Source organism: Panthera tigris, chromosome C1 (genome assembly GCF_018350195.1).
Source record: "Panthera tigris isolate Pti1 chromosome C1, P.tigris_Pti1_mat1.1, whole genome shotgun sequence".
Lineage (NCBI taxonomy): Eukaryota > Metazoa > Chordata > Mammalia > Carnivora > Felidae > Panthera > Panthera tigris.
This window is the reverse complement of record NC_056667.1, coordinates 161940704-162084882: the sequence shown is the minus strand read 5'-3', so window position 1 is coordinate 162084882 and position 144179 is coordinate 161940704. Positions and strand designations below refer to the sequence as shown.

Here is a 144179-nt window from a genome sequence, read left to right as displayed (position 1 = left end):
AAGATGTTGCTATGGCTGATGTCAGAGAAATTACTGCCTGTGCTCTTTCAGGATTTTTATGGTGTCAGGACTCACATTTAGGCCTTGAATCCATTTGGAGCTTATTTTTGTGTGTAGTGTAACAAGGTAGTCCAGTTTCATTTCTTTGCAGGGAGCTGCCCAGTTTTCCCAACGCCATTTGTTGAAGAGAATTTTTCCCATGCACATTCTTTGCTCTTTTGTCAAAGACTAATTGGCCATATAATCGAGGGTTTATTTCTGGACTCTCTATTCATTTCCACTGATCTACATACCTATTTTTGTGCCAGAACCATACTGTTCTGATTTGTACAGTTTTGTAGTATATCTTGATATTTGGGATTATTAAGCCTCCAGTTTTGTTCTTCAAGGTTCCTTTGGCTACTCAAGGTCTTTTTTGCTTCCATACAAATTTTAGGATTCTTTGTTCTAGTCTGTGAAAAATGATAATGGTATTTTGTTAGAGACTGCATTTAATCCGTAAACTGTTTGGGGCAGTATGGACATATTAACAATATTTATTCTTCCAATCCATGAGCATGGAATATCCTTCCATTTGTGTCATCTGCAATTGCTTTCATCAATGTTTTATAGTTTTCAGAATACAGGTCTTTTACCTCTTTGGTTAAGTTTATATGTGGGTATTTTATTATTTTGGTGCAACTATAAATGGGATTGTTTTCTTAATGTTTCTTTCTGTTGCTTCATGACTGGGTATAGAAATGCCATGGGTTTCTGTATATTGATTTTATATTTTGCAACCTTACTGAATTCATGCATCAGTTCTAATAGTTTTTTAGTAGAGTCTTTAGGGTATCCTATTTATAGTATCATGTTATCTGCTAATAGTGAAAGTTTTATTTCTTCCTTGCCAATTTGGATGCCTTTTATTCCTTTTTCTTGGTCTGATTGCTGGGGCTAGAACTTCCAGTACCATGTTGAATAAAAGTTGTGAGAGTAGACATCCTTATCTTGTTCCTGATATTAAAGGAAAAGCTCTCGGTGTTTCACCATTCAGTATGATATTAGTTGTGGGTTTTTCATACATGGCATTATTATGTTGAGTATGTTCCCTCTAAAGCTACTTTGTTGAGGATTTGTATCATGAATGGATGTTGTACTTTGTCAAATGCTTTTTCTGCATCTACTGAAATGATCTAATAGTTTTTATCCTTTTTCTTTGATGTGATGTATCACATTGATTGATTTACAAATACCAAGCCGCCCTTGCATCCATGGAATGAATCCCACTCGATTGTAATGAATTTTTTTCAAGTATTGTTGGATTCAGTTTGCTAATATTTTGTTAAAGATTCTTTTTCATCTATGTTCATCAGAGATATTGCCCTTTACTTCTCTTTTTTGTAGTGTCTTTATCTGGTTTTGATACCAGGGTAATACTGGCCTCATAAAATGAATTTGGTAGCTTTCCTTCCTCTTCTATTTTATAGAGTAGTTTGGGTGATGCCTAGGTGGCTCAGTCGGTTAAGCATTCAACTTTTTTTTTTTAAGGTTTTATTCTTGGGAGAGAGACAGAGCATGAGCATGAGCAGGGTAGGGGCAGAGCGAGAGAGGGACACAGAATCCAAAGCAGGCTCCAGGCTCTGAGCTGTCAGCACAGAGCCTGATGCAGGGCTCAAACTCGCAAGCTGTGAGATCATGACTTGAGCGGAAGTCAGAGGTGTAACCGACTGAGCCACTCAGGTGCCCCTAAGCATTCAACTCTTAATCTCAGCCCAGGTCTTGATCAGGGTATATATTTAAACTGTGTGTGTGTGTGTGTGTGTGTGTGTGTGTGTGTGTGTGTGTGTGTGTACAGAATAGTTTGAGAAGAATAGGTATTAACTCTTCTTTAAATGTTTCGTAGAATTCACCTGTGAAGCCATCTGTGCCTGGACTTTAGTTTCTTGGGAGTTTTGTTTTATGTCGTTTTTAAATTTTAGTTAGTTAACATCCAGTGCATTATTGGTCTCAGGAGTAGAATTCAGTGATTTGTCACTTACATATAACACCCAGTGCTCATCACAAGTACCCTCCTTAATACCCATCATCCATCTAGCCTATCTCCCAACCATCTACCTCCATCAACCCTCAGTTTGTTCTCTATCATTAAGAATCTCTTGTGATTTGTTTACCCTCTGTCTTCTTCCTCCCCCTCCCATATGTTTATCTGTTTTGTTTCTTAAATTCCACATATGAGTGAAATCATATGATATTTGTCCTTCTTTGATTGACTTATCTTGTTTAGCATTAATACCTTCTAGCTCCATCTACATCATTGCAAATGGCAAGATTTCATTCTCTTTTTTTAATGTTTATTTATTCATTGTTAAGAGAGAGAGGCAGAGAAAGAGGAAGAGAGAGAATCCCAAGCAGGCTCCATACTGTCAGCACAGAGCCTGATGTGGGATTCCATCTCACAAACTGCAAGATCATGACCTGAGCTGAAGGATTTCATTCTTTTTGATGGCTGAGTAATATTCCATTGTATATATAAACCACATCTTCCTTATCCATTCATCAGTCAATGGACATTGGGCTCTCTCCATAGTTTGGTTATTGTTGCTATCTCAGGAGGTTTTTGATTACTGATTCAATTCATTGTTGGTAATCTGTTTGTTCAAATTTTTATTTCTTCCTGATTCAGTTTTGGGAGATTGTATATTTCTAGGAATTTATCCATTTATTCTCGGTTGTCCAGTTTGTTGGCATGTAGTTTTTCATAGTATTCTCTTACAATCCTTTGCATTTCTGTGATGTCAGTTATTATTTCTCCTCTCTCGTTTCTGATTTCGTTTGATGTGTCTAGGTAAAAGTTTGTCAATTTTGTTGATCTTTTTGAAGACCCAGCTTTTGCTTCCATTTATCTAGTCTATTGATTTTTTAGGGTTTTTTTTGTTGATTTCTGCTCTGATCTTATTATTTCCTTCTACTGATTTGGGGTTTTGTTTGTTCTTTTTATAGCTCCTGTTGTTTGAGTTTTTCCTGCTTTTTGAGGGAGACATGTAATGCCATAAACCTCCCTCAGAGAACTGCTTTTGCTTCATCCCAAAGATTTGGGACCATGTGTTTTCATTTTCATTTGTCTCTGTGTATTTTTTTATTTCCTCTTTGATTTGTTGGCTGACCCATTCACTGTTTACTAGAATGTTATTTAACCCCCTTGAATTTGTGCTCCTTCCAGATTTTTTCTTGAGGTTGATTTCTAGCATAGCATTTGTTGAGATTTGTTTTGTAGCCTAATACATGATCTATTCTGAATAATGTTCCATTTGCACTTGAAAAGAATCGGTATTCTGCTGCTTTAAGATGGAACAGTCTGAATATATCTATTAGGTCCATCTGATCCAATGTGTCGTGGAAAGCCAGTTTCCTTGTTGAACTTCTGTTTGGGTGATCTTCCACTGATGTAATTGGGTGTTAAAGTCCCCTACTATTGGGGCACCTGGATGGTTCAGTTGGTTGAGTGTCCAACTTTGGCTCAGGTCATGATCTCACAGTTCATGACTTCGAGCCCCGCATCAGGCTCTGTGCTGACAGCTTGGAGCCTGGAGCCTGCTTCGGATTCTGTGTCCCTTCTCTCTCTGCCCCTCCCCTACTCATGCTCTGTCTCAAAAACAAATAAAACATTAAAAAAAATAAAGTCCCCTCCTATTATTGTATTACTATTGATTATTTCCTTTATGTTTGTTATCACCTGCTTTATGTATTTGGGTGTTTCATGTCAGGCGCATAAATATTTACAATTGTTATATCTTCTTGTTGGACTATCCCTTTTACAATCATACAGTGTCCTTCTTTGCCTCTTGTTACAGTCTTTGTTCTAAAGCCTATTTTGTCCAATATAAGTACTGCTACCCCAGCTTTCTTTTCATATCCATTTGCATGATAAATCCTTCTCTGTTCCCTCATTTTCAATCTGCATGTCTCTTCAAGTCTGAATTTAGTCTCTTATAGGCAGCATGTAGATGGGTCCTCCATTTTTATCCATTCCATCACTTTTTGTCTTTTGATTGGAGAGTTCAGTCAATTTACGTTCAAAGTAATTTTTTAAATGTTTATTTATTTATTTATTTTGAGAGAGAGATAGAGTGAGAGAAGGGCAGAGAGAGAGTGAGAGAAAGAATCCCAAACAGGTTTTGTGCTGTTGGTGCAGACCCTGACTCGGGACTCGATCTCACAAACTGTGAAATCATGACCTGAGCTAATAAAGAGTCAGACACTTAGCCAACCAAACCACCTAGGCACACCTCATTCAAAATAAGCCACGTTGTAGAGTAGCATGCAAAAATCAGCATGAACTTTAAAAGTACAATATAACTTTTTAGGGAAATTTTGTTCATGAGGAAAGAGCTTTAGATTTCATGCCCAAAACACTTCTCTCACCCTGTCCCCTCACACAAAGGACTATCGACTGTTCTTGGTCACTGGGGAACCTCAAGGGAAAATTTGGAGAGTCCTTGCCTTTTGGAAAGTGAATTCTCATCTTCCAACATGAAAAATATCAGTTTTACCTTTGAGTCAGTGCACCAGAATTTATATTCAGACTTATTACTGTGTATCATAACTTTTAACTAGCTTAGAGAAGTTTATTCCACTGATATGTGTGTATAAGTGAACATTCAGAGTGGCCCAGATTTATAAATTCCCAGGAGTGTGTGTATCTTGTCCTGATGTTTCAATAAATTACACCAGGTAGAATTCAAGCATCATACATCAACCAAATTATCTCTATGTTCCATTCCAAGCAAGGGAGGCAATGGGAGGAGAAGAGGAATGGAGTGGGAAATAAATATGTAGGTTCTGCCCCCAACTCTCAGGTGGCCTTAATCAAATGCAACACTGGGCCATGGTGTCTTTACTGTGAATAAGAGGTTGGAACTGGAGGCAGGCCCATGTACGCCAAATGTGAAATTCTTAGTAAATTATAACTGCTATGAAAATGTTATTTGTATTATCTTCTACTCATGATCCTATGTCTGGCGGTTGTAAAAACTTAACATACCTTCTATGTCTCCTAAATAGGAGTGAAAATTACTATTATTTTATACTTACTCTAATTCCTTATTTTAATAAAGAGACCATTAACACCATGAACAATGCAGGTATCAGAACTATAACTTGGAACACATTAAGTGAAAAAAGCGAGAGTGAGAGAGAGAGAGAGAGAGAGAGAGATGATTACATGACTAAAGGAGCTGCCATAATGAGCTCAACAACAATAAAGCTTAAGAAATAAGGCCGTTTATCTTTCTCTCCAGTAACAGTCACAGATAGGCAGGCAGCCCTGTTCCACATAGCCAGAGACTCTCCCAGTGGCTTCCAAAGTCGTTTTGATTATTGCCATTCCAGCCACCAGGAGGGCAGAAGCTTAGAAGTCCAGGGCCAGGAATTTGTGAGAGACACGTTGGCAAGAATTTCAGCTTACGCTCACGCCTAGCTTCAAGGGTGGGGACGGGAAACGGGAAGGCTCATCCCAGCCTCATCTCCATTATTATGGAAAAAGAAGAGAATGGATTTGAAAGGACAGATAATCCTTAGGACCCTTGGAATGAAAGCAGCCTGAAGAGGCAAGTTACTTTGTAACTCAATGTATAAAAGGTATGTAGAGATATATACATTTTAATATTTAAATATTCAGTAATAAAGATATTGATAAAAATTCTAATGATAACAAAATAAGGTAATGATGCTCATCCCAGTGTTAACAAAACTTAGAATTTATAGTTGAGGACCTCTAATTCTCTCCCCTTTCTTTTCTTTTTAATTAATTAATTCATTTCTTTTTTAACTTACATCCAAGTTAGTTAGCATATAGTGCAACAATGATTTCAGAAGTAGATTCCTTAAGGCCCCTTACCCATTTAGCCCATCCCCTCTCCTACAACCCCTCCAGCAACCCTCTGTTTGCCCTCTATATTTAAGAGTCTCTTACGTTTTGTCCCCCTCCCTGTTTTTATATTATTTTTACTTCCCTTCCCTTATGTTCATCTGTTTTGTATCTTAAATTCCTCATATGAGTGAAGTCATATGATATTTGTCTTTCTCTGACTAATTTCGCTTAGCATAATTCCCTCTAGTTCTATCCACGTAGTTGTAAATGGCAAGATTTCATTCTTTTTGATTGTTGACAAATACTCCATTGTGTGTGTGTGTGTGTGTGTGTGTGTGTGTGTGTGTGTATCTTCTTTATCCATTCATCCATCGATGGACATCTGGGCTCTTTCCATACTTGGGCTATTGTTGATAGCTCTGCTATAAACATTGAGGTGCATGTGCCCCTTTGAAACAGCACACCTGCATCCCTTGGATAAATACCTAGTAGTGCAATTCCTGGGTTGTAGGGTAGTTCTATCTTTAGTTTTTTGAGGAACCTCTATACTGTTTTCCAGAGTGGCCGCACCAGTTTGCATTCCCACCAGCAGTGCAAAAAAAGATCCTCTTCCTCTGCATCCTCGCCAACATCTGTTGTTGCCTGAGTTGTTAATGTTAGCCATTCTGACAGGTGTGAGGTGGTATCTCAGTGTGGTTTTGATTTGTATTTCCCTGATGATGAGTGATGTGGAGCATTTTTTCATGTGTCAGTTGGCCATCTGTCGTCTTTGGAGAAGTGTCTATTCATGTCTTTTGCCTATTTCTTCACTGGATTATTTGTTTTTTGGGGTGTTGAGTTTGGTAAGTTCTTTATAGATTTTGGATACTAACCCTTTATCTGATAGGTTGTTTGCAAATATCTTCTCCTGTTCCGTCAGTTGCCTTTCAGTTTTGCTGATTGTTTCCTTCCCCGTGTAGAAGCTTTTTATTTTGATGAGGTCCCAGTAGTTCATTTTTGTTTTTGTTTCCCTTGCCTCCGGAGATGTGTTGAGTAAGAAGTTGCTGCAGCCAAGGTCAAAGAGGTTTTTGCCTGCTTTCTCCTCGAGGATTTTGATGGCTTCCTGCCTTACACTTAGGTCTTTCATCCATTTTGAATTTATTTTTGTGTATGGTTTAAGAGAGTGGTCCAGATTCATTTTTTTCCATGTCACTGTCCAGTTTTCCCAGCACCATTTGCTGAAGAGACTGTCTTTATTCCATCGGATATTCCTTCCTGCTTTGTCAAAGATTAGTTGGCCATACGTTTGTGGGTTCATTTCTGTGTTCTCTGTTCTGTTCCATTGATTTGAGTGTCTGTTTTTGTGCCAGTACCATACTGTCTTGATGATTATAGCTTTGTAATACAGCTTGAAGTCTGGAATTATGACGCCTCTAGCTTTGGTTTTCTTATTCAAGATTGCTTTGGCTAGTCAGGGTCTTTTCTGGTTCCATACAAATTTTAGGATTATTTGTTCTAGCTCTGTGAAGAATGCTGGTGTCATTTTGATAGGGATTGCTCCCCTTTCTTAACAGAGGGAGGATACTTGTGAATTTAATGGGAAGCCTTCCCTTCTATGTTGTTTTTAAATTTTGCTATATTTTAAATCAATAAATAATATAAAGAATAATTCTGTGTTCCTTTAGCTTTACATAAAGTGGTACCACACTGTATCTCTCATAATACAGATTATGGTCTTCAGATTTATCCATGTTATCTAGAAAAACTCACTTCCTTCATTCGGCTGCTTTATGATATTTGCATGTGTGGATACGGCTTATTTCTGATTTTTTTATCATTACAAATATTGCTGCAATGAACTTCTATGTGTATACAGGCATCTTCTTTTGCTAGGGTTGTGTTGTCTATCAAAGTGGCCACTAGCCTCCTGTGGTGACTTACATTTAAGTTAATCAAAATTAATTAATCAAATAAAATTAAATTTTTTTTTAACGTTTTATTTATTTTTGAGACAGAGAGAGACAGAGCATGAACGGGGGAGGGGCAGAGAGAGAGGGAGACACAGAATCGGAAGCAGGCTCCAGGCTCTGAGCCATCAGCCCAGAGCCCGACGCGGGGCTCGAACTCACGGACCGCAAGATCGTGACCTGAGCTGAAGTCGGCCGCTCAACCAACTGAGCCACCCAGGCGCCCCTAAAATTAAATTTTTAACTCCTCAGTCACACTTGCCGCATTTCAATTGGTCGGTAGCCACATGTATCTAGCGGCTAGCATAGTGGATGGCATAACCATCATCATAGAAATTTCTAATGGACAATGCTGCTCTGAAGTATACATGCAGCAGAGGAATTGCTGAGTTGTAAGGTATGCACATCCTCTGTTTTAATAGATTTTGCCAAAGTGCTTTCCACGTGAGTCAAGACTCTTAGTGATAAGCAACAGAAAGCCATCATGGGTCATTTACACAAGGAAAATATTGTTTACAGGATGTTAGACAGCTTGCAGAATTTCATGAAGAGCTTAAGAACCAACTTGAAAATAAACTATCAAAGATCACACCCTGGAACTGACTTAATGAGGACAATGGTGCTCTGCTTAAAGACTAGGTACTGCCCCGTTTTATTTCCAAAATGACACGCTGGATGTTGATGCTGTTTCTCGATCTGTAGTCATTGCTGTCTCCAAAAATGTACATAGGTACCGTCATTGCTGTCACCTTGATTACAGAGGTTCCACTTGGTCCCTACTTTTTAACATCATCTTCAAAGTTGGGAGCTGATGCATCTGTTTGGCAGACCAGGTTAAACACCTGCATCCATCTTTACAGAAGGCTAGGAAGGCAAGTGTCTTGCGATTTTTCACCTCTGGGAGATGTGCAGATTTTCAGACTTCTTATTCCCCAATTGGTCTCCAAAGTGGAGAGAAACCTTTTAATCCCTACCATAGCAAAGGACAGTTTCCATTTCTCCGTGTAGTTTCCACCATGTGGCCTTGTCTAGCATTTTAACGATTGCCAATCTAAAGGTTGTACAAAGATCTCTCAATGTGGTGTTAATTCGCATTCTCTTAAATAATAGTAGAGTTGAGAACCAAAAAGAAAATGAAGGAGGAGAAAGATGAGGAAGAAAGGAGGTGCACTCTAGGTATAGAGTCTTCCTATAGCCCCATCCTTAAATAATTTGTTCCTAACTCACAAGCAAGAATCTTATGCAAAGTTTCCTAACCCGAAACACTTGAACCTGAGTGATGATAGACGCCGGTTCACAAGTCAATCTGCGGATGCCCAGCTTTAAATGAGTCTGTCCAACTGTCTCTTACGGAATCTATTATAACCTTTGTGTTTAAATGGAGACTGTTCCTGTTGGGGATTACAAGATACAAAAAGGTTACACAACTGCATGATTTTGTCTAACTTTATGATGACATTTATGTGATTGCTTCTTGGCAGTGACCAAGGCCAGAGTCCCTCGGATAAATTAATTTCATTTTATACCACACTTAATCATTCTCTTCAGAGGCTCATGTACTTCAGAATTTACTTGTATTAATTCACCTCAATAAAAAAAATCTTTCTTTTTTCTTTAGCTTCACATTCATTGTGCTTCTTAAATTTAATTTTATCATTGGAACTTCTGAAATTGCCAAAGTACAAGGATGAATGTCAGCATGTCAAAGGTTTTTAAATGAATTCTGACAAGACAGAAAAGGTCAAAGCAGATTTCTCCAACATGTTCAAATGTGGTCCTGATTATAAAGATTTTTACAAGGAGTATTTAGGTTATTCCTTAAAATGACTTCAGTATTCTGCTACACTTGATGGAGTAAATTTTGTCTGTAACACTCCTTCCTCTCAGGCCCCCAACTTCTGCCTTGCTCACTTGGTTTAGATGTCATCTTTTGTTACGGCATCTGGGTGGCTCAGTTGGCTAAGCGTCCAACTTCAGCTCAGGCCATGATCTCACAGTTTGTGAGTTCAAGCCCTGCATCAAGCTCTGTGTTGAGAGCTCAGATCCTGGAGCCTGCTTAGGATTCTGTGTCTCCCTCTCTCTCAGCCCCTCCCCTGCTCACTCTCTCTTTCTCTCTCTGTCTCAAAAATAAATAATAAACATTAAAAATGTTTAAATAAATAATAAATAAAAATAATTTTTTTAGATGTCATCTTTTGCAAGAAGTGTTTCCAGGTCCTCCAAAATATGGTTAGTTGCCTCTTCTAACATCTTCTCCATTCTCAGTGTTTACCTCCATTGTTGCATTTATTACACTGTATTGTAATTACCTGTTAATTTGCACATCTCTACCCCGCTTCCCTAAAAGACCAGCTTCCTGGGGGCAAACACTGAACCTGCACTAAAGTATTCCAGAGACATAGCACAGTGCCTGCTATGCGTTTGTTAAATTAAGGGACAGTCTTCAAAATTACTGCCGTGTACTCCATAAAAGTATCAACGTCAGGGGCGCCTGGGTGGCTCAGTCGGTTAAGTGTCCAACTTCCACTCAGGTCACGATCTTCGGTACACGAGTTCGAGCCCCGCGTCAGGCTCTGTGCTGATGGCTCAGAGCCTGGAGCCTGCTTCGGATTCTGTGTCTCCCTCTCTCTGTGTCCCTCTCCCGCTTGCACTCTGTCTCTCTCTCTCTCTCAAAAATAAATTAACATTAAAAAAATAGTTTGTGTCTTTCCAAGAATTCATCCATGCCATCTATGTTACATAATTTGTTGGCATAGGATTATTTATGGCATTTTCTTATAATCCTTTTGATTTTTTAATGTCAGTATTTACGTTCCTTCTTTCATCCCTGATTTTAGGAAGCTGAGTCTTCTCTCTTTTTTCCTTGGCTAGTTTAACTAAAGGATTGTCAATTTTGTTGACCATTTTAAAGGACCAATTTTTCAGTTCACTGATTTTCTCTATTATTTTTCTATTTTCTATTTCATTTATTTTTGCTCTAGTCTTTATCATTTATTTCCTTCTCCTTGCTTTCGGTTTAGTTTCATCTTTTCCAGTGTCTTAAAGTGAAAAGTTAGGTTACTTACTGAGATCCTTCTTTTTTGGTATAGGCATTTACAGCTATAAATTTCTCACTAAGCACCCCTTTAGTTGCTACACATGTTGGTATTTGTGCACATAAAGGACCAAAGCAGAGATATGAATGATATGACTCATTTGAGAAAAGTTAAATGAAAAGAGAACAGGGCTAAGGAAGGAAAGTGGGAGAACGTGGGCATTTAAGGAGAGGACAGATGACAAGAAGCCAAGGAGGGGCAATGAGGAAAGGAAGTTACAGCAAAAGAAACTCCCATAGTCCTGGTGGGCAGAAAGAATGCCCATTTCAAGAAGAAAAGAAAGATCATGTTTTGGCATAACATATTAATGTCAAAAAGCAGTCAAATTCTGTGCAGTTTGAGGACAATGTGACTTTCTTCGATCATTTTCTGATAGCCTCGAACAAGGATTTGATTTTTAATCGATAGGTTGCAACGGAATACCTTTTATTTTTGTTTCCTGGAGTTTGTAAGTGACACCTGTTGTTTCTGTCAGGCATCTCTCCCACCTTCTTTTGAAAACAGCATTGCTGGTGAAACCATCAAATAAGATGACCCCACCTTCATCTGCCAATGAGATCAAGAGGAGCAGGAATCAGACCCAAAGTGGGCCAATCAGGGTTTGCCTCTAGAATTTGAATCTTAAGCAGTGAAATCCAAAGCAGTGAGGGCTGATCTGCATTTCTGCCATGTCCCAAAGAAACTGTCCTCCTACCTAAAACCCACAGCTGCCCCAGTTTTTATCCAGCCAGAGCCAGCACCAGGACTAAAGTGAAATAAGTGAGACACTTTTCTGGAACACAAAATTTAAGAGCATTCTAAAAGACTCAGTGATCTATTTTTAACTTTCTGAGGAACCTCCATACTGTTTTCCAGAGTGGCGACACCAGTTTGCATTCCCATCAACAGTGCAAGAGAGCTCCCCCTTCTCCACATCCTCACCTGTGATTTCTTGTGTTGTTGCTTTTAGCCATTCTGACAGGTGTGAGGTGACATCTTATCGTAGTTTTGATTTGCATTTCCCTGATCATGATTGATGTTGAACATCTTCTCACATGTCCGTTGGCCATCTGTATATCTTCTTTGGAAAAACGTCTGTTCATGTGTTCTGCCCATTTTTAATTGGGTTATTTGGTTTTGGGTATTGAGTAATAGAAGTTCTTCACATATTTTGGATACTCTTTATCAGATATGTCATTTGCAAATATCTTCTCCCATTCAGTAGGTTGCCTTTTAGTTTTGTTGGTTATTTCCTTCCGTGTGAAGAAGCTTTTTATTTTGATGAAGTCCCAATAGTTTATTTTTGTTTTTGTTTCCCTTGCTTCAGGAGACATATCTAGAGAGAAGTTGCTACGGCTGATGTCAAAGAGGTTACTGCCTATATTCTCCTCTAGGATTTTTATGGTTTTAGGTCTCACATTTAGGTCTTTAATCCGTTTTGAATTTATTTTTGTGTGTGGTGTAAGAAAGTGCCAGTTTTCATTCTTTTGCATGTTGCTGTCCAGTTTTCCTAACACCATTATTGAAGAGACTGTTCCCCCCCCCCCCACTGGATGTTCTTTCCTGCTTTGTCAAAGATTAATTGACCATATAGTTGTGGGTTCGTTTCTGGGTTTCCTATTCTGTTCTATTGATCTATGTGTGTGTTTTGTGTGTGTGTGTGTGCCAGCACTGTACTGTGTTGATCACTACAGCTTTGCAACTTAACTTGAAGTCTGGAGTTGTGATGCCTCCAGCTTTGCTCTTCTCTTTCAAGGTTGCTTTGGCTATTTGTGGTCTTTGATGGTTCCACACAAATTTTAGGATTGTTTGTTCTAGTTCTGTGAAAAATGCTAGTGATATTTTAATAGGGATCGCATTAATTGTGTACATTGCTTTGGGTGGTGGAGACATTTTAACCATATTTTTTTCCCAATTTATAAGCATGGAATGTCTTTCCATTTCTTTTTATCATCTTCTATTTCTTTCATCAGTGTCTTATAGTTTTCAGAGTACAGGTTTTCCACCTCTTTGGTTAGATTTATTCCCAGGTATCTTATTGGTTTTGGTACAATTATAATGGGATCCATTTCTTAATTTCTTTCTTCTGCTTCATTATTAGTGTACAGAAATGCAACAGATTTCTGTACATTGATTTTGCATCCTGTGAGTTTACTGAATTCGTTTATTCTAGCAGTTTTTTTGGTGGAGTCCTTTGGGTTTCTTTATAGAGTACCATGTCATCTGTAAATAGTGCAAGTTTAACTTCCTCCTTGCTGATTTGGATGCCTTTTATATCTTTTTGTTGTCTGATTGCTGAGGCTAGGACTTTCAGGACTATGTTAAATAACAGGGTGGGTGTGGACATCCCTATTTCGTTCCTGACCACAGAGGAACAGTTACCCTACAATCCAGCAATTGCACTGCTAGGTATTTGCCCAAAGAATACAAAAGTGCTAATTCAAAAGGATACACACACCCCGATGTTTATAGCAGCATTATCTACGGAAGCAAAATCATGGAAATAGCCCATTGACTAATGAATGGATAAAGAAGATGTGGTGTGTGTATATATATATGAATATATATATTTAATGATATATATATTATGAAATATTACTTATCCATAAAAAAAGAATGAAATCTTGCCATTTGCAATGACATGGAATGAGCTAGAGAGTATTATGCTAAGTGAAATAAGATAGAGAAAGACAAATACCGTATGATTTCACTCATAAGTGGAATTTAACAAAACAAGCAAAGGGGAAAATAAGAGAGTGAGAAAGGCAAACCAAGAAACAGACACTTAACTATAGAAAACAAAACTGATGGTTACCAGAGGGGAGGGGAGCGGAAGGGTTAAATAGGTGATGGGGATTAAGGAGTACACTTGGTGTGATGAGCACCAGGTGTTATACGAAAGTGTTGAATCACTATATTGTACACCTGAAACTAATATAACACTATGTTAACTGGAATTTAAATAAAAACTCTTCAAAAATTTAAAAAAAATTAATTTTTAAAAAATAAAAAAATTGGGGCACCTAGGTGGCTCAATCAGTTAAGTGTCCAACTCTTGACTTCGGCCCATGTCATGATCTCACAATTTGTGGGATCGAGCCCCACGTCAAGGTCTGCACTGAGTGCAGAACCTGCTTGGGATTCCCTGCCTCCTCTCTGTCCCTACCTCACTCATTTTTTCTCCTTCTCTCTCAAAATTAAACTTTAAAAAATAAAAATAGGGGCGCCTGGGTGGCTCAGTCGGCTGAGCATCCGACTCTGGCTCAGGTCATGATCTCACAGTTTGTGGGTTCCAGCCCTGCGTCGGGCTCTGCGCTGACAGCTCAGAGCCTGGAGCTTACTTCAGATTCTGTGTCTCCCTCTCTGCCCTTCCTCTGCTCACGGCTTGTGCTCTCTCTCTCTCTCTGAAAAATGAATAAACATTGAAAAATAAAAATAAAAAACTTCATGATCAAGATAATGTTTTAATATATTTTTAAAAAACAATTAATGCAAAAACCAATGATGAACAAAATGTCAGTATTACTGATTTCTCCTCTTGCCTCAGGCTCCAATATGGCTTGAAATGGCACTATACAGGCCTGGTTGTTCACATTTTCCATCTATAAGCCAGTCCTTGTCTTTCCATAAGTTAACAGAAAATGTCTCCTTTGCTTACACCCAAAATCCAGCTGAGATGGAGTCTAAACATTAAAAGTAAAGGTAACTGCCTAGTAATTCCTTGGCTTACCATGGATTCCAACTTACAAATTCTAATCGATCAGCCTTCTGCTTGGAGAGATCCTATGTTGTCTTCATGAGAACTTAAAACTCATCTTATGTGAGGACCATTTGAAACCAGAGATTTAAAAAAAAAAAATCAGCTGGGAAAGAATCTCAAAATAATTACACTGAGTGAAAGAATGCAGACAAAAATGAGTACGGAGTGTGTGATTTCATCTGTATATAACTCCAAACTAATCAATAATGACAGAAAGCAGCTCAGTGATTGCTTAAGGTGGGGATGGAATGTCAGGGACAAGGAAGGACTACAAAAGTCAACAAGAAAACCTTGGAGGATAGTGGATGTGTTCACTATCTTTCTTTTGTTTATTTTACAATTTTTTTTTTTAAGTAGGCTCCACACCTAACGTGGGGCTTAACTCATGCCCCTGAACTCAAGAGTTGTAGCTTCTACAGACTGAGCCAGCCAGGCACCCTGGATATATTCACTATCTTGATTGTGGTGATGAATTCAGGGGTATACATATGTCAAAATCTATTGGATTATATACTTTAAATATATGCAGTTAATATGTCAATTATATCCTAATGAAGATTTTTTTAATCTACCAATTGGCCTTTAGACTTTGCAGCTTTATTGTAAAATAATTTCCACCTTTTGAAACTTTAAAAGTTTTACATGATTGCTACATAAAATGTTTTAAATTGATGTTTTGGATATTTGATAGAGTTGGCTTTTTCCATTTCTTCCTTTCTGTATACAAGGTGGATTGATTCAGGTAATTAGAAATTGTTCCAAAGGAATATTTCTTTAAGGTTGCAGCGGAATGGTAGTTTAGTCTATGAACTGCATACTGCCCTAACTGCAAAGCGTATGAAAAATATACCTAGTGTGCTGATTTTCTACTCATAAAACTCATGTGCAGATGATTCACAAGTTTTGAATACGTTGTCTTCCCAAGCCCTTTGTCCATTTCTGAGCTGTGTGTTCTGCTCTTGGGCCATATTTTCTCAAAGGGAAGACATTGTACATTTTAGGTGAGTACATAGGCTCATTCTCCAAATTCTGTTTGAATATGGCCACAAATCCAACCTTGAAAATAAATAAATAAATAAACAAATAAATAAATATCTTGAAAAATAAATATAACAATCAAGTAAATAACAATTATAAAAAGTTGATCTTTTCTTTAACTTCAAAACTTGCCCTCAAGACAAAATACTTGTATATAGAAGCTGAAGAGGGGTGCCTGGGTGGCTCCCAGTTAAGCGTCCAGCTTCATCTCAGGTCATGATCTCACAGTGAATTTGAGCCCTGTGTCATGCTCTGTGCTGACAGCCCAGAGCCTGGAGCTGGGAGCCTGCTTTGGATTCTGTGTCTCTCACTCTCTCTGCTCCTCCCCCTATCTCTCTCAAAAATAAATAAACATTTAAAAAAATTTTTTTTTAAGAAGCTGAAGAAATGGTCAATGTGGAATTTCTGTAGAAATTGTGAAGAAGCCTTCTAGACACTTTCAAGGGCTTTGGAAGCTAATAAGGAATATTAGTTGATTCTCATTTCTGAATTCATTTTTACCTGTGATTTTCCTCATCCAACCAAGTGGGGATAACTGATAAAAATGGTTTTCCCTAGTCACAATTCAGTATTCAGCTTTGCTTTAGGTCTTATAGACAGAGGTTCTTTTCCTTAGAATTTGGGGTACATAACACTTCAGACCCCTGACTCCCCTTTCAAGCCCACTTAACCCAATATAAAATCCAACCATAATGAAGGAAGAGGGCTGTCTCTTTTCATGTTTCCTTGCTAATTGATTCCCCCAATCCTAGGTTCCCATGTTCAATCCCAGCATAATCAGTATGCTGTCTTAAAGGGAAATAATATTTTTGCACATCTTCCAAATCAATGAATTTCTTTCTCATGAATCAATGGATTTCTTATTGTTTTACTTTTATTTTTTTTAAATAGCTCAAAGAATTTTTAACCTAAGAAAACCAATGTTTTAATCTAAAAGCGTTCAAAGCTCCAAGAGCCCAGGTTTGATGATAGGACAAATAAAATAATATATACACCTAGATTTATAATCAATGAAACTGATTTATAATGTAATTAGAATTCTGCAACAGAAGCTTCCCCACTCCCAGTCTAACTTTATAATAGGACTTTTCTAGATTTTAAAGATAAAATAACGGAGGGAAAAACCAAGCTCAGAAACGGAGTGAAAACCTAGAGAAAAATAAAGAAGGAAGGAAGAAAGAAAGAAAGAAAGAAAGAAAGAAAGAAAGAAAGAAAGAAAGAATAAAAATAAAAGAAATCAATTTACAAATTAAAATAAAGAAAAATGTAAACAAATATAATAAAGCAAAAACAGATCATGGCATCTACAAACAAATAAATACAGCTGATCCAAATCTTACACCTTTAAAGCCCTACATATGTAAAGTCCTTAGGAATGGCTTCCAGCTCACCGAAGAGAGAGTGCTTCTCTCCATGCCAAATTACACCGCTAAGGCAGATTGAGGGAGAAATATAATCAACCATTTGTTGATTATTTATTTTTTTAATCATGTTCTCAAACATCTACAGATGTAAGGAAGCATGTGGCCTCAGGCTGGAGCTGTTTGCAAACAGCAGGATTGCCTGGCCCAAGGAATGGCACTTGCTGTGTGATGAAAGCCGCCCCTCTACAACCGTGTTTGGTTAGCACCTAAGCCCTGCTGAAATTGGCATAGCACACTCTTCGTGGGCATGCTGCCAGCCCAACAGATGGGCAGGAATGCGACCCTGCCAAAGAACCAGTGCGTGCAGCAAGCTCACGACTGTGGTTAGCTTCCTTTCCAAGGGTGTTGCATCTACTTAAGCTGCCCAGCAAAAAATTTATGACTTACATGCCTTCAACTGGCATTAATGAATATGTAAATTAATTTTCCAGATTAGTAGTTCTCAAAGTGTGGTCCCCCGGACCAGCAGCATCGGCACCATTTGGCAGACTGCTGGAAATTCAAATTCTCAGGCCCTACCTCCCCCAGACCTGTTGAATCAGAAACTCTGGGGCGTGGGGCCCAGCAATCTGGGGGTTTAACAAGCCCTCCAGGTGATTCTAATGTGCAGCTCAAGTTTGAGAACCACTGCTCTAAACCATCTTCTCAGATGTTTGAATGACTGGAGACATTTTTTAAAACACTGGTGCCTATTTCTTAGGCTCAGAGATTCTGATTTAATTGGGAGAGGGTGCAGCCTGGGCCTCAAGAGATTTTAAATCTCCCCGGGTGATTCTAATGTGCAGCAAAGTTTGAGAAGCACTGTTCTAACTGCTCAGAATACCTCTCACAAGCTTTGAGGAGAAATACTTCGGATCCTTGAAAATGCAGGTAAGTCTTTATTGAAAGAACATTTGTATAGATCTTCACTTAAATTATTCTTTGATCGGTCCATCACTTTATTTTAAGCCCTTAGATAAGATGAAGTTTATGTAATCTGTGGTTTTAGGCAAAGCCCTCTGTGCTCTGTGAGTCGCTTTCAAGATGCCACTCCCTCACAGCGCCATATTTAAGTTTGCCCCGGATTTCAGATTTCAATGTACTCTTTCAATCTCAATGACCTTGACATCTTTTAATGTAATATCCCCAAACCCTCTTCTACTGGTACCTCACACCCCTGTGTCTCTCAAATACGGAAACCTCACCTTATTCCCAGCCAGGATGAGATCTGATATCCAAAAGTTTAAGCTTCAGTCTAAATTGAGATAACAAAAAACCAAACAAAAGCAAAAACGAAAAAACCTTTAAGCTCTAAACTTACCCAGCATGGTAGGTAGTATATTTGACTAAGAAGCCAAGAGTAGAAGGCCTGAAATATCCACTAATTTTCTGTGCTGTCACTCCCTGTTTCACATCGGGGCACATGATCATATTTGCACATCCCTGCAAAGTGAGTGGGAGAAACCTCAGACCACCTGGCCTCTCACTGACCATTCATGATCTCACACACACCATGTTCACTACTGGGAAGCTCTGAATTGATGACAATTTGGGTTCCTGGATGAAATCTTAACATAATTTATGAAAAATTAAACAAATGGTCGGTTTCCCTTCGATTTTTCAGCAACTAATGCAAGATGAAGCTGGTGGCCCATGATACTACTATTGATTTTTGTTGAGGTCCAACTTAGCCCTGGAAAAAAAAACAAAGTGAGATGAGGGGTTAAGTGAGCACACTCAGCTTCCTGTGGCAGAATCTCAGTTCTGCCACCTAGCAGCCATGGGACCTGGACAAGTAACTCAGTCATGTTGTGCTTCAGTTTCTCTATCCATAAAATGGAGAAATGAGAGTTCCTATCTCATACGGTGGGTAGGAAAATTAAATGGGCTAATGTATAAAAGTCTATAGTAAGCTGTGATTAAGTGGTCCCTATTCTTATGAACAGTGGTTACATGTAATGATAATGTGTGTGGACCTATTATTGCTAGCCCTCAGCCTCGTTTTCCTTGCCTCAGTCTCGCCCGGCTCGACAGACCTACTGAAGGAGAAGGTCATTCAACCGTTGTAGCAAATGAACAGAATAGGTCACAGCAAAGTCCAAGAACATAGTAAGGCATCCATTGCTCTCAGACAACAAGGTTCCAGACTGGGTTCAGCACAAAGCCCCTAGGCTCTGAGGTTAATATTCTGACCTGGTGGTTTTCAATTCAGGTGTCTCAACAAGCTAGGAGGTATTTGGAAATCTTTGGAAATATTTCTGACTGTACACAGCTCAAGAATGCCACTAGCATCAGGGAGCTTGGGTGGCTCAGTCACTCAGTAAGTGTCTGACTCTTGATTTCGACTCAGGACATGATCTCACAGGTGGGATCGAGCCCCATGTCAGGCTATTCACTGACAACACAGAGCCTGCTTAGGGTTCTCTCTCTCTCTCTCTCTCTCTGGTCCTCCCCCGTTCATGTGCACATGCACGTGCACTCTCTCTCTCTCTCTCAAAATAAATAAGCATTAAAAAAAAAATGATACTGGCATTTAGCCAGTGTTGCTAAATTTCCTCAAATGAATGGAAACCAAAATGGCAGTAACACGCGCATTGATAACAAAGAACAGGACGAGGTAGGCCCCGGTGTGATGACTGGGGCATAAGGCAGGTTACCAGAAGAGAGACATGAGAACAAGAACTAAGAATGAGCACCAAAGTGTAACTGAGGTCCATGGCATGGTAGTCTATAAAGGAATACCCTTGAGATGAACGTCTGTGGAGGGAAGGGACTATCTTAGTCTATGTGGGCAGTTGTAACAAAACACCACCAACCAGGTGCCTTATAAACCAAAGAAATTTATTTCTCACTGTCCTGGAATCTGGAAGTCCAAGATCAAGGCACCAGCATGGTCATATTTTCTGGTGAGGACCCTCTTCCTGGTTCATAGCTGGCATCCTGTTGTTGTGTCCTCACATGGTGGAAGGGAAAAGAGAGCTCCATGGGATCTCTTTTAGAAGGCCACTATTTTCATTCATAATGGCTTTACCTCCATCACCTAGTCACCTCTCTAATGCCCCCTACCAATACTATCACCTTTGGGGGTTAGGATTTCAACATCTAAATTTGAGGGAGACACAAACATTCCAACCATACAAGAGACAGAAGCAAAACTGAGCAGAAATCAAGGTGCCTCCAATGACTCTATGGAAAGTGCTGGAGCTAGAATGGTCCTTCAAAGTTGTCTCGAGTTGAGCTGAGATATCAGTGTCTTTATATTCCCCATTGATCAATCACTGCATATGGGCTGCCCTGGAAAGGGAATAAGCTTGGGCAAGGCCATTCTCCTTAGTTAGGTAATTGCTGAAAGGGCTGACAACTGAAGGCTGTCTGCTGACGACACTCCTCATAGCTGGGTGAATAAGTTCCATTGAAAGAGAATCTGAATGGCGCATCACAAGGACAGATAAAGTACGTAGAATAACATGGAATCCCAGTGATAAGTGCCACAACACTCTCTTCCAGGTCAGCTATTGGCATGAGTTCCCTGACCAAACATATTCATCCCATGTTCAGAGCTTGGCTGATGGTCTCTGAAGTAGGGAAGTTGCATTTTCTCAGGACCATGCCCGCTTACCCTTACTTGGAATGGTCTGAAAGAGGGGATTGGCCAATAAAGCCATGGAATTTTTCCAGACTCTGCAGCAAGACACTGTTGTCACATTCTCTGTTCTTGGATGCTCAAGCCCTGAGTTAGGCAATTGATATGTTCAACCTTCCAGCTCAGTCCCACACCATTGGTATGCTAAAGGGAACCAAACACGGTTATGTTTAGGGGCTGCCTCTCTCTCCTCTCATCAGTCTTGCCTACAAGGGACTAACAGCAGCCTCTGCATAAATCTCTGTCATAGAAATTCAGTTGGTAGAAATGGGCTCTTGACACCAGTTCTGATTTATTCAGTGGTCCAGACCTTTTCTTGAATGCATTGGTTTGGCTGGGACTCTCATTCCACCCAGTTTTGGTCAATCTATTTTTTGTAGGGTCTGGCCCATATTCCTGATCCCCACATGTTCTTTGGGATCCTGTATGCATCTGAACCAAAATAATATCCCCCATGGAGTTTCACCACCATAGTTACTGCTCAGAGACTCTGGCTACAGGATCCCAGCTCATCTTATCTAATACCTTCATTGGGGTTTTGTGATTTGGACTTCTGGTCCAGCTTCCTTGGAAACTGGTAGGGTCAGTCCCCCAAACCCTTGCCCTGTAAAACTTAAGCTTACTCTCATCTTCTTGTAGATCCACTGTTAGGGCTCTGGGATGACCATTGGCAAGTTATATATCCTATGATTCTTTGAAGCCTCTTAGAAGGATGCTTCCAAAGTATAACTTTCAGGAGTCCTACTGCTATAATAATTCTATTTTAGCCATATACAGATAATAGACCTTAACCCACAATTTCCTTGGCTTCCTTACTTCCCAGATCTTAGTCTTTCCCCCCACAGATAGGGCCATTTTACTCCATACATCAAGGAAGTGTTCCTCTAAACATAGCAACCCCTTTGCTAGAACATGACAAAAGACCATAGCTCAACATCTCAGACTCCCTTGGGGGCCTCCCACTCAGGTTTGGTTTCCTGTCTGGTTTGTGTTCTTTCTGCAGTTGATTGACCATACACAATAAGTAGTTTACACTTTCCAGGCTATTTGGGGTAAAGTAACTCCAGTTCTCCCAAAACTCTGGGCAATGGTTTTGCCGCTTACAGGTTTGCTGTATAAATAATATCCTAACCATTGAATACTAATATTATTCATTCAAAAAAGACTCCACACACATTCATAGAGACAGAAAGTAGAATAGTGGCTGCCAAAGGCTGCAGAGAGGGGATGGTGGGCAGTTATTTTTAAATGGATATTGGGGCTCCTGGCTGGCCCACTGGGTAGAGCATGTGATTCTTGATCTTGGAGTCCTGAGTTCAAGCCCCATGTTGGCCATAGAGCTTACTTTTAAAAAGGAGGGAATAAGGGCACCTGGGTAGCTCAGTCAGTTGAGCATCCAACTTTGGCTCAGGTCATGATCTCACAGTTTGTGGGTTGAACCCCCACGTCGGGCTCTGTACTGATGGCTCACATCCCTGGAGACTGCTTCAGCTTCTGTGTCTCCCTCTCTCTCTCTGCCCCTCCCCTTCTTGTGTCTTGTCTCTCTCTCTCTCCCAAAATAAACAAACATTAAAATATTTTAAATAAATAAATAAATAATAAAAAGGGGGTATAGAATTTGAGAAGATGATAAAGTTCTGGTGATGGATAGTGGTGATATTTGCACAACAATGCAAATGGTCTTAATGCCCTTGTACCCTACATTAAAAATGGCTAAAGTGGTAAATGTTAGGTATATTTTCGCACGATTTTTTTTAAGACCCAAAGCAGCAACATTAATCTTTCATACCACTCCTATTCTAGTTAGCTACTTTGGTTACTGGGGAACAAATATTCACTCAAGTTTCCATAAGTAATGGCCGTCAATTTCAAGAGTCGGGATGGAGCCAGGATCACATGGCAATCAATGAACAGGGACATGACTGGAACAGAAACCCAAGGACCCTCAGGGGCAAGAGCCATGACTCCTCTCAAGTGCTCCATCACAAACATGCCTCAGCCTCCCCTGGCCCCGCTTCTCCTCACATGCCTTCCTACTCCTTCCACTAAAGGAGTAGGTGCCTCTTCCCCGTGTTTTCTCTTTCTCCCAGCTTCTGCTTAATTATTCTTATTTTCTTCACAGTGTAGCTTCCTTATAACCCAGATTTGATCTTATTCTCTATTCTAAAATGTATCCCCTCTATACATCCTTTCTTATCAGTTCCTTCTGTTACCCACCTCATATTGTGTTTCCCAAATCAGGTTCCCATGAGTAAGCCTGTGATTGGAATGGCTGTGTCTCAATGAAAAGAGCTTTTTGAGCTAGGCGACCCCACAGACTGTTCCCAGTCTATATTGTGGCTCTCTGTAGTACAATCAGCCCTATGAAAAACAGACTTATATGATACAAAACACAGCCACCTTCATCTGCCTCTTTGGCAGAGGTGGTAGGTGTAAAAGACACTGTGATAGCCATGCCCAGTACAACCTCACTTTCTACACCTTCTTTCCTTATGCTCTAGAATAATAACCCCTTTCCAGGCAGGGTCACAGCAACTGCATCTGGGTCAATGACATCTTTGGCAATAGTATATTTCAGGGGCGTCTCTACTATCTGATGCAGCAAAAGACCACATGACTGACCTAGAGCTTACAGCAGCAGCAATATCTACAGAAGCCTCCCGTGCTCTATGGACCCCCAACCATACCCATATCAGACAGCATGCCTTAGGTGAGAACACATGCAACACCAGTGTAAGACATTTAGCTTTATTTTATGGCACATTTTTACCCCTGCTAGTTAATTATTATGTTCCAAATTTTGGCATAGCCATAATCTAGAACCTTCTTTGGACAAATATATCATTTTGAATCTGCAAATTATTTTTAGTTCTTGGCTATTGAATCTTACTAACACAACATATCTAGCACATTTGGCCTATAACAAGTACACTAATGATTAATGTTTGAAATAGCACATAATAGTTTATTGTGCGGGCCACATGCTAAATAAGATATTCCCCGAACCTGGTGATATAGAAGGCTATTCCTTGAGACATCAGATCTGGCTGGCTGCGTCCTGGAGAGCAGACTAAATTCATCTGCTGGCTCAACTCCAGCTCTTCAGGGCTTGAAGCTTCTGGGCAGGAAAACAGGCAGAAAAGCTGCATTGTGGGTGCCCCCAAGTGGGTATATTTTGATGTGCACGCTGAGGATTTTCTGGCCAGCTCCTCTTGCATTAGGTTATGTCTGTGAGGTACTTTTGAAGATGAAAAAAACTACTAAAATGTGTATGCTTTTCAGCATACATCTTTTATCATATACTATCAACTGAAGCGAAACTTAATGTTTCAGATCATCACAGATTATTTATTTTTGAGTAAATATCTTAAAGGAAAGTTTTCAAGTTATGCAGCCATTGAAAAGTGTGGAATAGGGGTACCTGGGTGGCTGGGTCAGTTAAGCATCTGACTCTTGATTTCGGCTCAGGTCATGATCCCAGGGTCATGGGACTGAGTCCAGGGTGGGGCTCTGTGCTGAGCGTGGAGCCTGTTTAAGATATTCATTCATTCATTCATTCATTCTCTCTCTCTCTCTCTCTCTCTCTCTCCCTCCCTCCCTCCCCCTCTCTCCCCCTCTCTCCCTCCCCCTCCCTCCCCCTCTCTTCCCCTCTCTCCCCCTCCCCTTACCCTCTCTCTCAAAAATAAATAAAATGAAAAAAAATTTTAAATAAAAAAATTAAAATGTGGAATAGAAAAAGGATGGACTTTAGTGTCAGACGAAACATCACTTTGAACTCTGAGTCCCTAATGAATTGTATATCCTTGGGCAATCCACTTAACCTTCATAATCCACAATTGTCTCATTGTTAAAATGGGAGTTAGGAGTATTCGAAAGAGTACTTAACTAATAGAGCTGTGTTTTAGGTAGATCACATTTCATGTAATGTAATAAGGACAGTGTCCATTATATTATAATTGCTCAGTAAAGTATCGTTTATCTTTTTTTCTGTAAACAATATTGTTTGATAGACATATGCAAAGGAAAATATTTTTATTGATATTATTTGAAATTCTAGGAGCTCCCCAAAGCCTTTTTGATTAAATTCATCTCTTGCTTAAATCGGTAGGTAACTCAAGACTTATAACTGAGAACTACGTAATGTGTACAATCATGGCAGTGAAAAAGAGTGAGGTTTCCCTGTATTCCTCAAAATTCTCAATGTCATGACAAAGAAGGGCTAAAAATGTCCTAAATTATAGCAGACTATGAGACATAACAACTAAATGCAATATGTCATTTTGGACTGGATCCTGTATTAGAGAGAGAAAATTCTATAAAGGACCTTATTGGGACAACTGATGAAACTGGAATGTGGACTGTAGATTGAATAAAAATATCTTATCAGTGTTATTTTTCCTGAATTTGATAAGTAAACTGTGATTATGTAAGAGAATCTATATTTATGACTGTGTAATTGATATATTCACTTCAGGTGTATAAAAATAATTCAATATTTGCATATAGAGAATCTTCTTGTTAAGAAATATACACAAAAATATTAAGGGAAATGATGTGTGCAACCTACTCTCAAATGGTTTAGAAAAAAACGTGTAGTATGTCTGTGCATGTGTGTATAGATGATAGATGTCTATAAATATGGGCAACTCTATACATATGCTCTGTGTGTGTGCGTGTGTGTGTGTGTGCATATCTACAGACAGAATAAGAAAGAGAATATGAAAAAGTATAGAAAGTGGTAAAAATCAGTGAATCAGGATAAGGAGTAAACAGTAGCTCTCTGTATTCTTTTTGAAACTTTTCTTTGTTAATACTTAAAGCTTAAAAATCTAGGTTTAAAATTTTTTATATAATAATTTTGAAAAGATAGAAAAGTAGTCCCCTCAAAAAAGACCTGATAACTCTCCAGTACTTTGAGACAAACCCACAAAATTATTGCAAATTATGTTATGTGTTAAAGGAACATCTACTCTCTGAAGACCACTGAAAGATATTAACTAATTCCCTTGAAATTGAGAATTAAGGCATAAATGTTTTTCATGAGGAAGAAAATTTATGAGCTGTAAGAGCTCAAAGGAACTTTAGAAATCACCTGGTCCAAACTTACTTCAAAGGCAGAAAATCATTCAGATTTCCTTAAAGATCCATCACCCATTCTTAATCTATAGGATAAATCACTCTATACTCATTTCCTAATGATTTAGATTATTTATCACTCATTATTCTGAAAATTGTAAATAAAAGAGAAAGAATCAACTATTTATTCTGTCTTTTCTGTCCTAGCTGTAATATAAGGTAACAAATAGTTGATATGGGAAAGTTGTTCTTTATAAAATAATTCCAGCTACTAAAAGAAAAAGAAATTATAGAAAAAGAATATCGCCATATTTCAATCCTCAGAAATAATCATCAGTGACTGCTAAAATCATTAAGCAGAAAGCTGATGGGGAACTTTATAATAGATAAGTCATGCTGACCTCACTGATCAATTTTAATATCAGAAAAAAAGACAACCCGACATTATGTGCCACCTAAGTGGTGCACATAAGAAATACACCACCTGTGAAGGATATTTTAAGAAGAAAAAAAAAGCTGACCAAGACTCTAGATCCATCTACCAATTTACAGGAAATATAGAGCTCTGATGAACATGCTAAATGACACCATGAGGGGATGCCTGGGTGACTCAGTAGGTTAAGCATCTGACTTCAGCTCAGGTCATGATCTCGAGGTTTGTGAGTTCGAGCCCCGCGTCGGGCTCTGTGCTGACAGCTCGGAGCCTGGAGCATACTTCTGGTTCTGTGTCTCCCTTTCTCTCTGCTCCTCCCCTGTTCATGCTCTGTCTGTCTCTCTCTCTGTCAAAAATAAATAAACGTTAAAACAAAAAAATAAATGACACCATGAGGATAAAAGTAGCAAAATCCAGAATGCGGAAAACTCTATGACAAACAACCAAGATTCTTGAACTAACGCATTTGAAGAGTGAGGGAGAATCTACAGGCTAAAACAGACTTAAAAGACATAATATAACTAATAATGATGCAAAGAACTTGTACAAATTCTTAATTTCAACCAATGAGCTGTTAAGAGACACTCAGGGATATCTAAACACTGGCTGCATATTTGGTGATATTAAGAATTTCTTGTTAGATCCTTTAGGTATAATAATGGTATTGTACCTATGTTTTTCAGGAAAGAGTCCTTATAGAAACTCATACTTACACATTCATAATATAAATGTTTTGACTTCTGAAAATTGTTTCAAAATGACATGGGGTAGATGGGGAAGAGGTGGATGAGAAGGAGAATAGAAGAAATGAGATTGACCATGTGCTGATAACTGTTGAAGCTGGGTGATGGGTGGGAATTAATATACCATTCTCTTTACTTTTGAATATGTTTGAAATTTCCATTATAAAATTTAAACATTATTTTTAAAAGATTGAAGTAGCTATGTGTTTACTGAAATTGAAACACTACTAACATGTACATTTATTGAAAAATCAAAGTATAACTTGTTTGTTTGTTATTATGGAAATATATATATAATTTACCATTTTAATCATTTTGAAGTGTACGGGTCAGTAGCGGTAAGTACATTCGCACGTTGTGCAACCATCATCACTATCCATGTCCAGAACTTTTTCAGCATCCCAAACAGAAACTCTATCTCCATGAAACAATAATTCTCCATTTCCCCTCCCCTTAGGGGAGTCCTGGTAGCTTCTATTTTACTTTCTGTCTCTATAAGTTTGCCAATTCTAAATACATTACATAAGTAGAATCACACCATATGTATCCTTTTGCATTATTTCACTTAGCATAACGTTTTCAAGATTCATCTACTGGTATAACATGTATCGGAATTTCATGCTGCCTTAAGTCTGAATAATACCCCCATTGTGTGTTGTACCACATTTTGCTTCTCCATTCGTTGGTGGACATTTGTGTTGTTTCCTCCTCTTGGCTATCGTGAATAAAGCTGCTGTGAACACTAGGGGACGAGTATCCGCTTGAGTACCTGCTGTCAGTTCTTTTGAGCATATGCCTAGAAGTGGAACGGCCGATCATATGGTGATTCTATGTTTAACTTTTTGAGGAACCATCGCATTGTTTTCAACAGCAGCTGCACCATTTTACATTCCTACCAGCAATGCACAAGGAGCCCAGTTTTCCAACATCTTCACCTACAGTTGTTACTTTTCCTTTTTTAAAATAATAGCCATTCTAATGGTTGTGAAGTAGAATCTCATTGGATTTGCATTTCCCTCATGGTGATGTGGTGCATCTTCTCATGTACTTATTGGCCATTTGTATATCTTGTTCGGGAAAACGTCAATTCCTTGCCCATTTCTTCATTGGGTTGTTTGGAGTTTTGCATTGTTTAGTTGCAGGAGTTCTTTACATATCCTAGATATTAATCTCTCGTCAAATATGTGATCTGCATATATTTTCTCCCATTCTGTGGGGTATCTTTTCACTCTCTTGATAATGTCCTCTCATGCACAAAATTTTTAATTTTGATGAAGCCCGATTTATCTATTTTTCCTTTTGTTGCCTGTGCCTTTGGTGTCATAGCCAAGAAATCATTGCCAAATAAAGTGTCATAAAGATTCTCCCCCAATTTTCTCTTGAGAGTTTTATAGTTTTAGATCTTACATTTGGGTCTTTAATCCATTTCAAGTTCATTTCTGCATATGGTATAATGTAAGTGTCCAACTATTTTGCATGTAGTTATCTAATTTTCCCAACACTATTTGTTAAAAAAAAAGATGTAAGTTTTTATTTAAAAAAATTTTTAAACTGTATTCATACACTTCCACATAAAAAACATAGTGAAAGATCTGGCAAGATATACACTATACTATCCTTTTTTAAGTAGGCTCCAAACCCAACGTGGGGTTCAAACTCACAACCCAGAGGTCAAGAATCACATGCTCTACCAACTAAGCCAGCCGGGCACCCCTCCACTATACTATTAATAGTGATTACTTCTGGAAAGAAAAACAATCTGGGGAGGAAGATACACAAAAGCTACAGTTTTTGCTGTACATAATCTTATATTGTTTAGGTTATTTATAAGCCTGTATTTATATATTACATATATAAATTTTAAAGGATAGTTCTAGTGGGGATATTTTTCCTATTTGTCTTTAAGAGAAAGTTGATTGGATGTTGAAGCATGGGACTAGTAGGCCAAGGGTTGATATTCTGGCAAGCTAGAGGTCCAAATTAAATAAAAACTCTGAGGTAGGAGAACTGTAGCGTGGGAAGGAATTAGCAGATCTCAAGGGTAATGCTGTTTGTCCAGATAATCTGGCCGCAGCAATAGCAAATAGAGACAGTTAAGAAGACTCGGTCCTAATTCTTAACCTCCCACCTACCCCCCAATCTCCCACCCTAATTTATTCCATTTTTAAGTCTCAGCTGTATTTGGATAGCATATATTTTGCTGAAGTATGTAAGAGGTAACTGAAGACTTAGAGGTCTCGGTAAACTTTGCCAGAGCAAAGCAGCCAAAGGTACAAAGAGGTTTTTATGCAATGGTTTTTGGGACAATGGCAAGTGGACTATTTTGGCCAGACCAGAGGATTTTCAGAGCAGACTGGCAAGGGGACAGGGAAAAAAAATCTTAATTTTACATTAGTTAGTATGCATTTTATTTTTTAAAAAATTTAATGTTTGTTTATTTTTGAGAGAGAGAGAGAGACAGACAGAGTGTGAGTAGGTGAGTAGGGTGACAGAGAGAGACAGGCAGACACAGAACCTGAAGGGGGCTCCAGGCTCCGAGCTGTCAGCACAGAGACCGACACGAGGCTTCAACTCACGGACCGTGAGATCATGACCTGAGCCGAAGTCGGTCGCTTAACTGACTGAGCCACCCAGGCGCCCAGTGTGTATTTTATTTTAGTTTTTAGCCATGAAATATCTTTGGAAAGCAGTCTCACAATTGTATATAATAAATAAAATGCTTGTTGCATAAATGACACATAAATCTGAAGGAGACGAGATGAAGACAAGTAGACTAAGAGTACACTCATACTAGAAAGACATTGGCCTAAATAGGTGGTTTCGGTGGGGGAAGAAAAGAAAAGAATACATGGAGACTTGCTGCCCAGTGAGTCCCTGGACAAGACCCCTGGATAGTCAAGAAGTGTGAATATGGAAGCCTATGACTTTTACCCTCTAGTGACCTATCCATGACTGACTCATCATTGGACTGACACTGCCTCACATTTCCTGGCCCTCACTCTATTCCCTTTCCACCCAACACCCTGCCATTGATGACCTTCATCCTACAGGGTTTTATATCCTAAGAGCAATTTGAAGGGCAACCTAGAAAGATATTCCTAGCTCTTCTTCTAGAAGTCAGTGTGGTTCTGAAAGTGCTCTGATGCTTTATGCTTAACAGCATTTCAACAACATTATATATCAGCTTCCTATAACTGCCTCCCTAAAGATATCAGTCTTCCCTTCTGATACACTTCTGCCCAGTTTCTTGGATACCTGGCTCTTCTCCTGGCCTCCCAATTTCGGGTGCCCAGGATGGGCCTGGTCCTATGACCTAGTCAGCCGGCTAGTATACCTACTATGCTCTTGGAGATCATGCCATTATTGGTCAGAGCACACCCCTGCTGCTCATCTCCCTGACCTTGTACTAAACTCAGATCCATAATGAATGACCTATCCCATACAATGCCAGGCAACTCAGCTGCCTGCATTCCAAAATTAAGTCCCCATCCCATCTTTGATTTGTCTCTCCAGATTGATAACCTGTGCCTGGAATCAGACAAGAAAGGGTTTGACTATTTTTAGCTTCCCGTGGCTGCTGTAACAAACTACCACAAACAGAGTGGCTTAAAACAACACAAATTAATTATTTTTCTGTTTTGGAGGACAGAACTCTGAAATGGGTCTCACCAGGCTCCACAGAGTCATGAAAATCCAAAAGTAAAAAGGAAAGAAAGCATCACTTAGAATGATGCACTGGTGTCATATAGAAACCCTATAACTCCCAAAATTGACATAAGACCCTGTCTGTATCACATGGCACTAGGACTAGGAATATGACCCTTAAAGACCTCACTAGGGCTAGAATAGCAGAAAAGTTAGATAAGCAAGAGTCCTCTCACACATTGTGTTAGTGTTGTGAAACTTCTTATCTCTTAACCCTAAACTGAATATCTGGGTCCATTGAATATCAATGGATTTAACTTCTTGAAGGAGAGCAGGACATGTAATTGTCTTAAAAAACAGCTGAAATTGGCAAGATGCCTTGCAATCACATATAAGAAACTTCAGCCAAGATAGAGATAAGGTACACACACACACGTGCACACACACGTTGTGCTTTAAAACAGGGATAGCCTACCATAACTTCAAGTGTAATTTAAAAATCACTGGGGTGCCTGGGTGGCTCAGTTAAGCGTCCGACTTCAGCTCAGGTCATGATCTCATGGTTTGTGAGTTCGAGCCCTGCGTCGGGCTCTGTGCTGACAGCTCAGAGCCTGGAACCTGCTTTGGATTCTGTGTCTCCCTCTCTCTCTGCCCCTCCCCTGCTCATGCTGGCTCATGCTGTGTCTCTCTCTTTCTCTCAATAATAAACATTAAAAAATTAAAAAAAAAAATCATTATGTGGGGCTACAGCCAAGCCCATCACCAAGAACTGAAAGTCAACATTGAATAATGCTTCCCTGGGGCCCCTGACTGGCTTGGTTGGTAGAGCATGTGACCCTTGATCTTGCGGTTACAAGTTTGAGTCCCATATTGGGTGTTGAGATTACTTAAAAATAAATTATTTAAAAAAAATAATGCTTCCTTTTGGTTTAATTAATGCAAGTACCACATAGGGGATAATGTAATAAATTTTATCAATGATTGCAAACTATTAAAACTTTCCTAACATCCTGGTTTTTAAAACATCAGAGTAACTCACACTGATGGAGCACTTGGGTAGCTCAGTTGGTTAAGAGTACAACTTCGGCTCAGGTCATAATCTTGTGGTTCATGAGTTCGAGCCCCGCATCGCGTTACCATCAGGACAAAGCCCACTTTGGATACTCTGTCACCCTCTCTCTCTGCCCCTCCCCTGTTTGTGCTTTCTCTCTCAAAATAAACATTTAAAAAAAAACTATAAAAAAAAAGTAATTCACACTCATGGTAACCTGTCAAGTAATACAGTGGTGTGTGAAGAAAAAGTTAACAGTCTCTCCCTTCCTTCTCCACCCTCTTGGCTCAAAAATTTACTGAGTGCCTTTCAACGGGCCAAGCATGTTCTAGACTCTGTGGATACAGCAAAGAACAAAACAAAGTCCCTCCCACCATGGACTTACAGTCTAATGCAGGAGCCAAATAATGACAAGTAGCAGCAAGTGTTATGAAGAAATATTAAGATATGTAAGGGATCCAGGAAGGCCTCTCTTAAGAGGAGACTTGAGCAAAGCCTTGAACAAAATGGAGTTGTAAACCAAGTGAATATCCAGAGGAAAGATGGCCCAAGCTAAAGGCACAGACTTGCAGCTCTGTGAGATGGAATATGGTTGGCATATTGGAGAAATAGCATGAAGCAGAGTGATCAAGGAGCTATGTTTTTATCCATCTATAGAAACCTTTGCATTTACCCTGTGTAGTTATGGGTACCGACTAGATGCAGTTAAATTCATTTGCTTCATTTACCTTCAATTTTTAGGGATTTTTTTTACATTTACATGTTTTTAATTTTTTAAACATTTTTATTTATTTTTGAGAGACAGAGACAGCGCGCGAGCAGAGTAGGGGCAGAGAGAGAGGGAGACACGGAATCCGAAGCAGGCTCCAGGCTCTGAGCTATCAGCACAGAGCCCGACGTGGGGCTGGAACGCATCAACTGTGAGATCATGACCTGAGCCAAAGTTGGAACTGAGCCACCCAGGTGCCCCTAAATTTCCTTTCATAAATGGTTTGTGTGGAGGGGTCCCAGGCTAACTCAGTTGGTAGAGCGTGCGATTCTTGATCTTTGGGTCATGAGTTCAAGCCCCACACTGGGAGTAGAGCTTACTTTAAATTTTGTTTTCATTTTTTTAAACAAATCAATTAAGACAAATGGTTCTCATGGTTCCAAATTCAAATCTACAAAGCCAAGAATTCCAGAAGAAGTCTAGCTTCTATTCTTCTTCCCTCCAACCTATTTCTTCTCCCACAGGTAACCATCTATGAGCCTTCTAGTTTTTAAATATAGGAAATACATTTGAATTCCTTCCGCTTCTCAGATGCAGTCACATCCCCCACCCCTCCCCACCCTTCCTTCTGACATGGATGGCAGCACAGTACAAAAATATGGAATATTTGAGTTTGTGTGTTGTTCTTGCATTGGCACCATGCTCACCTTCTCTATCATCATAATATTGGTATATTGGCATCTGTGCTGCTGAAATGAGCACTAAGAGATTAATATTTGACATGGATGGAAGTTTAGAAGCTGGACACTGGAGAGAGGTGGCTTCAGTAGGTGCTCCCATCAAGAACCTCGCGTAGTCAGAAGTCACCATGAAGATACCAGGTGCTGGCAGAAAAGAGCAAGTTGACTAGGAATGAACCAAAGGCATTGAAAAAAGAAGTGAAAGGGTAACCGCAGACAGACATTGCTTACTTCACAACTCAGACTTGTGGCGGCTTCGGTTTATGTCCCATTCCCGCCTAGACTAGGTTGTATCAGAGACTAGATCAATAAAGGGCTCTGGTAATTTGGGTTTTCAGTGACTTCATTAAGCACGTGAGAGTATAAACACAGAGTCCTTCATAGCACACGAAAATGTTTGAACAAATTCACGCCACAGATCAAAAAATGTTCCTCAGTTTCTCTTAGATTGAACTTTGCAATACTAGAAAGACAAAGGCATTCTACAGATCATCCTAATTTGAACAAAGAGACTACAATCTTAGTCAAAAGAGAAGAACAAAAACAATTATTGCAAACTACTTTGTACATACTAAATCCCTTATATGTTATTGAGCAAAAATTTATTGAGTGACTACTATGTTTAACCCCCTGTGTCAGGTGCTATGGAAGACATAAATATGAATTAGTCCTAATCCTTGCCCTTGAGAATCTTACCATCTGTGCCAGTTATCAACTTAACGACTTCTCAGCTACAAATCCATCCTTCTTTACCTTGCTTCCCTATTCTAGAGCTGGACGCTGTGGGCATTTCTGTTTTGACAACTGGAAGAATGTTAGGTTTTGCCAAAAGAAGACGGTGGAAAGACCCCTGTGAGGCCAGAGCTGGAGGAAACAATTTTCTTCCCTCTGATGTGGAGTCCATGGATTGGTTTGCAAGAGAGGCCTGGTTATGCTCACCTCCGCAGTCCTCCTGGTTCACTTGTGGCGGATGCCTCCAGCAAAGTCCGTCACCACAAGTGGACCATGAGTTCCTATGACAGCCATGCCCTCTCGTCTAACCTCTACGTTCTTCTTTCTGTTCACTCTTCCTCAGCCAAGGGTGGTCGCTCTTTTGACAGCTGCTACTTCTGCACCCCCTTTACAATCCACTCTACCCTTCTTAGTAGTAGGTACTTTGTATTGGTTAGCAATCTCTATGTTCAATTTTCCTCATTCAAATTACTAAACTGGTCTCTGTCTCCTGGCTGGTCCCTGTCAGATATACCATGGAATATGGAAAAAAGACAGATGTAAGTTAATGTAAATTCTGTGGGAAAAGAGCTATTTCTGCTGCAATCACAGCCCAAACACCAAAAAAACTTCAGAGATGTCGATTCATGGAATTATATGTCAGTTTGTGCTGTGTTCAGCTGCATGTAACAGAAAACTGACCTCAGTGGCTCAAACAAATAGAGGTTTTTTCACATATGACACGAAGTCCATAAGTAGACAGTTAAAAGCAGCTCTAGCTGCTAAAAAAGAAAAAAAAAAGAAAAAAAAAAAAAGAACTCAGTCTCCTTTTAGTTTCCAACTTCTTCATCCTTACTGTTTGGCTTCTATACTCATGGGCACAAGATTGTTGCTTCACCTCCAGACATTGGATCCATATTCCAAACAGGAAAAAAAAAAAAAAAAAAAAAAGGAAAGGAAAAAAAGAAATGAGCCAGTCGAATCTACACCTTTTGTACACATTCTTAGAGGCAATACCAAGTGACTTTAACTCACATTTCACTGACCATTCCTAACTGGAAGGAAACCTGGGAAGTTCAGTATTTTTAACCTGCGGACAGTTCTTAGTTCTGTAACTAAGAAAGGGAGAACATATGTTGGATAGGCAATTAGCTGTATCTGCCACAAATTAAGTGAAAAGTGAGTAAATTAATTACTTATTTTTTGGTCTATTATTGAAGTACAGTTGACACACAATGTCATATTTGTTTCAGGTGTACAACAAGTCTATACAGTTTTCAGTGTTCGCCACAATACATGTAATCACCGCCACAAGTCACCGTACAACATTATTACGATATTATTGACTATCTTCCCTATGCGGTGTCTGCTAGGCAAGAGGCAAGAGGGACCTGATCTCATATCCACATACTTATTCATTTTCTTCTCACGTAAATAGTCTTTCTACATGAATCATCAACTGAGACATAAAATTGTTTTTTCCTCAATAACTAGCGACATCTTATCAGAAGAAAAAAGGATGGAATAATATTTACTGTAATAATATTTACCGTATTAATATACTGTTCCATATCAACTCTTTAATATAAATTTTAGCCTGGACCATCTGAACCTCTGCGAGGCCATAAAGAGGTACATTTACGTTTAATTCCTTACCAAATTCTTTCGCGTCCTTTAGTAAATAATCTATTCCACTACACTGGATGGCATGACAGTAGCTAAAAAAATTTGTAGAGGAGTCAAAAATGAAGTTTAGGAACAAAAATTTCTGCACCAGAAAGTGATCAGTACCCTAGACAGACCTGAGAGTGTTAGGTTTTATATGAGGGGTGCCAAGAAGTGTTTTGTAAACATCATCCCATCTCATCCTAGCTCAAGTCTTTCTCAGTGAGGCACTTTTTTTTTTTTAATGTTTATGTATTTTTGAGAGAGAGAGAGAGAGAGAGAGAGAGACAGACAGACTGGGAGCAGGGGAGGGGCAGTGAGAGAGGGAGACACAGAATCTGAAACAGGCTCCAGGCTCTGAGCTGTCAGCACAGAGCCCGACGTGGGGCTCAAACCCACAAATCGTAAGATCAGGACCCGAGCCAAAGTCGGACGCTTAACCAACTGAGCCACCCAGGCGCCCCTAAATGAGGCACTTTCTAACCAGCCCAATCTTTTTTCTTAAGCTATTTCCCTTATCACACACCACACAACTTAGTCCTAGAACATTTACTAATTTGTGTTTGTCTCCAATCCTTTATATACCTTAGTTTAATTTTTCATATACCCCGATAATAATGAAAACTCTTACATTTTCCTGTATACTCACTATGTTCAAAGAGAGGACCCAGTATTTATCTGACTTGAATGATCCTATAGAATTAGCACAGGTTTGGAGGTTTGTTTTCCTTTAAAAAAGATAAAATGAGGGGCATGTGAGTGGCTCAGTTGGTTAAGTGACCAGCTTCGGCTCAGGTCATGATCTCACAGTTTGTGAGTTCAAGCCCCGCGTCGGGCTCTGTGCTGACAGCTCAGAACCTGGAGCCTACTTCAGGTTCTATGTCTCCCCCTCTCTCTACCCCTCCCCTACTCACCCTCTGTTGTCTCTCTGTCTCTCAATAATAAATAAATGTTAAAAAAATTTTTTGATAAAAAAATAAAAATAATAAAGTGATAGCAAATTAAGGCCACTGATATGAAACAAAAATTTTAATAAAAGCAAAATAGTTTTATAATAAAGCCCAGAATATTTTTAACTCACATTTCTGATTTTCACTTCCACAAATAATATGTATATTTTAAAATCACACTAATGTGAGAATTAGTATTAAAATGAAAACTCTCAAAAGCAGGTAACTTAAACATCTTTCCATGTGTCCAGGTTAGAACTACCTTGCAATACCTTTTTTTTTTTTTTTTTTTTTTTTGAGAGACAGTGAGAGAGAACCCAAGCAGGGGAGGGGCAGAGAGAGAGAGGGAGAGAGAAAGAATCCCAAGCAGGCTCCACACTGTCAACCCAGAGGTCAACATGGAGCTCAAGCTCACGAACAGCAAGATCGTGACCTAAGCGGAAATCAAGAGTCAGACACTAGGGGCGCCTGGATGGCTCAGTCGGTTGAGCATCTGACTTCGGCTCAGGTCATGATCTCACAGTTCATGAGTTCGAGCCCTGCATCAGGCTCTGTGCTGACAGTTCTAGAGCTGGAGCCTGCTTTGGATTCTGTGTCTCCCTCTCTGTGCCCCTAACCCACTTGCACTCTGTCTCTGTCTCTCCCAAAGATAAGTAAACATTAAAAAAAATTTTTTTAAATAAAGTCAGACACTTAACCAACTGAGCCACCCAGGTGCCCCCCCCCACCCTTGCAATAGTTTTAACAGTAACAACCCCATTCCACCCCAGAATTTCAAGGAAAGGGGAGTCAGTGCATAAGACATGTGATTCTATCTGGTTTTCTCTGAGTTATGCCTGGAGTTCTGAACTGAAATTGCCCACATTAAGGTGCTGCTGCCTCCTAATTACTTAAAAACAATTTTAAAAATTTTTATAAGGGGTGCCTGGCTGGCTCAGTTGGTGGACCATGCAGCTCTTGATCTGGGGGTCGTGGAGTTGAGCCCTATGTTGGGCATAGAGATTAAAAAAAAAAGATGCTGCTGCCTCCACATGGATCTCAAAGGAGGAATGAATATTTTGAGGACAATATCTTCTGTTTCAGTTACCTATGGCTGTGTATTAAACCACCCTAATTCTTAGTAGCTTCAAACAATAACCTTTTCATGGCGTTTGATTCTGTGAGTCAGGAGTTTAGGCAAGGCTCATTTCTGTTCTACGTGGTGTTGGCTGGGAAAGCTTGATTAAAGCTAGAGAAGCCAACGTGGCCTCACTCACATGTCTGGGGCACCTCAGTTCTCTGTCATGAGGCTTTTTTTCCTGTCCAGAAGGTTTCTCATCCGTCAGCCGTGTAACCCATGTTTCTTGATGTGATGGCTGGCTTCCAAGGAGAGAATGAAAGTTATGAGACCTCTTACTTAAGACCTAGTCCAGAATTCACACAGTGTCACTTCCAATGCATTCTTTGGGTCAGAGCAAGTCATAGGATTAGTCCAGGTTTGGGTGCCTGGGTGGCTCACTCGTTTAAGCATCTGACTCTTGATCTCAGCTCAGGTCATGACCTCACAGTAGCGAGATTGAGCCCCATGTGGGGCTCTGCACTGAGTGTGGAGCCTGCTTGGGATTCTTTCTCTCCCTCCCTCTCTTGTCCCCCCCCCCCCCCGCTGCTTGTGCACACTCGCTCTCTTTTCTCCCTCAAAATAAATAAACGAACTTTAAAAAAAAGATTAGCCCAGATTTAAGGAGAAGGGACACAGACTCCATTGCTTGATGAGTGGCAAAGTCCCATCGCAAAGGGGCATGCAGGGTAGGAGGGATTGCTGCACGTATATTTGGGAATGCTTGCCCATACTTCTCTTTATTGCACCATTCCTTTCGTCTCCAGGCCATCATCACTCAGGCTTATCAGGTACTGCCAAACTGTGAGGTCATAACGTAAGATGATTCTTTCCACGATTTAAGAAAAAATAAGAAGAGAATTGAATACTTTCAAAGAAGTCCCCTGTGCATCATTGTGGTCTCACTTTACTCCTCTCAGAAGGTGCCGTTTTTCTTCAAACTTCCTCAGTGTAAATATCCACCCCCTATCAACATGGCTGGTGTCACTCAAGATCCACTTCTCTCTGTTACACACACATACACACACACACACACACACACACACACACACACACCATTCCACAGGTTAACACACCTGTTCTTTGAACACCTCATATTCTTCATAAATACTTAAACTCTGGTAGAACACACAAGGACCTATTATTGCCTCCTCTTCTAGGCCAGCTCACCTACTAATCGACATATTGACAGTTGGGAGCCTGGACTTAGATTGCACCTCTCCCTACCATAGGCACCTAACCCAAATACACCCTGGAAGTGATCCTCTTAGGAACCCTGGCTTCTCTCCTGCTTCCTCCTCCTCCTCAACAGTTACTGCTACTCATTTATGGCTGAAGAAATAGGAAGTTCCCTTACACCATCTCTGTACACAAATCCACTTAGGATAGTTTTTCCCTAAGAGAATCTATTATTGAAGTATGGGATACGTGATGGTTAATTTTGAGTCAACTTGACTGGCCATGGGTGTGCTTAGATTAAATATTATCTCTGAGTATGTCTGTGAAGATGTTTCTGGATGAGATTAGCATTTGAATCAGTGGACTTGGTAGACTGTCCTCCCCAATGTGGGTGGGCATCATCTGATCCATTGAGGGTCTGAACAGAACAAAAGGCAGAGGAAGGAAGAATTTGTCCCCTTCTTCCCCCATCTCACTATGGAGCTGGGACATCTCATCTCATCTCTGGCACTCAGACTGGGAATTACACTATTAGCCTCCCTGGTTCTCAGACCTTTAGATTCTAACTGAATTATACCACTGGCTTTCCTGGGTCTCCAGCTTGGAGACAGCAGATCATGGGACTTGTCAGCTTCCATAACTACATGTACTAATTCTTCCTAAATAAGTCAATAATTAATTAATCAATTAATCTCCCACTGGTTCTGGTTCTCTGGCGAACTCTGATGAATACAGAGCTTTGTTTATTCTACTGTAGGCATCACAGGACACTACATACTTCAGGTAAGAAGTAAATACTTGAGAAAATAAATGAATAATCTCTCTTTGAACTGTACGTGTGAATTTACATGAATTATCTCTATTTTATGGCTAAAGATCGAGCCTAAAATGACTAGCATTCACATGATTTTGAGCCATTTGTGTTTGAAGTTGGATCAGTGACACATTCTTATTCATTCTTCATGTTTTACTTCTGAGGGCTTCTCCCCAGGGTTGCTGCTAGATGATACTGAACCTTTGTGCTAACTAGAAAAAGGGTGATCCTCTGGGTGGATGTTGTCCCATGCCAACTCTCTAGGTGGAGTGGGTGTGATTTCAGCCCCCAGCTATCCCTTCAGCTCGTCATACTAGATGTTTAATCTTTTATGTTAGCTTGTATCACTGCTAGTAGTCATTTGTTAGAACTACTAAGTAAAATTTACAGAATTTTAGATCCACCAGAAGTTCAGTAGGAGCCATTTTTTTCTGAGACATTTCTGCATTCATCGAAGAAGATGATGTGTCCAAAGTTACCAAAAACAAGTGTTAAAGTTGGGTGGGTTTTGAAAATACTCAGACTTTCCTTAGTCCCACGAAACACATCACATCCCTTACTTTTTCCAAGCATAGAGCTGGAAGAAAAATTGACCTCCCTTACTTTACAAAAGGCAACTTTATGCTCAGTCACATAACTTTTTGATCTATTCACATGCTCATTCCTTTGTCCCAGTATTTCTAGGTCACGTCTTCTGTCGCCCAAACCATTAGCCATACTTCTGGAATACTTTTCCAGATTCCTTTAAAGAAATGTGCTTTGCTGGGACCTAATTTCGTCGGTCAAGCAGTGACTGAACTCCTTCCCCACGCACACACACAGTCCAGTTTCACAAAAAAGGAGAAAGACCGGGAAGGGGGCCCCTCCCGTAAAGAGAAAGAACTGATAAAGAGGCCAAATCTCACACAAGGTGTCAATTTAAAGAAAAAGTCACGGGGTGCCTGGGTGGCTCAGTCGGTTGAGTGTCCGATTTCGGCTCAGGCCATGATCTCACGGTCTGTGAGTTCCAGCCCCGTGTCGGGCTCTGTGCTGACAGCTCAGAGCCTGGAGCCTGCTTCGGATTCTGTGTCTCCCTCTCTCTCTCCCCCTCCCCTGCTCATGCTCCCTCTCTCTGTCTCAAAAATAAATAAAAACATTAAAAGAAAAATTTAAAAAAAAAGAAAAAGAAAAAGTCACGCTATCCTCCAGCCAGCTCAGATCAAAAGGGGAACAACCTGTTCAATTCTCTCAGCCAGGACCAATTTTCAATTTCTTCTTTCTGCTTCTCCTCCACCACCCCCTGCCCGCCAGCCCACCTGTGTGGGACTGTCGTTGTCCTTCCCAACTAGTTGCCAATAAAGTTGGTACAAAGTGACCTTGAGCGGCTTCCCTACTGCCCCGTTTCCCCGCCTTCTCCATCCGGGTGCCGCGGCGCGGATAAGAGCCGGACCGCGCCTGCGCGCCGCGCGCCGCTCCTTCGACCTCTGCCGCCGCAGTTGCCGCCGCCGCCTCCCGGGAAGGTAAGCGGAGGGCGCGACAGCCGGGCCTGGCCCGACCGGAGCGGCGTCCAGCCGGGATCCATTCATTCTGCTGGCGCCTTGCTGGACGAGGGCCCGAGCCGACGGCGTGCTCGGGAGCCCGCGGGACGTGGGTGGGAAGGACGGGCCCTGGAGGGCACTTGACCTTAAGCCCCTTTACTTCCGCAGAGGGGAAGCAGAAGAGCCCACGTCGCCATTCACCCACGTTCTGCAGCCGCGCCGCCCCGAAGACTGTAAGATGTTCGCCTGCGCCAAGCTCGCCTGCACCCCCGCTCTGGTGCGTAGCCCAGGCTGGGCCGGGACGCGGAGGGCCGAGCTCTTGGCCCGGAGCGTCCACGTTGTTGAATGGGGCACGGCACACCAACTTCGGGGGACAGTTCACCCCTTCACCTCTTACCCTCTGTGTCTTCTCCTGCCTTTCCTTCTGATCCTGGGGCACCTCGCTCGGCTCCTCCCGACCAGTAGGGCGGTGGGGCGTGGGGCGCAGCCGCGGCCTAGTTGTCACGCTTCGCTCGCTGTAGGTCAAACCCTCCTTGCAGCTAGTGCCGGAGCGGCCCCCTCCCCCACCTCCTCGGTGACTCTGTGGGGTTGGGGTCGGCGCGAAGGTTGGGGTGCTGTTAAGGATGCTGGGGGCCCCTGAGGCCTACTTGACCGCATTAGCGTTTTCCATTGCCTATCTGTAGGTCAAACTCGCTGCTGCAGAAGGAGGGACTTTGCCTCACCCTGTGTGGGCGGAGGAAGGTGGTGGAGGAGTCGAAAGTCTTTCTTCCTGCCTCTGGCTGTCATTTCCATAACCATTTTGGAGGCTTTAGGTGAAGTGAGGATGTGGGGGACTTGTCTTAGAGAATCAAGTCTTGGTTCTGAAGGGATTTTCTGTGACCTTAGTTTAGTGGACGGTCAAGGGCAGAAACGCTGGACTGCGAGACATTCCTTATGGTCAGAGTATTTCCCCGGTGATTCGTACGTTGGTACAGAATTGCTTAAACTGCCTTTTTATTTTATAATTAACGGACATATAGGAATATCTTGGAAGTGGTGGGACTCATATTAACTGATGGGCTATTTTAAATGACAAGCTTTTCTAGCAACACTCCGATATACTTGTTGCTGCACCGTAAGTTTACTGAAGAATGTGGCATGTTTATTGCTGTTTTTCTGATCTGAGTTGTGGCACCACAGTAACTGAAAATCTAAAAATAATGCTTTCTTTCCACCAATTGTTCTTAGAAGTTTTGTTCAGATTATTACAAATAGGTTATGTACCACACTTTAAACTTTAATTAGCAACTTTAGAACTATTAAAATACCTTCATGGACTGAAAATAATCCAACAGCAAGATACCAGACAGTACAGAAAAGTCATAAGCTCTCTGATTCATTTTTGCTGCTTGCCTTTTTAGAACTCCTGGTACAAGAAGGGTCATTGAAGTCTTATCCACTGTTAATATTTGGAATATTTTTTTCATTCATAGATCCGAGCTGGATCCAGAGTTGCATACAGACCAATTTCTGCATCAGTGTTATCTCGACCAGAGACTAGGACTGAAGAGGTAATAGCAGTAGTGATAGAAATTGAGTAACCCTACCAAGTAAGTCCTGTGGTTTTAATCAAAGGGGAGGAAAAACCTCATTTGTGAATGGTTTGAGAGCAGTCTTTTTCCACCCTTTTGTCAAAAAAATAGTGCAGAGGGTAAGCCAGTGAAAGGAACTTCTGTATCCAAAACTTACCTACTTGAGTTGTCCAAGAAATGGAGTCCAGTCCGTCTGTGTATTTAAATACATAGTTTTGAATGCCTGTATTTAAGATTACCCTTGCTACAGTTATTGAAAAGCCTGCCCTGCCAAAAAGCATATTCAAATACACTGTCTCTTAATTTTCAACAGCCTTATAATAGATATTGTTCTCCCTATTCTACAGCTTTGGAATTATTCTAAACTCTTGATTTTTCCATTTATTCAGACTCAGTTACAAAATAGAGAAGTAGCTACCATTTACAGGAGAGTAATTAAAATAGCTACTTGTGATTATTGATTTGACCTTTGCCTTTATTTCCTTTTGTCTAGGGCTCTACGGTATTTAATGGGTCCAGGACTGGTGTGTCCCACCTAATCCAAAGGGAGTTTCAGACCAGTGCAGTCAGCAGAGATATCGATACTGCTGCCAAATTTATTGGTGCAGGTGCTGCCACTGTGGGAGTGGCTGGTTCTGGTGCTGGTATTGGAACAGTCTTTGGCAGCCTTATCATTGGTTATGCCAGGTAATTTCTATCACCAAATAAGCTACTTTAAGAGCATGCTTGACATAGTTGGAAACTTGGAAAACTAGTCAGATAATAAGTACTTAGTATTAAGGGCCAACTCTGTGTCTTGCATTGTATTTTGAGGGCTTTGCATGCATGAGCCCACTTAACTCTCACAACACCCCTTGGAGATATACTCCAGGTTACCTGTGAGGGATGAGCAACGTAGAAATTACACTGATTGCCCAAGTAGCTAGTAAGTGTCAGAAAATAAATATTAATTCTGACTTCAGAGTCTGTACTCTTGATTGTGAAGCTGTTTTTGGAATATAGTTAACAGCACAGTCTTTAGAAGTATCAACTTCCCGTTTTATTTAAGACCTTATTTCTAAACTCTTAGATCTTAAGAGGTACAGAACATACTTTCACAGGGATAACAAGTATGTCTGAACCCCTTAAAATGGATGAAGACTAACCATGTATATTGACATACAGAGTTAGCTTCCTACCTTTTCCCCATGTGATTAGGATTGAGGAGAAAGGAATATCAAAGGCAGAAATAAAAGAGAGCTGGGCAAATACTTTTCCAGGACTCACCCAGTTTACAAAGATCCCACAGTAATAATCTGATTCTTTAGCATTTACCAAACATTCTGAAATTCAAATAATATTTCAGAGTAACAATTATATGTGTTGTGTCTCTTTTAGAAATCCTTCGCTGAAGCAGCAGCTGTTCTCATATGCTATCCTGGGATTTGCCTTGTCTGAAGCTATGGGTCTCTTTTGTTTGATGGTTGCTTTCTTGATTTTGTTTGCCATGTAACAAATTACTGCTTGAAATGTTGGCATTCATATTAATTACGGATGTAATTCTGTGTATCTTACTGTGACTCCGAAAACTATAGTGTTGGTGTCATGGAAATGTACGTTATTTCCAAGGTCATTTCATTAAAGGTAAAAACTTTAATTTTTGCTGTGATTTGTACTTACCTAAATTTAGATCATCATAAAGAAGAATATGCATTCAGATAGATGCTGTATAAGTCAGAGGAAACTACGGCTGTTGGCCCATGATGAAAAAGATCCAATTTCATGAAAATTCTCTTATATAGATAGTATTCTGCATATTGTAATTTGTAGGGCTTTTGGTTATCCATATAAAGGAGAAATATGTGTTTTCAGCTTCTATGAAACATGATAAATTAAACCAAAATAGTTAATTGCTTGAGATGGTTTTGTGTTTTTAAGAGCTAACATGAGTTGTAGGGTCTAGCAATACCTAGGAGCAGAATTACCTTCCAAGACTAACTTGGCTAGTATTACACAGCTGGATCTAAAAATAAATGTCAGCTTTTTAGGAATTGAAGTCTTGTTAAACTGGGGGGGAGGGGTTGCTTTTCAGTTACCTCTCACATTTAGCAATTAAGTGTCCTATAACAAAGTAGAGTTTCTAAGAAGAAAATCTAATTAGCATCTAGTTTCTTACTTGAACAAGGCTCTCGTTAAAAACCAAATACCAAAAAGTAAGCTGAATTGGCTATATTTTTAAAGCCAAAAGTTGCTAAAGCATTGGTTATCACTAGAATTTGGGGATGCTAGTTGATTCAACAGTAGTTTGTTTCTAATACTACATGGAGTATGTTAAAGAAGAATATAGAAATTGTACCTGTAAGATTTGATGTCTAGATCTTGGGAACCAGTTGTGGAAGGACAAGGGTATGTGCATCACACAAGTGCCACTCCCTGTCCTAGGAACTTAATGTATCTTAGGTAATTTAGTCCTCGATGACAATCTTCCATAATTAGGGAGGAAAGATGAAGAGAAAAAAAAGCCCAGAGGGGTTAATTCCCCAAATCACATAGCCATTAAGTGGCAATGTCAGGGTCCAGATTCAGACCTTCCTTGATTCCAAAGCCCATGCTTTGATTTTTTTTTTTCTTTCTTCCTTTTTTTTTTTTTTTGTAAGGGATGACAAAGGAAAAGCTGATTTGGGAGAAACTGTTTTGTTATAGAATTTAAAGCAAAAAATGGAAGTATAATTTTACAGATAGCCTTGTGGGCTTGAAAAGAGGAAAGGAATGGTGTTTGGTATGGAGTAGATATGAATAAAAGCAGCACAGAGCAGCAGTAAGAACCCAGCTCCCGATAGTAACCTGAGTTGGTAATGAACCTCGTTAACCTTACTATATGACTACCCAGTAATATTGGAAAGTTTGTTAACATAAACTCATAAAGAGCAGTGAGGATTATTCAAGTCTGGTTATTGACAAGAAGAAATGACAGGTCAAAGGGGCTCTAAGCAACAGCAAGCCAGCACATTGTTCAACAGGCTGACCTGTGAGCTTCAAACTGGGTAAGGAATGAGTAGAGTCACAATAGTGACAAGTTGGAATAAAAGAGGCTGGTCAAGGGGATTCTGGAAAGATGGAGTAGGAAGCACCAAGAATCTTCACCACCTACACAGCAATTGCACTGTCCTATCTACTAGAACTGTCTTGGAACTCTGGTCTATTAAAGGCTTGCAACTTCCAAAGGAAGGCTTGGACTGTAAATTGGGGTTAATTTCAATTTCAGGTCTTCATAGAGTAGCAGCTGCCAACCCTCAGCCCCAGCCCCAGGGCAGGCCACTATGTACATCTTCCTGGAGCAGCTTACACACGGCTTACAGGAGCCAGGGTAAGCAAAATGAACCCTGCCCTCCAAATGCTGGTCATCAATGCTTTTATCACAGATTGCTACTTCTGATTACAGAGGTACAGATAAAGACGAAGGTGGCCATTGTTGCTGTACCTCTCTTAATTGTTACAAGCCCTTCTCCACTCCCAACTGAAGTGACTTCAGGGGATTTAAAGAGCTGGTATTCATTTCCACCCTTTTTTCTCTTTCCCCTTTTGGGAGCCAGATACTAAAGACTAGGACATTCAAAAACAACTGCATATGCAGGGAAAAGTTGAAAGTGATCACTCGTGTCCAAGAAAAGGCAGAGGCTCAGAAAAGACCTGAGAAAACAGTAAGTTTACACATCAGGCTAATCCTTGCACAGAGATCATTTACAACAATTAAACAAAAAAACCCTAGGAAAGAAGGATAATCTGCCAGAGATACCACATTATTCAGATATCTAGTTTGCAACAAAAAAATCACAAGGCATTCTAAAAACAGGAAAGTAGCTCCCGTTCAAAGGGAAAATAGACTGTCTCTGAAAAAGACCTGATAGCAGATATCTAGATGAAGACTTTAAAACAACCATCTCAGAGATGATGAAAGAACTAAAGGAAGAGGTAGAGTAAGTTTAAAAAGTGATATATGAACTTCCTTATACGGAAACAGCACAAAGCTGCAATAATCAAGAGTGTTACTGGCATAAGGAAAGAGTAGACCAATTGGATAGACAGCCCAGAAATGAATCCTTGCGTATATAGTCCAATAAGTCCCAATTTTGGTAAGAGTGCCAAGACCATTCAATGGGGAAATGATAGACTTTTCAACAAAGGGGAACCTCGGAAACTGGATATCCACATGCAAAAGAATGAAGTTGGACCCCCATCTAACAACATATACAAAAATTAACTCAAAATGGATCAAAGACTTAAATACAAGACCTAAAATTACAAAGCTCTCAGAAGAAAACAAGGTAGGGTGCCTAGGTGGCTCAGTCAGTTAAGCATCTGACTCTTGATTTCGGCCCAGGTCATGATCTCATGGTTCCTGAGATTGAGCCCCTCCTTGGGCTCTGCGCTGACAGCAGGAGGCTGCTTGGGATTCTCTGTCTCCCTCTCTCTCTGCCCTTCCCCCGCTTGTGTTCACTTGCACAAGCACACGAGCTCACTCTCTAAATAAACAAACACTTTCCAAAAATGAAGAATAGGCAAAAGCTTCAGGACACTGGATTTGGCAATAGTTTCTTGGATATGACACCAAAGAAAGGCAATAAAATAACAAAATTAGATAAATTTAAGATGAAAATTTTAAATTTTGTGCAGTAAAAGACACAGTCAACAGAGTAAAAAGACATCATACAAAAATGGGTGAAAACATTTGCAAATCCTGTATTTGATAAGGGCTTAAAAATATCCACAATATATAGAGAAGTCCTAAAACTCAATAAAAACACAACACAATTTTAAAATGTTCAAAGGACTTAAATAGCCATATCCCTGAGGAAGATATTCAGATGGGTAACCAGTACATGGTTGTGTGATCTGAAAATATGCATCGTATGATCTCAATCTTTCTGTATTTGTTGAGGGCTGTTTTGTGACCTAGTATGTGATCTATTTTGGAGACTGTTCCATGTGCATTCAAGAAGAATGTATATTCTGCTTTAGGATGAAAAGTTCTGACTATATCTGTTAAGTCCATGTGGTCCAATATCAGTGTCCTTTAGAGCCATTGTTTCCTTATTGATTTTTCTGCCTAGATGATCTGTCCATTGTTGTTAAGTGGAGTATTAAAGTCACTACAATTATGGTATTATCAATAAGTTTGTTTATGTTTGTGACTAATTGATTTATATGTTGGATACTCCCACATTGGGGCATAAACATTTACAATTGTTAGCTCTTCTTGATGGATAGACCCCTTAATTATGATATAATGCCCTTCTTCATCTCTTGTTACAGTCTTTATTTTAAAATCTAGTTTGTCTGGGGTGCCTGGGTGGCTGGCTCAGTTGGATAAGTAGCGGACTTCGGCGCCGGTCATGATCTCACAGTTCGTGGGTTCGAGCCCTGCATCAGGCTCTATGCTGACTGCTCAGAGCCTGAAGCCTGCTTCGGATTCTGTGTTTCCCTGTCTCTCTGCTCCTGCCCTGCTCATGCTCTGTTTCTCTGTCTCTCCTTCAGAAATAAATAAACATTTAAAATAAAATAAAATCTAGTTTGTCTCATATAAGTATGGGTACTCCAGCTTTCTTTTGACATCCGTTAGCATGATAGATGGTTCTCCCATCTCCTCATTTTCAATCTGCACGTTGTCCTCGGGTCTAAAATGAGTCTCTTGTAGGCAGCACATAGATGGATCATGGGTTTGTTTTTTTTTTTTATCCATTCTGATACCCTATGTCTTGATTGAGGCATTTGATCCATTTACATTCAGAATGATTGTTGAAAGATATGGATTTAGTGCCATTGTGTTATCTGTAGATTTCCATGTTTGTGGCCATGTCTCTGGTCCTTTGCAGTCTTTGCTTTGTAGTCATGCAGGGCTGGTTTAGTGATCATGAACTCCTTTAGTTTTTGTTTGTCTAGGAAAGCCTTTATCTCTCCTTCTATTCTGAATGACAGCCTTGCTGGATAAAGGATTCTTGGCTGCATATTTTTCCTATTCAGCACATTGAACATTTCCTGCCACTCCCTTCTGGCCTGCCTAGTTTCAGTGGGCAGATCTGTTACTACCCTTATGTGTCTACCCTTACAGGTTAAGGACCATCTGTCCCTAGCTGCTTTCAGAATTCTCTTTATCAAAAAAAAAAAACAAAAACAAAAACAAAAAAAACAGAATTCTCTTTATCTTTGTATTTTGCCAGTTTCACTGATATGTCATGGTGTTAACCTGTTTTTGTTGATTTTGAAGGGAGTTCTCTGTGCCTTCTGGACTTGGATGTCTGCTTCCTTCCCCAGATTAGGGAAGTTCCCAGCTATAATTTGTTCAAATAAACCTTCTGTCCCTTTCTCTCACTCTTCTTCTGGAACTCCTCTAATATGGATATTGTTATGTTTCATGGAATCACTCAGCTCTCTTAATTCTCCCCCTTGTGATCTAGTAATTTCCTTTCCCTCTTTGTTGTCAGAGTCATCATTTTCCACCTATTTTATCTTCTATTTCACCTATTCCCTCCTCTGCTTCTTCCATCCTTGCTGTCACTGTATGTAGTTTATTTTGCATCTCATTTGTACATTCGTAATTCATCACGACTAGTTCTTAGATCTTTGATCTCTGCAGCAAAAGCTTCTCTGCTGTCTTCTATGTTGTTTTCAAGCCCAGCTATTAGTCTTATGACTGTTATTCTAAATTCTTGTTCTTATATATTGCTTATATCTGTTTTGAACAATTTTCTGGCTGTCATTTCTTCCCAAATTTTCTTTTGAGGAGAATTCTTCCATGTTGTCATTTTGGGTAACTTTCTGTCTTACGTGTATTTTAATAGCTTGTTATATTCCTGCACCTGCAAGAACTACTATATTAAAAAGGGGTCATATACTGTCCAGGGCCTGGTGCTTCAGGAAGCGTTCTTGGTGTATGTTGCAGACAGTCTGTTGTTGTGTTTTAGCTGTTCTATCTCACTGGTCAGTCCTCTGCAAAGCTCCTTCTTGCTTGTAGTAGTGAGTGTTTGGACCTTCAGCCAGGTGTGTTTTGATTTGTTCGTTGAAGTAACCCTGGAAAAAAAGGAAAAAAGGAGGGGAGGAGCCTGATCCCATAAAAGAGAAAAACGAAAGGGGAGAAAAGAAGACCAACCAGAATAAAAAATTAAAAAAAAAAAAAAAAAACTATAAGGCTAAATCCAGAGAAAGAGAAAGGAAAATAAAGAAGAGATAGAAAAAAGTGTAAAAAGAAGAGAGTAAAAACGCCTGATCAAAAGAGCAAACAAAAAATTATATATAGATACATTTCTATATCTATTTTATATCTATAGACCTACATCTATATATACTATAGAGAGGTATGTAGATATAGATAGATGTAAATATAAAATAAGAATTGGCCAAAAACAAATCAGAAACTATAAGCCTGGTTCCAAAAGAAAAAAAAATAAGAGGGCAGAAAGAAAAAGAAGACAAAGACAAAGAAAAACAAAAAATTAACAGTTCGTCTGTTGGTGCCTGGGACCAGTGGCTGTGCTGGCCTGGAGGAGAGAGGCAGGCTGTATCGGGTCAGTCAGCTCCAGTAGATAAGCAGTTGCCACGCACACGGAGGGGAGGGCTCAGGTGTAAGAGCGTCCCACTTCCCCCGGGGGCTGCTGTGTTGCTCTCCCAGTCCCATCATGCTGGTGTTGGGGAGAAGAATGGCGACACCCCGATCTCTCCTCCCCTGACCGGGTGTCTCAAACCACACTGTTCAGGCAGCCCTCAGCCCTCACAGAGTAGCATGGGTGGCCGGCTAGCCCTGCTCCCCAGTTCTCCCCCGCCTCCTAGGTGCTCGGCTGGGATTCAAAACCCAAAGTCTTAAAGGACCCTGCACCGAGTGGACCCTTTCGTGGTGCAGCGTCACTCAGCTCTGCTGATAAAAGGGCTTTCTTTGGCTGGCACATGCAGGGGCTCACAGTACTCGGAGGAGACTGCTCTCTCCTAGGACACCCCTGAGATCGCTACCATGCGCTGAGTGACTCCTTCCCCTGCCAGCCAGCACACGCGCACAGAGTGGCCTTCCCTCCGGAGAAAGTCGCGCACTTTTGAAACCTCCGAGTTTCAGCTCCTAAGGCTGTTTGCAAAATAGAAACTGGCACCCTCCCTATTTCTCATTCCCCAGTCCGTGGTCTGGAGAGGTTTGCCTCTTGAGCTAACTCAATAGGGCAATTTCACAGCCTTTCTCTCCCTTTCTCACCCTTTTGTCTTTCCATTGAAGGGGTTCCCTCCCCTCTGTGCCTACACCGTTTTTTTCTCCCCCAATTCACATACACACACCTCGATACCACCATGCTGTCTCCCTCCAACTGTGGAGATCTTTGTGCCACTCCACAGATCGATTTCCTGGGTGTTGCAAGTAAGCTGGCCTCAACACAGCTGTATCTGAGGGAGGAGGAAAATCCCAGTCCCCCTACTTCTCTGCCATCTTAACTCTGCCCCCCATTGACCAGTACACGAAAAGATGCTCACCATTACTAATAATAAGGGAAATGCAAATCAAAGCTACAGTGAGATACCATCTCACAACCTATAGTATGGCTACTCTGAAAACAAAACAAGAAACAGGCATTGGCAAGGATGTGGGGAAATTGGAACTCTTGTGCACTGTTGGGAGGAAGGTAAAATGGTGCAGCTGCTGTGGAAAACAGTATGGTAGTTCCTCAAAATGTTACCAGTAGAATTACCATGAGATCCAACAATTCCGCTTATGGGTATGTACCCCAAAGAACTGAAAGCAAGGTTTTGCAGAGATATTTGCACACATGTTCATAGCAGCATTATTCGCAATAGCTAAATATGGCAGCAACCCAAGTGTCCATCAATGGATGACTGGATAAGCAAAATGTGGTATATGCATACAATGGAATATTTTTTAGCCTTAAAAGGAGAGAAATTCTGACACAGGCTACAATGTCGATAAACCGTGAGGGCATCATACTAAGTGAACTAAACCTGTCACAAAAAGACAAAATACTGTATGATTCCACTTAGGTAGTTAGAGTAGTCAAAATCATTGAGACAGAAGGTAGAATGGTGGTTGCTAGGGGCTGGGGGAAGGAGAAAGGGGAGGGGTTCCAGTTTAACAGGTATGGAGTTTCAGTATCACAAAATGAAGAGCTATGGGCATGGATGATAATGCTGGTTGCACAACATTAGGAATGTATTTAATATCACTGAAACATAAACTGAAAATGGTTACGATGGTAAATTTTGTTATATGTATTTTATGTAAATAAAACAGCGCTAGAACAGTCAAGGGCCCAGAGGGTACAAAACAGCGGAAGATCCATTTCAGTAAGAGCCAACAAATAGACAAGAAATTTAAAGAACTTCAGAGTGCAAGCTCTTGAAGGTAAGTAGGTCCAACGAATGAAAAAAAAATTTGCTGAGGAGCTAAAGTTAGGTAGAAATGAATGCCCGGATGCCTGGGTGGCTCAGTCCATTAAGCGTCTGCCCTCAGCTCAGGTCATGATCTCATGGTTTGTGGGTTCAAGCCCCGCACTGGGCTCTGTGCTGACAGTGCGGAGCCTTCCTGGGATTCTGTCTCTCTCTCTCTCTCTCTCTCTGCCACTTCCTGGCTTGCTCTCTATCTCTCTCTCAAAATAAATAAAAATAAACTTAAAAAAAAAAAGAATGTCACTGAAGTTTAAGGAAGGATTGTAGATAAGTGAGAAATATGATTTGAGAATGTATATATATATATATATATATTCATAGTTCTTCGGTAAGTTTTTTTTTTTAATTTTTTTTTTAACGTTTATTTATTTTTGAGACAGAGAGAGACAGAGCATGAACGGGGGAGGGTCAGAGAGAGAGGGAGACACAGAATCGGAAGCAGGCTCCAGGCTCTGGGCCATCATCAGCCCAGAGCCCGACGCGGGGTTCGAACCCACGGACCGTGAGATCGTGACCTGAGCCGAAGTCGGACGCTTAACCGACTGAGCCACCCAGGCGCCCTGGTAAGTTTTAAATTCTATTTGGCACTTTTAGCCAATGTGGGTAGGTTTGGGTGTTAAATGTTTGGGAGAGGATGATATGTGTTGTTTCAGTACTATCCTCTGCAAAGGCTTTTAAAATATGTGATTTCTACACACGAAATTATGAGTTGTTGAATTTTCTACATGCCGAGCATATATTAATTTAGTAATTTCATGGTATTATTCTGTTGATAATATTCTGGACTTAAGACCTCAATACATCGTCCGTCAATTACTTGCCCAATACTTTACATTACTATGGCCAAAAATTATTATTTTTTTCAGATCCAGTACCATCCTCCTCTGCCTCAACAGACAAAGCAGTTAGACTGTCTCTGCCAATAGCAACATTATGCCTTAGCTTGCTTTGATGTAGAGATAGCTGATACGTAGCAGTCGAAACTTGTGATAGTATAGGATTTATAAGCAATATCATCGTTTTTACAGATTTTTTGGAAAGTAGATAACATGGCTTTGTTTATACTCCTCTTTTCCCTCCACCCACCCTTATCCTACCCTCCTCCTTCACCACACATATACACAAGCTCAGCAGCGCATTTTGTTAAAGGCTTTCTGGTGATGTGTATATCACGATATATACAGCACTGCTGCTCAAAGTGAGGTCCAGGGGTCAGCAGTGTTAGCATCACTTGGGAGCTTGTCGGAGATATAGGTTCTGGAGCCTCACACCAGATCTTCTAAACCAGAATCTGAATTTTAACAAGATCCCAGGTGATTTGTATATACATTAAGCTTTGAGAGTACTGGTCTAGAATACTGCAGTCCCCCATATGCCTTAGCTCAGACTCCTTATCTTTCAAAAAGTTGTCGGGGCGCCTGGGTGGCGCAGTCGGTTAAGCGTCCGACTTCAGCCAGGTCACGATCTCGCGGTCCGTGAGTTCGAGCCCCGCGTCAGGCTCTGGGCTGATGGCTCGGAGCCTGGAGCCTGTTTCCGATTCTGTGTCTCCCTCTCTCTCTGCCCCTCCCCCGTTCATGCTTTGTCTCTCTCTGTCCCAAAAATAAATAAAAAACATTGAAAAAAAAATTAAAAAAAAAAAAAAGTTGTCAACTCATTAATTGGGTAGTTCCCCCTCACACCCCTTTCTTCCTGGAATGTACACCAGTGATTCTCAAAGTGTGGTCTGAAAACAAATGAGGGCCCCTAGAACCTTTCTTTCAGGGGTTTCACAAGGTCTTCCCTTTGCCGCTTGCACGGCTACGTGAGGCTAGATTGTCATTAAACACTTCAACCAAAACAACATATTGCAACAGATCAAATACAGAAGTAGATTGTGTGACTTAATTATTTACAAAAATGAAAACAATGCCATTCTTCTATTTTTGCTTTGGAAACTATAGTTACTTTTCTTTTTTTTTTTTTTTAAGTATAGTTCTTTTTCAAAAAAATGTTATTTACGTTAACATGTTGTTATGGAGTGAAGGGTACTGAATCTCCCTGACTGGTCTGTCCGTGAGAAAACAGGCTCCAATATGACCTTTCACTTACAACTTTATAGAAATGTCAGTTTTGTAAGTTGAAGGTAACCCTGTATCCCTAGGTCACTTCCCTTCAGCTATCAATCTATTTATAATCTCTAAAGATCGGCCCATGTTCCTAGTAAGAATCTGCACTGCTTTCTTTTTTTTTTTTTTTTCAACGTTTTTTATTTATTTTTGGGACAGAGAGAGAGACAGAGCATGAACGGGGGAGGGGCAGAGAGAGAGGGAGACACAGAATCGGAAACAGGCTCCAGGCTCCGAGCCATCAGTCCAGCAGAGCCTGACGCGGGGCTCGAACTCACAGACCGCGAGATCGTGACCTGGCTGAAGTCGGACGCTTAACCGACTGCGCCACCCAGGCGCCCCTGCACTGCTTTCTCAAATGATGCAAGTAATCTATCTCCTCCTAGATGTTTAGTAACTTAGAGCTTCTTTTTTCAAGGGAGCTTAAATACTGAAAAGAATTGACCTAAGATCAATGGGGACTCGTAAATCCAAGGGCTTTTGATTGTTCTCCTATTAGCATGAGCTAGCATCCTACTGCTGATCTTGGCAGAGACTCCTAAGAGGACCCATGGTTGTTAGCAGTGGCTACTTTTCAACAAAAGCATTTAGTCAGCATTTCCCAGCCGTGGAGATTCCAGGATCTGCTCCTCTTACATGAGAGTCCCAGAGTTTGCTTTGTCCAAGGGTTAATGTAGTTTGGCTGAGTGTCTCAGATGCTGGACAGCTCAGTATGATTCCCTCAAGACTTCCTCTATCTAAAGGACAGTTCAAAGTATTTACCTACCTCTCTAGAGATATCCAAAACGTCTTTAGCTCTCAAGACCCCAGGAGTTGTACAAAAAGAATAAGCTTATAATACTGCACGTTATCACATTCCTGCCTTATTTTCTCCACAGCACTTACTACTCTTTAAATGGTCACACGGTTTATGTATGTGCCGCGACTCCCCTCCCCCATGAAAATCTCCCTAAGGGGCTTTGTCTTGTTGACAGTTGTAGCAGCAGGGCCAGGAACAGTGTCTGGCATGTTCATGCTCAATAAATATTGATGCTTTATGAGTAATAAAGTATAGAAACAGAGCATTAGGTTGATAGTTACCCTAAGAGGCTGTGTCCAAGGTGAGAATGCAACTGAAAAGAGAAAAGTGTTAATCTAAGGGCCTAGGAGGGTCCATATGATCAAGACTTTCTGGTCTCTGGCATAAGGAATTCATAGCTTTGGTACTAGGTGGGCCTCAGGGTGACAGACTAGTTATGGCGAGTCATCAAGGGTAGACACTGGAATGACAGACAAAAATCTTTATCCTAGGAGTGGTTCTATCTACTTGCATTGGTAACTTAATAGTGTGTGGAAAGCTGAATGTAACGATGACAAGCCCTCTTTCTTTTCTTTTCTTTTCTTTTTCTACTTAATTTTATTTATTTATTTTTAAATTTGCATCCAAATTAGCATATAGTGCAACAATGATTTCAGGAGTAGATTCCTTAGTGCCCCTTACCCATTTAGCCCATCCCCCCTCCCACAATCCCTCCCATAACCCTCAGTGTGTTCTCCACATTTGAGTCTCTTATGTTTTGTCCCCCTCCCTGTTTTTATATTATTTTTGTTTCCTTTCCCTTATGTTCATCTGTTTTGTCTCTTAAAGTCCTCATATGAATGAAGTCATATGATATTTGTCTTTCTCTAATTTCACTTAGCATAATCCCCTCCAGTTCCATCCACGTAGTTGCAAATGGCAAGATTTCATCCTTTTTGATTGCCGAGTAATACTCCATTGTATATATAGACCACATCTTCTTTATCCATTCATCCGATGGACATTTGGGCTCTTTCCATACTTTGGCTATTGTTGATAGTGCTGCTCTAAACATGGGGGTGCATGTGTCCTTTCGAAACAGCACACCTGTATCCCTTGGATAAATGCCCAGTACTGCAATTGCTGGGTCGTAGGGTAGTTCTATTTTTAGTTTTTTGAGGAACTTCCATACTGTTTTCCAGAGTGGCTGCACCAGCTTGCATTCCCAGACAAGTCCTTTTTCTAGTGAGTGGGATGAGAAGAGAGGTGGAAGGAGGCATTGATATGAAGGATGGAAACAAGGGCCTTAAATTCCATTCTCTGTCTTTGGGCTGATCTCACTGAGGCTGGCATAAGCTAAAGTATGATTTGAAGATAAAGACAGCCCTCTAATTTTTTTTTCTTCACAATGCCACACACAATTAATTACAAATTCTTGTGAGACATTGAGGGTGGGAAGTGGACAATGACCCCCCCCCCCACCTTGTACTTGAAATGTTCTGAATGGATATTTCCATTATGAGAACAGATGCTGAAAGGTTAACTGTAGCATAGGCAATTTCGAGGATGTGCAGGAAAGCCCTGGGTTGTCAGAGGGAGGGAAAGAAGATCCGTCTGGAGATAGAAGCTACCAAAAGAATCAACCAAAATGTCTAGGGTCACGGTGTCCTCGTCTCATCTTTCTGTACTGGGCTATATCTTGAGGATACCTGTGAAAACACAGAGGCTTTTTCTCTGAGTTCAAGACAGACATAAGGGACGTCCTGGAATATGCTATGTTTTGTTTAGCTACAAACAGTAACTATGTCCTTATGAATTGAATCTTCCTTTTCACCTTATTTTTCATATATACAGATCTGTATATTTCTATGTTAGTATATTTATATACTACTCGAGCAGGGTTTTAGTTGACTTTTTAAGAATAACAACAGATTAATGGATTAACAACCATGTCTTCTGAACAAGGCAGAAATACCACATTCTGGGCATTGGAAGGTTTTGAGAGCATTGAGAGGCCCCCATTATTTCTTGCAGTATTTAATAATGGGCATTTCTACAATAGAAGTAGTTGTCTTCAAATAGCCTCTTGTATCTAAGGGATACCAATTTTACTCAGAAGTCATGCTGGGTTTTTAAAGGAGGTTTACCAGGTCCTTACCAACTCTCTTAGGAGTAAGTTGGGTAGATGCATGTTTGGAATGATAAGCCAGGTGAAGAAGGGGTCCAGAACAGACTTCCTGCGTTTGCAAAAGAGAAGATTGTAGAGAATTTTAGGGCTGTCAGGGGAGCTTGAGGAATGACAATGAGAAAAAGAACTGAAAAGCAAAGCATTTTATTAAGATATAGTGAGACTTCCAAGTTCACGGGATCAGAATTAAAAGTCATAACTACATTCGTTTTGTCTAAGCTGAATGTTTTTTTTCATTTGTAGAATAGCTATATTACATGAAATGTGGTGGAGCTACAAATATGTAGATTAAAGTAAGACACTTTCTAACTAGAAGGTTGCCAACATGCATATGGAACAGATTTGCATCTTTTCCACCTGCTTTCTTCCTGTGAGCTGCTTTATTTTTTCGCACCTTAAGTTTACTTTTTTAAAAAAGAAAAGTAGCTAAAACTGCATTCTCCAACAGAGTACTATTTGTATTACTAAATATTCTTCTCTTGTCTATGAGGACTCCTGAAAGACTTTCTTTAAAATAACATGTTCCATAGGGCACCTGGGTGGCTCAGGGGTTGAGCGTCCGACTTCAGCTCTGGTCATGATCTCACAGTTCGTGGGTTCGAGCCCCATGTCAGGCTCTGTGCTGACAGCTCAGAGTCTGGAGCCTACTTCGGATTCTGTGTCTCCCTCTCTCTTCCCCTCCCCCGCTCGTGCTCTGTCTGTCTCTCTCAAAAAATTTAACATTAAAAAAAAGTTTTAAATGAACATGTTCCTCTAGTGCATTACGTAGATAATTACTTGACAACAGACTGGATGAGGAGGAGAAATTTAAAACCAAACCTACTGCCAATTGAAAATGAATCAAAGCCAGAGAAAAGAATTTCGAATTTTTGATATAAGTGAATGGAAATAATTGTTTTTAAAACGCTACTCTAATTGACGCAAAGTTCTTTTGAAATGTCATAACATTTATAGTTCTTTTTCTCACATTAGACATTATTAGCCATTTTGAGAGATGGAGAGAAGCACCATTGTAGTGAATATATACTTGACCTAACAATTTGCCATTTGTCAATTGCACATTTTGTCCATCATCATATTCGTGTTCAGTAGTCTGAGCTGCTGAGGTTTAACTGATGTGACTAGTGCTACACTACATTAACACTAGGACAATGTGACTGTTATTAGATAGGAATAGTACTTTCATTTTAACTTGAGAAGGTAAACAGTGGCTTCTTTCTGGTCTCTTGAATAATGAAATGAGTTTCAAAAGAAGAGTGAGTTGGCTCACATATATGTCCATAGGCCAGAAAGAAACCCGTTAAAAGGTTCAGTGCCATCAGGATTTCATTTTTATGTCACATACCATTATTGAACTGCAAGTGTAACTTTCAAATACAATACTGCACAATTTTCCAATAATTTCGGTTTCACTTTGGTTTGGATGTTTGAGAGTACATTTTATATTAACACAAAGCTTTATTCATAATTTGTTGTAGACTAGAAATCATGTAATAGATGAAAAAACAAGGCACTGAAAAACAACTGGTTTTTAAAAAGTTGATGCAAGTTTTTTTGCAGGAGCCCCTCATCATACTTTTCAACTTGTGCCAGTGTATGTTTATGGAACAATCAATATCCCCACACCTGACACTGAAATATTTAAGTTGTATAGAGAATCACAGAGCAACATTAAAAAAATATTTTCAGGGGCATTCACTTTCGAATGTCCCCTCTCTGTAAAGAGAGCTTTCCTACTATTCTTTCTAATCTTATACTCTAATAAACTTTTGCCTGCTGCTCAAATAAAAAATTTTGAAAAAAAATATTTTCAGCACTATACTTCTTTCTGTGTTTTTAGGAGTGTATCTGTGTCAGTTGCAGAGCAGTAAATATGGTCTCTTTTGTCCCTCATGTGAATCAAACTGTCTTCCTCCAGCACCCTTTTTTAAACAGCTTCTTTCAAAGTTTGACGGACATTTCTTTGTCACTGTAGCAACCTAGTGGGCGGTAGGATTGTACTATGGGTAGAGAGCCATTTCTATTCCATATTCCAAATTCCAATTTGGTGTCCTTTGGTCCTCTCTAAATGTTAATAAGCAGATGCTGATATTTTAAAGGTTTGAAATTATTTCTAATAAAGTTGATATATTTATTTTTTAATGTTAATTTATTTTTGAGGGAGGGGGGAGAGAGAGAGAGAGAGGGAGAGCATTAGCGATGGAGGGGGAGAGAGAGAGAGGGAGACAGAGGATCCAAAGCGGACTCTGCACTGACAGCAGAGAGCCCCATGTGGGGCCTCAAACTCACAAACTGTGAGATCAGGACCTAAGCTAAAGTCTGACGCTTAACCGACTGAGCCACCCAGGTGTCCCTAAAGTTGATATATTTAAAATCGGTAACTACTCAGTAAAATTGATAAAATAGAATACACCACAGCATAGAAGATTTTTTTTCTTTCTTTCTTTTTTTTTTTTTTTTACATTTTTTAATGTTTATTTTTTCTTTGAGAGAGAGAGAGAGCACGCACACGAGCAGGAGAGGGGCAGAGAGAGACTCACAGAATCTGAAGAAGACTCCAGGCTCTGAGCTGTGAGCACAGAGCCCGACACGGGGCTCAAACTCACCAACCGGGAGATCATGACCCCGAGCTGAAGTCGGACGCTTAATCGACTGACCCACGCAGGCGCCCCCGATTTTTCTCTTATAAACAATTCTGTGCACTGTTTTACGGGAATATAGTGGAGGGCACTGTATTTCTTTTGCTAAGTTATTTAGATATAATTATATGCTAACATCCTACACTGTACCAGGAGTTTAGGAGCCAGAAGAATCAGCTTCAGTTATAGTTTAGTAAAATTCGACCAAACGCCATCCAAAGTACAGGCTTTTTTTTTCTCTTGCTTTCAAAACGGACTTATCTTGCTTTCCCGCTTTGGGCCTTGGGGATACTCTGAGGCAAACTCCGCCTCTTCCAAACCCCAGCTTAACGGAGACACCCTCTCTCAGACTTCAGAGTAGCAGCAAAATGGGTTTAGGAGGCGCGCGCCTCTCTAACGAACGTTCTGCCTGCCTTCCTACCCAGGGCCGGGAAGTGACAGTGACAAAAATACCGGGCTCCCCGTGGCGGAGCTCAGAGGACTCATCGCGCTTTCTCTCCCGCCACTCGCAGCCTTTTCCAGAGTTCACCTTACTTCTCCGCACACCGTCAAAACCTTCCCTCGACCCCAACATCCACCTGCTCCAGCGCCCCACACCCGCGCGAGTCTGCAGCCAGCCGCCAATCACAGGCTTCCGCACAGGTTTAGGAGACTCCTCTCTTTTGGCTCTCCGATCCCGCCCCCTCCAGGCCTGCTTCCCGCCCTTCGGGCACTTTGTCCAATCACCCGCTACCGAGTGTTCTTTGGTTCCCACCCCCTCCATCCCCGCCCTCCTGAAGTCCCGCCCCCTTCCCCTTTAAGCTGACGAAATCACCTGACCCGGAGGCGCTCCATCAGATAGAAGGCAAGAAGGGGCGTGTGCGGTGGAGGGGAGGGGCGCCGAGAAGAAAGGGGGGATGCCGGGAGTGGGGCGGGGAGAAGGGAAGGGGTGTCAGTCCGATCTCGCGAGAGAGGACGGAAGCCTGTGGGAGCCCGTGGCCTTTAAAGTGCGGTTCAGCCCTTTCCTCCAGGGGTAGTTTGTAAACACCGCTGAGCTCGGGCCTCGGTGGCGACCGAAGGAAGCATGAACTAGTGACCTGGAAAGGTGAGTAGTGATGGGGGAAGGCCGAAGGACTGGAAACCGTAGGGATACGGAGAAAGAAGGCACTAACATGGCGACGTCGCTCACCGTAGTCCCCACCCCCCGCTTCCCATCACCTCCGGCGCTCCTGCCTCGGTGCCTAGCCCTCGGGGCGACTGTGGCTGTTCTGCCACCTCAGCGGCCCGCGCGGCGTCGGCTTCAGGAGCCCGACCGGCCGGGCGGGACCGTTAGGTAACTGGCGTTCGTTGTTCCGGCCCCTCCCCGCTCGCGCGCTTTCCTAACGAAGAGGAAAAAGGAATAACGGCTCCTGTTAGACCCCTCCCCCCCGATTTATCTTCCCCTTCTCTGGTTAGTTCAGAGGTCCCTGGGCTGCAGGTCGGGTCCGCCGGGGGCGCAAGGAGACCCCCTTTAGTCTTGGATTAGCCGGGAGAGGGCCGGCTCTGTTCTCCCCACCCAAGACTCAGTCGTTGGGGACCGTGTGTATGTGATGGTGGCGGGGAGGAGGATCGGGAGGCGCCGCTGAAAATAGGGTCAGGGTCTCTGCCTTTGGTGGAACATGATGGAACAAATGGTATGGAGAACCTATGAGCTGGAAGTCTGGGCATTTTCTGTCCTTTCTGCCCCCTCACACTCTCGCCACCCCCCTTTTTCCTGGTGGGGCGGGGCTGAGATGTGGGTGCAGATTGATTCTGGTATTTTCCCCCATTTTTAACCTCCCTGCTTGGACTGCAGAACCTCCGTAGGGAAGTAACCTGTGCTTTTTAGTGATGCCCTAGGGGCCAGGGCCGAGACAGGGGGAGAGGGAGTGAGTGAGTGTTTTCTGTGTTAGCTCGTTGAACCGACGCTAGAGGAGGGAGAGGGCGGAGGAGCTGGGTACTATTTTTGTGTCCTTAGGTAGTGTAAAACTGCCTTTGCTTAATCGGGAGCTTAAAACTGGTTGAGGCCAAGAGCAAAACTACTGTGAATATGATGGAGTAAAAGGCAGTACACCTGATGGACTTTAGGCATATTGACTGATCCCTAAATTATAATGTGAAAGTTGTGATTTCTTAGGAATTTTAAATTATGGAAACAGTAACAATGTGTAAGTTTAATAGACATACTTGAAATCAAAACAAAAACTGTTCCTTTGAGTGCACTTTTTGTCCTATTTGAAGAAACCACTGACATTGTCAGTAATAGCTTTTCTAGGCGTAATTTTTAAATAGCGTGTAACCTTACTTAGTCTAGTGTGCCAAAATTACGAAGGTGATAAGCTTGTTTAAAAGTCAACCCTACAGGGTTAAGTGACCTGAAAGACCAATACGGTGGCAATTACATCTTGTAATTAAATGTGTTACACTGACTTGAGAAATCCACTGTCAACACTCCTCAAAACTTCAGGAACACCATTGTAAAGTTATGTTAAAAAATAGAGATGCCCTTCTGCAGATCACAAAGTAGAGTTAAGGATGTTCTTGGATCTTCAAGGTCACCAATAATTAAGTAACAGTTAGAAATTCTAGTCCTTGTAATTTGTAAGAATCTTACAAATTTATGGTGGTCTCTATGCTGCTTTCCTGAAACATGTTTAATCTTGCTTTGAGAGGATTACTGCCGTTAAGTTTTGAATTATTTAAAATGTATTGTGGTAATTTAGAATGTAGGTGTCTGTCAGTAAAGAAGTAGCTTTCAGGAACTGTGTGTGTGTGTGTTTCTAAGGTACCCATGCCTTCTGTAGACCTGATTGCATTTCCTCGAAGTTCTTTTTAAAATAACCATATTAGAATGTTTATTTCATCTTTGGGGACTATACCATAATCTATTATATATGTAAACCAGAAATTCCTGTATTTACTTGAGAGTATTTGTTTCATATTTAAAAATTAAAATAACAGCACAAAGTAAGGTTGTTATGTCAGCTCTTTAACAAATAATTTGGAGGAATGCTTTTTCTTGGTAGTCAGGATTTGAAAGCTTTCTGAATATCATTTTTAAAAATAATAGGCTATACATCAACTAGTATGAAGTCTCAATAAATAATGAACATTTTGCCTACCTAAATTTTTGTGTTTTGAAAAAGTTGGGTTTAATGATTTATATGTTCTCTGCCGATTAATGAAATTGTTAGATCATGTTAGAGCAAATGTGTAGATCTTACCTGTGTCATCTTGAGCAAATAATACAGTCTGTCTTTTAAAAACCCACTGAGGGGCACCTGGGTGGCTCAGTCCGTTGAGCGTCTAACTTCGGCTCAGGTCATGATCTTGAGGTTTGTGAGTTAGAGCCCCGTGGGCGCTCTGTGCTGACGGCTCAGAGCCTAGAGCCTGCTTAGGATTCTGTCTTCCTCTCTCTGCCCCTCCCCCACTTGTGCGCTTGCTTGCTCTCTCTCTCTCTCAAAAATAAATAAACTTAGAAAAAACCCCAAAATACTGAATATGGGGCACCTGGGTCCCTCAGTCGGTTAGGCATGGAACTCTTGGTTTCAGCTCAGGTCATGATCTCTGAGTTTCATGAGTTCAAGCCCCGAATGGGACTCTGCGCTGGTAGCACATAGCCTGGGTGGGATTCTCACTCTCTCCCTTTCTCTCAGCCCCTCCCCCACTCACACTGTCTCTGTCTCAAAATAAACTTAAAAAAAAAAAAAATAACCCATCGAATAACAATTGGATAGTCAACTGATCCTTGTAAAAGTCAATACATTAAGTGTTTGTTAAGCAATTCACTGTGATTAAAATGTACTATAGAAAAACAACAAATCTGCCTTGTTACAGTCAGTAGTTTAACTTAGTATTTCTGCGTTTTTCCTATACTCACACCTATTCCATGAGACTAAGAACGTATCTAAACTGCTGCATGTTCTCCTAATGTAATTCTTAATGAGGGGGTATTAGTAGTAGTATTCACCTATTTACGTCCAAGGGAAAACCCACAAAACATTTCTTTTGCTCTGTTTCTTAAGCTCAAGAAAAGAAGTAAATATATAAGCTCAAGAAAAAGTAAAATATAATTTCAAAAAAATAAAAGGAAGTTTGTGGATCTTTAAGGCCAACAATAATTGGAATTATTTTAAATATATTACTATGAATGTGTTATGTATTATATTAATTACAGATATATGTATATGTACTATTTTCATTTATTTTTTAACAATTTTGAAACTTGTATATTCATTTACATTTTTAAGTATGTTTAAGTGATGCTTTTTCTTCTTGGCAGAATTTTGGCAGTGGTAGTACAGTGATTAAAAACATTTTTTGTGGGCACCTAGGTGGCTCAGTCGGTTAAGCATCCAACTGCTCAGGTCATGATCTCGTGGTTAGTGTGTTCGAGCTCTGCATCGGACTCTGTGCTGGCAGCATGGAACCTGGTTGAGATATTCTCTCTCTCTCTCTCTCTCTCTCTCCCTCTCCCTCTCTCTCTCTCTCTCCCTCTCTCTCTCCCTCTCTCTCTCCCTCTCTCTCTCCCTCCTCCTTCCCTGCTTGCCCTCTCTCTGTCAAAATAAGTAAACATTAAAAAACTTTAAAAATAATATAAAAAAATAAAAACATTTTTTTTGTAACAAGAAGGGATGTAAGTAGAATGCGCTCCAGGCTAGACTTACACATTCATGTCTGCATTCTGTATCTTAACAAAGATAGTGATTCCCATTTTTTTCCTGTCTTAATACCGAAGGAATAGAAACACTCCCAATGGTAGTAGTAGCTTATTATCACAGAGATTCTCAACAAGATTACTAGGGAAAGAGAAAGGGTGGGAATGATTAAAATTGGCAAAAAGCCAGTGGGCAAAATACCAAGAGTATTTTGATTTTTTGGCTAGTCCTGTGTATCATTATCTTTATAATACTCCCTTAATTTACAAATTCCCTAAATGTTCTTTAGTTTGCCTACCTGAATCTAAACCTTTGTCGTTCCAATTTTATAGCTTTGATTTTTCTAATTCTTGTTATGTGGGCTAGTGTGTTTTTTTCTATTTATTGAACAGTTAAAATAGTGTTACTAAAAATCAATTACAAGTGTCCTACTGATAAATAACTTTTCATTACTTTTGTTGCCTTCTAATTTCTGCATATACATTGTAGTTTTAACAGAATTTTACACTTACGTTTTACTTTTCTAGCTTTAGCATTTTCCCATACTGTCTAACCTTTGTAATATATAATGGTTACCTGATAGTTTACCAAATGAGTATTAACATTTCCTCAATTTTATTTTTTTAATTTTTTTAAGTTGATTTATTTTGAGAGAGAGAGCTTGTGCATGCATGCACAAGCAGGAGGAGGGGAAAGAGAGAGGGAGAGAGAATCCTAAGGAGGCTCCATGCTGTCAGTGCAGAGCCGGTGGGTCACAGGGCTTGATCTCACTCACGAACCGTGAGATCATGACCTGAGCCAAAATCAAGAGTTGGACAGTTAACCAACTGAGCCACCCAGGCACCTCTACGTATACTCAATTTTAAATGCCCAACAGGAAAATAGTTGTTTTCAGTTTCTATTTTAACACTGAATTGAGCATCTCTATGCATTTATCTTTTTTTCTTATTTTGAATTGTTTTCCATACGGTACTAATCTCAAATGAAATTACTAGGTCAGAGGATATAAATGTTTCTATATTGCCAAATGTTTGCCTCCCCAAAGAGTTGAGCACATTTACACTGTCATGAGAATATGAGTTCACAGACTTTATCATGATTTTATCAACTTTGGAGTTATGCTTATTAATAAAGTAGGATTGCTTAATTAGGAATTATTACTAATTCTGGGAATAACTTGCATTATTTAGTAGTTTTATTTAGGAGACCATTTCAGTCTGTAGTTATTTATCTGCCAGTGATCTGTGTGCTGAGACAGATACTGTATATTTCATTTTTTTCTGTCATTTCACTGACTTTCTCCTAAAAATTAACTGAAACATTTAATGGTATAGTAACAATAATCTTTACATTCGATGTATTTTTAATGGTTTACATGTTGGGTGTTTTATGCTGGTTTTAATATAAGAGCTACTTTCTGACCTATACATTTATGAGATTAAAATTCATAATAACATTTATTTCCATATAGGTAACCCTTGAAATAAAGAATATGTATGTTATAGCCAAATTGACTGAGTTTTTGTTTCCTCAATATCATCTTCTGGTATATAGTAAGTATATAATCAACATTTTAGCGTGATTATTAGGAGCCAGAGACTGTCATGAGTCTTCCAACTTACCGTCTGTATCACCTTCAGCAAATAATATAAACTCTCTGTGCTTCCTTGTCCTTATTTTTAAAGGTAATAATTTATAGCCTTGTTCAAATAATGTATATGTGATGCTTAAACCAGTGTCAGGAACTAACGAATACTTAGTAAATGGTGTGGTAATTATTACTGTTAAAGTACATTCAGAAATAATAATAATCTACCATACCCCCTCCAGGAATGTGTGATGTAACTTGAAAGCAGGATTTCAACCATCTGTTTGATAGCTTTGGCAATAAAGTTGAGTTTTCCGTAGGAACTTACAATTTGTGGTGCAGCTTATTACATTAGAATTTTCAAAAATCCATGTGAGAGAGTATTTCATATACTTTTTGTTTCATATACATCCCTTCTCCCCAAGTCAATAGCATCCTCATATTTTGAGATGATAAAACAGTGGTAGTATCATTTCCATAAAATCTAATTACCATTTTCTATTCTACTAATTCCACTAAAAACATTTTGGTGAGACCTTTTATTCCTTTCTCTTCATAGTGGAAGAGCTAATGATTAAGTAAAATACCACATTTATAATGTTCTCTTTTTAATTTGAAAGTTATTTTAATTCTGGTTAACATATAGTGTTAGTTTCAGGTGTACAATATAGTGATTCAGCGTTTCCATAACCCTGTGCTCATGACAAGCACTCCTTGATCCACATCACCCATTTAATCCATCCACCTACCCTCTCCCCTCTGGTAATCAGTTTTTTCTCTATAATTAAGAGTCTGTTTCTTGATTTGTCAATTTTTTCCCTTTGTTTGTTTTGTTTCTTCAATTCCACATACAAGTGAAATCATGTGGTGTTTATCCTTCTCTGTTTCACTTAGCATAATATTCCCTAGTTCCATCCATGTCATTGCAAATGGCAAGATTTCATTCTTTTTTATGGTCGAGTAATATTCCATCACACACACACGCACACACACAACACTGCACATCTTCTTATCCATTCTTTTATCAAGGGACACTTGGGCTGCTTCCATTACAAATAATGCTGCTATAAATAGGGGTGCATGTATCCCTTTGAATTAGTGTTGTTGTATTTGGGTAAATACCCAATAGTGCAGTTGCTGGATCATAAGGTAGTTCTGTTTTTAGATTTTTGAGGAACTTCCACACTTTTTCACAGTGGCTGCACCAGTTTGCATTCACCAACAGTGCACGAGTGTTCCTTTTTCTCCACATCCTCACCATGGTGTTGAGTTTATCCATTCTGACAGGTGTGAGGTGATAATCTCATTGCAGTTTTGATTTGCATTTTTCTGATGATAAATGGTGAGCATCTTTTCATGTGTCTGTTGGCCATCTGTATGTCCGGTTTTTTTGAATGCTTTAACGATTACTCCGTGTAACTGTACCATCACTTCTCAGCCACACTGTTAAGAGTCACTATGTTTTTATCATTTGTAAGGAAGGTTTTAATGATTATTGACATGTGTCGGATTGAGGGTTATTCCTGTGGTATCTCTTTCACTTAACTTGAATTTTGACATACTTTGAGAGAAGTGAGAGGTGAGCTTACTAGTATTGTATTGGGAATTGTACAGAATCTATACCCTATCAGGGTGCCTGGGTGTCTAGTCAGTTAAACATCTGACTCCTGGTTTGGGCTCAGGTCATGATCTCCTTCCTATTTGGTGAGTTCCAGCCCCATGTCAGGCTCTGTGCTGACGGTTCTGAGCCTGCTTGGGATTCTCTCTCTCCCCCCGCCTCTTCCTCTCCCCCCCCTCTCCCCCCCCCCCCGTCTCTTCCTCTCCCCCCCCCCCCGTCTCTTCCTCTCCCCCCGTCTCTTCCTCTCCCCCCCCCGTCTCTTCCTCTCCCCCCCCCGTCTCTTCCTCTCCCCCCCCCGTCTCTTCCTCTCCCCCCCCGTCTCTTCCTCTCCCCCCCCGTCTCTTCCTCCCCCCCCCGTCTCTTCCTCTCCCCCCCGTCTCTTCCTCTCCCCCCCCGTCTCTTCCTCTCCCCCCCGTCTCTTCCTCTCCCCCCCGTCTCTTCCTCTCCCCCCCGTCTCTTCCTCTCCCCCCCGTCTCTTCCTCTCCCCCCCCGTCTCTTCCTCTCCCCCCCCGTCTCTTCCTCTCCCCCCCCGTCTCTTCCTCTCCCCCCCCGTCTCTTCCTCTCCCCCCCGTCTCTTCCTCTCCCCCCCGTCTCTTCCTCTCCCCCCCGTCTCTTCCTCTCCCCCCCCCGTCTCTTCCTCTCCCCCCCCGTCTCTTCCTCTCCCCCCCCGTCTCTTCCTCTCCCCCCCCCCGTCTCTTCCTCTCCCCCCCCCCCGTCTCTTCCTCTCCCCCCCCCCGTCTCTTCCTCTCCCCCCCCCCGTCTCTTCCTCTCCCCCCCCGTCTCTTCCTCTCCCCCCCCCGTCTCTTCCTCTTCCCTGCTTCCTTGTGTGTGTGCTCTCTCTCTCTCAAAATATATAAACTTTAAAAAAAAGTTAAAAATACTATACCGTATCTTATTTGTGCCCTCTTCATAATGGGAAATTAATATCGATATACTCTTAATAGCAGTGATGACTAGGAATTATTGTAATTCTTGGTGAGCTGTGAATTTCAATTTTTTTTTAACTTTTATAAAAGATAAGTTTTTAAGAAATAAAACAATAATAGATAAGGATGTTCTATACGTTTACCTTGAGAAAAATAATGCTATGGACATTATTTTTATAATAGATTACCAAATCTAAAATTATCTTATTAATAAAATCTTGCATTAGCACCGTTCACATTCGTAACCATTACTATGTAAGTTTTTATATGTATTTCTAATGTACTGTTGTAATTTTAAGCTATAAGACAAGAACTTTCTTACCTTAAATCACCTAGAGATTACAGGTCTGGGAATAATCAATACTCACTTAAAAAAATGAAGTTTAACTTAAAAACTGCTATTTTTATTAAAGAAGATTCTGATATATTGGGCTGATCTCAATATTCACATACTCCGTACTTTCATGAATACAATATTGGGAAAAGTCTGAGGCGCTCGTTATGTGTACCATCAACTTTGAGGAATTTCATCAAAACATTAGTATACTCTTGGGAATTGGTGATATGTGTGAAGATTATCTGTTGTGTCGCTGTGAGTGGGGCAAAATTAAAAACTGCTTTCCTCAAAAAGCTGCTTTCCCTCATTAAATTCTATTTTTATCACTTCTGAGGCATTTGATTTCCTTACATAGATGAACTAAACATTATGTACCAGATAACCTTATGGGATAACATCAAATTCATGGGTTAAAGATTAAAAACCTTTGTTTAAGTATTAAACATGTAATTCTCAGTTTCGGGCTTTAAAGATGGTAGTAAGAATAGGATTGATTAAAGCATTAGGAAAATGTACATATAAATTTTTTTTAAGTAAGCTCTAGGCCCAGTGTGGGGCCTGAACTCATGATCCTGAGATCAAGAGTCACATGCTCTACTGACTGAGCCAGCCAAGTGCCTCAGGAAAATGTACACTTAAAGTCAAATACTGTAAAGCTTCTAATAAACTTAATAGATACCATGGAAGTGCCATGCACTATACATTTTACATATGTTATTATCCTTTATGCTTTTTGACCACCCTAAAACTGGTGTATTATTTCCTATTGAAGAGGATCATAGTAAAATCATGCCATTAAAATTTTTCCCAATATAAAACTCAAAGATACTTTAATCTTGAAAGGAATAAAGTCCTACTAGCTCATAGTTACAGATTTTTAAACTCATAGGTGTTTTTGTTATGACCATAGTGCTGTTCCAAGGACCCAGGATTGCTCTAAGATCACTTTTTTGCATTTTGTGGCTCTTGACCAAGATTTAAGAAGGAAATTACAGCACAGAGAAAACTGTGTCTGTAAGGTGTTGCTGCTCTTGAAGACTTGTGACACAAGCCTGTCTTCCTGGGTACGTTAACATTTTTGCTCACTCTGTTAATTTTCTATTCCTGCATTACAAATTACCACATACTTTGCATCTTAAAACAACACAGATTATCTCACAGGTTTTGTAGGTCAGAAGTCCAGGTGGGCTCCCCTAGGTCCTCAGTTTAGGATCTTATAAAGCCAAAATATGTTGACTGAGCTGCATTCCATTTTAGTGTCTAGGGAAAATCTGCTCCTGGGTTGGCCGAACACAGTTGTAGGACTGGGGAGGTCTCTCTTTCCTTGCGGACTGACAACCATGGCTGGTATTTGCTCTCAGAAGCTGGAAGGCTTTCATTTCTGCTCCCTCCAGTAAAGGCAGGTCAGGTCTCTCTCATGCTTCTAATTTCTGTGATTTATGCTGCTGCTGAATCTCTCAGACTCCAGAGAGAAAAGTTTTCTGTTGTTAAGGGCTCCTGTGATTAGATTGGGACATCTGGATAACTCAGGATAATCTTCCTGTTATAGGATCTGTAACCTTTTTATATCTTCAGAGTCCATTTTGCTATGTAATATAACCTATTCATAGTTTCTAGGGATTTGGGTGTGTACATCTTTGGGGGACCATTCTACCTACTACACTCCTATGCTTCTGAAAAGAAATTTGGTAAATTGTGAACCCTTGCACCTTTTTTTCTTGTTTCTAAGCTGAATCCTATAATTTTTCATTGTAAGTTTAAATAGTTGGGAAAAAAATTTCTGGCTCTTACAAGTAATTTCAATAGTCATTTGAGGTTATCATTGGTTTTTAAAAAACTATAATTCACTTTTATTAGAAGTTTTCATTATTCCTCTTTCTTATGGAACTTTTATTTAACTTCCACTTCTCCAACATGATTTTATTTGAATTCAGTGAATTTTAATGTTTTAAAGTATTGATCACCTTATCCTACTTCTCTGCAATAAATATAAATTGAACTTTTCTAAGTTTCTTATTGATTTCCTCTTTTCACGGAGCTCTCTCAGGACAGTTCATTTTTTAACAATATTTTGTGAATGGAAGAATCAGTCTAAATACGAAGTTTTCATTGTTCCTGTCGTCACACTAAACAATATATATGAATTCAGAACATTTCCTAAACACAGGGCAGAACACCATTCTTAAAAGCAATGCTTTGCTTTAACAGAAGTACTTAGAAGACAGACGAAGATGCAAGCCTGAGGTTTAATGGTGCCTGGATTAAGGGAGGCTTTAAGCCACTCTTATTTTAAATAATCCCCTTGTTTTATTCCTTGGAGGTTTTTACAGCCTGGGGCAACGCGTGGTAATAAGATTTGGTATGGGTTTCTTTGGAACTGTGGAAGAATAAGGATTTAGGGAAACTAGGCAGATCATTCTGGTAAAGCAAATGTAGAGAAGTAAAAGATATGGAAATTTTCTTAAAACTTATCCTGTTCAGATGTCACTTGGAAAGCATTAGTGTACCTTCAGTAATACGTACGCCTGTTTGAACACTGGCTAGCTCCTAGTCTGCCACCAGGCCAGAAGCCTACTACTCAGGATTCTCTCTGCTATCCAGTTGCCCTTAAATATGTTAGACTCTTCTGAGTCCATGTCAAGAGAGAATTATTCCTTTCTCACACGAATATCTACTTTTTGAGCCCTGTTGTTTGACAGTATCTGCCTTCCAGAATACTTAACCACTAGCAGTATTTGCCTCCTTCAGCAGAGACCATACCCCCTACCCACAGGTTAATTATATCCAAATGCAGGCATCCCTTAGAGATAATGGCGGGTTTGGTTCCAGACTACCACAATAAAGCAGGTCAAGTGAAATTTTTTGGTTTCCTGGTGCATATAAAATTTATGTTTTTTCACTGTGCTGTAGTCTGTTAAGCGTGTGCTAGCATTACGTCTAAAAAAAAATAAACTATATATGCCTTGGGACCCCTGGGTGGCTCAGTTAAGTGTCTGACACTTGATTTCAGCTCAGGTCATAATCTCGTGGTCATGAAATAGAGCCTCGCATTGGGCTCTGAGCTAGGTGCGGAGCCCGCTTAAATTTCTCCCTCAGGCCACCTGGGAGGCTCAGTCGGTTAACCAGCTTTGGCTCAGGTCATGATTTCACCGTTCCTGAGTTCACGCCCCACGTTGTGCTCTGTGCTGACAGCTCGGAGCCTGGAACTAGCTTAGGATTCTGTGTCTGTCTGTCTGTCTCTCTCAATAAATAAAACATTAAAAAATTCTCACTTTCTCTCTGCCGCTTTCCTGCTCGTTTGCGTGTGCACGTTATTTTTCTCAAAAAATGAAAAGACTATCGCTAAAAAAATAATGCTAACCATCATCTGAGCTTTCAGCAAGTTGTAATCTTTTTGCTGATAAAGGATTTTGTCCATGATGGCTGTTCACTGGCCAGAGTGGTGGTTGCTGAAGGTGGGGTAGCTCTGACAATATCTTTAAATAAGACAATGAAATGTACCCACAGTAGAACTTTTAAAATTGGAGTCAGCCCTCTCAAGCCATACCACTGCTTCATCAATTAAGGAATTCAGTATTCTGAATTCCTTGCTGCCATTTCAAAATCTTCATAGCATCTTTACCAGGAGTAGATTCCATCACAAGAAATCATTTTCTTTGTTCATGCATAAGAAACACCTCATTTGTTCAGGTTTTATCATGAGATTGCAGCAATTCAGTCCCATCTTCTGGCCCCACTTCTAGTTCCCTTGCTCTTTCTACCACATCTGTAGTTACTTTCTCCACTGAAGTCTTGAACCCCTCAAACTCATCCATGAATATTTGAATAAACTTCTTCCAAACTCCTGTTAATATTGGAATTTTGATCTCTTCCCATGAATCTCAAATTCTCTTAATGGCACCTAGAATGGTGAATCTCTACTAGAAGGTTTTCAGTTTACTTTGCCCAGATCCATCAGAGGAATCACTATTTATAGCAGCTGCAGTTTTACAAAAGGTATTTCTTAAATAATGAGATTTGAAAGTCAGAATTACTCCTTGGGCCATGGGCTGCAGAATACATGTGTTTATTAGCAGGCATGAAAACATTAATCACTTCTCCATGAGAGCTTTTGGGTGTCAGGTGCATTTCAGTGAGCACTAAGATTTTGAAAGGAATCTTTATTTCTGAGTAGCAGGTCTCAACTGTGGGCTTAAAATATTCTGTTAAAGCATGTTGTAAACAGATTTGCTGTCACCCAGACTTTGTTGTTCCATTTGTAGAGCAAAGGCAGAGTAGATTTAGCATAATTCTTAAGGGCCCTAAGATTTTTTTGAATGATCAATGAGCATGGGCTTCAACTTGAAGTCACCAGCTGTGTTAGCCCCTAACAAGAGAGTCACCTTGTTCTTTGAAGCTTGAAATCAGGTGTGAATGCCTCTCTAGCTGTAAAAGTCCAAGATGGCATCTTCTTCTAATCTAAGGCTATTTAATCTACATTGAAAATCTGTTATTTAGTGTAGCCACCTTCATTAATGATCTTAGCTGGGTCTTCTGGATAACTTGCTGCAGTTCCTATATTTATTTAATTTTTTTTTAATGTTTTATTTTATATTTGAGAGACAGAGAGAGAACATGAGCAGGGAGGGGCATAAAGAGGGAGACACAGAATCTGAAGCAGGCTCCAGGCTCTGGGCTGTCAGCACAGAGCCCGGTGCGGGGCTCGAACTCACTAGCAGTGAGATCATGACCCGAGCCGAAGTCGGAGGCTTAACCGACTGAACTACCCAGGTGCCCCTGCAGTTCCTATATTAGTGCTTGCTGCCTCACCTTGCACTTTAAATTTTTATTATTTTTAAGTAATCTCTGTGCCCAGTGTGGGGCTCGAACTCACAACCCCAAGGTCAAGAGTTGTATGTTCTACCAACTGAGCTAGCTAGGCTCCCCTTCACCTTGTACTATTATGTTATAAAGGTAGCTTCTTCCCTTAAACTTCATGAACCAACTCTGCTAGCTTCCAGTTTTTCTTCTGCATTTTTGGCACCTGTCTCTGGACTAGGTTTTAGTTTATGGGAGTGTTGTGGCTGGTTTGATCTTCTATTCAGACCACTAAAACTTTCTCCATATCAGTTGTAAAGCTGTTTTACTTACCATTTGTATGTTCACTAGAATAGCACTTTTGATTTCCGTCAAGTTTACCTTTGTATTCACAGCTTGGTTATCTGCCTGATGCAAGAGGCCTTTGCTTTTGGCCTGTCTTGGCTTTTGACATGCCTTCCTCACCAAGCTTAATCGTGTCTAGCTTTTGGTTCAGTGTGAGAGATGTGCCCCTCGTCCTTTCCCTTGAATACTTAGAGGCCATTGTAGGGTTAGTAATTGGCCTAATTTCAATATTGTTGTGTTTCAGGGAACAGGGAGGCCTAAGGAGAAGGGAGAGAGATGGGGGAGGGGCTGGTAAGTGGAACAATTAGAACACACACAACATTTATCAATGAAGTTTGCTGTCTCATATGGGTGCAGTCCATGGCTCCCTAAAACAATCGCAATAGTAACATCAAAGATCGCTGATCACAACTCCCCAAAACAGATATAATAAGAATGAAGAAGCTTGAAATACTGCAAGAATGACCAAAATGTGACACAGAAACATGAAGTGAGCAAATACTGTTGGAAAAATGGCACCAATAGAATTGTTCAATGTAGTGAAGGCTGCCACAAACTTTCAATTTGTAAAAAAACATCCGCAAAGCACAATAAAGTGAAACTCAATAAAACAAGGTATGCCTGTATAAGAAATATATAGACAGTAGCTAGGATAGGGAGCAGTGGTAAAAGAGAGGTTCCTTACATCTATGTGTTTCAAGCTACCAAAAAAGCCCCCCCAAACATTATGTTTAATGTCTTCCAAAGTCTGGATGGTAATCTTAACATTGCGTGCATAAATCATAAGCTGTATAAGCCAGGTACAGCTTGTTAGCTTAATCTTGTTGCCTTTTACTTGAAGACCAGAAGTCCATCTTGCTGTTTTCTAGGGTGTTAGTTCCTGGTCTTTTGTGAGCAACTGCTAAAATAAGAATACAAACACTCCATAGGAAAATCTGAGGCCCTGCTTTTAAAAATAAACATTTCCCTGAAAGAAACAATTTGCAGAAATTTCTCTCTACCTAGAAAATGTGAACCTTTACACAAAGGCATTTGTCCTTTGAATTGCTGCTCCATTTATGGTCCCTATTTTACATTTGTATAGCTAAATAGCCTGTTCAGGTCCCTTTACCTTTAAGAGACATTCTGTCTAAGACAGAATTTTGTTGCCAGCTTTGAAATGAGAGTCTTTCTGGCTTCTGATATTCTCATTTCAAAGTTTTGAACATGAAGACTGTTTCAGCCAACCTTACTCGTGGTAAAGTGCAACCCTTCTTATCATCACTCTGTGCAATAGGGACATCTCCCAAGTTCATACACAGGCTAATAATGAGAGTTTGGTTCTCAAATAATGGTAGAGGAAAGTCTACTTTCCCTTTTAACATTTTGTTCCAAGGATATACTGCCTTTTCCTAATGCCAGGATCTTACGCGGCCAGACTCAGCTTGAGCACTCCATTACTTACATAATGGCCCTGTGTTCCCATTTCTGAGTTTTGTGGACTGCTTATGTGAGTTTATCCTCCCAAACCACAACTGTTTAGGTTGTTTCTTTGCTCTTATATTGTTATTCTGTTATTCAGATTTTTCCCTTGTTTGTCACCTACAGATTGGCCTTGCATATTTAGAGACGTTCTCACGAACACTGGTCTTGCTCCTTGTCCACTGGCAGGACTTTCTGCTTTCGAAAGCTCCCTTCAGTGGACTACTAAGGCATCTCCACAAGGTATTCAACCATCTTCTGTTTTAGAGTGAGAGAGTGACGCCTAAATGTTGACCAATATTCATTTCCTTCTTTTTCTTTATTATAGATGCTCCAGTTTTTAACTGAGCATATGGCAAAATAAAGAATGTATTTCTCAGGTATAACCATGTGACTTAAGTTCTGGCATATGGAATGTAAATAGAAGTTTCCTGTGAGTTGTTGAAAAGTTTCCTTAAGGGAGGCTGTTGCTCATCTCATTCTCCTTCCTGCTATCTGATCAGCAGATGTTACGGTTAGACCTTAAGCAGTTATTTTAAACCATGAAGTGGACGCCACATGTTGAGGATGGCAAAACAACAAAATAGAAGGAGCCTGGGTTCCTAATGATCATGGTTCCAGACTGCTTGTGCTTTTATGTGAGAGAAAAAAACTTCTGAATCATTTAAGCCATTGCTAATTTTGAGTTTTCTGTCACTCATAGCTGAACCTAATCCAACTGATACAGGTATAAAAAAATCAAGCTGTTACCAAATGAAAAGCATATGAACTGGGTCCCATTGATGTTATGTTGCAGCACTGACACGGGAGAAACTTTTCGTCTCCACTCTAAGATTCAGCAGATTCAGCACTGCCATTTCACCTGTCATCTATAACTACCTCTCCCTTCTGTTGTGGTGAAAAGCTTCAATGTTCCCCTTTCACCAAGACTCCGTTGCTGTACTTCCATCCTTGAAACTGTTATACCTCTGGATAGGTGGCATTTTGCTGGGAGTTACAGGAGACCATAGGATAAACACCTTCCTGGAGCACTGAAACTTTTGAAGGGAACCTTAATTTTTATATCAGAAAAAAATGGAACAGAAGGCCAACTTTACATACATTTTAAAACATAAAGTAAATACTTAACATTTTTTGTATCGGAGTTTAACTGCATGCATCTGTTTCTTTAGGTATCACAGAGTAAGGGGTTCACTCTTTTCTGCCTCTCCTTTGCCCTAGGGATACATAGATGGAAACTTGAGAAGTACTGCTTACTTAATTAGAGCTGAAGGATTCCTGGCAGCAGAGCAAATAAAGCCCATGGCCCACCAGCTAGAAAGGTAAGAGACTTTAAGCTTTTATGCAAAAGTGTTTCTTTATTTTGCGATTATCTCTCAAGTATTACTGAATTCAACAGATGCTTCTAGATAGTATCCTCAGGATGCTAGTGTCCTATCATATTATTGATAGTGTTTAGTAAATAAATAAATACATACATACATACATACATACATAAATTGGAGGTTCAGCAAAGTTGGAAATGTCCTTTTGGAGCTACAGTGCATTTCTGCATCTAAAGCACACTGAAGACTTACATTAAATTTTTAAATTTTAACTCAGAGCCTCCTAAACTTATCTGACTAGGGAATCCTCTATAGTAAAGGGCCCCCATATGAAAGTCCTAATTCTCCGAAGATTTTATAAAGGATAGTAACAATAGTTAATCCTTGAAGTATTTTCTTTTTTTTTTTTTTTAAGTAAACTCTAGGCCCATCATGGGACTTGAATTCATGATCCCAAGATCAGGAGTCACCTGCTCTACCAAATGAGCCAGCCAGGCTCCCCGAAGTATTTTCTATACTGCAAAATTTTTTTGGACAAAAAGTATTACCCATTTTAAGGCTAACTAAATACAAGCTAACTAAAATGTCAAAACTTACTTGCTTTTGGATTGAATTAAATCAACTAAGTTTAGTTCAGTGATTATTCGTACTGAACAGAAACATTAAGAGGAAATTGTATAGTTCTTCAAATACATCCTTTTTGGACATCTTCTATGTATCAGCCCCAGTGTGGTGATGTTAAAGATACAAAGTACAGTGGTTTCTGGCTGTAAGACATTTATAGTTTGGGAATATAGCTTTTAAAAATGGAAGGGAAATATTGATGTAATAAATGTGATCTTTTAAAACATAATGGTCTAGTGGTAGACTTTGTCAGATACATCAAGATATACAAGCAGATTGGCCTATGCTGTTGTACCTTAATCTGAAGGTTCAGACTGAAAGTGAAACCATGTGTAAAATACAGTTACTCTAATTTTGATGAAATTTGGAAAATATTTATATATATATGTGTGTGTGTACCTGCATATATATATACATACACACATATATATATAAATATTATGTTTGAAAAAGTGAAAATTTTTTTAAATATATTTACTTACTTTGAGAGAGAAGGCATGTGGGAAGGGCGGGGGGGGGGGGAGAGAGAGAGAGAGAAAATGCCAAGCAGGCTCTGCACTGTCAGTGTGGACCCTGGTATGTCCATGGGCTCGAACCTGCAAATTGTGAGATCATGACCTGAGCCAAAGTGAAGAGTCAGACGCTTAACTGACTGAAACACCCAGGTGCCCCTGAAAAAGTAAAAAGTTTTAAGCAGGAATTTTTTTTTTTTTAATTTTTAATGTTTATTTATTTTTGAGAGAGAGACAAAGTGCGAGCAGGGAGGGGCAGAGAGAAAGGGAGACACACAATCCAAAGCAGGCTCCAGGCTCTAGGCTCTGAGCTGCCAGCGCAGAGCCCGATGTGGGGCTCGAACTCACAAGCCATGAGATCATGACCTGAGCTGAAGTCGGACGCTTAACCGACTGAGCCACCCAGGTTCCCCTAAACAGGAAATTTTTTAAGGAGAAAAGGATGGCAGACTTTTTCTTGCACACTGATATATATGTTAAATAAATTCTGAGCTACTTGATGAACTTAAATGTTCAAACCCTGATTTGGTTAGAAGTATTTTACATAAAGCATAAATTCCACGAGGGCAGGGACTGTGTATCATTGTATCCTGGAGTCTAACACAATTCCTCCCCTCTTGCATGTACTCAATAAATATTTATTAACTAAAGGATGAAGTAAATGAGTGATCTGAATTTCAGAGTATAAGGGGTTAGTGGATGGAGGGTGAGCAGTGTTTACTAAGAAAGAGATGGGTGAGTAGGAAATGAGAGCATTCTAGGCTCCACATGGAGCTGATTAAAAGCCGACATAAAACTGGAGCCAAGGAGATGAAGGGGTAGCATAGACTGGGGTAGGAGGAGGCAGGGGTCCGTCCATGCAAAGGTCTGGAGACAATGTTATGGATTTGAAGCCTTATCCTAAACATTTTTTTCATAACTGGTCCTTTGCTCTCATTTTGACTGGTACTGCTGATGTGCAAATCGTCGTTCTCTTTTCTGAATTTAGCAGTAGTTTGTACTGGCTTTCTTATGCATAGTTTTGCCCTCTCTAATCCATCCTTCACATTTCTATTAGTGATCTTGCAGGAATTCCCCTTTGATTATCTAGTTCATCATCTTAAAATCTTTCCATTTTTTACAGTGGGATTAAGCAGACTTATTCTTTAAAGGGCTAGATAGTAAATATTTTAGACTTTCTGGGGGCCACATGTGGTCTCTGTTGCTTATTCTCCTCCCACCCCTACCCCCAACCATTTGAAAATATGAAAAACTTGCTTGGTTCAACATTTCAGCACAGGCCTATATTTATAACCTCAGAGTGGCAGTGGGATGGGGGTGGTGAGGGTGGAATCCAAACTCCTAACCAGGATAATAAAGCCCCTTCAAGATTTGCTTCACTTTCTGGCCTTCTCTCTCTTCCCTTCAACCTTATATCCCACATTTCAGGGGTCCAGCGTTCCCTCAGTGTACTCTGCTTTATTGTGATTCTACATGCTGTCTTCTCTGCTGAAAACATCATCCTTGACTAGCTGATGCCTCTTCCTTTGAGACTACACACAGTCATTTCTTCCTTCAGTAGTAGTCTTCTCAGACCCTCTCTCCACATTTGGCTAGGTACTTGTCTTGGTTAGAGGATAGAAACTTAATCAGATAAATTCAGGGTTCAAAAAGAAAAAAGAGCTCACACTCAGAATACAGAAGACCTGCATAATTCAGCCACAGAAAACATAGGCATCACAGAAACTTCTTTCCTTCTTCTTGGCTGCATGCTTTCTCATCTCTGTTTTTCTGTGCCTACTCTTGGTTCTGGCTTTCATTAATTTTTTTTTTTTTAATGTTTATTTTAGAGAGAGGATGCACATGTGTGCTCAAGCAGGGGAGGGGCAGAGAGGAGGGATAGAGGATCTGAAGTGGGCTCTGTGCTGACAGCAGAGGGTTGGATGCGTGGCTCGAACTCCCGAACCATGAGATCATGACCTTAGCCAAAGTCGGTGCTTTAACCAACTGAGCCATCCGGGCACCCCCATTGATTTCTTATCAGTATGAACATGACTATAAATGTCTACCAGTCCTGAGTATGATTTAGAATCTCTGGTGCTCACTTCTGTTTGCCTGATTTTTTTCTTTTTACAAATTTCCTGAAGAGGTAATCTGATGGACTTAACTTGGTTAAGTGTCCCCTGATTCACCTGAGGCAAGTATGTCAAGGTCATGGATATTATAGGATTGCCCTTTACTGGTAATCAGACTCTCTAAGAGGGCAGTATGGGTGCTGAGGAGAGGTGGCCAGCTCCAGTATACTCCTTAAGCCCCTATGTTCCCATAGTGCCTGTGCATGTCTTTATTATTATGTTGCTGAATTGTATAATATAAATATTATATATTATACTTATTATATCACTGAATTATACTTGTTTACCCTTACTAATCTGATTTTGAGGGCAAAGACCGTATCTCTTATTCTCAATATGGTATAAGATACAAAATAGGCAGTCAGATGTTTTCCAAATACATTTTACAAAATAAATTTGTTGTATTAGAAATGCTTGGGAATGCTGTACGTTGTATGTAACATTTAGTATTATCCGTATTTTAGAAATCTGCTTTGAAACTTGAGTACATGCTTTGAAGGTAAGAAATTACAACATTTACAGTTCTGTAGCTAAGAGGGTCAGTAAAATTAATATTTTATTTTATTTTGTTTTAACTATTTTTTTTAATGTTTATTTATTTTTGAGAGAGAGAGAGTTACAAGCAGGGGAGGGGCAGAGAGAGAAGGAGACACAGAATCCGAAGCAGGCTCCAGGCTCGGAATTGTCAGCACAGAGCCTGCCGCAGATCTCATAAACCACGAGATCATGACTTGAGTCGAAGTCAAACACCCAACCGACTGAGCCACCTAGGAGCCCTTAAATTCACATTTTAGAACATAAAGATTTTGGAGGTGCCTGGCCAGCTCATTCGGGAGAGTATGGACACTTGATCTTAGGGTTGTGAGTTTGAGCCCCACATCAGGCTCTGTGCTGACAGTTCTGAGCCTGGAGCCTCCTTCTGATTCTGTGTCTCCCTCTCTTCTGCCTCTCCCCCACTCGTGCTCTGTCTCTCTCTGTCTCAGAAATAAATAAACATTAAAAAAAAAAAAAAGAATCTAGAGATTTTTGAAGTTAGTACCAGAAATTGACTTGCTCCCTCCCATTTTTTTTTAAGATTTTATTTTTAAGTAATCGCTACCCCAACATGGGGCTCAAACTCAAGAGTCGCATGCTCTATCCATCGAGCTAACCAGGCACCCCTGTCCCATTTTTAAAGCTTCATTTACCCACACTATTTTCTGTGAAGTAAATTGGTTTCTTTCTTAATTCGTTTTTGACAGATTTAAGAAAAGCATGTATTTTTTATCAGCTGAATCATTTGAATGATAGAGTTCTGTATAGCATGGGAGTAGTGGTATTATAGTCTATAGGATCATCTTACCTTGCTTAACTCATTTCGTATTTTAAAAAAGGAACTAATAAGACAAATAATTGTCTAATATCATTCTTTGAATATTCAGGTACAGGGTAATATTTTTACCATAGTAAGGTTCTCTTTGCTCTTAACCTTGCAATACAGATGTGATTTTTCTATTCTTTGATCTCTATAACATGAAAGTTATAAACCAGAAATGAGTAGAGAATTGTTAGAGAATCCATGTTTTGTAGTATTTTTCTCATAACTACTCCTAAACACCATATGATACTATATAATGGGTATATAGTGAATTATTATAGTGCATATCATTATAAATACCTTCTATAAGTTTTTCTTTTTTTAATTTTTTAGTATAGAACCATTTAAAAGTTGCCAGCCTTATGTCCCATTACCCCAAATACTTTATTTTCTACAATAATACATTCTTCTACAAAACCACAATACAGCCCCAAAAACCAAGAATTTAGCATTGATATATTGCTACATCTAATCTGCATATCACATTTAAGTTTTACCAGTTGTGGGGTGCCTGGGTGGCTCAATTGGTTTAGCATCCGACTCTTGATTTGGGCTCAGGTCATGATCAAGCCCCACGTCAGCCTCCATACTGAGCATGGAGCCTGCTTGGGATATTCTCTCTCTCTCTCTCTCTCTCTCTCTCTCTCTCTCTCTGTCTCTGTCTCTCTCTCTGTCTCTCTCTCTCTCTCTCTCTCTCTGTCTTTCTCTCTCTCTCTCTCTCTCTCTCTCTCCCTCTCCCTCCCCTCCCCAACCCCTGCCCCTCTACCACATTTGTGCTTTCTCTCTCTCTAAAAAAAAAAAAAAAAAAAAGTTCTGCCAGTTCTAATCCAAAAGATTTGTCTAGAATTCACATTGCAGTTGTTATGTCTCATTGGTCTTTTTTAATCTGAAATAGTTCCTCAGTCTTTCCTTGAGTTTGTGACTTGGGCACTAGTGACTAGATGATTAAAGTCCAGTTATTTTGAAGAGTTTACCTCAATTTGGGGTTGTGTGATATTAGAGACAGGTATCTGATATTGTGTAGATTAGATACAGGTGTGTGTATCTTTGTTTTACTGTCGTAGAAATGACGCTATGTCCTTATTGCATATCGATTTTTCTTATTTCTAATTTTAACTTGGATCATTTGAGTAAGGTAATATTTGCCAGGATTTTATAATTAAGATATATTTTATCAGGAAATACTTTGAGAGGATATAAATATCCTGTCTTATCAAATGCTGAGTTTATTCTTTTGTATCAGTATGGATTAATGGGATCCTGTTTTATTCACAGTATGATCCATTACTATCATCTTTGATTTTGATTCTCAAATTGTTTCAGATCTGGCCACTTTCTGGCCAAATTCATAAGTCCTTCTTAATTTTCTTGCACAAGATATTCAAGGGCCATCCTGTACTTGCCCTGCCCTAGCCCTGGAATCAGACAATTCTTGAAAGAGCTCAGGTTCCTTTTGGTAGAGAATGGTATTTAGACATCAAGATCTGGGTGCCTAGTAGGTGTATTGCTTTGGGGGTATCTGTGTTTTCAGGCCCCCCTCACTAGACACAGCTAGGGAAATACATGAACATGTATGCAGATATATACACACACATATTTATCGTCTATATTTCTGTACCTTTATATCTCTTTTGAAAGTCAGGAGTTCACACCAATATCTCTAAATTTCATCTAATTGCCAGGATTCATTCTGTATTATAATTACCTTCACCTATAGTGTAAATTTCCCTTCACCTACATCCTTGATATATCTTATTCTGTCATTCCTTGTATTTGTACATAATGAATCACCTGTTGCCACCACACCCACTTCTCATCATCATTTAGATGTTCTCCAGCTTGGGCCCTGGTATCCTGTGCTAGACTCATACCATCTCTGTTCCTTACCTCATGTGGTTGCCTCCTCAGACTTCCCTCCAGCCACCTTCCATTGCCATGGACAACTTTCTCACTCTGCCCACACTGTGACACTCTGTGCTGGTCTGTTCCCCACTAGCCTGTCTAAGCTGCCTCTCATGAAGACACCAAAATATATGTTTTTTCTGGAGGCTTGTCTTTTATATTAATTTTAATGTTTTATTTATTTTTGAGAGAGAGACGGAGTGTGAGTGGGGGTGGGGCAGAGAGAGAGGGAGACACAGAATCTGAAGCAGGCTCCAGGCTCTGAGCTGTCAGCACAGAGCCCGATGTGGGGCTCGAATCCACAAACTGAGATCATGACCTGAGCCAAAGTTGGACGCTTAACCGACTGAGCCACCCAGGCACCCCATATTAATTTTAAGTTATAAGAAATGTTAGGTAGTTAATTTCTCCCATTTTCTTCTATTCATTGTTCCTGGAAGTGTTCTTTACTATTTTCTTATTGGCATCTCATATTATGTGTGATTTATTTGATAATAGGTCTGTTGAATAATTCTGGAAGTCCTAGAAGAGTCTTTCTATACTATGTTTAAAAGATGGTTTACATAAAATTTCTAGATTGTTGGTAGGCATAGGATAGCAAGGCGTAACAGTTGATAAACATAGTATAGCAAGGCATACCAGCTGGCAGGTACAGTCTAGCATTAAAAATGTTTTTGTCCCATTTTTTACCTAGCAGTAAGTCATTTCACCCTTTGGGACCTCATTTGTAGGTTAGGTAGTCAGGACTAGATCAGGAATACAATAAGGTACATGATCAGAAATCTGTGTGATAAGAAAGCCTATGATCTATAGTCAAGAGAGAATTTTGGACTAAGATTTTATTATTTTTAAGAATGGGCAATTGTAAACATTTCACAGAACTACAAATAATAATTATATGAAAAATTATAACCTAAGTGTGTCAAAATATGCAACTTTAAAATTAGGGTTTTGTTCCAGTAATCTGACAAAAATGTTAAAAAGTAATATTCACTATTGGTATGGGTGTGAAGAAATGAGGTCTTTCTGTACACTACTGGTAAAGGAGAAATCAGTACTCTATATTGGAGGGCAGTTAACAGTGTAAATCAAGTCTTAAATCAAGTCTTAAAAATATGCTTTCACAGTAATTTTTAATTGTTTTTTTGTTTGTTTTTATTGTTTTTTTAATTAAGCAGAAAGTTTATTTCCAGACTCATCAAAGATGATTACAAACACAAAGTATCCTTTTAAAAGTGTCCCAAATTAAATCAAAAGCACATCATTAAACACTTGTGACATTAAGAATTCATTTAGGTTGTAATATTTTCACATTATTTTTTTAAATCATTTGCAGTGTTCCAAGATCACATTTAAACATTAAAAAAAATTTTTTTTTAATGTTTATTTATTTTTGACAGAGACAGAGACAGAGCTTGAGCGGGGGAGGGGCAGAGAGAGAGGGAGACAACAGAATCCGAAGCAGGCTCCAGGCTCTCAACTGTCAGCACAGAGCCCGATGTGGGGCTCGAACCCATGGACGGTGAGATCATGACCTGAGCCGAAGTTGGACGCCCAACTGACTGAGCCACCCAGGCACCCCTCACATTTAAACATTTTTTAAAGACATGAAATAATGTAGTATATTTTTTTAAGTATAACTATAAAGTAGAGGAACTTAAGACACAGATCAAATCTTCATACATAGGATAGGGTAATCTGATACATAATACACCATGAATCTTTCCAAACAAGTTTTCTAAGAAACTGCTCCCATGCTTAGTGTTACAAATAAAACAATCTTCTCATTTAGAAAAATCAAGACATCATTTGATTAATAAAGTCTATTCTTCCCCAGTTTTATACTTGCTTGTCTTCATTTAGAAACTGTAAATTCATGAGAAAAGAACAAGTTTTGTTATGGTATAAAAAATCTCAGGGGGCGCCTGGGTGGCGCAGTCGGTTAAGCGTCCGACTTCAGCCAGGTCACGATCTCGCAGTCCGTGAGTTCGAGCCCCGCGTCAGGCTCTGGGCTGATGGCTCAGAGCCTGGAGCCTGTTTCCGATTCTGTGTCTCCCTCTCTCTCTGCCCCTCCCCCGTTCATGCTCTGTCTCTCTCTGTCCCAAAAATAAATAAAAAAAAAACGTTGAAAAAAAAAAAATCTCAGGAACAACAAATTACAAATATTCAATTTTTTAAAAGTGTATTTATTTTGAGAGAGAGAGAATAGGGGAAGAACAGAGAGAGAGGGAGAGACAGAATCCCAAGCAGGTTCCACAGTGTCAGCACAGAGCCTGACGCTGGGCTTGATCCCACGAACTGTGAGATAAAGACTTGCACCGATAACCCAGAGTTGGACGCTTAACCGACTAAGCCACCCAGGTGCCCCCAGTTTTTTAACAAACAAAAATGTTTTCCTTCCCAAAACGTAAAGAAACATTCAGTAAATAAAACAAACATAATATTCCAGGTGTAGCAACACTAGTAATTCACTTAGGAAAGAGGTATATTTGGTGGTAACATTTTTTTTGTCTTAAACATAAAAAACACTTTACCAGAAGAATCAGGCCATTATTGTTTAATAATGGCCTTCACCCAGTTTCCTTACCTGAATAGAAACTCATCAATTTCTGTAGAATATTGGTTATAGGACCAGACCACAGGAAAGGTCTGAAATATCTAAAAGCCATTTGGCTGGAGAAAAGTGTTTTCTTGAGACTTGGAAGCAGTCATTTCATCACTTTGTGCTTAAATGCATTCCTCAGCGAACTTTTTTCCCCACAGCTTTTAGAATAAAGCACAGGATCTGGGCTCCTGGAAGGGGTTGCTTCCAGCTGGAACACTTACCTACCAGCAGGACATCCCTGCAGGTATTCTGCATGTGCTACTGCGGGAGTTCCAGCCTCCAGCCTGAGCTGTTCCAGTAGGCCGCTTCGGGGTATTCCCACTGGCCCAGGAAGACATGGTAGAAGAGGTGCTGGGCTCTTTGACACAGTAATTTCATTTCATTTTTAGACATTGTTCCTGTGGAAATTATTACAGATACTCCACAAAGATTTGCTGCCAAAGATATTTGTTGATGATAAAAAAAATCCACTAATAGAAAATTAATTATGAATATATCTCAACCATATGTTGGAATACTAGATAACAATTAAAAATTATATACAATACTTAATGACCTTACTATTTAATGACGTAGCAAAATTTAGATGATTGCAATTTAAAGAAAGTTATAACACTGTTTCTACAGTTTGTAAAGCTACATATCTCCATACATTGATAAGACTGGAATATGTACTCTGGAATGTTGAATGGTAGTTGTCCCTAAATCATGGTATTTTGGGTGACTTTATTTTTTTCTTTTTGCTCTTCTGTATTTTTATGGGAGCAAATTTAAAGCTCCTTACTATATCTTAGTTTAGTAGGGGTAATTTAGTTCATATTATCAGGAAATAACAATGGCCTTCTTCTGAACCCCAGACTTTTGCTTTAAAAGTTTTTCAGAATTTTGTAATACTGCTAATTTATGTAGGATATCTAATACCGGAAATTGCTCTGGCTCTGTTGTAACAAACAAAATTCAAAGTATACTAACATTCAAAGTATAGGTTGAAGGTTGAGGTTCTATGAGCACCTGGGTGGCTCAGTTGGTATGCATCTGACTCTTCATTTTGGCACAGGTCATGATCTCACCACTCATAAGATCAAGCCCTGTGTCAGTCTCTGTGCTGACAGCACCACTGTCTGCCCCTCCCCCACTCATGCGTGCATGCATGCGTGCGTGTGTGTGTCTCTCTCTCTCTCTCTCTCTCTCTCCCAAATAAACATGAAAAAAAAGGTTGGGGGTTCTAAAATAAAATGCCTTATAGCAAAGAAATAGAGAAATATATTTTAGGGCACACATACATGTTTACATGTGGAATTGACTTAGAAACCTGGAAAGAAGTCTGAGTTGCATGCTAGATTAGCTGATGTAAATTTCCTCACTATCCTGGAAGCTTCTTGAGGGCAGGTACCTATCTTAGTTCCCCACTACATCCCTAGCATCTAGCAGAGTGCCAAGCCGGAAGTGGATGCTCAAGTATTTGCTGATTGAAAGAAGAAAAGAGGAAACTCCAATGGTATGGGATCTTGAGGGCAAGGAAGATAAAGGACTGTTAGAATAAGAGTTAAGAGTGAAATTAGAGAAACCAAAGAGCTTCTTTTAAATTTTGTTTACAATCCTCTTGTGTCTTCTTCGTGACAATAATTCTCCTACCAGTGTAGTTTTGGATGTTTGCCAGAGAGCTGTGTGGTATATTAACAATTCTCCGTCTGTAGTCATTGAAGTCCCAACAATTTATAGTGAACAAAGCCTCCTTTCCCTATGAACGTATTTCCAACCTTGCTGTAAAAGGGAGATAAGGCTAGATTTAGAGGCTTGAGATTCAGTTTAAGGAAGAGATAGTTTTTATACCTCCCAGAGCAAATATCATCATTTATGTCTCAAGGTGCTTCACCTGTTGTATTTACAGCTACCTCAGCGAGGTTTTAGAAAATAGTAATAAGGAATGGGAATTTTTATTGTTTGGCTAGGAAGTAGGCTGATATGTAGGTAAGGAACTTCTTTTGTAGAGGAAGGGGGCAGTTGTAATGGTGCAGGAGTGGAAGAGATGAGAGAGAAGGGTACCACAGGCTAATTCTCTCAGAAAGCCTTTCTAGAACTGTCAGGTTTGTCCCTGCACTCCCTGTATATTGTCATAGTATTTTAACTCTTGTTCTTATCAAAGGAACTGAAATTATATTTCTGTATTCCTCTTTCTTCTGCTAGACTGAAAGTTTCTCAAGCACAGAGACTTTTTTCATCTTTGTGTCTTGGCATGTATTTGGTGTTTAAATGTTTCTTGAACTTAACTGAATTTAAATATTGCTTTGATTTTTCATGGCAATATAACTGCATTTTCTTACTAGTTTTAGAAGAGTTTGTTAAGGTAGACAAAACTTACTTGTTCACATCATATGACTATTCATTCCTTAATATTTAATGAGTAAATGCTATTGTGAGATAGGCACTGTTTTAGGTAGTTAAGCCAAAGATAAGTTCCTTGCCCTCATTAAGGTCACATTCTACTGGTAGTAAGAGAAGCAGAACTTTTACAGATTTCCTTTAGATTATTCTGGTGTTCTTTTCCCTCTTCTCACAGACAGCATGGTAGAGTTGGATGTGACTAGAGGAATAGAACCCTACCAGATACAAGTTTTGCCTGGAAACCAGGGAAAAAACTGTCTTCCTACCCTCCTATACCAGATCACCCTTGACCCCAAGACTCAGAACGGTGGCTATTTACACATTTCCCCACAGGAATTATCCAGTTTTTCTGAGCAAGACATTCTTGCTACCACATTTATAAGCAAAATTAGAAAAAAAATTTTTCTCTGTGCATCACTGGCTTATTTGGATAAGTATATAGTCACTTTGGGGGGTGCCTGGATGGCTCAGTCTTTTAAGCTTCCTACTCTTGATCTCAGGTCATGATCTTGTGGTTCTTGAGATCGAGCCCTGCATCAGGCTCTGTGCGGACAGTGCAGAGCCTGCTTGAGATTCCCTCCCTCCCTTCCTCCCTCTCTCTCTGTCTCTGTCTCTCTGCCCCTCTCCCACTCAAGCGTGCGCGCACACACATGCGCGCTCTGTCTCAAAGTAAACTTGAAAAAAAGCATATGCTTTGTTCACCACGGGATGGGGTTTTAGTAATTGTAAGATGAAGTATTAGCAGAGTTTGGGTTTTTGTTTTGTTTTAAGTTTTGTTTTGTTTTGTTTTTTATATTTATTTATTTTTGAGAGAGAGACAGAGAGCGAGCTGGGGAGGGCAGAGAGAGAGGGAGACACAAAATCCAAAGCAGGCTCCAGGCTCTGACCTGTCTGCATAGAGCCCAACTCGGGGTTCAGATTCATGAACCATAAGATAATGACCTGAGCTGAAGTCAGGTGCTTAACCAGCTGAGCCACCCAGGCGTCCCTCTTTATTTTTTTTAAGTAATCTCCACACCGAACGTGGGACTCAAACTCACAACCCCAAATCAAAAGTCGCAAGCTCTTCTGACTGAGCCAGCCAGGCTCCCCTAGCAGAGTTTTTAAAATGGGCCACTCAGGGCGCCTGGGTGGCTCCACTGGTTGAGTATCCAACTTCGGCTCAGGTCATGATCTCATGGTTTGTGAGTTTGAGCCCCACATCGGGCTCTGTGCTGACAGCTCAGGGCCTGGAGCCTGCTTCGCATTCTGTGTCTCCCTCTCTCTCTGCCCCTCCCCTGCTCACACTCTGTTTCTGTTCTCTCAAAAATAAATAAATGTTAAAAAAAATTTTTTTTTAATAAAAGAAAATGGACCACTGACCTGGATAGTTCCAACATGTTGTACTTGTTCTCAAACTGTTATCAAATAAATAAGTTATAAAGTTGTGAAACAGAGAGATGCTTATATAGATCAACGATATTATGGGACAAATAGATTTTGGTGAATTAGGCTGAGAACTTGATCACCTCTGACTATATTTTAAGAAGTTAAAAACTTTCCAAATAGATATTCTGAAATGCTAGATCTCCTCTTTCTCATCAGACTCCCAAAACCAGAATTTTTACTCTTTTAATAGCTTCCTTTCAACTATAGCCCTAAGAGCTGAATTAAATGTTTTTTCTCCTTTTTTATCCTCTGTGGTGGAGTTGGATATATAGATCCTGTGTTTGAGGCATTTATATGGGTATTCATATTGTAGGAGCACTACTCTTACCTATTATAAAGATTCTTAATAGTGACAGGCTTTGGGGGTGACAGTATTACAAAGTAATAATTATTCAAATATTTCAATATTATTCAAATGTTTCAAAACTATTTTTAACAGTGTGAAAACTATTTTTTTCAGTATCCTTGCCATGAAAAAGAGGACGTGATAAGTTGTTCAACTTATGAAATTCAAGTTACATGTGAATTCTGCCAGGTATGTATGCAGTATTTGGGGTTTTTAGCCATTTTCATATTTTAGGTTATAAAAATTTTCATAGTTATTTCTAGATAAATATTTCAATATTTTTTTCTATTAAAAGAAAACACTTATCCGGTATATTAGTTTAGCTGATACTCCTCTTATGTTTTTAAAGTATCAAATGGAGCATTAAAATACATATAACTATGACAAACATAAACATATTTTAGGGTTTGATTTCTACAGTGTCAGATAATACTAGTTCCATGAGATGTTACATAAAAAAGGATTTCAAATAGCAAATGAATGTGGCAAAAATGCCATATTCTAGGTGCTCCTTTAATCATTTCACTTGAACATATTAAAGACTTTAAAAGTCCTAAAGAAAAAAAGTCCTCCAGCATTTCCCAAATTTGTTTGATTACATACCTTGTTTCTATAGTAGCTGCTGTCATCCCTGTTGAATATGCTTTGGGAAACATTGCTCTGAAGGCTTAACAAGCTAATGTTGAAAAAAGAACAATGTTACTGAATTTTTAGCTGAGTCAAATACCGTTATATGTAATTTTTTAAAACAATTTTTAATGTTTATTTATTTTTGAGACAGAAGGAGACAGAGCGTGAGTGGGGGAGGGGCAGAGAGAGAGGGAGACACAGAATGCGAAGCAGGCTCCAGACTCTGAGCTGTCAGCACAGAGCCCGATGTGGGGCTCGAACCCACGAACCATGAGATCATGACCTGAGCCGAAGTCGGACGCTTAACCGACTGAGCCACGCAGGTGCCCCAGTTATATGTAATTTTTAGAAAGAAAACCAAAACAATGAAAACTTACAAGTTGATAGGAGTGATTGGGAACTTTAAGTCTAAATCAAAAATAGGAAAATAATCTTGACCCAAAAAAATTTTTTAGTTATTTTGTTCAAATCAGGATCCAAAAGAGGATTTACATGTAGTTAGTATTTAGGAGATTTATTAAATCTCCTTTAATTTATAACAGTTCCTGTCTACCTCCTCTCTTCTTGTGTACTCCATGATATTTATTTGTTGAAGTGACTAGGGCTTTGTCCTATAGAATTTGGCTGACTGCTTCCAGATTGTTTTCACAGGTTTTTCTACCTCCTATATTTCCTGTAGCTGGATCTAGAGATGCTCAGTTAGATTCAGGTTTGACCCCGTTCCAACCCCCCACCCCCCCACCCCCCCACCCCCCCACCACCAACACACACACACCCTGCCTCCCTGGACTACTTTCTTGTGCATAATGTCTGATTGTCCCATTCTTAGTGATGTTAAGGTTGACCTGTTTCCCATCACCTTTTTTGCTAATGGTTTCATCAGACATTGGTGACCTGGTCTAGATCCATTATTTCATTGGGGATTAAAGTGATGATTTTCTAATTGTTTCATTCATTCTTCACTTAAACAATGTTGAACAGGAAAAATTTAGTCTGACAGACCCAGGTTCCTGACCTTTTCCTTTTGTAGTGTAAAATCTGCATGCTACATGTATTTGTCTACTCATTATAAGAAAATGGAAGGGGGGGCACCTGGGTGGCTCAGTCGGTTAAGTGTCCCCGACCCTTGATTTTGGCTCATGTCATGATGACAGCAGAGAACACTTGGGATTCCCTCTCTCCTCTGCAGCTCCCTTGCTGCTCTTTCTGTCTCTCAAAAATAAAGAAACTTTAAAAAAAAAATTGAAGATGAAAAGGAAATAGGGCTAAAATATCAGTAAAAATGTTTAGTTCAGGGGCGCCTGGGTGGCTCAGTCGGTTAAGTGTCCAACTTCAGCTCAGGTCACAACTTCGCGGTCCGTGAGTTCGAGCCCCGCGTCGGGCTCTGGGCTGATGGCTCAGAGCCTGGAGCCTGCTTCCGATTCTGTGTCTCCCTCTCTCTCTGCCCCTCCCCCGTTCATGATCTGTCTCTCTCTGTCTCAAAAATAAATAAAATGTTAAAAAAAAAAAATTAAAAAAAAATGTTTAGTTCACATTGAAGTAGAAAAGGTAATAAGCTTAGTGAAAATCATATAATACTACATTTTAAATTATTCTTTAAAAATCTGTACTGTAAAATGTTAAGTCATCTCTTAATGTTTTATTATAGGCAATACAAGGACCTGTGGAATATGAGTGATGACAAACCCTTTCTATGCACTGCCCCTGGATGTGGCCAGGTAATATATAAATTACTTTAAATCATTTTGTATAGTCACATTTATTAAAACACTGATGACAGTTTTTGTTGTCATGAAAAGGATTCTCCTGCAATTTTTTGTAACATTTTGGAGTTCGAATAAAAATAACCTCGAAAATTTTTGAGAAGAAATTCTTCATTTTTCTGAATAGAATATTTGAATTTTAAAATACACAATCTAATATGGGGAAAAAAAGTTAAAATTCCTGTAATGGAAAGGTGGATACCTAGATGAAATCCAGGGCTTAAAAGTATTTTCATTTGACCATTATTGGTTAAAAAATCATTGTAATTTGCTTAATTGGAAATGAAATATACATTATCTTGCTTGAAAATTATTTTACTTGCTGAACTCATAAAATTAATACTTACCTCTGACAATATCACTAATGCATTAATGTTCTTAATGTACTTAAGTCTAACATTTTCACTACAGAGCATGTGTGAAGTATTTTCAGAAAAATCAGCATTGTTTCAAAAAATAATATTTCAGTGTTTTTAACAGGCTATTACATTATTAATCTATTGCTATTATGATAATTCTAACTTACAGACACCAGTAAAAGGATAAATTTAATGTGTAGTCAAATTACAGAGTACTTAACGATACAAACTGTAGATCATAAATAAGCATTTGTGTTTCATTGGTTGTTATTTGTTTTCTTTAGTTGACATTTTAAATTGCATAATTTGACATACAATAAACTGCACATACTTATAATGTACAATTTCATGTTTTAACATGTATATGCTCATAAGACCATCACCATAATTAAGATAGTGAACATACTCATCACACCAAAAGTTTCTTCATGCCCATTTGTGATCCCTCCGTTTGTTATCCCTCCTACCATTGTAAACCACTATTCTGCCTTATATCCCTATAGATTAGTTTGCATTTTCTAGAATTTTATATAGAGTCATACAGTCTGTACTTTTATCTGGCATCTTTTGTTCCACATAATTAATTTGTGATTTCCCATGTTATGTAATCAATAAATTCTTTTTCATTGATGAGTAATATTTCATTATTAAATGTGGACATTTGGCTTATTTCCAGTTTTCAGTTATTACAAATAAAACTGGTGTAAATATTTGTGTACAAGTCTTTTGTATAGATGAATGCTTTCTTTTCTCTTGGGTAAATGCATAGGAATGTAGTGGTGGGATCATATGATAGATATGTATTTACTTTTTTAAGAAATTGCCAAACTGTCTTCCAAAAATGGATGCACCACTTTACATTCTTACCAAGAGTGTATAAGAGGTCTGGTTGTGCCATATCTTTGCCAACATTTGGTGGTGTGTTGGTCTTCTCATTTTAGCCATTTTTATTGTATATCCTGTAGTTTTAATTTGCATTTCTTTGATGAAAAGATGAGCACTTATTCATGTGCTTGTTGGACGGTTGCCATCCTGGATACCAGTCCATTGTCAAATAGTTTCTCTACTAAGTCTGGTTGGCATCTTAATTTTCATGATAAAAGCTTTTGAACAAGTCTTTCTAATTTTAGTGAAGTCTAATGTGTTAACTTTTTCTCTTCTATGGTTGTTGCTTTCTAAGAAATCTTGTCTAAGAAATCTTTGCCTACCTTTAGGTCACAAAGGTATTCTCCTTTATTTTTCTGAAAGCTTGTTTTTTCATTCAGGTCTCTGTTTCATCTTGAACTCGTTTTTGTATATGTATATACTGGTGTGAGGTAGGAATTCAAGCTCACTTTTTTTCCATGTGATTTTTCAGCATCATTTGTTGAAAAGATTTTTCTTTCTCTATTAATTTGCTTCAACTCCTTCGTTGAAAATCAAATCACTGTGTAACTGTAGGTCTGTTTCTGAGCAGTCTTCTCTGTTCCTTTCATCAGTTTGTCAGCTTTTATGCTAGTACCACAATATCTTAATTACTCTAGCTTTATAATAATGCTTCCAGTCAGGAAAGGGAAGTTCACCAATTTAGTTCTTTCTCCTTTTGAAGATTGTTTTGGATAGTCTGTTAATTTTAGTCACTCTGGTGAGGATGTAGTTGTATCTGATTATGATCTTAATTTACCTGATATCTGATGATGCTGAGCCAGGGTAAAGATAGGAATTACCAGGGTTGGTGCTATTTAGACAGGTTGTGCCTCTCTGATAAGGTGACATTTTAATTAAAACGTGAAAATGTGGGAGCAGACCCTGGAGGAAGAGTTTTTAAACTGAAGGAACAGCAAATATAAAGGTCCTAAGGAGAGAATGGGTTTGGGTGTGTTTAAAAACAGAAAGACGACTGTTGTGGCTGGAGCATGCAGTGACCAACAAGGATAAATAAGGGTAAGAGATGCTGTCAAGTAGAAAAAAAGAGTCCTACTCTCTAGGACTCTGTCGACTGTGATCAGGTATTTGGGCTTTATTCACAGAGTGATGAAAAGCCATTACTGAGCTAAGAATGCAAACGGGGAGTAGACTGACAGCTGTTAGGTGAGAGATAATGGTGTCTTTGTCTACATGCTAATAGTGGAAATATAGAGAAGTAGACTGATTTGACATATATTTTGGACATATATTTGATATTCATTTTTCTATAAATTCAAGAAAGCTATAAAAATTACACTTCCCAGAATTTTTTATGACTAGTATTTCCTAGGAAATTGAAAATTCATATAAAAATTGATTTTAGAAGTACCAATTTGGTGGTGGTAATGTAGTACAAGTTCTTTTTTGTCATAAGTATTGATACTATTCCAAATTTGAAATTTAGCTTTAGTGCACTTAAATTTAAATTTTCAAATAGATTTTAAATTTCTTAAAACATACTTTGTTGATATTATTTTGGAGAGAGACCAGTAGAAATCAGTGCAGAGAATACTAACTGTTGACTGTTGCTATTAAAAATGTTTTTAGGGGCGCCTGGGTGGCTCAGTCAGTTAAGCGTCCGACTTTGGCTCAGGTCATGATCTCGCAGTTTGTGAGTTCAAGCCCCACGTCAGGCTCTGTGCTGAGCTCAGAGCCTGGAGCTTGCTGCAGATTCTCTGTCTCCTTCTCTCTCTGCCTCTTCCCCACTTGTGCTCTGTCTCGCTCTTGTCTCTCAAAAACAAATTTTAAAAAATGTAAAAAAAAAAAAAATTAAAAAATGTTTTTATATGCCACTATTATGTATTTCACAGAAAGAGTTGCATTCATTGCATTTGTTTTAAAGTGATGTTCCACTGAATTTGGTGAAAGAGACAAAGTGATATAATTTAGTGAAAGATTCATTTAACATGGGAACTCTTCTATTTTATTGGTAATAGCTTTGCTTTTGGTGATGCTTTCATTGAAAATTATCTCTTTGGTAGAATGTTTATATGTTATAAGCTGTTTTGCAAAGGAAATTAAGATTGATTTTATTCAGTCTAAAGTGTCACTGGAGGTATGTTAATGTGAGTATGTGTGTATAACTTTCTGATGTTGAGTAGATTTCTTCAACTAGTAAAAAAGTAAGACGAGCTAGTGGTCTGATGGTTTTATAACTTAGTTGTACCTATTTAATCTGTTAGTAATCTATATCGTGGATGTGAATGCATGTATTAAATGCAGAATGACTGACGTCTTAGGAAGTTAGTTCTGGTAAGTGTTCAAGCCTTAGAAACACAGATTTCTCAGATATCAGAGCTTAAATTCCTTATAGAAGCAACTGGTTTACTTCCCTTCCATCTGTCAGGTTACCCTTTTTAACTTTTTAAGAGAGATGGTTATCTTATCCTACTTTTCTTGACTGCCTTTCCATTTTATTCAGCTGTATGCTCAAAGCCTTGTTGTTTAGCAAAATACTGTGTACATGTATAACAGTTTGCATTGGGGTTGTACTCTGAATTGCCTGGGAGAAAGAAATTATGAATTCAGTATGTTGTTATTACTAGTAGTATCATAATTTTTCTATAAAACTTACTTTCAAAATAAACTTTTTAATTTGGCTCAGAAAACGGTTCAAATAGATTTTGCAAAAATTTTAACTTAGCATGTAGTAGCTATTTTATAAGCATTTGTTGAAAAAATAATTTATTTCATTCATATACATAGATATATATTCATCTATCTATAGATATATCTGTCCTTTCCTGGTGACTGCCTTTTGACAAGATGACTGTTGGCATTTTTTTTAAGTTTCTAGTTAAAGGTAAATAAATTAGCTCAGGTGATAGCTAAGGTTCAACTCCCCTATATCAGGTACCAGTTTCAATGTATTTTATCCATGTACATCAATAATATCATCTGATCAAAAATCTCTTAATAGCATTTTGGTAAATTTGATCTGTAGATCATATGTGAGACTTCATAAATTCATATTTCTTGTTCTCCCCCTTTTAATATTCACATGATCCTAAATGGTTTTTAGGGTTCTTTTAACTGTTCTTTTTTACTTAGGATTAAATTTGGTGCCATTTTCACATGTTTTGTACAATTTGTGCAATTCTGTATGTAGTTGCTCTTTGATTTGGATATTTGTGGTCGAACCAATCCAGGCAGGGGATAGGGGTAGAATAAGTTCCTAGGAGATAACTGTCCATGTTCTTATCTGTTAATTATGACCTCTACCAAAATGCATTTATTCACAAATGTTTAATTATTGCCTCCATGGGAGAAATTACATTGTTAGGTTCTTTGGACATAAAGTGAATCTTGCTTTAAGGTACTTTTAGTGTGGAATGTAATACATGTATATTTAAAATTCTAATGTAAGGTAATTAAATATGCTAGTAAATTCTACACATATGTTTATTCTCTAAGAGCAGTTTATTCAGCGGTCTATGAAAAGACAGCTACTTCTTCCTCCAAATTTGGGAGTAATTCTTATAATGATAAAGCAATAGTAAGATAGCACTTGAGTGGGAAAGAGCTGGATTATAAAATGAACTGCTTTGTTATATTGATTGCTATTTCTTCACTGAATTACAAGAAGCATTTTTGCTTAATATGGTAACATAAAGAACCTGATTTACTTCTTAATTTATTCAGGAGTAATATTTCTACAAGAGAAGGAATCCATTTTGATGGTTTAGGGGAACTGAGTTCAAATATGTATAATTTTAACATTCCCGTTTATAAGGATGTAGAACAGAGAGTTTATATCTCTTAATGTGGCATTTTATAATTATTGCTCTGAAATAAAATATAAGTGCTCCCTATTTTCAGTTATAATTGTTGCTCGATAAGGAGCATCTTCATAAAGGTTGATGTCCAGACATAATTTTATTTTAAAATGAACTAGCTTATTATATTGGTTGCTATTTCTTTGTTGGATTATAACAAAAGCATTCTTTTTTAACGTGGTAACATAAAGAACCTGATTTACTTCTTAATTTGTCCGGGAATAATATTTTTATAAGAGAATTCTCATTTTAAAAGTGGTAAGTAACCTGAAGTCTGGGTCAATACAGTGCTTTCCTCAGAAGTCATTGTACCATGGAATATATATTTCTACTATGATAAAGCAAAAAAAAGAAAAAATCAGTAGTGGTCTGTTTTTAGTATCCAAATGAAATTTATATGAAGTTTCTTTGCCTCAGGTTTTATGAGTTTGCCTCAGTCAGATGAGTTTTGTGACTTAGTAATACATCAGTATTGCTTATTCTTGGGTAATGGGTTTCTCTATGATTATATGAAGTCTTCTGTGTTTATACTAACAATAGATTCTTTTATAGTTAACAAACTATTTCATTGTTAATGGTGGTTTTACATGTTGTGGAAATGAATTTCCTTATCATTTTACTTATTTGATCAAATTGAAAATCTTAACTATATTTTAAAACTTTTTGCCACAGCGTTTTACCAACGAGGATCATTTGGCTGTCCATAAACATAAACATGAGATGACACTGAAATTTGGTCCAGCACGTAATGACAGTGTCATTGTGGCTGGTTAGTATATGCTTTTATTAATAGCTTATATACATATTTCACCTGGAATGTGCACAATTTTTGTGTATTCTCTGTAAATAATATAGTCTGGTGATATTCCAATTCATTTACAGTAAATGTTGGCAACATGTATTTTACCCATTACATTTTCATGTTTCCTTCTGACCATTCATTTCACTTTTTTTGTGTGTGGTTTTTCAAATGTAGATTTCAATGTCAGTTTTGTGGAAGTTAATTTAGAACCCCAGGAGCATTTTTATAGCATCTCCAGAATTTACATTTAATTGATAATTGAACTAATGTGATGTTTTGTCAGTGTTTCTTTTAGCTTTTTACACCTGGTTTACAATGCTGTGGGAAGATAGGAAATGATCAAGCTTCTCCTGTTGGAGAGAGATCAATTAGCTGACTTGCTCACTAGAATTTGTTTATATTTCTTTTGGGACTAAAACATCTGTGTTAGTAAAATACTCTCAATAAAGGGGCCTAAATTCAGTATTTGCTTTTCTTGTGTTTTGAGCCTATGAACATACAGTATTACATAAGCAGATGAATATCTTTCACAATATGTGAAAAGAGAAAATTCATGCATTGTTTTATTGTCCTTTCATGCTGTATTAGCTGCCCCTTTTTTGGTATTTAAATATATATACACACACGTCTATGTGTATGGACACACACATAATACGCATAGTTTTACTGCACTTTCTATATTTTATAAGTATCATGATAAGAAAACAAAGTTTCATATAAAACTTAATATATTTATATAAATTTCAGACCCTTTAGTGTCATAACCACAAAGTCGTAAGTATTCAGAATCACCCCTAAATTATTCTTTTCTCAAGTTTGGGTTATACTGCTTGTAAGTCTGGAATTAACCCTGATATCTGAATATTATGAATATTTTGAAATTAATACCCAGCATAGAAATTGTCATATGCAGTGCTCTGGAGAGATAATGAGGCAGATGGTTTTTCCTGTACTTTCAGTATCATAATTTTTGTACTGAAAAAATTTGAGGTAACAAAAAGTTGGTAATTTGTCAAAAACTAGGAAAAATGAAAGAGAGAATGCTCAGTGTATCTTTAGTTCCATAAAAGGAAGCAGAGAAGAATGAGCTATACATTTCTTTAAAATGGTATACATCAGATCTAAAGAGCTAGAACCAAAAAAAAGCAGTCAAACAAAGTAACAACAACCTGGACAGTTCACTCTCCTAGGCATGAAGGTCTTTGCTTGTCTGAAACTTCTTGCCCTAGAGCAATGTCTGGAAATTTTCAACTTAAAAATGTTTCGGGATTGGTTTCTAGAAATCTCCTGTTGCTTTACCTTTATTACAGTAGAAAAATAGAACATGTTCAAACACAGCACTTGACCATTTTTTTACTAACATATGTTGAAATAAGTAGTTTAGCATTACTGTATAATGCATGATGTGTGTGGTATATATTTGATGGTCAGTAGCCATAAGCCACTGCATATCATATTTAAACCGTTGATGTTTAAACCATGCCTGTGTTGATGTTTCTTTTCTCAGGCTTCATCATTCCAGTAATCACTAATAATGCATACGCATAAAACATGGTTATTTTTAAGCTCTTTCTCTCCCTTTAACACAAATTAGGAGCCTTCTGTTGAGGTGAGATAGACCTTTTGCATGTGAATAGAAGAGTCAGATTTATATTCAGTTTACTAATTCAGCTATGATGGACTTAAACTGATATGAGTATTCTGAGCCATTACTGTGATAGAGTTATAGAAGTCTTTTGAGGGTTAGTGGGTACGTATGTTGTAGACTAACAGGTAAAATGATGGCAAGAGAGAGTCTCTTCAGTAATTTAGATAATACTAGTAGTGTTTGAAATAGGCTTACATTATACATAATATGTGTGAAATGTAGGTCATTTTAGTGTTAAATATATTTATATGTAGTAAGCATATCATTACTCTAGATATATGTGGGGCAGAGATGAAACAATAAGTAATGCCCATTCTGGGGGCACAGTATTTAACAAATATATGAATTTTAATTTTACAAAATCTTAAACCAGGATTCATCCTTATACATGTATTTAATTTAGGCTAGATTCCTAATACAACCTGTAAGTTAAAATGCATAGAATGTGAATAGAATTTCAGTGTGCCACCAACTCTGGTCAGTATGAATAAATAGCCTGGAAAATTATGAGACCAAATAGGCAGAGTCCATAAAAATACTATTTTTTATTCAACATGGACCTTAACTGGCATTTATTCTATAACCAGTATATGTGTTAATGTACATAGCATAAGCACATATTCAAGGATAGTTAAAATATTCCAAGTTGTGAGAAAATAGAGTTGACTATTCCTCTACTGCCTAGAAATTAAGGTAGAACTTTACATAAATATGTAACTCTTAAATAGCCCCTTGTTCCAAACTTGAAAAATGCATTAAAATAGAAAATTGGCTTTAGCAGATAGTAATAAGGAAGGAGGGTTGGTTATTTTTGTTGTTGTTGTTGTTGTTGTTTTGGTTTGTTTTTGTTTCAGGGCTCTTGTTTTAACCTTCTTTTTCTTCCTTGTAGTATTTTGATCTACCTCCTAAAAATTCTGTTTTATCTTAAGCTTGCTTTCGTAATAGATTATGAACACTAGTGGAAGGGCCAGGCTAGAGTGAAGATACATGCTCTAGTCCTAGTTTTCCCCAAACTGCATGTATTTTAAACAATCATAATTTTTTAATAATGTAAAATTTTTAAAATTCTTACTGCCTTAAATAATGATAATAGTTGATCTCTGAGTAGAAGATGCTTGTCACTCTACTCAGAGAGAAGGTCTGGACTAAGGAAGAAGAAGGACTTTTTTCATACTTTTATGGTTCATAAAGTTGGAGGAAATATCTTGAACTGCAACAAAAACTTAACCAAATTTTGTTTGCTTTAAAGGAAGAGGTCTTTCCAAAGAGAATTAACAGCTGATTGAACCAGTCCTGCTAATTTGTTAATTTACTAGCTATATTTTAGGGTCCTGCATGATATTTAAATCTATGTGATTGCTTCTTGACGTTTATTTCAGATCAGACCCCAACACCAACAAGATTCTTGAAAAACTGTGAAGAAGTGGGTTTGTTTAATGAATTGGCAAGTCCATTTGAGAATGAATTCAAGAAAGCCTCAGAAGACGACATTAAAAAAGTATGTTGTTAACCATGAAATTAAAAAAAAGAGTACTTCTAACAGAACGATAATCATAGCTAACACTTCTGCTTTCTTATTTTAGAAATGCTGATTGGCATTTTGGAATTCCTAACATTTTCTTTTAACGTTTGTATTTTAGATGCCTCTAGATTTATCCCCTCTTGCAACACCCATTATAAGAAGCAAAATTGAGGAGCCCTCTGTTGTAGAAACAACTCACCAAGATAGTCCTTTACCTCACCCAGAATCTACTACCAGTGATGAAAAGGTTAGAAATTTGCATTTTTGGTAGAAAATCACCCCAAGTAAAGTTTAGTATTTGATTTACATAAAATGTTAATGTAATAAGTTGTACATAATTGAGTGTCAGGCTGTAATAGTCTTATATGTAAAAGCCTGTGAATACTCATGGAAATTTCAGGGCAAGAAGACGTCACCTTTGTAAAAAATTGGCTTTTTATTACACAGAAAAATTACAGGGGAGGACAGCAGTCATTTTAAATAAAACTTATTTTTTAAAGGCTACACAAATTTATAAAAACTTAATTTTTCTGGGTTTTGTTATTTTATTCTTTGCTACTTTTTTTTTTTTTTAATGTTTATTTTTGAGAGAAAGAGAGTGCAAGCGGGGGAGTTGGGGACATAGGGGGTTGGGACATAGAATCTGGAGCTGCGAGATCATGACCTGAGGTGAAGTAGGACGCTTGACCGACCGAGCCACTCAGGCGCCCCTATTCTTCACTGCTCTTATATAGTGACAGCTTTTTCTTTACTACTAAAAATTGCTCAAACCAAGGTTATTTAGGCTTTTTAAGGGCTAAAGCAATACTCATTCTCAGCAATGGGTCTTTGGTACTGCCAACTGAGGTGATGGTGATACTGTCTTAGTACAGGCCTTTTGTAGGCAATTTAGGGCTTATTCCTGGATCTTGAATACCTTGGTAATTTGGGACCCTTTGGGCTATAGTATGGGTTGAGTAACCATTATTGTGAGTATTTCTTGATTGCTTTTTTTCATAAGCACATCTAATGAACACATGGGGTGCTATGTGTGGCACAATGAAGAGGCATTGACAATGTTTCTGTGTAGATTATTTTATTCTAAAACCATAAATGGATTAATGGATTTCTGTCATGGCAGAGGATGACGTGGCTTTGACCTTAGATGTTTTGTGGGGTGTTTTCCTCAGTTCCTAATTATAAAAGCGAGTCTCTATAAAAACTTTAAGAATATAGAAAAATATAAGGAAGAAAACCAAAATCTCCTCTTAGCCCATAATTGAGTGATAAGAAATACTAATATTTTGAAACATTTTTTCCTAGATATATGCATGCATTTATACAAATATACTGTGTAAGTGAATAGCTCATTAGAAGGATAAATAGATACCAAGAAAAATTCGAAGAAAGATCCTAGTTTACTTTTTAATTTAAAAAATTTATTTTTAATTTTTTTTTAAGTAAGCTGTACACCCATCATGGGGCTTGAACTCATGACCCCAAGATCAAGAGTCACATGCTCTACCAATTGAGCCAGCCAGGCATCCTGATCCGAGTTTACTTTTATATCATGCATTCGACATTCAGCGTTAATGAACATTTTCCCACATCATTAGAAAATTTCCAAAATCATAATTTTCTTCATTTTTTGAGAATGTTATTTAAATCCAAGTTAGTTAACATGTAGTGTAATAATGGTTTCAAGAGTAGAATCTGATTGATTCATCACTTACATATAACATGCAGTGTTCATCCCAACAAGTGCCCTCCTTAATGCCCATCACCCATGACCCATCCCCCTACCCAGCCACCCCTTCAGCAGCCCTCAGTTTGTTCTCTGTATTTAAGTCTCTTATGGTTTGTCTCCCTCTCTGTTTTTATCTTATTTTTGCTTCCCTGTATTCATCTGTTTTGTTTCTTAAATTCCACATATGAGTGAAATCGTATGATATTTATCTTTTTCTGACTTATTTTGCTTAGCATAATACATTCTGGTCCCATCCACATTGTTGCAAATAGCAAGATCTCATTCTTTTTGATTGCCGAGTTATATTCTATTGTATAGATATACCACATCTTCTTTATCCATTCATCAGTCAGTGGACATTTGGGCTCTTTCCATAATTTGCCTATTGTTGATAGTGCTGCTATAAACATTGGGGTGCATATGCCCCTTCAGTCAGCATTTTTGTATCCTTTGGATAAATACCTAGTAGTACAATTGCTGGGCCATAGGGTAGCTCAATTTTTAATTTTTTGAGGAACCTCCATACTGTTTTCCAGAGTGGCTATACCAGTTTACATTCGCACAAAATCATAATTTTTAATGGTTGTACTTTATCATTATCTTAATGTATTTAATTATCTTGTTGTTTTTTGGACATAAAGGTTTCCACATTATCACAGTTACAGGAAATATTGTTAACTCTTTGATATGAATATCTTTTTTCCTAAAGATCGTGCCAGTCCCTTCACACTCAACAGTTTTTCGCTGTTCATTGCTGCTTCAGCTTCTTTCAGGAGTAATCCTTGCTACATTCCAGCCTCCTGGGCAGGGCATAGCCATGCCAATTTGTTAAAGTCCATTCTGGGCCCTCTTCACTTTTCTTTCTCACTTTTCTTCCTAGGTGAGATCACCTAGACCATAACTTTAAAAACCATCTACATGCTGATGACTCTCCAACTTCTATCAACCAAGATATCTCCTGGATTTCCATATTCATCTCTCACTCCCGTCTTGACATTTCCTTTTCTATGACTGAAAGACATCTTAAACTTAATACATCTAAATCAGAACTCTTGATTTTTTTTCCATAATTCTCCCTATCTCAGTAAATTTTCTCTCCATCCCATTGAGTTGCTCAAGTCAAGAATCCTTAGTTTCTTCTTTTTCTTCACACCAACACCAGTAGCAAATCTTATCAGACTTACTTTCTGAAATATTAATTTATCCTCTTTGATCTTCGGTGTCATCACTTTAGTCCCAAGCCATCATCTTTTACTTGGATTATTAATAATTACTTCTAACTGGACTTTCTACTTCCATCTCCAATATTCTATAGGTAGCTTTATTATTAATACATTATATAATCACTTTCCTGCTTAAAATCCTTCAGTGGTTAGCCATGGCATTTAAGATAACTAATAGTCCTTTCATAAGGCCTCATTGATCTAAGCTTGTCTGCCCATTCGACCTTCACTTCATGCCACTCTGGTGTATTCCCCAAATATTCTAAGTTTTTTCCTACCTTAAAGACATTACTCTTGGTATTGCTTCCCTCTCCCTAGATAGAATTTTCCCCGGCTGTCCTTTCAGTATCTGTTCATCCAGCACCATTTTTTGCAGAAAAGCTCACCTCACCTCACTATGTATGCTATCTAAAGTAAGCCAACCCCAACCTTCCCTCAGTTAATCTTTCATGATTTATTATGTTGTACTGTTATTTTATAACATACTACTATTTGGAATTTTCTTGTTCTGCTTGTTAATTGTCTCTTTCTTCCCAGTAGCCCTTGAGGGCATGCTATAAATTCTCAAACTTGTGGAATAAATGAAGTTCCAATAGTACTAGTTGATCTTTTCTTCCTATGTAGCTAAATAAGATTTTGATAATAAGAGGCAGCATAAAGACCAATTCTAAGAACACAGTAGACCCAATTTTTACCCTAACTAGTAAAAGGAGTTCTAGGTAAAGCTCTTAATCTCTTCCTAATCTGTAAAACTGGGGAAAAGACCATCTTTAAGGTCCTGGCTAACTCAACAAATTCTGTGTTTTTCTTTAATTTGCAAAGATTTCACTCCAGTAATTATTTTACATTCAGGATATCAACATTACTTGACCTTTTGACATTAATAAATTGTTGTAGCAAACAATTGTATTAAAAATTTTTAATCATTTCTATTACTAATTTGTATCAGTCTCTCTGGATCTGTTTCCCCTATTTACAGTATAATGATGGAGTAGGACTAGGCGGTCTCATGGATTTTCAGAAATGTTCATGGAATCATAGCCAAGTTACTTAGCCTGTTTCTGGATTGATAGGAAAACAAGTAGTATGGAAAAAAAAAAACACCACTCTGATGTTTTTATTTTTATTATTTTTTTTAGGTGTTTTTAAATTCAAATATGAACGTTATATTTGACGCTTTTTAGCTACTTCTAAAATTTTCTTTTTAATAACTTTAGCTTGTAAAATTTTAAATAACTTTGGACATTACTTTGGGGGAGGGTATTATTCTGTAGATGCTTTTAATTTTTTTTTTTTAACGTTTATTTTTTTTGAGACAGAGAGAGACAGAGCATGAACGGGGGAGGGTCAGAGAGAGGGAGACACAGAATCCGAAACAGGCTCCGAGCTGTCAACACAAAGCCCGACGCGTGTAGATGCTTTTAGAAGTGTGTTATATTCTGTTCACTTTTAAGTTTCATGGATTGACTTATAATTAAATGTTTTGTTGGGGCGCCTGGGTGGCGCAGTCGGTTGAGCGTCCGACTTCGGCCAGGTCATGATCTCGCGGTCCGTGAGTTCGAGCCCCGCGTCAGACTCTGGGCTGATGGCTCGGAGCCTGGAGCCTGTTTCCGATTCTGTGTCTCCCTCTCTCTCTGCCCCTCCCCCGCTCATGCTCTGTCTCTCTCTGTCCCAAAAATAAATAAAAAACGTTGAAAAAAAAATTAAAAAAAAATGTTTTGTTAATGTTTATTTATTATTTGAGAGAGACAGACAGAGCTTGAGAGGGGAAGGGCCAGAGAGAGAGGGAGACACAGAATCTGAAAGCACACTCCAGGCTCCAAGCTGTCAGCACAGAGCCTGCTGCAGGACTCGAACTCCCGAACCGCGAGATCATGACCTGAGCCAAAGTCAGACGCTTAACCAAGTGAGCCACGCAGGCACCCCGGATTGACTTATAATTTTAAATCCCACCCTTTTTTATTTCATCACTAAATAGGAGGTACCATTGGCACAAACTGCACAGCCCACATCAGCTATCGTTCGTCCAGCATCATTACAGGTTCCCAATGTGCTGCTTACAAGTTCTGACTCCAGTGTAATTATTCAGCAAGCAGTACCTTCACCAACCTCAAGTACTGTGATCACCCAGGCACCATCCTCCAACAGGCCAATCGTGTAAGTGATGATTTGGGCCAGTCATTGAACTGTTTATTAATCAAGTTTTTCTTGTCACAATTTTTCCCACGACATGTAATTCAAATTGTGGCCTTAGTTTTGTGTGTGTATGTTAATCATGTTCTGCATGCTTTGATTTTTGGAAAAAGTACTTGGGTTGTCTTTTTCTCTTAGTGTTATCTAATAGATTAGAAAATAAATATCTAAAACTTAATTTAAAAAAAAATCGCATTGAATGTGAATTTAAGGTGGTCTCTAATTTTCATGCTATTTCACACAGAATACATAAAATTACTCCAGCAGATGACATTTTTTTCAGTTCTTAAACATATGTCAAGACATTGGTTTTTTCCCAAACATTTTAAGTAATCTCTACACTCAACACGGGGCTCAACTTACCTGATCAGAAGTTAAATGCTGTACCAACTGAGCCAGCCAGGTGACCCTCAAGACCTTCTGATAAGAATTTTTCTCATTCAGCATATTGGAGATTGTCCTGTTTTTTGGACCTGTTGTTTCTCCACACTGCTATATACATTATGTATTTAGAATACAATTAAAAATAATAAAATTTTGTAATTTGCTTTGCAGTGGTTAGAAAATTTATTTTTAAATAATATGATAATAGGAGTAAAAATACTCTCGTATTGTTAGAAGTGGCTAATAAGGATTTCTTACCTTTAATTATTCTTCTTTTATTTTTCTTAGTCCTGTACCGGGCCCATTTCCTCTTCTGTTGCATCTTCCTAATGGACAGACCATGCCTGTTGCTATTCCCGCATCAATTACAAGTTCTAATGTGCATGTTCCAGCTGCAGTCCCGGTAAGTTTGAGGTTTAGACTCTGTAAACTGATCTAGGGCTGCTTGATTCGTTTATGAAACTGAATCCAAAAAAATACTTACTAGGGGTTAGTAGTGTGTATTTATTCATATTTATAATGACAGCATATACCATTCAAAACAAACATAATTAATTGGTTAGAAAATGTTTTTCCATCCTCTCAAAATTTTCTTTTCCTTGTTTCCATACAACACCCAGTGCTCATCCCAACAAGTGCCCTCCTCAATGCCCATCAACCCTCAGTCTGTTCTCAGTATCCAGGAGTCTCTTATAGTTTGCCTCCCTCTCTCTAACTTTTTTCTTTTTCCCCTTCCCCTCCCCCATGGTCTTCTGTTAAGTTTCTCAAATTCTTCCTTGTATTTTTAATTTTAAGAAATTTATTCCTTATTCAGCCCATTTCACTTTGACTAGATTTGTAGAATTCAATTATTAACACAGATTTCTGTTCTTTAGGAATATATGTGTACGAAAACACATGTCCAGTAATTCCATGGTACTTTGACTATTGCAGGAATTGTTTATAAGGACACTCTCTGTGAACTTTTATGGAAATTGACAAATTTTAAAAGATAAATCAGGACAGTAGATCAATAAGGGTTTATAGTTTTCTGATTCTGAACTCTCAAATTTGTATAACCATTGTGCAGATATAGCACAAATCTCATATTGAATATATTCTCTAGCAATTATTTGTTAATATATTTTGCATAGCTTGTTCGGCCAGTCACCATGGTGCCTAGTGTTCCAGGAATTCCAGGTCCTTCCTCCCCTCAACCAGTACAGTCAGAAGCAAAAATGGTAAGCAAGATTGTACTTGTTCTGTACATTTCTTGAGCCTGTTTTGAATTAGTTTTTCCATTAAAGCCTGCTTCAAATGTACAGTTTAGATCACATTTTATAAAGCTTTGGAATGTATTACACTATGCAAGAACCAGATAATATGGAAGAGTTTCCATTAGCATAGTGACTAATTAGTGGTACTTTACAATAAATGGATGAATTTGAGAGTAAAGTCCTAGTTCTTGTCATCGGTTTGTCTGCTTTTGAGCTGTGGCGTTTTGAACAAAATCTCCTCCTTGTGGTAGCTAGGAATATTACAGCTGAAACTAGGTGCAGACATTGGAAGGCCATACAGATGGTTTTAAACAGTGATAGGAATTAGTAGAACAGTTTTGACAAGAATTCTGAAATTGTATACAAGTTAGTAAATGTAGCACATAATACACAAAGAAAATCCATATTTTTGAGTTGCGTTTTGACACCAAGAAACTGGTGGTGTTTAAGGGATAAGCTATAGATTAGGAGTCCAAAGACATGGGTTTTAATTTTAATTCTGACTCTGCTGTTCATTACCCTTAATCAAGCCATTTTAATTTTGAGGAGACTCGGTATTCTTAGGTGTAAAGAGATTAAACGTTGATTTTTAGAGTTTCTCTTAGCCCCAAATTCCATAAATGTGCTAAATTCCTTGGCAAAAAACTAAAGCTGCTTTTTGTTTTTTTAATCCATGTAATTCTCCCTTCTATAGTCTTAACACATTTTCAGGACTAATTCTGAACATCAGTTAATGTATCCTTAGAAAAATTAATAGATAATTTTGCATCAGTTCTGTGCTAGGCAGTATACTAACAGTATAAATGTGTACATATAAAAACCATTATATATTGCAAAATTTCAAGTTTTTTACCTCTATTCTCCATTGCTAATAATCTCAAAATGGCATGTGATAACTAACAGTAAAACTTAACACACCATCTGAATGAACAATGTTTGAAGAGTGTAAAAATTAGCTAGTTATTGATTGTGGTGAGAAAACTTATGAAAACCCAAGAGGGCAATTTTTTGTATTAACAGCATGTTTAACTCAAAGCTTTGGAAATACTAAGATGCATCTTCACTTGATAGCAAAAAAGCTTCATTGGGAATGTTTTTTATACTTCTAAACATACCGTACTAGTGAAAAATTCAATTTAGTGAGAACTGAATAGAGTAGAAATAGGAGTTAACGAGATCTGTTGTTCTATCCTACATCTAAAAATACTTTTACATATTCAGTGGACTTTTTTTCCTAGCAAATTAATTCAAAAGGAACAAGTCAGATTTAAAGAAATACTTTTGGCTATAAGAGTAGGCCATACTTGTAGAAACTATTAAATTTAATACTTCCTTGAATAACTTTTTCTTTTAGGTCATCAGGAAATTAACAAGAATAAAAGTGTTTTGTGTGCTTGTATATTAAAAAAATCAAAGCTATAACTTTATATATGGAAAATAATCATTGGTTGAAGGCCCAAAAAATAGCATGGGGAGTCATAGATTGCCCTACTTAAATTTAACAATCCAGTTAAATTTATTATTAGGATTTTGCTAATGTAAAATAACCATATTTAGGTGATTGCCTATTTTAATTGGAGTAGTAAATAAGATTGTCCTGTTTTAATTAAATAAAAAGACTCAGAAATTAGTCCGTTTCCTTTTTTTTTTTTTTTTCTAACTTTTCATTATGGAAAATTTCAAACATATACAAAGTAACCAGTATAGAATAATGAACCCCCATGTACCCATCACCAGCTTCAATTATTAGCACTGTAACTGCCATTCGTGTTTTATCTATGCCTCAGACCATTCCCTACCCAACTCAATTATTTTTTAATAGGCCTTTCTCAGTGTAAAATTTATATACATTGAAATGAACCAATTTTAATTTTGATGTATAAGTGTATTAATGTAACTCACACTGCTATCATGATATAGAACATTAACATCTACCCAGAAAGTTTATTTCCCTTTGCAATCAGTATACCCAACTGTTGTCACCAGCAATTAGTTCTAGAATTTAATATAAATGAATCCATATATATTCTTGTGTCCAGCCACAAGATTTATCAATGTTGTTGAATGTATTGGTTTGCTGCTTTTTATTGCTGAGTAGTATTCCATTGTGTGAATATAACACAGGTTCTTTATCCATTCTCTTGTTGGTGGACACTTGAATGGTTTTCAGTGTTTAGCATTGTGAACAGAGATGCTGTGCACGTTCTTGTGTAACTCTTCTTGCGGATGTTTATTTTCATTTGGCCTATCTACTGAAGGGTAGAATTTGCTGAGTAAGGGGTAGGTATACATTTAACTTTGTAAGAAACTGCCAGACCATTTGCCAAAGTTCTGAATTCTCACAGAGTATGGGAATTCCAGTTCCACATTTTTGCCAGCATTTGGCTTTGTCTCATTTTCATTGTAGACATTTCTAGCAGTTTGTAGCAGTATCTTATGGTTTTATTTAATTTCTGATTTTGCCAGATGCTTTTGTGATATCTTCTGCTGATTTCTTAAAATGGGTTGTCTCTTATTTTTATGTTATAGGAACTATTTAGATATACTAAATACGAAATTTTTGTTACATATGTCTTACAAATATTTTCTCTTAGTGGGTAGCTTGGCTTTATTCTTCTTAATGATAGTACAAACATATCATTCATTGCTACTTTTATCTCTAATGCTTTCTCCTAGTTAATTGGGTTTAATGTGCCTATGTTGTTTTGGCTTAAAGTGGAAGCTTGGATTATTGATTAAACCTTTTTTACCTTTCCAGTATAGGCATTTAAAGCTATAAATTTCTTTCCACAAATTTGATCTGCTATATTTTCATTATCATATATCTTTTAATTTCCTTTGTGATTTCTTTGAACTACTGGCACTTATATAAAAGTATATTGTATAATTTCCAAATATCTGGGGGCTTTCCTTTTTATCTTGATTTCTATTTTAATTACGTTGTGGTTTGAGAACATACCACCTTTGGTATATTTGCTTGTCCTATGTTTCCATTTTCTAATATATCATACCTGTTTGGCTCATTTGTGAAAATTAGATATTGCCCTTCTATCCAGGTAATATGAACTGGTAACAAAATACCAATTGTCTAGAATGCTAAGGGAATTCTGATTAATTGGGGGTTTTGTTGTTGTACAGAAATAATTTCACATTTCATCATTGGTTTTATATTTTTATGAAATATTGCTAGTCTGGTTTCCCTTAGTCTAATTACTGTCTAAGAATTTTCACTGCTTGCGTGTTATCAACTATACTTCTATATTGTTACAAGTACAAAACCAATCTACCAACATTGGGAAATGACCTAAAAATAGTTTGGGTTTTGTAGTTGGTTTCATGTTCATATGTTTTCCCTCAGTCTCATTTAATAATTATTTCTGTCCATTATCATTTATTTAACATATATTTCTTAGGTACTAAGAAATTCAGCAGATGTGATCTTAAATTTTGAGTTTCTCTTGCAAATCGTTCTGGTGATCATCAAGAGAGGCAAAGAAGTCTTCTTTTAAGGCCATTGATTATATTCTTTAGCAGTTAGGATTATATCAGTGAGTTGTTTGTTTTTGGTGCCCTTGATAACTTTTGTGCATAAAAACCATTATTCAGGGACTGTTTTTATTTATTTGATTTTTTATTTTTTTTTTCAGGGACTGCTTTTAAAAAATATATTAGATTTATTAAAGTTACAAATTCAGAAACTTAGTTCTTCCCTGAATTTTTAAGGCCAGTTTACAAATACAACTATATAATTGCTTTTAAAGGTCTTCAAATATAATTAATTTTAAACATGCCAAACTTCATTTTAAACTTAATATATCCTGTTTTCCCTATAGGTACCTCAGTTGTCTAATAAACTTCTCTAAGTACTTTAATAACCTTTTAAGTTTAATTAAACTTATAGATATGAGGCTTGGTTTTCTTAAATAGTCCATTATTGGGAGGCTTATGAGATTATTTTAGCTCTTCCAATTAAAATCACAAGACTGAATTGATCTTTTAACCATTTTAAATTGAAATTCAAGGGTAACTGATTACTCTGTGGCAAGTTACTTTAATTACTTTCAGAACATAGAATACCAAATAGGTACAAATGATTTTAAAATTTGAATTAATATGTCAGTGTCATTGATTTTTAGCCCCCTGGAGCTTAATAAGGTAAAAGACTTACCAATTGAGGAAATAATTGTATCCTCCCAACTGAAGAAAGTTGAGACTGGTTTCCTTAATGACGGGTAAATGATCACAGGACTTGATTCTCCATCAGTGATAGGACTCCAAATCCAGTTTCTCCAAATGAGTGATTCCCAGCTCTTATCCCTTTGATTCATGTTACACATTAAATAATTTTTTTTTGCCAGTCTGCTAACCCTCTAGTAAAATTTACAATGTCTTCTTTCAGGCTTGAGTTGGACTGTGCTTTGTTGTTGCCTTCAACTCTTTGAAAATACTTAAACATCCTCCCTGTTTCGTTTTGCTAAAATGATGTGTGGTTCAGAAGATGTTATATACAAACCTAATGGTAACCACAAATCAAAAATTGGTAATAGGTATGCAAAAAAAATAGAGAAAGGAATCCAAATATATCACTAAAGAAAGCCAACTTGTGGTGAGAGAAGAGAGCAAGGGAAGGAAAAAACAGAAGATCTATAAAAACAATCACAAAACAAATGACAGAATACCAATAAATACAGACTTATCAATAATTACTCTGAATGTAAATGGACTAAACATTCCAAAAAAAAAAAGGCATAGGGTGATGGGAGGGATTAAAAAAAAAAATAAGACCAGTGTATATGCTGCCAACAAGAAACTCCTTGCAGACCCAAAGTCATATGCAGATTGAAAAAGAGGGGATGCAGAAACATTTATCATGCAAAGGGGTGTGAAAAGAAAGCTAGGGTAGCAATAGCTGTATCAGACAAAATAGACTTTAAGACAAAGACTGTAATAAGAGACAAAGAAGGACACTACATAATCATTAAGGGGGACTCCAACAAGAAGACGTAACAATTGTAAACCCTTATACACCCAGAATGGGAGCACCCAAATACATAAAATGGTTAGTAACAAATATAAAGGAACTAACTGATGGTAACACAGTGATTGTAGGGAACTTTAACATGCTATTTACATCGATGAAATCAATTAGGAAACCGTGGCTTAGAATGATACATTGGACTAGTGTTTTAATAGACATATTCAGAATATTCCATCCTACAATAGCAAAATGCACATTCTTTAAGTACACATTAAATATTCTCCAGATTATATATTAGACCACAAAATAAATCTCTACAAATGCAAAAAGATTGAAGTTATGCCATGCATCTTTTCAACCACAATGCAGTGAAACTAGAAATCAGCCATAAGAAAAAAATCTGAAAAGAGCTCAAATACATGGAAGTTAAATAACATGCAAGTAAACAGTGAATGAATCAACCAACAAGTCAAAGAGGAAATCAAAAAACACATGGAGACAAATGAAAATGAAAACACAGTGGTCTAAAATCTTTGGGAAGCAGCAAAAGCAGTTCTAAGGGAAAAGTTTATAGCATTACAAGCCTACCTCAAGAAGCAAGAAAAATCTCAAATATTAGCCTAGCCTTACACCTAAAGGAGCTAGAAAAAGAACCCAAACCCAAACCCAGCAGAAGGAAGGAAATTATAAATATCAGAACAGAAATAAATGATCTAGGAACTAAAAAAATAGATGAATGAAATCAGGAGCTGGTTCTTTGAAAAGATCAACAAAATTGATAAACCTATAGCCAGGCTCATCAAAAATAGGAGAGGGGACTCAAACAAAATCAGAAATGAAAGAGGAAAAATAATAACCGACACCACAGGAATGCAAAGGATTGTAAGAATATTATGAAAAATTATGTGTCAACAAACTGAGCAACCTAGAAGTGGATAAAATCCTAGCAACATATAACTTCCCAAAAATGAAGCAGGAAGAAACAGAAAATTTGAACATATAGATTACCAGCAATGAAATTGAATCAGTAATCAAAAATTTCCCCAAAAACAAAAGTCCAGGATCCAACAGCTTCACAGATAAATTCTACCAAACATTTAAAGAAGAGTTAAAACCTATTCTTCTCAAACTTTTCCAAAAAATAGAAGAGGAAGGAAAACTTCCAAATTCATTCTTCAAGGCCATATTAACCTGATACTAAAACCAAATAAACACACTGCTAAATAAAAAAGAGAGCGCTACAGAACATAGATGTAAAAATCCTCAACAAAATATTAGCAAACCAAATCCAACAATGCATTAAAAAAGTCATTCCCCATGAGCAAGTAGGATTTATTCCAGGGATGCAAGCGTGGTTTAATATTCACAAATCAATCGACATGATACATCACATCAGTAAGAGAAAGAATAAAAGCCATAAGGTTGTTTCAATAGATGCAGAAAAAAATATGACCACATACAACATCCATTCATGATAGAAACCCTCAACAAACTAGGTTTAGAGGGAACATACTTTAACATAATACAGCCCTTATATGAAAACCCCACAGCTAACATAATGGTAAAAAACTGAAAGCTTTTCCCCTAAGGTCAGGAAGAAGACAAGTTTTATTCAACATAATACTGGAAGTCTTAGTCACACCAGTCAGATAAGACAAAGGAATAAAAGTCCCCCAAATTGTAAGAAAGAAGTAAAACTTCAACTGTTTGCAGATGACATGATTCTATATACTGTATAGAACACTCTAAAGACTCCACAGAAGGGACACCTGGGTGGCTCAGTCGGTTGAGTGTCCCACTTCGGCTCAGGTCATGATCTCGCCGTCTGTGAGTTTGAGCCCCGCGTCAGGCTCTGTGCTGACAGCTCAGGGCCTGGGGCCTGCTTCAGATTCTGTGTCTCCTTCTCTCTCTGCCCTTCTCATGCTTGGGCTCTGTCTCTGTCTCTCAGTAATAAATAAACATTAAAAAAATAAAGACTCCACCAAAAAAACTACTAGAACTAATGAATGAATTCAGTAAGTTCACAGGATACAAAATCAATATACAGAAATCCATCGCATGTCTATACACTAATAATGAAGCAGCGCAAAGGGAAATTAAGAAAACAATCCCATTTATAATTACACGAAAAGTAATAAAATACCTAGGAATAAGGAGTATAGGTGAAAGACCTGTACTCTGAAACCTGTAAAACAGTGATGAAAGAAATTGAACACGATACAAAGAAATGGAAAGACATTGCATGTTCATGGATTAGAAGAACAAATATGTTTAAAATGTCTATACTGCCCAAAACAATCTACAGATGTAATGCAATCCCTATTAAAATACCAACAGCATTTTTCACAGAACTAGAACAATCCTAAAATTTGCATGGAACCACAAAAGACCCCAAATAGCCAAAGCAATCTTGAAAAAGAACAAAACTTGGAGGTATCACAATTCCAGGCTTCAGATTACAAAGCTGTAGTAATCGAAACAGTATGGTACTGCACAAAAATAGACACCTAGATCAATGGAACAGAATAGGGAGCCCAGAAATGAACCCACAATTATATGGTCAATTAATCTGACAAAGGAGGCAAGAATATGCATTGGGAAAGAGTCTCTTCAACAAACAGTGTTGGGAAAACTGGACAGCTATGTGCAAAAGACTGAAACTGGACCACTTTCTTACACTATATACAAAAATAAACTCAGAATGGATTAAGGACCTCATTGTGAGAAGTGAAACCATAAAAATCCTAGAAGAGAGTATGGCGGTAAGTTCTCTAACATCGGCTATAATGACATCTTTCTAGATAGGTCACCTGAGGTAAGAGGAACAAAAGCAAAATTAACTGTTGGAAGCACATCAAAATAAAAGCTTCTGCACAGCAAAGGAAACAATCAACAAAACAAAAAGACAACGTACCAAGTGGGAGAAGATACTTGTAAATAATGTGCCCAATAAAGGGTAAGTATCCACAGTATATCAAGAACTTAACACAACTCAACACCAAAAAAACCACAATCCAATTAAAAATGGGCAGAAGACATGAACAGATGTTTCTCCAAAGAAGACATCCAGATGGTCAACAGATATATGAAAATCAGTTATCAGGGAAATGCATATCAAAACCTCACTGAGATACCATCTCACACCTGTCAGAAAAGCTCAAATCAAAAAAAGAAAAACAAGAGTTGGCAAGGAATTTGGGAAAAAGGGAGGCATCATGCACTTGGCTGGAATGCAAACTGGTGCAGCCATTGTGAAAGACAGTATGAAGGTTCCTCAGAAAGTTAAAGGGACGCCTGGGTGGCTCATTTGGTTAAGCGTCTGAATCTTGATCTTGGCCCAGGTCATGATCTCATGGTTTGTGAGTTCAAGCCCCACATCAAGCTGCACTGATGACGTGGATGGGATTTTGTCTCTCCTTCTCTCTGCCCCTCCCCCACTTGTGCTTGCTCTCTAGCTCTCTCTCGCTCGCTCGCTCTCTCAAAATAAATAAAGTTAAAAAAAATTAAAATAGAACTACCCTAAAATCCAGTCATCTCACTACTGGGTATTTTCCCAAAAAATTACAAAAACCCTAATTCAAAGGAATATATATGCACTCCTGTGTTTATTGCAGCATTATTGTTACAGTAGCCAAATTATGGAAGCAGCCTAAGTGTCCATCAATAGATGAATAAAGAAGAGGTATATATGGAGAATGGAATGTTACTCGGCTATAAAAAAGAATGAAATCTTGCCATTTTCAATAGCGTGAAGGATCTGGAGAGTATAATGCTAAGCAATATGAGCCAGTCAGAGAAGGACAAATACCACATGATTTCATTCATATGTGGAATTTAAGAAATAAAAAATACAAACGAAAACAGACTCTGACTATAGAGAACAGATGTTTAGCAGAGAGGAGGTGGGGAGGATGGGTGAAATAGGGAATTAAGAGTATGCTTACCTAGATAAGCACAGAGTAATATATGGAAATGTGGGGTTTTTTTAATGTTTATTTACTTTTGAGAGAGTGTGTGAGTGAGTGGGGGAGGGGCAGAGAAGAGAGAGAGTGAGGGAGAGAGGGACAGAGAGGGAGACACAGAATCTGAAGCAGGCTCCAAGCTCTGAGCTGTCAGCACAGAGCCTGACACGGGACACAAACCCACAAACCGTGAGATCATGACCTGAGCCGAAGTCGGACGCTTAAACGACTGAGCCACCCAGTCGCCCCAGTATATGGAATTGTTGAATCACTATATAAGTCCTGAAATGAACAGTGTATATTAACTATACTGGAACTAAAAATTTTTAAACATAGTGAAAGATACATTAAAAAAATGAAAAATTAGGAGAAATAGCATTGGAACACATTAGAATGACTAGCACACTACAGCTGAAGAGAAAACTTACTTGTATCTGAAGATAGCCAGGAATGCTTTTGTGGGGCCCTGATTTTCAAAACCCAGTGCTCATATAAGGAAGACAAATACATATTGTTTGTGTCTACTATAAATATTGAAATAGGATCCTTTTTTTGCTAAAGAAATTTCTCCAGAGCAAGGTTTTTTTGGTTGCTAGAACATTAAGTCTTTGGAAAAGTAAGAATGTGGTAAGAAAAAGAAATGTAAGTGGGGATTCACAAATACAAAATTATCTAGTATTTTTTAATATTATAAAAAAATTCCTAGGATCTACTGTCTTCCATAGAATTGCAATGGACCTCCCCACATTTAGATTTAGAAGTTTTGTCATTAAGCAAGTAAACTGTAGGTGTTTGCTATGTGTGTTACTCTTCTACTAAAACAACTTTCTTACCTAATATTTGTAACTAAAAGGTAATGTGTCTGAATAAGACAATGTTAATTGTCTAGGAGCTTTGTTAAGAAGATTTAATAAAGTATTTAGGTAGCATTCTTCACAATCCTTCCTTGAAGTGTTGTGTGACAAACTGAGAAATAACTTTGCACACGGTGGGAAGCCAGTAGGTTTTCTGCAGGGGGTTTCTACCGAGAGCTGACAGAGGGCATCTTGGCAAATGTTCAGAAACCTACATTAACTTAGTTGGGCCCTGCATGGAACCTCATGTTCAGCAGAATTCTTCTGACCTGCCTCTGCATGCCAAGCTAATCAGCAAACACCTAATGAGCCCACTCCAAAGAAACAGACTCTCTCCCAACCTACTTCATTTTCATACGTTCTCTGGGGGTGGGGAGACAAGACTTCATGAGGACTGATGATGCTGCAAAGACCACAATAATGATAATTAACTTGCTGAATTTAGAAGATTATGCTGTTAATTAGTTGCAAAATAAAGATAAGTAATAGAGCAGCAGATGGTAGGATAACACCCAGGAGAAGGAGGGTTATTACTCTGATGAGCTTTTGTGGCACATATGAAATATGGATCTGACTTTTTCATAAATTGTTTCTAGAGAACATTATGTTTTTTCTTTGAACTATGATGGAGTAGTTTGTTCCTACTAAGTTCTGACAGATGTGATAAAATTTGTTTCCAGGAATGTGAAAAGCAAATTATTTTTAGGAGATTATCTCTTAAAATGAGTAAGTTGTATTGGCCAGCACAACAAACCAATCATCCTTTAATTGACACATTTTATATCTAAGAAAAAAAAGTTTCAATATAGTAGTTGAATTTTACATTGCTAAAAATTAATTCCAAATATTAAAACACTAGTCTGCTTAGAAATAGAGTAATAAAGATATTTTAGTTTTCTTTCAAACAGTGCCTCTAGTTTAAAATTCTGCTCAAGCTTTATTTTAATTGGACATGTTGGAGAATACAGACCTTATGGATCTTACTGAATTTCTTTGAGTACTCAGTCTTTTCATTTACTTATATTAAATATCCATATGGAGAGAAATGAGCTGGCCAATGTCTGATACTCTTCTTGATTGCTAATATATCTAAAATAGTTAATATGAGGCAAAAACTCTAGTTTGGCAAAACTTTTGTCTAAAACATGTTCAACGAATTAGGAGTCAACAGAATTTCTGGTCACTCTGCTTCTAACTAACTGTGATTCTGGGAAGTAACTTCATTTTTTGGGCCTTCATCTGTAAGTTGGTGATTGGACTAATTATCAATATATCTGCTAGTTCCAAAATTCTATTTTAAAATAAATAATTTTGAACCAAACTATTTGTCATTATTTAAGATGTCTCTAGCAAATATATTTGGGTGGATTATAGAAAATCCTTATAAAATTTTTATGAATTCTGTTTAGTGACAACTTTTTTCACCTAACCCATTCTAATTTTTTTTTAGCACACATGTATTTTTATTGCTGTTTAAAAAAAAATACATATATATATATATATATATATATATACACACACACACACACACACACACACACGCAGCTCAGAACAGTGTTAACCCTTGAAAATCTTTTTCTTAAATTCTGTACCCAGTGGCACACTTTCTAAGTCAGACCCATTGTAATCAATGTAACAGCATGGAGCAAACATTAGAGCTTCCTCACTGGGTGAGTACTGTATACACTGGGGCAGTCAAGAGAGGATAATGAATGAATACTGATGCTGCTTTTAAGTGCTCTATAAGGTAGTAACTTGCCCTACTAAAGATTATTCAAGAGAGTGATGTTTATGTACTTCAGACTCCCCTATGTGCAGTTACTGTATTTCATTAATTCTAAGAGTTAAGCTCTTCACTATAAAACTTTAAATGCTCTTCAGTTCTATGATGTTTTCTACCTAAGGACTTCAAAATGTTTTACCAACACATAATTTACCAAGCTTCACATCTCAACCACTACCTAGATTTATGTACATTTTATATCTAGAAGTGAAAGCCCTAACCTAACACTATAGGTACTATTTCTTTTATTTTGATGTGTAACATTTCTGTTTTTAAAAGATATAATTATGCAGGCTGACCACCTCCCCAGATTTTCCTCCTTCTATTTATATTGACCTATACTTTTCAAACTCCTTTCTACTTTGAGTTCTTTACCATTTAGCCTAAGTAGTCCTACTGGTTGGAGCCAATTACTCCTTTGATCACTTACCTCATTTTGGTTTAATCCATCCACTTCCATACTATCCCTTCAGTTGAGTGTCTCAATTTCATGTGTCTTAGCTACTAAGACGACCTTGGGCAAATGATCTCTGGTTTCCCAATCTGTAAAATGGGGACACTGTCCTGTTAGAAACTCAGTGAAAAAATACTGATAACATGGATGGATCTCAAGTACATTATGCTAAAAGAAAGACGCCAGATTTCAGAAGGCTGTAACACTGTATAAGTCCATTTATATGACATTCTGGAAAAGGCAAAACTTTGGGGATCAGAAAACAGATTAATGGTTTCTAAGGACTGGGGGTGGGAGGAAGAGTGACAGGAATGGAGCATGAGGGAATTTGGTGGGATAATAGCACTGTTTTGTATTCTGATGGTAGGGGGTGGTTGCATGACTGACTGTATGTGCTTGTTAAAACTCATAGGACTATGCACAAAAAAGACTTCGTTTTACGATGTATAGCTTCTACCCCAGTAAACTTTTATTTTTAAACTGTTGGCTTATTTTTAAAATCATACCCAGCATCTACAGTGATTAGCAGTAGAGAGAAAATGTCCAGTAACACTTGTCTAGATATAGTTATTGCCTCAAGGGAAATTTTGGTGGACCTTTTCATATATGCTTCAGTTTTTTCAGGGGTCTGGATCACTTGTAGATGGCATCGTAGATACGCATAGATGAAAATAAACTACAAATTTTGGGATAGCTGTATAATTTGCTAAGTTGCTCTTATTGGAGTAAATGAAAGCAGTTGTCCTAGAATCACCTGGGTGCTTTTCAAAAGCTCTTCTCTCTTTCCCACTCCTCCCTGCCATCGGCAAGGAAGGGAGAGAGAAAGGTGGGTACAAATCTGTTTTTAGCACCCAGCCAATTATGACTTCTGGGAAGTTTGGAAAGCACTGGATAGACTGCAACACATTTCTCATATCAATTTTGTAGCCTCCTTCCCCCACAGATAATGAAACTTTATTTTGGGCTTAAGGACTACAACTGTTACTGAGAACAATATCAACAATAATAATCCGAGGTCTCTCAGGTGCCTTTCATTGCTAAGATATTATGGTATGATTATCTTGTGCTAATTATTTCATATTTACAGATTCTAACAATAAAACTACCCCAGATATCGCTTGTGCCATTTTTGCCAAAGAATCCAATTTCTCTCAGTTAACAAATACATTTGTTGTTCACCCATGTAGCAAATCCGTGTACCAGTCGCTTAAAAGGGATGCAAAGAAATGTAAGGAAATCTCTGCTCTTGAAAGAGCTTACTGTTTGAGGAACTAAGATATTCACATATGATACACTTTTGCTGATAGAATAGTAAGTTTTATGCAGATTGTGTTTTTATTAAGAGGTAGCCGTAAGTGTCTAAGGCCTCCTTCTGACCCTAGGTTACTCATACCCTGGCAGTGGGTCAGATGCAATTCAGTGAAATGGCAAATGGAACATAGTAGAGGGGATAGACTTCAAACTAAACCTCCTTACTGGAGACAGGGAAGACCTACGGGAGGCAAACCTAGCTATAGGTTCTAGGAGGAGGTTCAGTCTGACAGTCAATATAGTGGCCTAAAAAATGCAACATCAGGTCATTGTCCAAATAAGCCCAGTTGTCCAAAGTGGGCCCAAATTTGGAAGAGATTTAGGTTTAAGAATCTAGGAGAGCCTAAAAAGATGGAGATTCAGGAATGAAGGGCAAGAAAATAGGTGACAGTGTACATAATTAACTTGTGTTATTTATTTTAGTTGAACGGAACTGGTTATTTTCAGTTAATGGTGTTTTTCACTCCTTCCTCAAAATTGATTAGGATAGCAAAGTATTAAATCCTATAGTAGTACTCAGAAAGACTCAGGAAAGCTTTCCAGAGTGTTTGTCTTACTATTTGTAATGATAAAACTAATTTTAAAGCCAAATGCATTTCTTAACACATACTTTTTTTTGGTTAACTAAAGAATACTTTGGGAGTTGGACTTGAGTGGAAAGCAGGGAACTTTTTTTTTTAAATTGATGTCTGCATTTCAGAGATTAAAAGCTGCTTTGACCCAGCAACATCCTCCAGTTACCAATGGTGATACTGTCAAAGGTCATGGTAGTGGATTGGTTAGAACTCAGTCAGAGGAATCTCGACCACAGTCCCTACAACAGCCAGCCACATCCACTACAGAAACTCCGGTATGTGTGTTGTTTTTATAATCTACACTCTGTTATCCTTTAAAAAACAAATACGGGGTAACTTAAAGGAAACTTAAACTATATACTTTGAAAAAATTACTTCTGGTCATATTTCAAAAGGGTACCAAAAACATTAGGAAAGGTAGTTCAGTGTAAAAGTATTCACACCCAGGGGTGCCAGGGTAGCTCGGTCATTTAAGTGTCCAACTCGATTTCAGTTCAGGTCATGACCTCATAGTTGTGAGATCTAGCCCCGCATCAGGCTCCACGCTGAGTGTGAAGCCTGCTTAAGATTCTCTCTCTCCTTATCCCTATGCCCTTCCTCTGCACCCATGCTGTCTCTCAAAAAGTATTGACACCCGAAAATAAATAAGTAAATAATTAAAATAGTCGAGCAATTATTACTGCTCAGGACACCCTGTAAATGCTTTTGTCTATGTATGTTGGACATAGCACAAATCTCCACTGACGCTTTTTAACTCATTTTTTGTGGATTGTATTTATGAGATTACTGGCATATATCAAATGATTTTTTTTTTTAATTTTTTTTTTTTTCAACGTTTTTTATTTATTTTTGGGACAGAGAGAGACAGAGCATGAACGGGGGAGGGGCAGAGAGAGAGGGAGACACAGAATCAAATGATTTTTTTTTTTTAATGTTTCTGTTTATTTCTGAGAGAGAGAGAGCGCGCGGTGCGAGCAAGCTGGGGAGGGGCAGAGAGAGGGAAGGGAGACCAAGGATCCAAAGCGGGCTCTTCATGCTGACAGCGGAGAGCCCGATGTGGGGCTGGGATTCACGAACTGTGTGAGATCATGACCTGAGCCAAAGTTGGACACTTTACCGACTGAGCCACCCAGACACCCCAGTCAAATGATTCTTAAATTAAAATGTGAGAGACATTACCAAAGGAGCAGATATATATGCTTTATGGACACTGTTTATACCAGAGGTCCTTTTCATTTATCTGCAGTTTGTGACTGCCTATCAGATGGTTGATAGGTCTGTTATGTCTACAGTGCATTTCTACATGGAAGGGTAACTATTTCTGTTAAATGTTTCAGAACTCTATTTAGAACTTTTATCTTAAGAGATACTTCAACAGTATTAGCATTGGCATTAAAAAGCAAAACTTTGCTATTAAACAGGTAAATGGCAAGTTCTAGATTGCCTCATAAGCATTAAGTTTTTAGATAGCTGTATTTTATTTTTACAAAACTTAAAGTGGAATGTAGTTATGGTAGTTATCGACTAAACAACATAGGGGCCAAGAGAGAAGGTAAATAAGTGGGTGTGTTTTAATGTCATAATTCAGACATTAGCAAACGGACTCATGGGCCAAATCCACCCATGGCTGTTTTTTTGTATCGTCTGCAAGCTCTGTGTGGTTTTTACATCCTCCAAGTTTATTTAAAAGAAATGAATATATAATTTCTATATAACTTCTGTATAATAATTTCTATATAACTTCTATATAACTATAAAAATATAAATTTTTATATAATTTCTATATAAAGCTAACCATTATTTCCCTGGATCTAATTTTTATTTGTATCTTTATATCATATTGGATGACAGCTTCATAAGGCAGGACTTTATGTTTGTTTACTATTGTATTTCTAGTTTCTAGGATAGTTCCTGTGTTCTTTTTAATGATGTGTAATGAATGGATCACTGAAAGAAAGGAGAGAAGGAGGAGTATATGCTTTTAAGTAGCCTTAAATTGTGAGGTGTAAAAATGTACAAATGTAACCCTGTATTAGTTCCTGCTTCTAATACTGTGATTAGCCTTTGCTGTAATAACTGACTTGTAAATTAAAAAAAAAACAAACAAACCTGTTCTTTCCTATTCAGCCAAATGAGTAAAAGAAAAAACCTGCTATTATCAATAAGTTAAGAGGATGAAGACAAGAAAATATTTCAAGGTTGCCATTCTTGAAACCAGCCATAGAATATTTTTCTAAAAGATTAACTTGCAATTATGTACGTAAAATAAATGATCTAATTTAATACTTAATCTTTATTACAATTAAAATACAGTATAAGTTAAATTACCCTCATAATTTTTAATGCTAGTTATTTGGAAAAGAAATTAAATGAGAACCTGTGGTTTTGGAGTTTGTCGAGTGAGAAGTAGTTTGATGATTTCCCTGCAGAGCTTACCTTGATTGAGCTTATATATAAGATTATTGCTTATTATGTAGATTAGAAGGTAGAAATTTTATTTATTCACCCCATTTTGGAATGTAATTCATATTAGGCAAACAGATTGTTTTCAGGCTTCTTTGGGTCATGTACCTGTAGTCACAAAGTGCTATTTCCTTTGCACTATTTCCAGGGGTTCGTTGTTTCCTGTCTCCCAAGTTCAGGTGTTCCATGGCACAATTTTGGGATTTAAGAACGGCTTGGAAATGCTTATCGTTCTATAGCCCCAGATACTAGACAGTATCACTAGTGACTGACTGAAAATTTCTGTCCCTGGCTGATCTTAGATAACTAGGCAGATCCGTTGAGCAAGGGGAACCAGTTAAAATTAAAATTTAGACTCCCGTGAGATTCTGCCCACCAGGAAGATGAACATTAATAATCATGTGAACCTGACCCTAAATTTCACAAATTGAAGGAAAGCGGAGTGTACCAAACTATGTATATCCAGTAGTTCCCTCGTCCCACGGTTTAGCTTTCGTGCTTTCAGTTACACACAGTCAACCATGGCTCAGAAGATGGTCCTCCCTCTGACAGATTGCTAGAAGGCTCATTACTAGTAGCCTAGCACTATGCCACAGTGTCTTTATCATCCACCTTACATCACATCATCACATAAACGTTTTATCTCGTATCATCACAAGAAGGGTGAGTATAGTACGAATATTTTAAAAGCAAGAGAGACCACATTCACATAACTTTTATTACAGTATATTGTTATAATTGTTCTGTTTTATTATGAGTTATTTTTGATCTCACACTATACCTAATTTATAAATTAAACCTTGTAATAGGTATATATTCATAGGAAAAAACGTAGTATATATTGGGTTTGCTACTCTCCGTGGCTTCAGGCATCCACAGGAGTCTTGGAACGCATCCCCTACTGATAAGGGGCACTACTGTACTTTTACTCCTCAATTTTAGAGAAACCAATTTTTAAAAGAAAATTTTACTATTTTTTATTTTTAAAATTTTACTTCAAAAATAGGAAGAAAACGGTTTTTTCATAGTGAATTTAAGTAAGTTATTAAATTTTTTCCTTTAGTACTTCACAGTTTTTCAAAGGATTGTATAATACCATGATGTTAAAAAGTAAAGTTGGAGGAGACTATAGATGCTGGCGAGGATGTGGAGAAACGGGAACCCTCTTGCACTGTTGGTGGGAATGCAAACTGGTGCAGCCGCTCTGGAAAACAGTGTGGAGGTTCCTCAGAAAATTAAAAATAGACCTACCCTATGACCCAGCAATAGCACTGCTAGGAATTTACCCAAGGGCTACAGGAGTGCTGATGCATAGGGGCACCTGTACCCCAATGTTTATAGCAGCCCTCTCAACAATAGCCAAATTATGGAAAGAGCCTAAATGTCCATCAGCTGATGAATGGATAAAGAAATTGTGGTTTATACACACAATGGAGTACCACGTGGCAATGAGAAAGAATGAAATATGGCCCTTTGTAGCAACGTGGCTGGAACTGGAGAGTGTGATGCTAAGTGAAATAAGCCATACAGAGAAAGACAGATACCATATGTTTTCACTCTTATGTGGATCCTGAGAAACTTAACAGAAACCCATGGGGGAGGGGAAGGAAAAAAGAAAAAAAAAAAAGAGGTTAGAGTGGGAGAGAGCCAAAGCATAAGAGACTGTTAAAAACTGAGAACAAACTGAGGGTTGATGGGGGGTGGGAGGGAGGGGAGGGTGGGTGATGGGTATTGAGGAGGGCACCTTTTGGGATGAGCACTGGGTGTTGTATGGAAACCATTTGACAATAAACTTCATATATTGAAAAAAAAAGTTGGAAAAACACAAGATCTATACGTGTTCATTTGTATTATGTTTTCAAGTTTTCCACATTATTTCTGTATAAATGAAAATGTTATACAAACTTTAAATATAGTCACTATGGTAGTGAAAAAGTGAGAATCTTATTTTTTTAGCAGGGCTTATTTATTTCAAGGAATTCGTTAAACTGCAGGGTGATTTTCATGTCACCCCTAAATATTGATAATATACAATGAGACTTAGAAAATATAGTAGCAACCCTTTACTGCCTATGTTCTCGCTCACAGCTACAAACATAAAAAGCTTCCATTTGTGTTTATTATAGGCTTCTCCAGCTCACACAACTCCACAGACCCAAAATACAAGCGGTCGTCGAAGAAGAGCAGCTAATGAAGATCCTGATGAAAAAAGGAGGAAATTTCTAGAGCGAAATAGAGCAGCAGCATCAAGATGCCGACAAAAAAGGAAAGTCTGGGTTCAGTCTTTAGAGAAGAAAGCAGAAGACTTGAGTTCATTAAACGGTCAACTGCAGGTAAGGTGCATATATGTAAATGTTGTCTTATTTTTAGTAATTGTGAACTTAGCTCTTCCCTATTTTTTCCAGTTAGCCATCCAGACATTTTAGCACACAATATTGGGTGTGTGTGGAATCTGTAGTTAAAGCATAGTTTTATAAACCTATTTGAATACTGAGATGAAGGATTATAACACTTTAAACACTGACACTATGAAGAAATGTTAAATATTAAGTTCTTGTGTGATACAAAAGTACCAAAACTATCTTGCTTAAACTTTATAAAGTTGTGGTGTAAAGTTCAAACAAAGAACCTTGAAATTTAAAATACCACTGGTATTTCATTTTTCTTATTTTTTGGTTTCTGTCACAGCTGTAAAGTTGCTTTAGTAGCATTTTTTGTTCTTAATTTCTTTTGTTCTTTGAATTATAAATTTTGTTTTGTTTATTTAGAGTGAATATAGTGCTCGGAAAAGGTGTCAGATTGACAGCCTTGGAAACTGAAGGGCTCTGATTATCCACAGAACAGGTACAATATGGCCAGTGGCAGTAGAAATCATTTCTACCTGCCAGTTCACCGCAGACAGGTTTCTTAGGAACCTCATGGGATATAAGGGTTTTAAAGCTCTTTCCTGTTGAGTCTTTGGTAAGATTTACAGTGATGGTGTCGGTACCAAGTCGATTTCCTTCATGCTCTTTTTTTCTTTCTTCCTTTTGTTTTTGTTTTAATGTTGTGAATATTCTCCGGGAAAACGATGAGCATCAACTAGAAAATTGATGTCAGTGAATTGTACTTGTTACCGGTCAGTCTTTTGAGTCATCCTTTCCCAGTTAAAAACGAATCTTTCTTTATAATCATAATTGATGGGGAGACTTGCTCTCTTGTTAAATCTATCTTTAAAGATGTCACCAGTATTAATATCTGTTTCAATACTTTGGAAAAAGTTTTTAACATCAGACAAAGTATTTAACCTAACGTAAATTTTATAAACATTTTTTCATATGTGAAGCAGTCATCTTTTAAAATTCTCTATTGTGCTTTGGATGTTGATGGAATGAGCTCGAGAACAAATAAATTTGTCTTGAAAAATTTATTTTTAGCCATTTTAACCATTTAGAAAAAAATCTAAACATTTACCACATCACAGAGACTTTAAATACATACTAGGTTATCTTAAACATATATTATCATCATCTGGTAAATTCTTAATCAAGAACTATTTTCAATCCAACTCTTGATTTCAGCTCAGGTCATGATCTCAGAGTCATGGGGAGCGAGCCCTGTGCTGGGCTCCGTGCTAAGCATGGAGCCTGCTTAAGATTCATTCCCTCTCCCTCCCCCTCTCCCCCTAATCCCTTCCTCTAGGGACACCTGGGTGGCTCAAGTCAGCTAAGCACCTGACCCTTGATTTCAGCTCAGGTCATGAATTCACAAACCATGGGATCCGGCAGGGTCTGCACTGAGATTGCGCTGCTGAGGATTCTCTCTCCCTTTCTGACCCTGCCCCACTCATGCTTTGTCTCTCAAAATAAGTAAACTTAAAGAAAGATTCTCTCTCCATAAAATAAAAATCATATTAAAACTATTTTCATAACTTTTTAGGAAAAAAACATGATATTTATGATTTTCTGTCCTCTTAAATAAAATGAAACAGTTTATAGGTACTAATTTAAAGTTTCAAATATGTTACATTAACGAAATGATTTAGGTGTATCTGTTTCCTTTCTGTTCTTAACAAGATTATTCTTCTAAATGAATGGCTGTTTTTTAGTTGTACATGAAGCATGTCATTCTCTGTTAGCCTCCATTGCCTTACACATAGAATAGAGATAATGCCTGCTGATCCTACTTCTCTTGAGGGTTTTTTGCATAAATCATTTGAATTAGAATAAGTGCAAGAATTTTTAAGTACATAAATTTTAAATCTTAAATTGGTCAATATTTTCCTAATTTGGCTTATTCTATTTAAGAAGTAAAAATGTTTGAAAACTTTAAAGTGGTATAGAAATATATGGTATCTACAGGGTATTCTTGGACTTCAGATTGGGCCAGTTTTCTGCTGTGACCCAAGGTATGGTAGTACTAACAGCTTTAATGAAATATTGCTATTTCCTTAATTGTATTGCAGCACTGATCGCCATTATCAATAGCAACAGTGCTTTGTTATTTCAGAAAACCTTGGAAAATTCAACATTCGAGACAAATGTATGTAATCCTTACTTCATTCATCTCATGTTTTTTTCCTACCATACAAACTATGATTAAATGTCATTATCTTAAAATATATTTTATGTTTTCCTAATCTGGGTAGAAATTTCTTGATTGGAGGAATAAAGGCAAGATTTATCACCTCAGTAAAAGTTAACAAACGTATCATTTTGAAAGCATGAATCTTTTAAATTGAAGTCAAATTAAAGAAATTCCTAAATTAACCGCTACAGTTTAATAGGACGTTAGTTAATACTTCAAATTACAAACAGAAAAGTAAAATCCATATGTTTAATCATTAAAAACTAAGTGATGATGGCTTCATGGTTAGATAAGAAAGTGTTCTTAGTTTTAGAAATGCATATCAGAATGTGAAGATAGGTGAAATGATGTGTTATCAGGGATGTTTTTTAAAATGCTTAAGAATGAAGTTCGTATGTATGTATCAACCTGGGAAATAATCTGTAATATATTATTAGGGGTAAAAAGAAAGTGAGTGGGGCAGTTATGTTATATATGCACAGTAGAATATTATTCAGCCATAAAAAGGAGTGAGAGTACAGAATGTGTATGAACCTCAAAACATGCTTAAGTGAAAGAAGCCAGAAACAAAGTCACGTGTGACTCCGTTTGTATGAAATATTTAGAGGAGAGAAATCCATAGAGACAAATGCAGATTGGTGGTTACCAGTGACATGGGGAGGAGGAAATAGGGAGAAACTGGTTAATGGGTAAGGAGTTTTACTTTGGAGTGACAGAAGTGTTTTATCACCAGATTGGGAGAGGTGGCTACACAGCATTGTAAACGTACTGAACACCACTGAATTGTTCACTTTATTTTTGTTGTTGTTGTTTGTTTATTTTGACAGAGAGTGCACATGTGAGCGAAGCAGAGAGAGAGGAGAGAGAATCCCAAGCAGGGATTCCTGACAGTAGAGCCCCATGTAGGGCTTGATCTCACAAACCATGAGATCATGACCTGAGCTGAAATCAAGAGTCGGATGCTTAACCAACTGAGCCACCCAGGTGCACTGAATTGTTCACTTTAAAATGGTTAATTCTAGGGGTGCCTGGGTGACTCAGGTCGTGATCTTGCAGATTGTGGGTTCAAGCCCTGCTTCGGGCTCTGTGCTGACAGCTCAGAGCCTGGAACCTGCCTCGGGTTCTGTGTCTCCCTCTCTGTCTCTGCTGCTCCCCTGCTGATGTTCTGTCTCCCTCTCTCTCAAAATAATTAATAACATTTTTAAAAAATGGTTAATTCTAGCTCATGGAATGTCACCTCACTAAATTACTCAAAAAATAGTTGGAGCATAACTTTTTCATTAATAAAAAGTTTATAGTTAGATGAATAAATGTGTAGATATGGAAATCACTATAGGAATGAATCCCTAAATATAAGTGGAATTTTAAGAATGACCTGCACCAGGATGTAACAGTGGTGAAAAGGCTTTTGAGAAGCATGAACGATTTGGGAATAAAGTATGCTTCAGTAATTGTTTCAAGTGGCTATATGGTTTTTATTCATTGTTTTTTAGTTATCAAATAAAATAGCAGTTCTAAAAAGGGACAGATTCTGATTTTCAGAATGTAAAGAGTTAACCTGGATTCAGGGAGGAAAACTTTCAGTCTCCCAACAGCAAAACTGTTAACTGTGAAGAACAGAATGACTTGTAAAGAAAATTGAATGTCAGAGAAATAATTAAACTCTACTTTATGTAAAAACATTCATCAATTCTACATTTCCTTAATAATCCTTCACGTGACATACAGGCGTAGCTGATCAGTATAGTGGGCAGTAATGACCCATGGTTACTTATATATTATAAATAAATTTTAATGAGTGTTGAGGTGTGACTGTTCATATTTTTACCAAATACATATTAGGTTTTAAAGAACATGTTAATTATTCAATCTTCTTGCCCCACTCACTGAATTTAATATTTTAGCCTTCTAAAATTGCTGCTAAAAGGCAATATCATGAAGTTGAATTGGAGACATGGTAATGTAGACCAAAACTTGGATACTGTTGGTTATAAATTATTATATTTTTAAAGGTAATATGTGATTTTTGTGGTCTTTTACTTGAAAGAGTTTCTGCCTCTTCATGACTTTGCTTTTCAGTTATACTCATTTTGAAATTTTGTTGTCAGTTTACAATTTCACCCTGTTTCCTTTGTGGACAAAGACAGATTCTTTACTCACCGTAGCTCCTTAACAGTTATTCTGATATAAAACTTGGGAGTTTTTGTCGTGGATTTTGCTTTTGAAACTTAAGTGTTGGCAAAATGTGTGTGGAGTAGAAGCTTAGTAAGTTTTTTTAAAAATGGAAGCATTGTTTCATAGCTGGGTACTTGGAAGACTTCACTCATAAGTTAATGATGACACGGAAAAGGTTTTGTTATTGCTTTGTTGACTTAAAAGGGAATAGAATCAAACCTTTTATTTCTGACACCTAAACAATATTTTATTTCAGTATTTATCCCTTGAAATAGGAAGGAATAGTGACAGTTGGAAAATACTATACCTGTTTGTTTTAATTCCAAGGTGGGGGTGTGGCGGGGAAGTATTGTGTGCTATCACCGCCTTCCTTCTTTTCCCCTGAGTGTTTAAATTCCGCTGTAGAGGGGGAAAGGGTGATGGTGATACCACCTCTACTTCATGCATTTTACTATGAGCCTGAGACCTGGTTCTTCGTTTTAGTAGGCCTTGCTAAAAATCTTTGAGCCTTTACTTCCCCATCTGTCATACTCCTAGAATAAGTACTATTATGAAGATCAAATGAGAGAGAGAGTACAGAGAAGTCTATTATAACGACACTATGCAAATGCTAGTTATTTATTATTCATTCTGTCGTTAAGCATCTTTTGTGTGCAGAGCATGTTATTAGACACAGGAGATACAACAGTGAAAAAGACATTGTCCTTGCACTTACAGAATTTGTGGTCTATCAGAGGAGACTGACATGAAACAAAGTATGAGACTAAGGAGAATGAGAAAAGGGTCATTCCCATTCATTTCACAAAGTATTTCCAAAATACTTTTTTTTCTTCTTCTATTGTCATAGACATAAGTTAAATATTTCATTCTCAAGTGTAAGCTTTTGCATCCATGACAGTCCTTGGAACTGTGTGAGGGGAATCTTGATACTTAATCATTGATTTTTGTGAAGACTAAACATGAGGAAAATCATACCTTTAGCAATGAGAAACTCCCTTATTTAATTTGGAGGGGTAGTGTCTAAACTGAAAAGCCAAAGATCATAAATTTATGGAATACTTGGTCCTCAATCTATAGCCAGTGATCAATGAAAACCTTTAATAGATTACTCATATAAACTAAAAAAGAATTGTTCATTAGTATGTAATTAACCTTTGAGTAGCTACAGATGGAATGAAGCAATGGTACAGACAATGCCAAAGTAATTTACTTTTAGACCAGAATAACAGTTTTTTTTCAGCATCTGTCTTACCACAAATGTTTTACTTTGACTAAAAAAAAAAAAATCATAACATGGTTTATGATGAATGTCTATATAGAATATTTAGGAGAGAGGGCATTTGTGATTTTTTAAATTCTGTGAGATGATACTGTAAAATATGCCAATTTTCATTTTATGTCTGAGAAGAATTAACAGTGTAGCTGTGTTGGTGAGGTTGTGGGCATAAATAAGGAAATTGGGACCTCTGACCAACTTTATATTATTTAAGCAATTTCATTTCACCTTCTTTGGTATTTTTTAACCCTCCCCTGGACATAGAATTACCGTGGTTCTCTCTAGAATAGTACTAAATAGTACTCCGTACTAGGCTGTGTGCTGTACTCTGGGGATACAGAGAGCCAGATAATCCCAATCTGGCAGAGGTGATGAACAAGTAAACCAAAAATTAACAATCCTGGTGTGGTGAATACTACGTAAATGCGCACACGTATGTATATATGGCTCTGGGAACACAGAAATGGACTCCTAACTTATTTTCCTATCCAAATTTATACTGAGTGGACTCTTAAAGATGAGTGAAAAAATTAGCAAGATGAGAAAAAGGAGAGGAAAGCTTTTCTAGGTAGAGAAAATAGTGTGTATTCACAAGAACTTCAGTTTGTGTAGTTCAGAACAATTAAGTATTTTTTTTTCATAGGTTCAAACTAATGTGAAAGGGTGGTCACAGGTACCTGATTAGAAGAGATTATTATAAGATTATACTATATATTCTGGGCTAAAAATACATATCCAACCCTATTTCATATTACAGAAATTAATGAGAGAAACTTATTAGACATGGATCTCAAAATCAAGCTGATGCAGCAGGGAGGGAGGAATTTTGGATAATATATATTAGGTTCTTCATAACGTGGTTTCTCGTGCTTGGTGTCATTAATAAAGAGCTATAATTTATAGTATTGATGCTGATGACTGCAGTATTACAGAGAAATGAGTTTTCTAATAAGCAGCTTATTTTTTTTAAGTGAAACTAAAAATTTCCCTCTTATATTTTCATCACCATACACCCATTCTTGTCTCAAATACAATATTTTAAACACAATTTAGCCTTTTAATGTTCCGAGTTATTGTGAGCATTAATTTTTGTTCTGTGCTTTAATGCATTGTTGCAATTTGTTGTTGTGGGGGTGCGAGAAACTATTTGGCCCAAGAGACTTGCTTAAGTTTCATTCTTTGGATTTTTATATTTCTGTCATTGATCAGTTAATAGGATCTAATGAGTCTACTTGCTTAAGTTTCATTCTTTGGATTTTTATATTTCTGTCATTGATCAGTTAATAGGATCTAATGAGTCTACTTGCTTAAGTTTCATTCTTTGGATTTTTATATTTCTGTCATTGATCAGTTAATAGGATCTAATGAGTCTAATCTTCTAAATAATTCTACATTCAGCTTCCTGGTTAAGAGACCAAGGGGTGGAAAACAAAGTTCCTGAGCTTTTACGTACACATGCTTGTTATATTTCTTTATTTAACTTCAGGTTACTTAAGGGTAATGTGAGTCCAAATAAGTAGATGTGTTTGTAAATTAAGTTTTCCTACCATTTTATTAAATTCATATTATGACTCACTCTGGAGTATTGGTAATTATCTCTAACTTCTGCATCTTTAATATTTGGGGGTGACCCAAGGGAATTAAATGGACTCCCTTAATTTGGAACTTTTTAATATAGAATCTACCAGATTAACGCCTCCAAAACAAAGGCTGTGAAGTGCTCATTTTTAAATAAGGACTAGGACAAATCACCATTAATTTATCAGATTTAAATTTAGATGTGTACAGATTACCTAGATCAAGGGCAACTAAGTCATCTAGATATTATATCTACTATCATTGGTTCCGTGTCCAACACAGTGCTTTGTTGCATTTTAGGTATCCATGATTCTTTGATTATTGTGGTTTCTTCTGTGGAGGCTTTCATAGTTTCCAGAAAACCAGAAACTTGCTTAATTGAGTTTCCAGGATAAATTTTTCACTTTCAAGTGAACAGAGACAGTGAACATTCATTCTGACTCCCTTGATGTTTCTAATTTTTCAGATAATCAAAAGAGCATGCAACATAACTAAAAAATACCTTCTGCAGGTAACCTGTAATATATAAGCAGTCCCAAGGCAAATGGCAACATAAAAACTTTGAAATATGTTATCCAGTCATGTTGTTACCTCATTTAAATTTTTATAGAAGTTGCAGTCTTTGTACAAATGCTAAAATACAAAAACTGATGTGTACTGATTAAGCCTGCTCGAGCAGTGTATTTTGTTTATTCCTTGATATTCTGTTAAAGATACCCGATATCCTTAATTTTCACTTGTTATCAGCAGTAAGAAATGTTTAGTCTGATGCTGTTAAGGTACATAAGTTGTTTCTTCTCTAGAGTGAAGTCACCCTGCTGAGAAATGAAGTGGCACAGCTGAAACAGCTTCTTCTGGCTCATAAAGATTGCCCTGTAACCGCCATGCAGAAGAAATCTGGCTATCATAGTGAGTAATGTGCCATCACCTATAGCCTTAGGCTGCGTCGGTGAAATACTGCCAGAGTGAACCACGCTACAGTTAAAAAGACAGAGGCTGCAGTTCTAATACTTAATATTAAATATCAGAACTTCTGCAAGGTTATTATGGAACGGGGAATATACTTTGTAGAATCTAGAGTTTTTGAATTTTCCTGTTTCTAGCCTTTTTTCGAGGGATTACTATACATCAACAAAACAGGTTAATAATTCAAAATATACTGTAAGTACTGATGGTATTTCATCTTCCCAGGGTAACGGTTGGTCTTAGAACGACAGAGTGAAACACTGCTTCTTTTCCAGCCTCCATTGAGTAATTTTTTTTAATTAACTATCTTCGTTTAACAATACATAGTGCCCATTTACAGTATCGGATCCTATTGTTCTTTCTTAAATATCAGCATTGTGCAGTTTTTTTTATTGTTGTGAATCTTTATGTTGAGTCTTTTGGTCATAAAAATGCTACAGTAGAACACTTCTTAACATTATCTGCTTCTAAGTTTCCTCTTACATGTTTTCCCCAAAATGAGATTCTTCTGTTTTTCAGCATTTTAGAGGGTAATTGTGCTTTTTCTTTCTTGTAATGTCCTTCTTTTTTGATAAGATGCACAATATTGGAGCCAGCTGTTACTCTTGAATAAATGGCCAATTTTGTCCATCGTACACAAATTTGTAACAAGTAACAGAGCTGGGAAGGCATTAGGCAACATTCATAATATATAACCCACAGCTTTTGTTTTTATGATTTAGTGATATTTCAGGATATTTGTAAATGTGAAGATTGTTTCAACCATATGTATCCACTTCATTTTAATTTGCCAGTGTCAGTAATTCAAAAGAAAGAAACATTTTGTATTGGATGCAAACAGTTCCTCAGGTGCTCACGATAAAACTTAATGGCCACCATCTTTACTTGTAGTCATTGTAAGCAGTTTCATCAGAATGGGCAATATTTTTTAATTTAAAAGATTCAGTAGATTTAGCAACTCTCTATTGCCATATATATTTAGAACATTGATTTTTGTCAGTTTTGAGCAAATAAATCTCAGTCCTTTGATATCTAGTCATTTTCACAGGATGGTGAAACACATTGTGGAGTAAATTGGAACCATATAGAAATATGTTTGGGGTTTGTATTAACAATGATTGCTGCAGGGATGAGGCCATTATGGCTCCCATCTGACTTAACAACATAATTTCTGATAGAAGCTACTGAGTTCAGCATTATGCAGCTATGATTTTCTTAACAAGAGAGCGCTCTTGAATTTTGATAGTTGAAAAAGAATATACAAATGATTCTATAAAATTAGAAGGAAAATGAATTCTTCAGTTGCATCCAACTAAAAATTTATCTCATCTGCAATTTTTTAATCCCATCAGTTTTATCTCTTATCAAGGTAGCATGTGCACAGCAAAGGCAAGCCGATTTTTCATTTTAAGCAACAATTTATAAAGATATTTTTAAGGTATAAATGTGTGGGTTTATGTGCCATACCCTTAAATAAACTGAAAGTCTAGATTAATAAATTTTTAGGAAATACATATTATGCTAGGTTGTATAGACTGCAGGAAATGAATAACACATTTTTGACGTTTGGAACTATTCCTGCCTTTTTCCTACCTAGTCCTCTAGATAATCAAATGGAAGTAAAATACGGTTTTAGTATAAAATTAGTTCTCTTTAGCTCTTGGGAGATAATTGGATTTTGTAGAAATTGTAAAGTAATTTCCGTTTTCAAGTTTGAAGGAGAAAATCTGACTTTTGTTTAGTAGTCAAGGCAGATGGATTGAATAAGTGAGTACTTATATCTTGGAGAAAATGTGGGGAAGTTCACAAATCGTGAACACTATGCATGTCTTAGCACACGGCTATTGCTGATGGTGAACTGTAATAGTAGTTAAGACTTTCAAAACATTTGTGAAGTCAAGGTTTAATAGAAACCAATGAATATTACAAAAATCTTTCAGATAAAGGTGACAGTATAAAAGCACACCACCCTACGGTCTCACTTCTAATTATCAAAGTCCGTGCATCCTAGGATGAAACCCCTCAGGCATGGGAAAACCATGACAGTTGGTCACCTTAAACAGTATAAAACATGAATGAAAATAGGAATATATTTTTGATGTTTGGATTCTATGAAAAATAAAGCACAAGAGTGATCTTATTACCATTAATTCCTATTTTCTAAATCTTGGAGCATAATTAAAATTGTATTATACTTGCTTCTGTAATCTTAAGTGCGAAGGAAACCTTCTTTGGGCCCTAAATGTAATTGAGAGCTTATATTTTCATTAATGAAAATATGTATGAACATAGGTGGAAAACTTCAGAGCGTGAATTGTCAAACACTTGGGGGTTTTTTAGCTTTAAGCAGGGCTGAAAAGGGCTCTGTGAGTGCAGTAAGAACTCTTCTCTTTCTAGTGCTTATGGTTATGTTGGTGATTTTTCTCTCCTCACCTTCCAGAAGTGGACATAGGTGCAGGTATATCCCTTTATAAAGGTATTTTACATATGGAATGTATAATTACGCCATTTATAAATCGGTACCTGGTACTTTGTATAGCCTAAAGATTTGCTTTGCCTGATTCTGAAAGTCTGGAGATCAGCACTTGTCTTTAAAATTTACTGTTTTATGTTGTCATTGCCTGCAGTCTGTATTTACAGTTCCTTAGACCTCTCATCATAGATCAGCCTCTTTATTTTTAAATTTGTTATTTTGAGAGAGAGAGTGGGTATGGAGGGGCAGGGAGAGAGAGTCTTAAGCAGGCTCCACGCTCAGCTCAACTGTGAGATCGTGACCTGAGCAGAAATCAAGAGCTGGACACTACTGACTGAGCCACCCAGGCACCTTCGCCTCTTGATTTTTGAAAGCTGGTGTATCCCTAGAACTTAACATTGAGAGGAAGGTCCGTTTGTTTTCATATTGAAGAAGAGACGTAAAGGGGACTGTACTCTTGTCAGTTTGAGTGCCATTGCCAGGGTTTGGGTTTCTTGAACACGTAACTGTTCTGTTGGCTATGTAACTGAATTAGAAATATTTTATAACATTTGTTATTGCTTCCTCAGAAAAGGATCCTTTCTACTTTATATAATTTTAAAAGGTTTATTGTGATTTTTTAATTATATCTTGAGGGGTGATTTTGCATTGATAGGAGATTTATAGAGAAGAGGGGATTCTAATTAATACATTTTTAAAAACTGCTTTCCAAAAAATGCATGGATTTGAGGCAAACTTGTCAAAATTCTTTAAGTCCTATATTTCAGAAAACTCTCAAAATGAGTTTCATGTGAACTAAAATCAAGCTGGCCAGGTTTCTCCTCCTCCATCTCCTGCATCACAAATCATGGAATAAGTCCTGCTTCATAGCGTCCACAGTCTTTTAATAATGGACTTTCAGAATAGGCACCTGGCCACCAGGAAGCAGGCCAGTCTGCATTGTCAGATTTGACAGCCCGCTTGTTACCTTTAAGCGCTAAATAAAAATTATTTTAAAGCCAAGTGAAAAGAAAACGAGGGGTTTCTGGGTGGCTCAGTTGGTTAGGCGTCTGACTCTTGGTTTTGGCTCAGGTCATGATCTCACAGTTTGTGAGATCGAGCCCCACATTGGGCTGTTCACTGACAGTGCAGAGCCTGCGTGAGATTCTCTCTCTCCCTCTCTCTGCTCCACCTCAGCTCTGTGTCTCTCAAAATAAATAAACTCTATAAAAAAAAAAAAAAGTACAAAAGAATACATCCAGTATGATACAATGTTCAGAATGTTCAAAAGTTAAATGCTACTTTCTAGGGATGCATACCTATTTGGTAAAACTTCGAACAAAAAACAAAGTAGTGGTTAAAGAGCTATCAGAACAGTGATTACCTTTGATGAGGAGAAGAGCCTCCAGGAAGTATCATTGTTATTGGCGGTGTTCTCTTAAGCTGGGGGCTAGGTTCACAGTTATCATTGGTCCATGTTATCATTCTGTAAGTTACGTACACCGTAACTACCGGTGCGGTGTGCGTATCAGATTTTTCACTAAATGAAATTACTGGATTTGATCCTGTTAAAATGAGAAAGATGTAGGAGATGCATTGTTCAGTCCTAAAAGTTGGTAGATTTTCACAAGTACACAGAATGCCTCTTTCTGAATATCTTCCATTGTAGTTTCTAGAGTTTTATATAATTTGTTATTTGAATCCCAATTAATTCGTGCAGCTCTAACAGCTGGTGGCATTTAGATTCTAAATATTGCTCATTCTCATGTGTATGCATCATTAGAGTCAGGTGTTGTAATCACCCATTGCTGCCATCGATGGAAAGTCAGCCAGAATAAATATAGTTCTAGAGAATGCAGAGGGAGTAATTTGAAAGTGCAATTTGTATGGAAGAATTCATTTTGTTTATGCGTGTGGGTATAAATTTTCTCATCTTTTAATAAGAATGGCATGTAGGCAAACAGACCGGTTGTGTTAAATTGTCGTTACTTGGTAAGGGTCTGATTATATCTGTAAGAGGCTGTCTCCCAAATTCCTACCTGACTTTTCTTAACACTGTTGAGCAAACACGTCCTCGGCTCGGTTCTGTGAGCTGGGCACGCAGATGCTTCCGTGTGCATGGCGAGGCCTTCATTTGAGCTGCTGCAGGTATAATCGGAAAGCCACCTTTTGGTTTGCTCAGTTCCAGTCATACCATCGTATCTAAATAACCGCTTTTGTCAAACCCTGACTTTTTACTCTTGTGTGTTGACAACCTGCTGATACATTCTTACAGCTGTTTTTAAGAAACCGTGATTCTTCTTTTTTCCGCTCAGCTGCTGATAAAGACGATAGTTCAGAAGACCTGTCAGTGCCGAGCAGCCCGCACCCTGAAGCTATTCAGCATAGTTCTGTCAGCACATCCAATGGAGTCAGTTCAACCTCCAAGGCCGAAGCTGTGGCCACCTCAGTCCTCACACAGATGGCGGACCAGAGTACAGAGCCCGCGCTGTCGCAGATTGTTATGGCTCCTGCCTCCCAGTCACAGCCCTCAGGAAGTTGATTAAAAACCTGCGGTGCGGCAGTTTTAGATACTCATTAGTGACTTCAAAGGGAAATCAAGGAAAGACCGGTTTCCGTTGATGCGAAATCTGTGGTTGTAAATTTTTTTTTTTACTTGAAATTAAATTTGGCTCTAAAGTTGGTGTAGCGGCAGTTGATGATCAGCCTGAACAACAGTTTTTAGTCTCTGGAAAAAGACTGATTTTGCTTTTTTTATAAATATTGTTAGATTTATTAATTTTCTGTGCTCAATGTGTAAATTGTATTATAATTCATTGTGGTTTATTTCACTTTTAATTTGGTGGTGTTTTAATAAATGGGGGTGTTACTGAGTCTCTTCCCACTTCCATTTCTTTTGACCACCTCTTACCCTCAACTGTGATGGTAGTATTGTCATATCATTTATACCAAAGTTCTGCATCGTCCCTGTTGACTTTGTAATGTTAACAAGGTCATAAAGCACTAGCAAGAGAAAGATAGAAATTTGCTTTTAATCTTTTTGCCTTTTATTTTGCACATTATGCAAAAGGAAGAACATTAGAGAACACTTTTTAAGTGAGTGAAACGTGGTAAAAGACATACAGTGCTTTTATGCACCCTCAAACTAAATCAAGGTCATTCGTCGTGCGTTTTCTTTAAGATTTTAGGTAGACGGGAATTTTGGAATCCTCTAACATTTCAAAAGGACTATTTTTCAAGTCTTAAATTCAGTATTTTAAATCCTATGTTTTGAGGCTAATAAAACATGAAATTATATCATCTATGATACAGGGTTATCAGATAGCTAATAATTTTTTGAAATTAGGTTTTGGGTTTTTTTGCAGATTTCAGGTTACAAACTGAGAAGTTTATGCATAATCAAGTATGGTGTGGTTGCCAGAAAAAGCCTAAAAATTACTTAGAAAATTTAAGGCTGTTTGCCCCCATTGTCTTGTACTTGCAAGCTAACTTGTACTTATTCTTGTGAAAGCACTGTCATCTTTTAGTAGCAAATTTTGATAACGTTTCTCGTGGGAAAAAAAAAATCAGTATCTATCTTTAGAACATTGTAATTATAATGTGGGAAGCAAGAGAGCATGTGTGAGAGAGAGAGAGCGAGAGAGAGAGTGTGTGTGTGTGTGTATGTGTGTTATGTGTGTATGTTTCTTTCAATAGTTTATGCCAGCAGTCTTTGCTTGAATGTTTAACGATGCCTTCGGTGTGATGCTGGCCGATAGATGATTGCAATTTAAAATGTCATTACTGTGCAGGCTTGGATAACTAACATTCCATGATGTAGTTTGTTTCTGAGGAGATGATTGTAGGTACACTTTTCTCATTATCCAATCATCCGTGGGATACTGAGTTTTCTAATGTGCCATTATCTATTTTTATTCTCCAGTTATGTTCAAGATACAGTACAATATTTTAAAATAGACTAAATTGTGAAAAATAAAGTAGTAGACGTGTGTAAGAAAACTTTGTAAAATAGTTACGAGTCCTACCCAGTAGCAACTTCTGGCATTCGAGCAGGATTCCATTATGTAAATATCTGTAACGCATTTATAATAAGCTGTGTAGTCTGTTCTGCATCTATACTACACTATTTACGAATGTCTCGGTGCCATCTCCTAACGAGACTGACCTTTTAAAAACCTATATCGAATATCCTTGGTAATTCAAGGAACTATCCCACCTGCCTAAGTTCCAAACTGGGAAACATTCAAATTATACAAATGACATTTCAGGACTTTTAAGTATGAAGATAATAGGATTTTTATTGTTTGGCTTATCAAGAGTGAGCGTTTTTAGTTGATAATTCTACTTCTAAATTTTTTTTATTTTTAACTGATTTTGTAATTTAAAGCAATGAATTTCTGATCATGATTTTCTCATAGTTATGCTAAGGAGTTGATCTCAAAGGCACAAAATATGAATTCTGCAAGAAGGCAATTTTCTATTGTAAGTTTGGATGGGTTAGGAAAAGCCTCAACTTTTCACTCTCCTAAGTCCTTCGGTACATTTTTCTTTCATTTTATTATTTATGCAAGTTAAAGTTTTTGGTAACAGGAATTCTTGCAACTGTAAAATAAAACTACATAGATGTAAGAAGTCATGTAAACGGTTAATGAACTTACCAAGGTTAGCAAAACTTTCATTGTAAATCAGTCTGTGCTCAGCAAATGAAAATCATTCTTAGTTGTATAAACACAAATTCCATTTTGACTTTCAGGATGTCGCACTACTTCTGTACCTAGCATTTTGAGTCCTTACATTTGCAATGTTACACAAACTGTACTACTTTCTTTTATGTGCAGTTTGCATGAGTAAACCATCAGAGAATAAATTCTATCTTTAAATTATGTTCATAATTTGCTTGTCCTTACCTCTCTTTCGTAAAGTAACAGCACTTGGTAATATGCTTTCCGCCCCCTTCAGGATGTTTGTTACCTGAGAAGAACCGGATAGTCTTTCTATTTCTGTGATAAAATTCAATCCTCCTTAAAGACGTTTCAACTGCAGGGTGCTCAGGCCTTGTCCTTCTCTGGATTCATTAAGCCCCAGCCAGATACACTGAACTTTTAACTTTTGTCCCCAGCCACGAACATTCTCTCAACGATACCCATACACCAGTCCGCCCACCTCTGGCATCTCTTGGCAACTGCCTGACAAAACATCTTAAACGTAACACGTCCAACGTTATGTGCCAACCATTATAGTTCAGTTACAACAAGTGTAACACGTCCAGCACTGACTCCTTAGCACCCCCCCCCCCACCTTCCCGTCAAGTGTGCTTCTCCAGCAGTCTTTCATAAGACACTTGATGACAGCTCCCTTTTCCAGTTGCTTAAGCCAGGACAACGGTGGTGGTGTCTTTGATTTCTCTCTTCCCACCTCCGAACTATCAGGAAATGCTGTTGGGTTTACCTTCAGAACAATCCAGAATTCAACCACTTCTGCCCCTGTACAGTGCTATTGCTCTGTACCCTTATTATCGTTCACCCAGTTTACCGTATCTGCCTAGAAACGGCCTCCTTGCTTCCACTCCTCCTCCTTCAGCCCATCCTCAGTACAACAGCTAGGATGGTACTTTGCAAATTAAATCAGCTTGTGGTGCTCCATCTACTCCAATCCTGGAGCAGCTCGCTGCACTCAGAGCTGAAGTCCATACAGCAGCCTGCAAGATGGTTTGTTCCCCACCCCGGTGCTGTGCTGGCTCTGAACCCCTCTACCTCGTTTTATTCAGTGAGTGAGAGCTACTCAGCGTGTCACTCGTTCTGGGCACACGGAATGCACCAGGAGCCCAAACACAAAAATCCGTGCCTTTGTGGATGGAGCTCCATTCCAAAGAGGGTTGGGGGGTAAGTGTTGGGAACCACAATTAACCTACTAATACAAATGCTAAAAGTGGTCAGTGCTAAGTGAAGAAATTAAAGATGGAGAGCATGTGAATTGATATTTTGGTCTTGTTCAGATTGAGCCAATCTGAAGAGATGCAAAAAAAAATCACATGGCTATTTTGTAAGGTACACGTTCTAATGAAGGTACTTAATCTGGATTACATGATATTAGATAAAAGATTTCATGAAGACAAGCTGCTGATACCTAACAAAATTTGACAAAAATATTAAAAGGTCAAACTCATTGTTTGCATTGATTTGTTTCAGAGGACAGGAAAGATGATCTTGTCTCTGGCATGTACTTACTGTTAAATGTAGTGTTATTACTTCTACATCTCAGACTGTAGCGTTTAACACTTGACATTAAGAATTCACTTGTGAGACTATAACTATAGGAGAAATCTGTTTACTTGTAGGCCTTCATTTGTATAAATATACACTTGCACAGACACAGGGAAAAAAATGCCTAGAGAACACAGTTATCCAAAAATTTAGTTCTAAAAGACATTTAGAAGAAAACATTTTCTAGGGGCACCTGGGGCGCTCAGCCGATCAAGCATCCAACTTCGGCTCAGGT

The 144179-nt window shown here is 38.2% G+C and overlaps 2 protein-coding genes and 1 long non-coding RNA gene across 14 annotated transcripts; 2 read left to right on the top strand and 1 right to left on the bottom strand.

Annotated features, from left to right (window-relative positions):
* Positions 1-33507: 33507 nt before the first annotated feature.
* On the bottom strand, positions 33508-40906 carry LOC122240956. Of its 3 annotated transcripts, none has more exons than XR_006220790.1 (5): positions 40742-40906; positions 38269-38362; positions 37695-37797; positions 36138-36216; positions 33508-34721 (listed from the first exon to the last, which is right to left on the bottom strand). It is a non-coding gene; the product is annotated as an uncharacterized LOC122240956 (long non-coding RNA). The 3 variants fall into 3 exon arrangements; XR_006220792.1 differs by having other exon boundaries at positions 37695-37793; XR_006220791.1 differs by lacking the exon at positions 36138-36216.
* Positions 40907-40957: 51 nt separating this feature from the next.
* ATP5MC3 (ATP synthase membrane subunit c locus 3) lies at positions 40958-44345 on the top strand. The gene is made up of 5 exons (XM_042994735.1): positions 40958-41026; positions 41213-41321; positions 42517-42594; positions 43109-43302; positions 43993-44345. Exons 2-5 carry the CDS (start codon positions 41283-41285, stop codon positions 44105-44107), a joined length of 426 nt encoding a protein of 141 aa, XP_042850669.1. The 5' UTR covers positions 40958-41026; positions 41213-41282; the 3' UTR covers positions 44108-44345.
* Positions 44346-60653: 16308 nt separating this feature from the next.
* Positions 60654-142564, top strand: ATF2 (activating transcription factor 2). 10 transcript variants are annotated; one of them, XR_006220789.1, is made up of 16 exons: positions 60654-60820; positions 75590-75706; positions 76685-76785; positions 90176-90250; positions 92340-92409; positions 98207-98303; positions 101364-101482; positions 101625-101753; positions 106434-106612; positions 107321-107435; positions 108166-108252; positions 122331-122480; positions 126795-127001; positions 127437-127512; positions 129113-129189; positions 134730-135159. XR_006220789.1 is itself a non-coding variant. In XM_042994733.1 (16 exons), the coding sequence occupies exons 5-16, from the start codon at positions 90219-90221 to the stop codon at positions 140221-140223; spliced, it is 1518 nt and encodes a 505-aa protein (XP_042850667.1). In that variant the 5' UTR covers positions 60654-60820; positions 75590-75706; positions 76685-76785; positions 80503-80537; positions 90176-90218; the 3' UTR covers positions 140224-142564. The 10 variants fall into 10 exon arrangements, 9 of the variants coding, with proteins under 9 accessions (XP_042850667.1, XP_042850668.1, XP_015396675.1 ...); XM_042994733.1 differs by lacking the exons at positions 127437-127512; positions 129113-129189 and adding exons at positions 80503-80537; positions 139997-142564 and having other exon boundaries at positions 135067-135172; XM_015541189.2 differs by lacking the exons at positions 127437-127512; positions 129113-129189 and adding exons at positions 75792-75843; positions 139997-142564 and having other exon boundaries at positions 60655-60820; positions 135067-135172.
* Positions 142565-144179: the final 1615 nt, after the last annotated feature.

Bases quoted from the DNA above. Each gene is read 5' to 3' on its own strand.
- ATP5MC3 (XM_042994735.1), top strand. From the start codon at position 41,283: ATGTTCGCCTGCGCCAAGCTCGCCTGCACCCCCGCTCTG. The intron at 41,322-42,516 runs GTGCGTAGCCCA...TTTCATTCATAG, and splicing joins TCGCCTGCACCCCCGCTCTG to ATCCGAGCTGGATCCAGAGT. The intron at 42,595-43,108 runs GTAATAGCAGTA...CCTTTTGTCTAG, and splicing joins CAGAGACTAGGACTGAAGAG to GGCTCTACGGTATTTAATGG.
- ATF2 (XM_042994733.1), top strand. From the start codon at position 90,219: ATGAAATTCAAGTTACATGTGAATTCTGCCAG. The intron at 92,410-98,206 runs GTAATATATAAA...TTTTTGCCACAG, and splicing joins CTGCCCCTGGATGTGGCCAG to CGTTTTACCAACGAGGATCA. The intron at 101,483-101,624 runs GTATGTTGTTAA...TTTGTATTTTAG, and splicing joins CAGAAGACGACATTAAAAAA to ATGCCTCTAGATTTATCCCC.